The sequence below is a fragment of the Schistocerca nitens genome, chromosome 8 (assembly GCF_023898315.1).
Source record: "Schistocerca nitens isolate TAMUIC-IGC-003100 chromosome 8, iqSchNite1.1, whole genome shotgun sequence".
In the NCBI taxonomy this organism is placed as follows: Eukaryota; Metazoa; Arthropoda; class Insecta; order Orthoptera; family Acrididae; genus Schistocerca; species Schistocerca nitens.
Window position 1 is genome coordinate 364,727,407 of NC_064621.1, and position 144,179 is coordinate 364,871,585.

Below are 144,179 nucleotides of genomic sequence, written 5' to 3' on the forward strand. Positions count from 1 at the left end.
TAGTTCTTTTGGAAAACGCTAACCATACTCCAAAAGAACAACTGTCTGACATTTCAAAAAGCTAGAGCAAGGCACTCTGAAATCAGCATTTATCTTGTACCGCTTCAGAGCTGTTTGGGTAGCTTGGAATCGATAGATGTCTCGTGCCATTTTGGAAGTGTTTGGGCAGCTTTGAATGGCATTGTTATTGCCAAGGTTGTGCTCAAGTGTATTTTTGCACATATTCGTTTGTTTGTATTACATTGTGTATGGTGGGCGAATACAGTGTGGTGTAATGGATTTACCAGTGAAGAGAAAGTGCTACACTCAAATGTACAAAAAATAATGAGTCAATAAGCTGAATTTAAAGGATACCTGACACCAGTTTCTGGCAATGATATTAAATGTATGTGTCGCTACTGCCAAACCGAATTTTATGCTAAACTGAGTGATATAAAAAACACATTGAAACCAAGAAACATAAACTGAGACTTGATATACAATCGGCACAGCAGACCTTGCCAGTACAAAAAATGGACAATATTTGGCCTTCTAGTAAAGCAGAAGCATTACTTGCATTGTTCAATGCTGAACATTGTTCGTTTTTGACATTGAAGTATTTGGGAGAATTGTGTATAAATGTATTTTGTGACTCTAAATCCACCACAGACTTATAATTACATCGAATGAAGTGTTCCAACATGAAAAGTTAAGTGTTGGGTTTTCATTTCAAGGAAGTACTGCGAGCTGATATCGATAATGAAAAATTTAGTCTGTTGGTAGACGGATTTTAAAACATCTAGGAACTGCAATAAGATATAGTGAATCACAAAGAAAAACTGTATCGAATTTTTATCGCTTACTACCATGAAAATGCCAATGTGGAAGGTCAGGCTGATGCAGTCGTAGTAACTTTAAGAGACCACAACCTGGAAATTGAAAATTTCCTTGGAGTAGGTACAGACAATGCATGAGTTATTACAGCAGTGAATAATGGTCTACACAAAATTTTAAAAACTGATTATGGACTGCCAAATCTTGTACTTATTCATTGCATATGTCATTCTTTACAACTGGCAGCAAGTCACACTTCAGAGAACACTATACCCCAAAACATAGAATATATGATAAGAGAAACCTACAACTGATTTTATTCAATATCCAAGTCGTCAATACGAATACAGACAAATATTTGAAACAATAAATTGCGGCAAAGCACCACTGAAAATTCTTAAAGTATGTGCGATGTGATGGCTTTCCATAGAACCAGCAGTCCATCGTATTTTACAACAGTGTGATAAACTGAAATTGCACTTCTCTAGATGTGAAACTACAGAAAATTGTTACACAGCAGAACTGCTCCATTCTATGTTCGAAGATCCAAACGACTCGATGTACTTAAGTTATTTACAAAGTGTTTTAGGTGAAGTCCAAACAGCCATGAAAGCGGCTAAGAGTGAAAACTCCGATCCCACAAAGCTGCTGGATACACTTACTTTTCTTTCGCTATGAGTTTGTAAAAGAGTAATTTATGAGCCTGCTGTTACCTTGAACGTCCTTACTACATCTGTTCAAGGAAGTCGTCTTAATCCATATACTACTCTCAGCTATGCTTTTGAAACCTGTGCTTGTATGCTGAACTTGTCTGTAGACAGTATCAAACTTGCAACAAAACGATCCATTGACTTTATTGTGAAGTTTATAAAAGAATTAGAAAATAGACTTCCACCTAATATTGAAATTTTAACCAAAATGTACAAATTGTCTGACTCCTTCGTTTGTCCTCTGTCTGTCAACAAATTGTCTGTCAGAGAAGTTTTGCAAACTAAACAATTAGTCAAGATGTCACTGAGTTAACAAAAGAACTGGGATATAATGACATCAAGGAGTGGAAAAAAATCTCACAACAATGGAATGATATCAATTTCATTTCATGGCAAAACATAGAGAATTCAGTCGATTTTTGGATCGAAGTTCTGTCACATAAAGATGCTGGAAATCTAAATCCATTCAAAGAGTTGTGCACTCTTCAAGTTACTGTGTTGTTATTGCCACATTCAAATACAGAGATAGAACGAATTTTTTATGCCAAGAATATGGTCATATTAAAACTCTGCAGTGGCCTTGGTCTTACTTCATTGAATTCTATTTTGATGATCAAAAGCACCACAAAAAGAATGAATAAAAATGTTTTGACTATGAGTTACCAATGAATGTACAAAGACTTATTACTAAAGATGATAGCAATGCACAGCTACCACTTTCAACTGTGGGGAAACTTCAGTACCATTTAATCTGTCTAATTGACAGTTTGGACAATGATGATGAATAAATTGTGTGTGTGTGTGTGTGTGTGTGTGTGGGTGGGTGGGTGGGTGGGTGGGTGGGTGTGCGTGTGTGGGTGGGTAAACAAAAAGATCTGAAATAATAAAAGTATACAAAAATATTTTTGAATTTCAATTCGTCAATTCCCTCAAATTATTTAGCGACATTTAGCGATTTTTCACCTTCAATCTAGCGACATTTGGTTCAGTGCTGTTGCCGACAATGTAGTTTCATGTCTCGAGCTGTGTAAACTGCCATCGTTCATTGATTGGACTTCAGTAATGTATGTTCAGTTCAAAACTGCTGGCTTTGAAGCATGGTTCAAAGCCTATGTTAAACAGTAGATTCCCTTCTAATTGGCTGGGAAGTCAGTGCAAAGCTCAGAGGATAGCCAGGGCAGAAAGAAATGAAGTTTTAAGAGAGGTTAGGTTTAAAGCAAACCATCAGTTTGTGAAAGAAACTAAAAAAAAAAATCTGGCATACTATATCAGTACAAACAGTTGTTGGTTGAAAATGTTCAAAAGTCGCCAAAAATTCTCTTGTCACCCAATTATATCTCAGTCGTGTGCAATGTCACCTATCCTTGTAGCTCAGGTCCTGGATACAGGGGAGGGAGGGAGGGTGAGGGGCAAGGGGGACGAAACCACCCCATAGCCAACAAAGCCACTTTTTTAATTTTTTAACTGGATTTAAATTTGTCCACATTAAAAAATGGCAAATGTTAGTTGGAATGAATATGAGATTAAATTTTAACTGTTGAACACATACAGTGACTGCTGGATTGCAAAGCTTTGCATCAGCGTGAAATCACATGTTGCTTATAAGTTGTCGATACTAAGTTGAGCTTCAGTTCTCTACCTGTTATTGGTATATGACGGTACACTTTGGGATGAACAACAGTGGCACTATAACAACATGGCAAACCCATGTTGTGTATCAACTGAAAAATAAGTAGTTTAACAAGTGTGTTTGAACATGAATGACTCTGTGATATGCCTTCACACAGCCTTGTTACTCCATGTGTGATTTATACCATAACTGCTGATTACTCATATCTGCATGCATACATACCACCGCTCTATAGCAGACATTCAACATTCCCATTCTTATGTCCCTCCTGAACATAGTGACGAAGTTCTCCTTCTTGTTTTCTCCACATTTCACACTCCACTGAGGTCGAAACTTAACTTAGCTCTAACAGCTCACACTGGCTCCAATCAATATCTATAGAGTGAAACGATTGCATCTGAGATTACTGAAACATGGAATAAAAAAGCATGGCTTAAAGAACTTAGTGGTTACCAATTACTTGAAATCTTTTAATGCTTTAGACTTAAGAGTATCTCTGAGTAGTGACGTAACAATCATATACCCTATACAGAAATTGGGCCTATTTCCCAACATATAAAAATATCTGGTGACTGTGCCCTGGGGTCATTGACCGATCACTGAGTATGTGTTTGAAAGAGGCTTAAATGATGAACACAGTTTCTGGAAGTTTTAAAATGTTTCATCACACTGGTTAAACGAAGAGAGTAGCAGTGCTAAAGTCTTTAGTACTGCAATATTACAATATATTACCAATTATCTCCTACTGATTCTAATTTTCAAACTGTGCTCAAAACTCATGTTGTGTTCAGAGATCACATCATTATTTGAGTGTTACTGATAGTTAGTGAGAAAGGATGGAAATTGAGTTTGGCGACTGTTTTTACTATTAAGTTGTCAATTTCGAAATCTACAAGCAGATTAGCCCCTTTAAATATTTGTTATAAACTATTTTGAATTGTTAAGTTTTTAATTTATTACTGTTGCTAAGGTTCCTTTCTCTTGTATTATTTTGTAGAAAAAGCAAACGGATACAATCTTTTAAGTAAAATTTTTGGTGTTCTTTTTCTTTAATTATTTCGAATGAAAAATCCATTTTGTAATCGAATATATCCATTTACTTTTTTAACAGATTCTGAATAGAACTGATTTCTTATTGATAAAACTAAAAATGCTCCATGATATGTAAATTAAAAATAAGAGGGCGGAGAAAGGAAAGATTACTGATGTCAGCTGCATTGGAATATTATGCGGAATCAGCGGCAAAGATTGAAAATGTGTGCTGGACTGGGATTCGAACCTGGAATCTCCTGCTTACTAGGCAGGTGTGTTGACCACTGCGCCACCTAGCACAGAATGCTCAGACTATCTCGGCACGCTTCATGGCCGATCCACATTCTCACTGAACGCCATCTATCCGCAGTCGCTGTCCATTCCTCCATGCTTGCTACTCAGAGATTCATGCAGGAGGTCAGGCATACTTGTGCATCCATACTGAAGAAGGCGGATCCATTGCTTATCATGCACCATGCCACCACGCATTCGTATAATCATATAAAAATGCTCCTTCAAAAAATTGAAATGAACAATTTAGACAGCAGGCAAAATGGAGCATTTAGCAAGAACAACTACATGACAATAGTTAAAATTTCACTAATGAAATAATACAGTAGCCAATATTTATTACCCACTATGTTCTTAAATACTCGTTCTATAACGCGTTGATCTGTAAGTTGACTCCTTTAATCAGAAACATCATTCAAACACAATACTCGTACCAATCTTTCAGAAGCCCAGAACATAATACCTACGATAAATGTTGCTGAGCTGCAACGAATAGCCTGGCATGCGTCCTTTCACTCTGCTCCCAAAAATCGAAGGACAACTGGTACATTATCGTCTGTGCATTGCTGTACCGATTCTTATGTCAAATGTGTGTTGTTCATTTTTAACTGCTGGTGAACTTGTTAGAATAGCACTAATAGCTTCTCCCATTTTCTATGATAACCCAGTATTTCAGTCCAATGGAAATTTTGTGAATCATTTATCCTTTCAAAAAAGTGTTTTATTTAATACCCAAAAATTTTAACGTTTCTCCTATGTCAAATTGAGATACCGGTTGTTTATCTGATCATCAGGAGAAAATTTTTAAAAATGTTTTAAGCGTAACCAAGTGAATACAGAAAAATACGTGATACTCATATCTAAAACAGCGGTATGTGTTTTAACTAGACGGTTTTTCCCATCCCTAGCGTCCAGGGTAATGGTTAAGAGTGTGTGTACGTGTTGGGGGGGGGGGGGGGGTTAGTTGGCTGTGCGAGATAGTATAGGTAAAAATTCACTGTGACGACGTTTTGTTGAGTTAGGACTGGGTTAAGGGTAAGCGTGTAGCAGGGGTAGGAAGTCCCACATTACGTACTTTCCACAGAGTTCCCATGACTTACAACCCTGGCGATCTTGAAAATGAAACTGTCTAAACAAACTGTAAATTTGAAGACTATATCAATTAATCCTACCAAGTGTGTAAGAAAATGGGAGTGCGTAAACAATGTATAGTATATTAAGCAAATTTTTGCTAGTATCAAATATTTTTAATGAATTGTTTGTTATTTACTCAGTTCAATGGTACAATATTTGTGCTACAAAGATTTAAGACGTAAATAAATAAAGAAATAGATAAGGCAGGGATACAGGCTTTGTCGCATACAATCGACTCTTATTTCTATTTCAATAGTGGCAGCCCTGCACGACGACGCTTACAGCAGACGAGACCTGGCACATTGATAGTGTATTGTTTACTCTAGTCAAGCGAGAGGCATGGATGTGTGTGTGATTGTTTTTCTGTAAGTTGCATTGTTTGTAAATTCGACCTACAAATATGGATGAACTGAACAGAGTAAGTACATATGACACGTTATAATCCCTGAGTAATCCTTATGTTAACTTAGTGCACTAAGCACGAGTAATGTGATACTTGAAAATCTTGTACAAGCAGTCCATAAACACATTTTCTCTTTCTGTATTTGCGCAGTTATTTCAGCGAGTGCCTAACTGTACGTCTGATGCTAGTGCATTGTTAGAAAAACATACTGTCTTGTTGTTCATTTGCTATGCCTTTTCAGAGGGCCATGGAAACACGTTAATTAATTTAGTGATAAGCACTTTGAAATCCATGTTGTATGTCATTACTTTAGTTCCTCATCCCATACCGCATATAAATTGTTGCTGAATTATAATAAGAGTTGTATAGATACCAAAACCCCTGCTAACGGAACGAGTGAATTCACAAGTATTATGTTAATGTCGCAGTCAACCGACGACTTTTTTTTTTTACGAAAGCCTCCAACGTCTTCATGGATTTTAGATCCGTATCTCTATGTGTTTATTTTGACAAGACAACTCGACAGTGAGCACTCGAACGCAGACACTTTACAGCATGAAATTAATGTCATACGCTGCACATTCTTTCATAATATTTAAGTAAAATATACATCTTTTGTTTTCTATCTGAAAAAAAGGTTGTGTGTGTATGCGTATGAAATTACCTTGCAGTTTTCCCTGTTTTGAAGTTCCCAAGTTAATTCTTATTTCATATTTACAGACACTGCTGGACCTGTCAGAAGATGATATGCGAAGGTAAGTGTAGTTGATTATAATCTACTTGGAATTATTTGTCAGATGATAAACTTGTGTTGACTATTGAATTTGCAACACTTCCAATAAATCAGTTCATATTTGTTAACTAATAAATTACATATCTAGAAGCAGTCTTTTTTTTTCTCCAACCAGCTGTGACCCTCTTGATTGGCAGTGGGCTCAAAATTTGCAACTTGTAACCTTGAAGTGAAATACCAGTATCTCATTTGAATGTACCAAGTAATTTGTTGGTTTTTCCACCTTTGGGTGTACAAATATTAGGTGTTTTCAGTTATTTCCAGCATACGTTTGCTACAAAATTTATAGCACATAGTGTCTTCCCACCCAAGTCCTCTTGGGAATATTTCATAGTGTTGATTAATTGCAATGATGCATGCTAAATATGAAGGGAATATAGACCTAGCCATACCTACTGCACTACAAACAGCCATAATTTTGCTTAGGAATGTGTTGTGGGAAAACAGTGCTGCAAAGTGAAGTAAGTCATTTGAAAGGCCTGGGAGAGCTGCTCAGCACTTCTTAAAAGTAAACCAAGACAGAGTACTTCTCTTTACATAGTCTCATGTCCATTGACAATGCCTAGAACTTAATTCAAAATGAAGTATGGAACCATTGCTTATGTAGTGTTCCATATGCAGGAAATTGAGGAACCTCTTGCTTTAACCAAACCTAGTAAAGATCAGGCTGTGAGGAAGTACCTGTTGGAAATGGTGAAGCTTGTTGGGTGTTCATACACTGGCATAAAAGGAAAGTCATCTACTTGTACACAAGACACTGAATACACATAACCAACTAAATAATATGTTTGATGAAGGCCAAGCGGTTTAATGGGATCTACCAATACGAGAAGTCAGTTTTGTCCTGTGATGTAATGGTGGTGTGCCATGTGACAACATAGGTCTAAATGTGCAAACAGATAGAGAATAGAACACTGGTAGTATTTTTTGTACATTAATTAACACAAAGTATAGGTGAGGTGGAAAGGTGGATGTTTGAGTTTGCAAAACTAACAAATGTGAATTAGTCGTGACATACTGATCTGTAATATTGCCCAAGGATAGGTTAGGTTGAAAGTTGAGTTTTTTTATGAGTTTGTGAAATGGTATCAAGGGCTTAAGTCCATCTAGGCTGTGTTAAGGACAGTGGGTGGCTGTCTGCCTTGTCACTGCCAGTGAGCTGCAATGACAGGATAGGGCAAGTGTTTCTGAATGGTCCAGTATTTGTACATTGTCTCAAATGTGGCTATGTAACTGACAACACATTCATGTGCAGTGGTATGTTCAATCAAATTTGAAGTGCAGATATGAATATTGTTACACATCTATTGCTTTATTGAAAAGGGTTCTGTTGTTTGACCACAAAATCTTTCTGCTAAATCATATTCACAGTTGTCAAGATGCAACAATTTTTCAGGTGAACATTGTGGTGGTATAAAATAGAATGATCACATAGGTTCAGTTGCAGGCGATCACTCCAGTTCATTGGTAGAATACTGGGAAAATGCAGCCAGCCTACAAAGGAGACTGCTTACAAAACAGTTTTGTGATCCTTCCTATTGTTCGATTGTGAGAGACCAATACAAAATATATGTAACGGGGGGGGGGGGGCATTGACATAAGATAGTATTTTCTAATTTAATGATCATCTGTACCACAAGGCCAGGGTTGTATTAGAATCATTTGAGAAGCACGTTGTGGTTATTTCCTGTAATTTACATCTGGATATTGCCAAAGGCTCTCAGTTGCCATCTATAGTCAGTGATTGCTTGAAAACTATCAAAAAATACTTGTTTGGTGAATGTAAGTGTGTATACTGTAAGTTATGGTACAAGTGTAATTTTTGTTGATAGTACTAGTAACAAAGCAGAGCACCAAGAACAACAGATTAAAAATAGCCAGTATGCCAGTACAAAATGGTTCTTATGGTGGGATGGACAGCTGAGGAAACTGATACATCTCATAGGTAACTCCTCTTTTCCTGCAAACTCCCCACCTCAGAAGAACAACAGATGGCAAGAAAGAGAAGAACTTTATTGCTAATATGACTCCCAAAGCACAGTGCTATAGCAGTGATTTCAGAATGCATCCCTTCTTGCACAGAGAACAACAGTGTTTATGTGTCCCCAAGAGACTGCGTTTCTGATGTGTGACATCTCTGTTCTGTGTGGTTACAGTCCCTGCAGAATGGAGAGAGAGAGAGAGAGAGCTGAAAGAGGCATTCTATTTTTATAAGGAATGTGTATCAGTTCTTGCCCCTCTCCCTCACCACCATCCTACAAGCAGTCACTGTATGTTCTATCTATCTGCTGCCACATGAAGTTGTAGACAAAGAGTCTTGATAAATTCTTGTATTACGGATGAGTAACTATTTTTTATGTTTAAAAAGGTACACTTTAATGTAACTTATTTGCTAACAATAAGCTTGAACAAGAAACAGCGGATAATGGACTGAGCAAAGAGTAATTACTATGATAGCAGTATCAAAAAAATACATAGAAAAAACATAAAAGCACTTTGCCCAAATAACAACACATAAAAAAAGTAGTTAACTCTCAACACTCTTCCATAATTAGTTTTCTTCATAATTTCTCAAGAACCCTGAGTCTGTGGTTTTCTCAGTACGCCAGCAAGTTGACTTGAGCTTTCCAGATGTTTAAACTTATGGTCATTCCATAATATTGCTGAATGAACTTCCTTTGAATGTCAGTATGATTCTTGCCTCTTGTTATTTTTCCTTCATAGTTATTCTTCAACGTATGTATGGCAGCTTGATTGTCAGTACACAGTTCAGTCAAACCTGAAATTTCAAGTTCTTGTCCAAGGTGTCATATCCAACATACACTGCTGATAGAAGAGATGGTGGCTTGATATTCTGCTTGCGTGATTGAAGTTGCCACAAGACGTTGCTTTCGGGAGTAACAGCAATGTGTCCTCCTCGCATGATAAGAACTCCTCTGCAGCTGGAGCATCTTGTTGAGATATTACCTCCATAATCAGGATCAGGAAAGGCAATCAGTGTTGAGTCTCCATCAAAGAATATATCGAACTTCATGGTTCCTTATACGTACTGAAAGCGATGTTCGACCTTTTCCAGTGACTAACCATTGGTTTATTACTAAACCTGCGTAAGTAATTAACAGCAAAACTGACAAGATTTTCATTGACATCGACAAGATTATCTTTATCACCATTCCACACTCCATAGGTGGTGCTACTGGATTCAAATCATCAATCTTAAATCATCATAAGATTTCCATTGTATGCATAGACTGATTTACAAAAATTCCCTCTACACTTATTTTAAATTCCATCCTAAGATATGACATTTAATATCAAAATATTCTGTGAAATGTTATTTCAAACTACTGATTCAGCTTGTTCAAAACTTCAGTAATGCTGTCTGTCTGCCTTCCAGTGACAAACCCTTCATCAACAAACAATGCTATAATGATGCTTCTGTCTTCTTTATCTTCATTACAGTAGATACAAGATCATTGTCAGTGTTAACAAATCCTAGTGACATCAGATAATTTGAGAATTTCTCATTCCAGGTCTTTTGAGCTTGTTTTAGGCCATATAAACTCTTTTTCACCTTGCAAACTTTATTTGTACCATTGTTGAATCCATGAGGTTGATTCATGAAAATTTCTTGTTGCAGATTGCTGTATAGAAATGCGGTCTTTACATCAAAAGTTGTTATTTTCATTGTATATGTACCAGCAAGACTAAGAAGCAGTCTAATTTATTCATAATGTACTACAGGTCTAAAGGTTTCTGAATAGTCCAGTCCTTCCTCTTGCAGCCGGCCGAAGTGGCCGTGCGGTTAAAGGCGCTGCAGTCTGGAACCGCAAGACCGCTACGGTCGCAGGTTCGAATCCTGCCTCGGGCATGGATGTTTGTGATGTCCTTAGGTTAGTTAGGTTTAACTAGTTCTAAGTTCTAGGGGACTAATGACCTCAGCAGTTGAGTCCCATAGTGCTCAGAGCCATTTGAACCATTTCCTCTTGCAGCTAGTACAATTCAGCAGGACTTTTTCTTTGTATCGCACTTCTTCCACTTTTATTTAATGTAAAGACTGCATAATTTATCATTTTGGCCCACATATTCTCATTCAGTCTTCGTGCATGTATTGCTGATTGTGATGACTTGACAACTGTACTTATTTCTCTTTCAGTTCTTCCATTTTGTTGAGGCGTGTACGTGTTGATCCTGATGTGAAACACTCCAAGTTTACCTTAAGGCTTTTTTGTAAGAGCATTCTTTATTTCGGTGCCATAGTCAGACTTTAAACATTTTACTTCCTTCCCAAACTGATTTTTTACCATTTTCAAGAAATTTTCTGATTTGGCAATTTTTTCATCTTCAGTAAATATAGAGTTTGGACATGAGAAAATTCATCTTTAAACAACAGAAAACACCTTACTACTCCTAACAAAGTGAGATTAATTTCAAAAACAAGTCAGCATGAATTACATCCATGGTATTTTCTGCAATCTTCATATTTGTCAGATGAGATTTGGTATGTTGTTTGCAATATATCCATGTATATACAGTAAACCCATACGTACTCATTTCAGTCATCAGCATAAACAGTGCCATTTCTTTTCAGTGGGTCTCTAACATATGCAACATTTTCATGTGCTAACTTTTCGAGCCACATTTTAATTGAGATTGCTGTCGTACATTTGTTGGACTCCTTTGAAAAAAACAACATTTTGTACAGCTGTCGCTTATATCTGCATATTGCTACAGTTTCCAAATTGTCAGTGGTTTTGAAAACTAAGAGGTCCGCATCTGGAGACTGAATATATCCTTTATCTAAGACATGAGTAGCAGAAAATTAAAGTTTATATTCTCCTGAACAATGTCACATCACTGTTCTCCATTCTCTAAGTCAGTGTTGCCCACTCAAGTTCCATCTAGCATTGCCAATCGAGACTTTCATACATTAATTTAGTTTTACTTAATTTATTAACCAGCCCATTCTAAATGTCATGCATTGTTGGTGCCAATATTTTGGTACAAAGTAATTTCTCAATCAGGCTGCAAATTAATGTCATTTATATTGGCAGCAGGTAATTCAACATTGACTAGTGCTTTCATTTCAAACCTATTGATTATTTGCTGTCGGATTTTTTTGCTTACGTTATTTCTGTCTAATGTTACATTTGGGCATTCCCAGGCAAAATGACCACACTATTTGCAGTTGTTGTGTGAATAGTGGTGTCTACAAAATGCTAAATATTTGTCACGTGGTTAGTTTCTGCAGTGTTTCTTTAAAAGTCCAGTTTTGTCACATTTGAATTATTGAAGTGTAGGCTATTTTGCTGACTTCCTTTGCCAAAATGTTCATTTTGTTTTGAGATGAAAAGATTTTGGGACATGTTTGACTGTTCTATCTCATTTAATCTATCTTCTCCCAGACATAAAGATTCAAATAATATTTTTGTCAGATGTTGCTGCATTATCCCATGTGGTACAGAAGTGATGAAGTTTTGGTGTGCCTAATGAGGTGGCGCAGTGGTTAGCACACTGGACTCGCATTTGGGAGGATAACATTTCAAACTCACTTCCAGCCTTCCTGATTTAGGTTTTCTGTGATTTCTCTAAATCTCTTCAAGCAAATGTGGGGATGGTTTTTTGAAAGGGCATGGCCGATTTCCTTCCCTCATCATCCTCTAATGCTTTTCGACTCCGTGAATGTAGAAGAGGGTATCAGTGATCATAAGTCAGTGGTTGCATCAATGACTACAAGTGTAATAAGAAATGCCAAGAAAGAAAGGAAAATATATTTGCTTAACAAGAGTGATAGGGCACAAATCGCAGAATATCTGAGTGACCACCATCAAACGTTCATTTCTGAGGAAGAGGATGTGGAACAAAAATGGAAAAAATTCAGAAACATCGTCCAGTACGCCTTAGATAAGTTCGTACCGACTAAGGTCCAAAGCGAGGGGAAAGATCCACCGTGGTATAACAATCATGTACGAAAGGTACTACGGAAACAAAGAAAGCTTCATCATAGGTTTAAGAGTAGTCGAATCATAGCTGATAAGGAAAAGCTGAACGAAGCGAAAAAGAGCGTAAAGAGAGCAATGAGAGAAGCATTCAACGAATTCGAACATAAAACATTGGCAAACAATCTAAACAAGAACCCTAAAAAGTTTTGGTCATATGTAAAATCGGTAAGCGGATCTAAATCCCCTATTCAGTCACTCGTTGACCACGATGGCACCGAAACAGAGGACGACCGAAGAAAGGCAGAAATACTGAATTCAGTGTTCCGAAACTGTTTCACTGCGGAAAATCGTAACACGGTCCCTGACTTCAGCCGTCACACGGACGCCAAAATGGAAAATATTGAAATAAACGATATCGAAATTGAAAAACAACTGCTATCACTTAGTAGCGGAAAAGCATCCGGACCAGACGAGATACCCGTAAGATTCTACAGTGATTGTGCTAAAGAACTTGCCCCCCTTTCTGTCAGCAATTTATCGTAGATCTCTGGAAGAACGTAAAGTACCTAGCGACTGGAAGAAAGCGCAGGTCGTTCCCATTTTCAAGAAGGGTCATAAATCAGATGCGAATAATTATAGGCCTATTTCGCTTACGTCAATCTGTTGTAGAATAATGGAACATGTTTTATGTTCTCGTATTATGACGTTCTTAGATAATACAAATCTCCTTCATCATAACCAACATGGATTCCGCAAACAGAGATCATGTGAAACTCAGCTCGCCCTATTTGTCCAAGAAATTCACAGTGCCGTAGACACTGGCGAGCAGATTGATGCCGTATTCCTGGACTTCAGGAAGGCATTTGATACGGTTCCGCACTTACATTTAGTGAAAAAAATACGAGCTTACGGAATATCGGACCAGGTTTGTGATTGGATTCAGGATTTCCTAGAAGAAAGAACACAACATGTCATTCTTAACGGTTCAAAATCTGCAGTCGTAGAGGTAATTTCGGGAGTACCGCAAGGAAGCGTGATAGGACCTTTATTGTTTACAATATACATAAATGACTTAGTTGACAACATCGGTAGCTCCGTGAGGCTATTTGCAGATGACACGGTTGTCTACAAGAAAGTAGCAACATCAGAAGACTCGTACGTACTCCAGGAAGACCTGCAGAGGATTAATGAATGGTGCGACAGCTGGCAGCTTTCCCTAAACGTAGATAAATGTAATATAATGCGCATACATAGGGGCAGAAATCCATTCCAGTACGATTATGCCATAGGTGGTAAATCATTGGAAGCGGTAACGACCGTAAAATACTTAGGAGTTACTATCCGGAGCGATCTGAAGTGGAATGATCACATAAAACAAATAGTGGGAAAAGCAGGCGCCAGGTTGAGATTCATAGGAAGAATTCTAAGAAAATGTGACTCATCGACGAAAGAAGTAGCTTACAAAACGCTTGTTCGTCCGATTCTTGAGTATTGCTCATCAGTATGGGACCCTTACCAGGTTGGATTAATAGAAGAGATAGACATGATCCAGCGAAAAGCAGCGCGATTCGTCATGGGGACATTTAGTCAGCGCGAGAGCGTTACGGAGATGCTGAACAAGCTCCAGTGGCGGACACTTCAAGAAAGGCGTTACGCAATACGGAGAGGTTTATTATCGAAATTACGAGAGAGCACATTCCGGGAAGAGATGGGCAACATATTACTACCGCCCACATATATCTCGCGTAATGATCACAACGAAAAGATCCGAGAAATTAGAGCAAATACGGAGACTTACAAGCAGTCGTTCTTCCCACGCACAATTCGTGAATGGAACGGGGAAGGGGGGATCAGATAGTGGTACAATAAGTACCCTCCGCCACACACCGTAAGGTGGCTCGCGGAGTATAGATGTAGATGTAGATGTTTCTAACGACATAAAACACATTGGTCTTGTTCTCCTCCCATTTTGGCAGAATTTGGCAGAATTTGCAAATAATCTGGCTGTCTTTCATAGCTTCACCTTCTGCCACTGAGTCTTCTGTATATTCTTGAATATGAATACAGTTCTGAATAGCTGACTTACTAGTATCGTATTTGTAACTAAACAAATTTCTCTCCAAACTTTCAATTGTTAAATCTGATATATTGCCATGTTGCGTTTCTAATTCTTCAAGCTTTTGACTAGCAGACTTACAGTTTACTATTTTCCTAGCTCTATTGCTGCTGAGATTCAAACCTACAGAAATTTGTCTCTCATGATATTTCTCAGCCCAAGACTTTACACTTTGTTCAGGTTCTCCTTCTGTTGGTTTAACTTTCTGTCTGGCTGCTACCGAAGACAACTTATTCGACTTTAATGTTAAGACTAGTGTGAATCGCAAGGAGACATAATTGACAGTATACTCACCAAGCGGTGGCAGAACACACACATGAAAGAAGAGTAAAATTAGGGCAGTTTTGAAGCCAGTGGCACCTTCGCCTTCCAGCAGAATGGTTGAAGAGGAGGTAGAAGGACTTGAGAGATCTAGGAAAGGGGGTAGATTTCGGAAAAGTCACCCAGAACTGTGGGACAGGGGAGACTTATCAGACAGGACGAGAAGGAAAGACCGATTGTTGGGGACTGCATGAAACGAGATTTGAATATCTCAGAGTTTAAAGATGGAAGACAGGGTAATGTGCAAGACACAGATTACTGCTAAAATATTGTGTACGAGTTAATCAGAGTGAAAAGCTAAGTGCATTGTACATAACAAAGGTGGGAGGGAGATGGCAAAAAATAGACTGGTAAGAAAATTTAAGATGAAGAAAACTGACACGGAATGAAGAAAGGAGTATTTACTGTGAAGAAAATGCTGAGGCGGAAGAAATTAACTCATGTTGAGGCAGACCTGTTAAAACTCCTGGAATCCCTGTATACCCTCTCCAATTAAATTTCACGAGGTCCTATTCCAAATACCACGCCGCTTCTGTCCACATTAAACCTACTAACAAACAACAGTACTTACATTTTGATAGTTGCCATCCTTTCCATGTCAACCACTCTCTCCCATACAGCCTTGGCATTCTAGGCAAACATATTTGTTCAGATGCAGACTCTTTACGGCAGTACATCACCATTCTCACCCCAGCCATCACTGGATGTAATTACCTGACGAGTTTAGTTGAAAAGCAGATTTCCCGGGCCATCACACCCAATCCTGGTACTGATGATCCTCCAAAAAAATAACTTTGGAGCACACCACAGGTCACTCAGTATTATCCTGGTTGGACTGTGTTAATCAGTTACTTCGACAGGGCCACGACTTCTAAAATCATGCTCTGAAATGAGATCCATTTCAGCTGAGATTTTGCCCACCACACCTAGAATAACTTTTCATCACACTGCCAATCTCGGCCATATTTTTGTCAGACCATATGGTTCTTCTGCTCCCACCTCTCTACCCTATGACTCCTACCCATGTGACTGTCCCCACTGCAAGACATGCCCTGTGCATCCTTCTACCACCACCTATACCAGCCTGTAGCTGGCAAAACATATACTATCTAAGGGAGAGCCACCTGTGAAACGACACGTCATATATCAGCTGTTATGTAAATATTGTTCGGCCTTTTACATCAGCATGACTACCAGCAAATCCCCCCCCCCCCCTGGGGCCCAGAGGTTAGAATAGGCCCAAGGTATTCCTGCCTGTCATAAGAGATGACTAAATGGATTATATGGTGCATCGTATTCATCGTGCATCTAGATCTTTAGCCCACTTTCTTGTCGTGGCATTGCAGTCCTGCCCATCCTCCATTTTTTGAGTGAGGACACCTTCCTGGGTGTGTTTTCCTCCACCCAATATGCAGTGTCATTTTCTGCGCCAATTAGGACCATGGAATTCTTTGCATCTCATATCTAGCATGGTAGCCAGTCTGTTGTGGTGGGGCCGCCTTGTACCCTGTTGGTTGTAGCCCCCTGACTACACAGGGTCGCTCTGCTGATGCCTGTGTCGTTAACTCCCCACATATGCCAAAGAGTAGATGTCAGACACCCTGGGGCATCAGGACTCATGGCAATGGCCATCCTGCCAGGTGGCCTTCGCTGCGTGTGGGTGGTACCCTTGGGGAGAGCCATTGGTCGGAGTGGGTGGCATCAGGGCAGATGACACACGATGAAGCATACCACATCATCACTTGCTGGTGATCAAACACCAGCAGTCTCTAAGCGTTCCGAGTCTCAGTGCAATGCAGGGAAGTATGATCCTAAATTGTTCCCCCTCCCTGGCCACACCATGGGAGGAATGCCAGGCTGACAATGGCAGTGAACCTTATTCACCCCGGTACCTCGTATGTAGGAGAGCTGATGGGGAAGCCTCAGCTTTTGTAGAGCATTTAGAGGACAAGTTTGGGGAGGTGGAGGGCTTGTTCAAACTGCGGTCAGGGTCAGTCTTGATAAAAACGGCATCCTCTGTCCAGTCACGGGCATTATTCACTTGTGACAAGCTGGAGGATGTTACCGTTACCATCACACCTCATAAGAGCTTAAATATAGTCCAGGGTAGTATATTCCACAGGGACCTTCTTTTACAGCCTGACGGCGAGCTGCATGCCAACTTAGAGCGATGAGGAGTTCATTTCATCTGGCACACCCATCGGAGTCTGAGGGATAATCAGATTGCCACCGGTGCCTTCATCTTGGATTTTGAGGGTTGCATATTACCCAAGAAGGTCAAGGTGTGATGCCAAGCCATATATCCCTCCCCCAATGTGGTGCTTTAAGTGCTGGAGGTTCTGCCATATACCCTTCCCGCTGTACTTCCAGCATCATGTGTCAAGATTGTGGACGTCCATCCCATCCCAATACTCCATGTGCCCCACCTCCCATCTGTGTCAACTGCGGAGAGCATCATTCCCCTTGCTCATCAGACTGCAGGATTTTACAGTGAGAAAGGAAAATCATTGAATACAAGACCCTGGACCGACTAACCTACACTGAGGCGAAGATGAAATCTGAGCAGCTACATCCTGTGGCTAGAACCTCCTCTTATGCGCTGCTACGAGAACAGTTGTAGCCCCATCAGTTCTGCGAGTTCCAGTCGGCTCTGAGCCAGAAGACTTCGCCTGCCCCCCTTGATGGTGGGGGGGGGGGGGGGGCACTTCCCTCCCTGTTGCTCCCGCACCACCTACCTCAGGAGCACTGTCCCCCCAACCATTGGGGACACCAGTCCCCGCTTCTCAACTGGAGAAGCGTAAGTTTTCTTTGGCTCCTCTCACTGGGAAGGAGTCTCTTGGGTCACTCCCTTCCCAGATTTCTGCTAGCGGTAAAGATGACACCAGCCAGTGGCTGAAGTGCCCAAAAGCAGCTGGTCATAGGGCTTCACGGTCATCCTCAGTCCTGGAGACAGAATCAGTGAAGCCCTCCCAGCCATAGAAACCCAAGGATCAGCGAGAAAAATCCAGAAAGAACACCCCCCAAGACCAAGGGAATTGCAGTGGCACCCACACCACCGCTGCCTACAAGCTCTGCGTCTGAGGATGAGGTAAAGATTCTGGCATCTGCTGAGGACCTAGATCTCGCCAGACAGTCATACACAATAGATGCAGCCTGTTCAGGAAATAAGTTGGTGGCAGCAAGTGACCCTGAGGCGTAGCGTACCTCATTGAGTGTTTCATGCCTTCTTAGTCTCACAATCATGTCATCCTCCAGTGGAATTGTGGCGTTTTTTTCCACCACCTGGCTGAGCTACGGCAACTGCTAAGCTTTACACCTGCTTTCTGCATTGCCCTCCAGGAAACCTGGTTCCCGGCAATGCGGTCTCCTGCCCTTCATGGCTACAAGGGATAATACCAGAACCGTAGTGAATATAATGGAGTGTCAATTGGAGTTTGTGTTTATGTCCTGAACTCAGTATATAGTGAACCTGTACCCCTTCAAAGTCCTCTTGAAGCTGTGGCTGTCAGGATGCGGATGACTCAGGAAATAACTGTCTGCAATGTATATCTTCCTCCAGATGGTGCAGTACCCCTGAAGAATTGGCTGCACTGATTGATTAACTCCCTGAACCTTACCTACCTTTGGGAGATTTTAACACCCAGAACCCCTTGTGGGGTAGCACCATGCTTACTGGCCGTGGCAGAGATGTCGAAAATTTACTGTTCCAACTCAACCTCTGCCTCTTAAATACTGGGGCTGCCACACATTTCATTGTGGCTCATGGTAGTTACTTGGCCATTGATCTATCAATTTGCAGCCCAGGACTCCTCCCATCTGTCCACTGGAGAACACGTGACGACCTGTGTGGTAGTGACCACTTCCCCATCTTCCTGTCACTCCCCCACTGTCATGCCCATGATTGCCTACCCAGATGGGTTTTAAACAAGGCAGGCTGGGTAGCCTTCACCTCTGCTGTCACCGTTGAATCTCCCCCACGTAGTGCCATCGATGTTGTGATTGAGCAGGTCACTACAACAATAATTTCTGCAGCGGAAAACTTGATCTCTAATTCTTTAGGTTGCCCCCAGTGAAAGACAGTCCCTTGTTGGTCGTCGGAAGTCATTGAGGCAATTAAAGAACATTGGCAAGCTCTACAGCAACATAAGTGGCACCCTTCCCTAGAGCAACTAATGGCCTTTAAGCAGCCCACGTTCACCTGCTTATGAAACGACGGAAACAGGAGTGTTGGGTAGGTATGTGACAACCATTGGGTGCCAAACGTCACCCTCATATGTCTGGAAAAGATCAGACGTCTTTTTGGGTACCAGACCCCAATAGGTGTCCCTAGCGTTAACATCAATGGTGTGCTCTCTACCAACGCAAATGCAATTTCCAAGCACTTTGCTGAGCACTATGCTTGAGCCTATGCATCGGAGAACTGCCCTCCTCAAATGACAGATGGAAAGGAAAGTCCTCTCGTTCACTACATGCCACAGTGACCCCTATAATGCCCCATTTGCAGAGTGGGAGCTCCTCAGCGCCCTTGCACATTGCCCCAACATAGCTCCTGGGCCGGATCGGATCCACAGTCATAGATTAAACATCTCTTGTCTGACTACAAGCGATATCTCCTCGTCATCTTTCAACCGGATCTGGTGTGATGGCGTGTTTCCATCACAATGGCAGGAGAGCACCATCATACAGGTGCTAAAACCCGGTAAAAATCCGCTTGATGTGGATAGCTATCAACCTCACCAACATTCTCTGTAAGCTGCTGAAACATATGTTGTGTTAGCGGTTGGGTTGGATCCTGGAGTCACATGGCCTATTGTCTCCATGTCAGGGTAGCTTCCGCCAGGGTCACTCTACCACTGATAATCTTTTGTCCCTTGATTCTACCTTCTGAACAGCCTTTTCCAGGTGCCAACATCTGGTTGCCGTCTTTTTTTTTTTTTTTTACTTGCGTAAAGCATACGACACAACCTAGTGACTTTGTATCCTTGCCACATTGTATGAGTGGGGTTTCCAGGGCCCACTCCCGATTTTTATCCAAAACTTCCTGTCGTTCCGTATTTTCCATGTCCAAGTTCCTACCATAGTACCCCCAAATGCAGGAGAATGGCGTTCCACAGGGCTCCGTATTGAGTGTCTCTCTAATTTTAGTGGCCATCAACAGCTTAGCAGCAGCTGTAGGGCTGTCAGTCTCCCCTTCTCCATATGTGGATGACTTCTGCATTTCGTATTGCTCCTCCACTACTGGTGTTGCTGAGCGGTGCCTACAGGGAGCCATTCACAAGGTGCAGTCATGGGCTCTAGCCCACGGCTTCCAGTTTTCAGCCGCGAAGTTGTGTGTCATGCCCTTCTGTCGACACTGTACCATTCATCCGGAACCTAAACCTTATCTTAATGATGATCCACTCACTGTAGTGGAGACGTGTCAATTCTTAGGGCTGGTTTACGATGCCCTGTTGACTTGGCTACCTCACCTTCATCAGCTTAAGCAGGAGTGCTGGCAGCACCTCAATGCTCTCCACTGCCTGAGCAACACCAACTGGGGTGCAGATCACTCTACACTGCTGCAGCTCTACAGAACCCTTATTCAATCCCGCCTTGACTATGGGACCCTGGTTTACGATTCGACGGCACCCTCAGTGTTGCGTTTGCTCCATCCATTCCACCACTGTGGCGTTCGCCTAGCGACGGGTGCTTTTAGAGCAAGTTCGGTGACCAGTGTCCTGGTGGAGGCCAGATTCCCTACATTGCGGATCCGACATGCACAACTGCTCACCAGTTATGTCGCACACATTCATAGTTCTCCTGAGCATCTGAATTACTTTCTCCTTTTCCCACCTGCGACAGTGCATCTCCCACATCGGTGGCCCAGGTCAGGGCTCACGATTGCTGTTCTTGTGGGATCCTTTCTCTTCGAACTGGAGTCCTTCCCTTTATCACCTCTACTTGAGGTCCATTCGCTTACACTTCCATGGTGTACACCTTGGCCACAGCTTTGTCTAGACCTTTTGCATGGCCCTAAGGACTCCGTTAACCCCGCCGCTCTCTGCTGTCACATCCTCTTGGTTCTTCACGTGTTCTGGGACTCTGAAGTTGTTTACACTTATGGCTGATGGTAATGTTGGCTTTGCCTATGTCCACAGAGGTCATATTGAACAGCATTCCTTGCCTGCTGGCTGCAGTGTATTCACTGCAAAGCTTGTGGCCATATCTCGTGCACTTCAGTACATCCGTTCCTGTTCTGGTGAGTTGTTTCTTCTCTGTTCTGACTCCCTGAGCAGTTTACAAGCTATCGACCAGTGCTACCCTCACCATCCTTTGGTAGCGAACATCCAGGGGTCCACCTCTGCCCTGGAACGGTCCAGTCGTTCAGTGTTGTTTGTGTGGACCCCAGGACATGTTGGAATCCCAGGCAACGAACTTGCTGACAAGTTGGCCAAACAGGCTAAATGGAAACCACTCTTGGAGATGGGCGTCTCTGTAACTCACCTGCGTTCTGTCTTACACCGCAAGGTTTTTTGGCTTTGGGAGACGGAGTGGCATAACAGTATGCACAACAAACTGCGTGTCATTAAGGAGATTGCGAATGTAAGGAAGTTTGCCCTGCGGGTTTCTCGCAGGGAATCAGTTGTCCTTTGTCAACTCCACATTTTCCGTGTGTGGCTCACACATGGTTACCTCCTCCGTCGCGAGAACCCACCTCCCAAATGAGTCATCAACCTCTCGCTGGACTGCCCACTTTTAGCCCAGCACCCTACCTTCGGTGTTGGACAACAATGCCTCAACAGCAGCTTTAGTTTTATGTTTTATTCGTGAGGTTGGGTTTTATCATTTGATCTGAGTTTTAGTGCATGTCCTTTGTCCCTCTGTGTCCTCCACCCTAGGGCTTTTAGGGTGGAGGTTTTAATGTGTTGCAGAGTGGCTGGCTTCTCCTTTTTTTAACTCATGGTCAGCCAGCCATGGTAATCTGCTTTCTTGTTTTTAATTTCATCTCCCTGTTTCTTGCATCTCTCTGTGGTTTTATTGTCCTGTTTTGTCCATTGTGGAGTTTTTGTCCTCCTCTTGTTCTTCTGGTTCTTCCTTTCTCATGTTATTGTGCCATAAGCCATCTTTGTTTTCTTCTTTTCCTTGGGTAATTGTTCTACTGGGAACAAGGGACCAATGACCTCACAGTTTGGTCCCCCCCCCCCCCCCCTTTAAACCAACCAACCACCAAATTATCAGTTAGGATAAACAGGCATCGGCAGAGGGTTTATACTGGCAACAAACAATACCCTGTTGCAGAGCATGCTCAACACACACTCTTGACCTCAGTGCCTGTTTCACCACATGCACCATCTGGATTCTTCCCTCAGACAGCAGTTTCTTAGAAATTTACAGGTGGGAACTAACGCTACAAGAAGTCCTTGGTTCTCGGCACCCACCTGGCCTTAATTGACAATAATTTCTTCAGTCTCAGCATTTCTTCATAGTAACTACTCCTTTCTTCAGTCCATTTTAGTTTTCTACATTTTTTATTTCTCGTTGTTCCCGTCTCATCTCTGTCACGTACAGAGCTTTTCACTCTTATTAACTCGTGCGCAATGTGTTAGCAGTAATCTCTGACTTGCATATTACCGTGCCTTCCATCTTTAAACTCTTAGGTTTTCAAATCTCATGTGGTGCAGTCCCCAGCAATCAGTCCTTCCTTCTCATCCCGTCTGGTAAGTGTCTCCTGACCTGCGGTTCTGGGCGACTTTTTCAAAATCCAACCCTTTTCCTAGACCTCTACAGTCCATTTCCTTCACCCCCTCTTCCTTCCCCTTCAGCCCTTCTGCTAGGAGAAGGAGCCACTGGGATCCAAAAGCGTGCATAATTGTAAACCTGCTTTTGTGTGTGTGTGTGTGTGTGTGTGTGTGTGTGTGTGTGTGTGTCACCACTTGGTGAGTAGATTTTTTTTTTATCTATCCAGTTGTCAAGGAGACATGTTGACATTTCTGTAATGATCCTCTGACAAAAGTTCCAACTGTGACTTAATAGAATGCATTGATAATAGACAAATTTACTATGTGAACTTAAAGCACCTAACTGACTTTTCTGACTGTACTTTGACTGACAAAAAGTAATCCGTGACTTTCATTCACTGCAACTAACATGTCATCTGATGCTACTTCCAATTATTTGCTGATATGCAGTGTGTCACAGACCTGTTTGTGTGCTCCTTTATAGAAGCTGACAAATAGTTACGTATCTAATTTTTACTTGTGTGTATCTAGCCCCATAACCTCTTCATAAATTCTTTTTTTAGGGATAAGTAACTATTTTGATATACTTAAAGGAGTATACTTTAATGTAACTTACTCACTTGCGATATGCCTGAAGAAGAAACAACAGACAACTGACTGAGCAAAGAGTAATTAATATGTACAGCATTATCAAAAAGTAAATGGGAAATATGTAAAAGCACCTTACTCAACATATAACAAGATGAAGTAGAAAAATGGTTAACTCTCAACAAAGATTCTCCCACAGAACTCATTATGCAGCTTCCTTGGCCATTCCTTCTATTTGGGAAGCTTATCACACACACGACAGAGCTGTTTGAGAGGCTCTTAATGCCACCAAATGTATATATCTAGAAGAGGGGCAGAACATGCACTTCAGCACTGGTACAGCATCATTCATTTCCATTGATCCCTCAGTATGCTCCCCAGCCCTTGTACACAATGCTAAATGTTAAGTGATCAATGACTTGCACTCTAATGATAATTTCCCAATCTGGATTCACCTGCCAGATAGAGCAGTGAGCAAAAGACAACTGCTACAATGATTGTTCAGTATACAAACTGGAAGCTGTGTTTGTACAGTGTCACAGTGTCCAGAAAAGGGTGTACCATATTATGAGGCATGTTTTTTAAAAGTACCATTTTGCCACACCGTGGCCGCAGCGCTGTGATCGGCGTTCTGCACATGCGCACTGGGTACCTACATCTGTTGTCTATGCACTGACGCCATTACAGTCTGATTCTTCCTTGTTTACATTGTGTACTGAGTGTTTAAGATACCTCCGATAATCGTTAGTCCCGTCAACTGTGAAGTATAGGCTGTTATAAGATTTCTTAGTGCTAAAGACCTAAAAGTGATTGATATTCATTGTGAGATCTGTGCAGTTTACGGAGAAAACATTATAAGTGATTGAATGGTAAGAAAGTGGGTGAGAGCATTTAAAGATGGCCGCACAAATGTGCATGATGAACAACATAGTGGGCGTCCTTCGGTCTTTAATGAAAGTTTGGTGCAGGAAGTGGACAATAAGGTGAGAGAAAACGGACACTTTACGATTTCCTCCTTGCGGGATGACTTTCCTAATGTTTCTCGTAGCGCTTTGTATGGCATTGTGACCGAGTACTAGAATTACCGAAAATTGTGCGCACATTGGGTACCGAAAATGTTGATGGATGTGCACAAAACCAAATGTTTAGACAGTGCATTGATTTTCCTTGAGCGGTACCACAACGACGATGATGATTTCTTAAGCCAAATAGTTACTGGCGATGAAACATGGGTGGCCTATGTCACACCAGAATCAAAGTAACAGTCCATGAAATGGCAGCATTCAGATTCACCCAGAACAGTGAAGTTTAAGCAAACAATTTCTGCCCGGAAAATCAGGTGCACAGTTTTTTGGGACAGAAAAGGAGTATTGCTTGTGGAATTTCTGCTTCGTAATGAGACAATCAATGCAGCAGCTCACTGTAAGACATTGCACAATCTGCACCGTTCAATTCAGAACAAAAGACGTGGCAAGTTGAGCAAGGGCATTGTTTTGCTGCAAGACAATGCCCATCTGCATGTGACGAATCAGACCAAAGATCTCATCACATCTTTTCGATGGGAAACTCTTAGATCATCCTCCGTACAGCCCTGATCTTGTGCCCAGTGACAATCATCTGTTCCTGCACTTGAAGAAACACCTGGGCGGTCAGCGTCTTCAAGACGATGACGAAGTCAAAACAGTGGTGATGCAGTGGTTAACAAGTCAGGCGGCAGACTTCTATGAGGATGGTATTTAAAAACTGGTACAATGTTATGACAAGTGCCTCAATATTGATGGAAATTATGTAGAAAAGTAGATTAAGGTACAGGCTTTCGTGTAAATATAAATTATTGAGATATCTTAGCACGCCTTTTTTAAATTTCAAAATGGTACTTACATAAAAAACACACTTCTTACCAATATTATCCACCACACTGCTCAAGTATCCATACAAGAGTCTTCAGACCAGCTACAAAGCAGACCTGTCCCCTTGTAGTGTGAGGTATGCAACTCCTCAAGATTGCAGCTTTTCATAGGTTCAAGAGTCAGCTGACTGAGGGTGCTACCTCATTGAATTATTTAAGGAGAGCACGAAGAGATCATAGCAGCGGGTCTTGATTTTATAGGCCAACCCACTAGAAGTATAGTTGTATAGGAGACAGTCAGGAGGAGATGGAGTAATTCACATTCACTGCTGCATTGTGAAATAGAAGTCTCTTGACCAACCCATGAGATGTTGCCCACACAATAGCAAAACATTTTGACAGACTTAACACCTTCGTCTGTCAGATTCAACTCCACAGAGTGATTGAAGGGAGAGGTTGTTGCAACTTCAGTTCAACCAATGATCAGCAGGTCTTTGTCCATATTGAACTGGATTGTGTGAAGCACGTGATACATAACCTGGTCACCGTGTGAGACAGTACAGCAAGTTGACCGAGCGAGGTGGCGCAGTGGTTAGACACTGGACTCGCATTCGGGAGGACGACGGTTCAATCCCGCGTCCGGCCATCCTGATTTAGGTTTTCCGTGATTTCCCTAAATCACTCCAGGCAAATGCCGGGATGGTTCCTCTGAAAGGGCACGGCCGACTTCCTTCCCCGTCCTTCCCTAATCCGATGACCACGCTGTCTGGTCTCCTTCCCCAAACCAACCAACCAACCAACAGCAAGTTGCAACATCTTCCAGGAATAAGTAAAGATGTCCTAACCCTCTTTAATTATCTTTATCAGACAGGAAAGTTGCCCAACTCATGAAAGGAAGCCATTTTCATCACCCTCCCGGAAGCTGAGCCCAATTAGCTCCTTGTCAATTGTGTTGGAAATATGTAGGAGTGGGTGGTCAGCTGTCACCGTTTCTGCGTCTAAGATTCTAGAAAGTCCCTTAGTGATTTTTAGTGTGGTTTCAGGGAGTATCATTCTGCCTCCAAAAACCTTACCAGTATCACTTCACATCTAAAAACCTGTTCCCACTGGAAGGGTCTGTACAGCAGCCTTTGCTGTGAAGATATCATGAAGTGATATAATTTTTGACATTGCAAAGGCCTATTATATACTACATGGAGGCGTGATATCCATAGGTAACTTCTTGAATGGGACTTCTGAGGCCATATTCTCATATGTATAGAATACTTCCTGTCCTAATGTTTTAAATAGTGGTGTCTGTGACCACATGTACGAACACTTTGATCAAGAGAACAGTGTCCTTCAGTGTCAGCAGTAAGAAATCCTGCCCAGTGTGTGTTGTTTGGGGCCGAGTTCTCCACTTTTGTTTCCTCTTCCAGCCTTGCAGTAACAACTTCTCCTTTGCATCTGATGATAAGGCTGAAGTAGCTGACATAGAAGACAGGTTTTAACTTTTTAACTGTAAAGTCTGAGCATGTCCTTTTTAACCATTCATGTTCTGTTTTACAATTGCGTGAACTGATGACACATTGCTTTCTCACCAGTGGAAATACATCAGTTATGACTGTGAGAGATTGGACATTCTTGGGCCCTTTGTGGAGAACTGACTGCGTTTTAGAGATGAGTGTGGCTTGTTTTAAAGTGCCATATCAATGTTTGAGCATATTATTATTCCCAGAATTGGTTTGGATTTCAGAAATTTTAAGAATAAATGCATTCCAAATTTAACGTCCTGTCCATACGAAAAAATCTTCACCTCATTCTTGTAAGAAGTAACTTCAGAAGATGGTTACATTAACAATTGTGGATCGTTAGGTCACTGTTGACATCTGTACGAATCCTTGACCAGCAGAACTATCAAATGAGAACTCCATAACAGACTATGTATTAACATTTGTAGTAAAACATGTTTGTCTATAAAGTTCATGTACTTGTTGTGCAACCATTTATATAAAATGGACTCATGCTTTGTAAACCTAAACATCCTGTAATTTTGTGCAAATAAATTACATTGATACATAGTGTGACATCACAACTTGTTATAACGTCAAGTTTAACACATATATTTCAGAACGACACAACACATATAAGACACAGAGTAAGTTGACAAGCAAGACATGTGTACACATTAGCATTCGAATGAGCACTGAGTCCCAGTCTAGCGGCCGCTGCTCGGTTGGCCGCTTAGGTGGCGCAGCTGCTGCATGGCTCGCAGACAGTGCCGCACGTAGAGGACGCGCGTAATTGCGCGGCGGCGCTTTGAATGATCGGCTAGTCACAACACTTTTCCCCCCTTTGAAATTGTTGCACTGGTCTTGATGGAGGTGTCCTGGAGATGGCTAACGTCCATAGGCGTTGTGTGACCCGCCGTAAAGTCTTGAGGAGGAGGCTTCCCGTACGGAAGTTTCCCCGATGATAACGGGTCGAGATGACAGGAGACGTAGGGGTAGACTCTGCTGGGGCCCCATGCACCAATCTGCCCCTTGCAGCAAGTCCAGTTGATATGACAGGAGACATGGGCAATGTGTAGACGTCCATTGGAGGAGGAGGCGAGTAGATTTGCTCTGACAGAGGATGGTCATCCGGTTCCTGCATGGGCACGTCTCCTGGTGGCGTGCATTCTTGTGCTGGCATCGCGATGACGGTGAGAGGGCTGCGTTGTGAGTATTGAGAGATGCCAAGATCCCGAGTGTCAGGTAGAGCCGAAGGTGGTGTAGCGGCATTCGGAACAGGCGTTGCCAGCACACGAGGCCGAAGCTGGTCCGAATGACGCACTGCAACACCCGTGTCCGTCTGGATTTCATACAGGCGTCTGCCACGGTGTCGTAAGATGCGGCCCGGGCTCCATTTTGGCCGCCTGCCATATCCCCGTACCCAGACGAGGTCATCGGCGGTGAACCGGCCAAGTGAAGGCACACGCGGCCGTTAGGTGGAAGGCCGCAGAAGATGTAGCGTGCGGGGCTGTCGGCCATGTAAGAGCTCAGCCAGGCTGTGGTCGCCCATGGGGGTGAAACGGTAAGACGCCAGAAACTGGAGAAGCGCATCATCCGCAGCAGAAGTCAAAAGTTTCCGCATCTGAGCCTTAAATGTGCGGACCAGTCGTTCAGTCTCACCGTTGGATTGTGGATGGAACGGCGGGGCCGTGACATGCATAACGCCGTGATGAGCACAAAAATCCGCAAATTCGGAAGAGGCAAATTGCGGACCATTATCAGTAACAAGAGTAGAGGGGAGGCCTTCCAAAGAAACAATGCGGGCGAGAGCACTGGTGGTTGCCGCGGTGGTAGGCGACGTGCGACGTGCAACAGACAGTGAAAGGAAAGTTAGAGTAGGCGTCAATTACGAGGAGCCAATAAGTACCTAAAAAAGGTCCCGCAAAGTCAGCATGAATGTGCTCCCAGGGCTTCTCAGGCGAAGACCACGGTGACAAAGATGACTTCGGGGCAGCGGCCTGTGATGCACAAGGGCCGCAGGCAGCAATCATGTGTGCTATTTCAGAGTTGATGCCAGGCCAGTACACATGACGGCGCGCCAGAGATTTTGTGCGAGACACACCCCAGTGCCCTTGTTGAAGGAGGCGCAAGACCGAAGCTCGCAAAGATGCAGGTACCACAACACGCGGCGAAGCATTGTCAGTGGAAAGGAGGATAACATCATCCCTAGCCGTGAGGCGGTAGCGCAAAGCGTAGTAGTTCCGCAACGGATCAGAAGTCTTAGCGGACGGGCGATCTGGCCAACCCTTCTGAATACAGCATAAAACCCGGGAGAGGGTAGGGTCAGATCCCGTAGCAGCCGCCAGCCTGTCCCTAGTGATGGGGGATCCGTCCACAACCCGCTGCTCGGCAACATCCAGGTGGAAACACAAAAGTTCGTCCCTATCGAATGCCTGATCAGGACCCATGGGAAGGCAAGACAGAACATCAGCATTTGCATGTTGAGCCATTGGCCGGAAATGAATCTCATAACTGAAACGAGACAAGTAAAGAGCCCAACGCTGGAGGCGGTGTGCAGCCTTGTCGGGAAGTGACGTTGATGGATGAAACAAGGAAACAAGTGGTTTGTGATCCGTAACAAGATGAAATTTTGAGCCATAGAGAAAAAACACCAAACTTATGAAGAACATAAATAATGGCCAAAGCTTCTTTCTCAATTTAAGAATACTTTTGTTGGGCACCCGTGAGCGTTTTGGAGGCATAAGCAATGGGTTGTTCCGAACCGTCAGAAAAACGGTGTGCTAGGACTGCACCGACCCCGTATTAAGATGCGTCTGTGGCAAGAACTAGATGTTGGCCAGGTCGATAAGTAGCCAGGCACGGGGCCTGTTTCAGCATAGTCTTCAATTTCTGGAAAGCCGCATCGCATGTCGCGGACCAGTGAAAAGGCACGTTTTTATGCAACAGGCGATGCAACGGCTGAGCCACCGAAGCTGCAGACGGTAAAAACTTGTGATAGTATGCTATTTTCCCCAAGAAGGCCTGCAGTTCCTTAACAGATGTAGGGCGAGGAAGGGCATTGATCGCAGCGACAGTTTGCTGAAGCGGACGAATACCATCCTGAGAGAGTTGAAACCCCCAAGTACGTGATAGATGCCTGAAAAAATTGTGATTTGTGAAGATTACACTTAAGACCGTCAGTCTGTAAGACATGAAAAACTGTGCGGAGATTTTGAAGATGTTCTTCAGTGGTGGAGCCAGTGACAACAATGTCGTCCATGTAATTGATACACCCAGGGACAGGGTGCAATAGTTGTTCCAAGAATTGCTGAAAGAGAGCAGGGCGCTAGCAACCCCGAATGGCAAGGGTTGGTATTGATAGAGGCCAAAAGGCGTGTTAAGGACCAGAAACTCTCGGGAAGCAGCGTCGAGAGGAAGTTGATGATAAGCTTCTGACAGGTCAATTTTAGAAAAATACTGGCCTCCAACAAGTTTAGTGAACAGTTCTTCAAGGCGGGGCATAGGGTAAGTGTCGATGAGCCATTGAGCATTTACAGTGGCTTTGAAATCGCCACAGAGACGAATATCACCATTTGGCTATGGAACGAAAACTAATCTAATCTAATCTAAAAACTGAGTCCCAGTCTAGCGGCCGCTGCTTGGTTGGCCGCTTAGGTGGCGCAGCTGCTGTATGGCTGGCAGACAGCGCCGCACATAGAGGACGCGCGTAATTGCGCGGCGGCGCTTTGAATGATCGACAAGTCACAACACAACTATAAAGATTTTGCAAATAAACTTTCAGTTCTCTCTCTCTCTCTCTCTCTCTCTCTCTCTCTCTCTCACACACACACACACACACACACACACACACACACACACGCGCGCACACTCTCTTTCTCTCTTGTGTGACATTGCTTTCCTAAAGATTCAGATATGTGGGATTAATTGTGGTTGAAGGAAAAAGAGTACTTTTGTTCTCTGTTTTTAGCAAAGTTCTTGTCGGAAATGACCAGTACGGTTTATATTAAGGCAGCGTCAATGTACTTGAAAGTATTGGTGGAAGTAAACTTTAAAGCTTCACTTGCCAGAGACAGCTTTCTCATGTAAAATAAAAAATATGACTAACAAGTTTGTGTTAGTAAATTGAGTGATATTGATAAAAAACTTCATTTGATGCTTTCTCTGCTTCTAATTTAAAAAGAATACTGAGACTTCTGATGTTTTAGGTTGGAGCACTTACGGATGCATCAGCAGCATAAAGGCCATGAAGCCATGCATGCTGAAATGATCCTTATACTGGCTGTAACACTAGTTGTAGCCCAAGTAGCATTGGTTGAGTGGAAGAAACGTCATTTTCGTTCCTATCAGGTACTTTTCTTACTGTTACATTCTTCATTCAGCTAACATTAAAATACTAAAGGAAAAAAAGAAAAAGATTTCTATAAGTCGTGTGTATTGATTCCTTGCATCTCATAGATTTTATTTCTTTGTAAGAATCCATACTGAGAACTAATAATATATTGATCTTTTTAGGAGATGGAGATGGGGGCATGAAGACTTGTTCCTAAATTTTAAAAATACATTTTGTGTTCAAATGTGGCCCCTTAATTGATTGTTCACCTGAGCTCAATGTACTATCATTACAGTGTTTAATCTTTGGTAACGCTTTCCTCTAAGTTCTGATTCATGGAATTTGAAATATATTTCAATTTATCCTTAAGTTGGGTGGTGGACAACATTTGCTCGGTTTTTGTGAAAACTGCTCAGATACACGATTGGCAAGTTCATCGCAAAACTGATGTTTTGGAGTGGATGCTCACCTAAGGGTGTCTTCCAGTTTGTACATTCTGACCCTCTTCCTTTGCTGATGTAATAAATGTGCATAATGTAAACTGTCTCTTACCGCTAGTCTAGCATATACTTCCCTAATCCACACTATCATTATGTCTTCTTGTAATAATCACTCGATCTATTCCCTGTCAAAATGTGGGTAGTTCATTAATAAACAAATGGGATGGGAACCAAAAAGCATACAGAATCAGAGAAACAAACAGTTGATTGCAAACTGATTGGGACAAACAGTGACCTGGGCTGATCTATTTACTGGAGAAATGGAAAGTTTTTGAGGTTTGGAGGAGATGGAACAGCAGGGGAGGGGGGGGGGGGGGGGGGAGATCACATCAGTGTGAACTTGAAGGAGCCTGCAAGGGAGATTTTAAAGTCAGGCCACTAGAAACAAAGTTGAGAAAAAAAGTGTTCAATGAAAATGTAGTCATTGTAGTACAGAAAGGGGTACTGGAAAGTTACAATAATGGAGGGAATAAAGTTAGGCACTTACTGTATCTTTGATGCATTGAGTTTTCACAGGCAAATAAACAAGACGCAAAGTTTTTCTAAGCTTTCAGACTCAGAGATAACTATCAGAAACATACAAACTCTCTGTTACGGTACATTGCCAAGCACTGCAGCCTGCTGGGATGAGGGGCTGTGTCAGGTGCAGTGAATAAGAGGAATAACACAGGCAGAAAAGGAATGAATAGGAATGTGGTAACAGTGAGCCTATGTGGTTCAGGAAGCAGAAGTTGCATGTGTAAAACTGTAAAGTTGATGAAATTGCATGTTCAGGAAACAATGTTCTGACTTTGGGAGGAAAGGAGATCAGAGCGCCAGGGTGGCCATGGAGAGAAAACTGTGTTTGTTGTTTAAAGGAGTAAAGGAGAAATAGATGTGGAGCAGGGAATAGTGAAGACTGATGCTAGGAGGAATATAGGATCAAAGGATATGTTGTGGAGACAATTACAGTCTGTATAACTCACAGAAGGGGAGAGGGCACCTAGACGGCCCCATTTATGAAGCCGCTGTTGAAGTGAAACATGTTCTGCTCAGCATTGTGTTCTACTACTGTGTGTTCAGCTTTGCCCTTGACCACATTTTGGTAAGTGGCTTGCATACAAGTGGACAATTAGTTGACAACCATGCACACATAAATTATACAGAAGTTACTGTAGAGTGGGCATGTGACATGATTGCAGCAGATGGCCCTGGCTCTGACAGTGTAGGATAAGCTAGTGACAGAACTGACAGATGGATCTTTCCCAAGGAGATGACCCATGTGGCCTGGGATTGAGAGGAAGTATAGTGCAAAGCTGAAACCAAGAATGTTCCACAGTGTGGATATGTGGCCTAATACCATTGTGAGAGGTGGGAAGAATTATCCTAATTTTAGGGCTCGAAAGAAAACAGTTTAAGTTCTGACAGAGGAGGGATATTGAGTAACAAGCGGATACATCATTTGCAGCTGGTTAGTGTGGGTGGTTTAAGAATTAAGGGCATATGTGGATATGGCAAAAGAGATCTCTTTGCATCCTAGGCTTGGAGTTTAATCCTTGGCTGTGAAGGCCTTTGTAAAACCTTCAGCGTACAGGACAAGGGATTGTTTGTCACAGCAGATACACTTTCCATGAATGGTAGACTGTATGGGAGGGGCATTTTAGTGAGGAAGGGTTGGCAGTTACTGGACTGTTCATACACGGTGTGCTCTACATGGCTGGAAATTTTCACGGAGCCATCAGCAGGCTGGAGGTCAACACCCAAGAAGGGAGTCTGTTGAACTGATCATGAATAGGTGAAGAAGAGAAGTTGTTACAGTTGCGAAGGAATGAGTATAGAGTGTCAGCCCTGGGTTCAGAGCATGAAAATATAATTAGCGATCTCGAATCAGACAACTGATGTAGGATATTGGGTAGCTAAGAAGCGTTCCTCCAAAGGTGACTGAGACTAATGAGAATGCCGAGCTGGTGACCAGCCACAAAGATATGCTCCCTTCATCACTCGTTACCACACATAAGGAACAGCTCATTGCATTCACTGCCATGTCTTTGGCTACTTCTTGTAGAGCTCTAACATGTTAAATATTCTCATCATTACTGTCTATGTCCCCCCCCCCCCTTTACAAAGTGATATTCCAGCAGCTATCCATTTTTCTCTCCTATTCCCAACCAATGTTTTCTGCTGGGGTCAACACTGGGAAGCAAGTGCTTGTGGATTGCTAATACTGGAAAGTCATTTATAATTGTTATATTTTTCAAATATTCTAAAAACAATTGAGTTGTTGTTATGCTACCTACCAAACAAAAGAAAGCAAATGATACTCTTTGGAAACTTTATACTAATTTTCTGAAAGATTCACGTAAAAGTAACTGTTTGGAAACACTCTGTAACACTTGTAATGTGAGTTCTGTTGTTGATTTTTCTCACCAGAATTACACAGGAAAGCAGTACACTGATAGACAAACTATTTGTCGGTGAACAGTTAGTCAAGTGATATAAATGTTTATACAGTAGTGGGTGGCCTCACTGACCATGGTGCACAAATGCCGTTACTAATTAAGTTACCTGGTTACAGTGAAGTAGTATCATGGAAAACAGTTTGAGTAATTGATGTACTGACAACCGAAAGTTTCGGGGCAGCCTGACAGGAAACTAACTGGACAGATGTGTATAATATGATGGATGTTAATTTCAATTATTCCCCCTCTCTGTAATTGTCTCAAGTTTCCTGTCACTAATAACTTCATACCATGATGTGGATTTTACCCATTCTCTATTTACGTGCTACTGCAAAGCTAGTGTTCTCGAAGAGAATTTGTAATCTTTTGGCCCTTTACTGAAACAAAAATATTGTTGCTGTTTCTGTATGTATGTAACCCTACAGTTCTATAACTGATACAAATTAACAACTAAATTCTTGTTTTCAGTTTATTACCTTGCTGGCATTGTGGATAATTCCACAGGTCATGTCACTACAAAATCGATGGTGGCGCTTCATTTTCTTGTGGCTACTTTTTTCCTGTATAACAGGATTTATTGTTCGAAAAGCTATGCAAAAACCAATACTGGGAACAACCCCAAGGTGAGAATTGATCAATTTAGTGGTTGTTAGCATGTGTAAACAAATAGCAAGTGCAACAGTTAATCATGTTCTTTACACGTAATGTATAATGAAAAAAAAGGTTGTGTGTGTGTGTGTGTGTGTGTGTGTGTGTGTGTGTGTGTGTGTGTGTGTGTGCGCGTGTGTGTGTGTGTGTGTGTGTGTGTGTGTGTGTGTGTCAGTCAAAAATGAAGCACATTTTCTCATTCGCTATACTGCTACTCACAGTTATAATGGATAGTATATAATATTCTAATAGTTTATGCTGAACGTGTGTATTTGGAGTCTTAGTTAAATTGATTCATTGAAGACAGTTGATGATGTATGTGTATTTGCTCTCTTTGGAACAACAGTTGCTGCAGAAAAATTCAGAAACTCATAATGGAAAGTATTGTCTTCAGTGTCTTAAAAAGCCTTTCATTGTATGACACTAAATTGTCTACAGATACTCAAGCTGGATTATTTTGGTATAGTGCCCAGATTGCAGTTCGTGTCAGTCATTAAGATTTGTTGGAGATGTGGTCGAGTATGTTCTCTAAAGAAATCACTAAAACATGTTTACCCATTGCTCATTTTATTAGCAGTATACTGATAATAGAAAGGGGAGCTGCCCTGAGCGCTGAATGCTCATCTGCCACCCAGAACTTATGAATACTTACTAGAGTTGGCTCCTAGGTGTGCACTCAGTGACATCCCCGATGAGCATTAGGATTTAGGTTTTTTGATGTAGGGGCCACATCAGCACCCTCATGTTCGTGGAATATTCCTCAAACCACTCTGACAAGATTCGAGAAAAGTTGTATGGTGCTTGTCTGATAAGACATACAGTTTACCTGAAGATAAATTAAGAGGTGCACTTGATTGGACAATAGGATCCTATATTTTATACCATGTAAACATCTCCCACATGAGAACACCTCCATCACCTGTTGGCAGGCAGGACACATTGGCTCATGTAATTTCCAACATACTGGTGTGTACCAATAAAACATGATGTTGGGAAGTATCAAACAAGCAGACCCCAAGTCAGTCTTGACCTCTGATGATAACTCTGTGACATATTTTGAGGTCTGCTCAACTCTTGACAATATTACTCTTCTTCAGGTAGCAATAAATCAGTATTATTCTTCTTCTGTAGTGCTAAGCCCTTGTTGAGCCTTGGCTGCTTCATCTACTTTCCTCCACTCTTAACAATTATTTTGCTACTCTTTTCCACCCCCAGCCTCCTATGTTGGTGAGATCTTCTATTACACCATCAATCCACCTTCTTCTATGTCTCCCTTTCCATCTAGAGCAGTATTAGTGAACCTGTTCCCTGCCACCCATTAGTGGACATTCCAGTTTTCATGGAGGGTGGTAGGCAGTTGGGGGTTAAAGATATTTCCATCAGGTTTTCATAAAAAAATTGGCATAAAATATTTGGTAATTACTTATTATTACGAGGGGCATTTGAAAAGTAATTGTGTGGTGATTAAACATTACTTTACGAAAGGCAAAACGCCTCAGGAGACTAAAGAGAAGCTTGACAAACAATATGGTGACTCTAAACCTTCAGTTAGAACAGTTTATAAGTGGTTTCAAAATTTTCGGAGTGGCCATATGGGCACAAGTGATGCTGAATGTTCTGGATGCCCTGTGAAGGTTGCGTCTCCAGAAATCATTGATAAAATCCATGATATGGTGATGGATGACAGTAAAGTTAAGGTGCATGAGATTGCTAGTGCTGTGGGTATCTCAAATGTATGGGTACATAATATTTTGCATAAACATTTGGACATGAGAAAGTTATCCGCAAGATGGGTTCCGCGATTGCTCACGCTTGACCAAAAACGGGATCATGTGAAGTGTTGCAAGGATTGTTTGCAGCTGTTCAGGAAGAATCCACAGGACTTTACCTGTCGTTTTGTCACTGTGGATGAAACATGGATACATTACTATACTCCTGAGGCCAAATAACAATCTAAACAATGGGTTACCAAGGGAGAATCTGCACCAAAAAAGGCGAAGACCATTCCTATGACCGGAAAGGTTATGGCGGCTGTCTTTTGGGATTTGCAAGGTATAATCCTCATCGACTATCTGGAAAAGGGTATTACAGGAGCATATTATTCATCGTTATTGGACCGTTTGAAAACCGAGCTGCAAGAAAAACGCTTGGGATTGGACTGCAAAAAAGTCTTTTTCCATCACGACAATGCACCAGCACACACCTCAGCAGTTCAGCATGGCTGGCTGGTGTGGCCGAGCGGTTCTAGGCACTTCAGTCTGGAACCATGCAACCGCTACAGTTGCAGGTTCGAATCATGCCTCGGGCATGGATGTGTGTGATGTCCTTAGGTTAGTTAGGTTTCAGTAGTTCTAAGTTCTAAGGGACTGATGACCTCAGATGTTAAGTCCCATAGTGCTCACAGCCAAGTTCAGCACACACCTCAGCAGTTGTTGTCACAAAATTAATGGAAATAGGATTCCAAGTCGTTTCACATCCCCCCTATTCTCCAGACTTGGCTCCCTTGGACCACTATTTGTTCCCCAGTTTGAAGAAATGGCTGGTGGGATAAAGATTTTATTCAAATGAGGTGGCGATTGCAGCAATTTTAATAGCTGTTTTGCAGACTTGGACTATTCCTATTATTTAGAAGGGATCAACAAATTAGAACAGTGTTGGACAGCCTAAAGGAGACTATGTCGAAAAATAAAAAAGGTTTACCCCAAACACTTAAGTAGTTTTTATTTTTGCACAGACTTTTCAAATGCCCCTCGTATATGCTTTAACTTGCTGCAGCTCTGCTTTATAAAGTGAGGTCACTTTCCTACTTTATAGATCACACTGTGGAACCAACAGAGATACAAAAGTGGGTGGTAGGTAAAAAGGGTTGAGCACCCCTGGTCTAGAGCATGGATCATACCTTGCATCACTTTCTTTCATATTCTATGCTAGCCATTGTATTTCTTGTGACAGGAATAAATCACTCTTTCCTACAAAGACATCATCTTGTATGATTCCTTCCCCTCCTTTCCAACCTGAAGAAAGACTGTGGCATTACTTGTATACTCAGTATTTTCAAGAGAACTTCAAACAAGAACTTTAATCAGCTTCATACAGTCCTTCCTCTCTAGATGCTTTTTAAATATAAGATCAATGATACTCTTTTCAAAAGATTCAAGTGAAAGTGTAATGTCCCTCAGCATTAAGTTTTAAGCATTTTCAGTCTATCAACAGCACATGTTCAGCATATAAGACCAAACTGTGCAACACACTCTTCTCTGCCTACAGAGGTAGAGAAAGGAAGTGTCATTCTGCTACATGCCAAGTGTTCAGTAATTCGTGGAAATGAGACTGTCAGTGTAGCAGCCAAGGAGTGGCACAATCCATTGTTTCACTGTGTCCATTCACCTCAGTTTTGCATCAGAGGGTAGTGCATCAGCGAATAAATCATGCCTGTTGAATAGAGCTCTGCCCAGTAATGCATGAATTCCTCTTTTGACAAAAGGACCCACCAATGTTTGGCATATGTGGTGTACAGATTTTTATACTCCATATTTTAACACCATGTTTGATATCATGACAAGAGAATAGCAATCAACTGATCTGCCTTCGTTTTTAGATGACATTGAGACAAATATGTTTCTTTTTTTTCTGCCTGACCTTGTACATTATTGTTGTTAAGATTGTAATGTTTCCAGAATGGCTGTCTCATCCTTGTTTATCCCAGTGATCAGCAAGCAAAAGTCTCGTTAGTGTACCTTCATTTTACTCATGTATGTTTGGGGGGCTAGGGGATGGAGTGTGAAATTGTGTTGCTCAGATTTAAGTTTCAGGATTTTATTTGGTAGAATACAATTTTAAATATTTTAATCATATTTGTATTAACTTATATTAGTATGTATGTCAATGACCTCATTGTGGAGTACCATGTTCAAACAGCCATACTGCACACCGCATTGTGCTGTTGTTTGTGCTTCATTTTCAACTGTCATAAGTTTGATTTCTTACCATGGGAACAATCTCCAGCCCCTTTGATTGCCATGACACTCAGTCACTGTGTGCGAGAAGAATATGTATTTATTATTTTGTGATGACTAGTAAACTGATTCAGGTGTTAATATTTAGTGTTTCCCGATATCCTTTTCTGGATATCATTTGCAATAATGTGGAGGTTTAGGAACCAATCAGAGAAAGAAAATACAGATGAGCCTAAGAATTGAGCATAATAGGCAAAGAATATGTCAGAATATTTGGACCCTGAAGTGATGAGAAATACATTAAATATTGCTTGATATAGCAGTATCACAGCTGCATCTTCTCATAAGACAGCAATAAACTTCACGAGAAAGAAGAAGTTGATGATAACATCACTACTCACTTCATAAATTACCCTAAAAAATTTATGACTAATGTTGGGATATGTTTCATGCTTTGCAGTAGTGGTTATTCCCTCAGTAGACAACACCAACACCACTTGTAAAATGTTGGACTGTGCAGCAGATATGAATATGTGTTATAGAAATACAGTGCTCTGCAAGACTTAAGGACAAGGTAGATAAAGTTACCTAACGTACTTAACTATTGGTGGAAATTGATGCAAGTGCGGGAAGGTGTTGCCAGAGGCCTGTCAGTTATTCACAGAAAAGTTGGAAGTCACATGGTGTGAGGTCATCATGACTATAAATCCAAATGAGGCTTGCCCCACAATGTGAGGCAGTTAAAGGAATGGGAAAAGGTGGTGTGTGTAAATTAGAAACCAGTTGCTGTTCACTGTGGTGGTGTTCTTCATTACAATGTGGCCCGGATACATATGGATGACTCGACATGGGGAAGAACCTTCGGGAAACTGGAAGCAGGACGGAATTGACAAGTGTCACCCAGGAGTTTGGTATTGCTCACAGTCTTTTTTTCACATGTAAGGAGAGCGATCCGAACCATAGGCACTACTGCCTACTGGAGAGATGGTCGACCATGGTCTGCTATAGCAGCAGATAATTGCTACTTTGTGCAACAGGCAAGAAGGGGCACATATCAAATAGTGGGTGCAGTTGCAACCATATTCAGCAGGACTGCACTCTCATCCTCCAAAAATTGCACAGCGACTGAATGGGGATCATCTCTTTGCCCGATGACCAGCACATTGCTACACACAAATCAGTGGCACCATTTGCAATGGTGCCAAGAACAAAGGGAATGGACCAGTGAGGATTGGCATTGCATGTTCTTTTCGGATGAGAGTAGATTCAGCCTGAGTAGTGGTTCTGGATATACCATCAAATGACAGGATGTAGGAACACTTAATGCACTCAGGAACATTATCAGAGAGACTGGTTTTAGTGGTCCAGGTGTTACGGTGTTGGGAGGTGCTATGTTTCATAGGCTTATTGATCTCCATATCTCTGGAGATGGTGCATTCACCGGTCAATGTTACTGTCACACTGTACTCCTTCCCCATGTGCATCTTCAGAGGTGCATTTGGTCCCGATTTCTTTTTTATGGATTTTATTGTGCAACTGCATTGAACAGTGCATGTGGAGGAGATTCTGGAATGAGAAGTTACACTCCTGGAAATTGAAATAAGAACACCGTGAATTCATTGTCCCAGGAAGGGGAAACTTTATTGACACATTCCTGGGGTCAGATACATCACATGATCACACTGACAGAACCACAGGCACATAGACACAGGCAACAGAGCATGCACAATGTCGGCACTAGTACAGTGTATATCCACCTTTCGCAGCAATGCAGGCTGCTATTCTCCCATGGAGACGATCGTAGAGATGCTGGATGTAGTCCTGTGGAACGGCTTGCCATGCCATTTCCACCTGGCGCCTCAGTTGGACCAGCGTTCATGCTGGACGTGCAGACCGCGTGAGACGACGCTTCATCCAGTCCCAAACATGCTCAATGGGGGACAGATCCGGAGATCTTGCTGGCCAGGGTAGTTGACTTACACCTTCTAGAGCACGTTGGGTGGCACGGGATACATGCGGACGTGCATTGTCCTGTTGGAACAGCAAGTTCCCTTGCCGGTCTAGGAATGGTAGAACGATGGGTTCGATGACGGTTTGGATGTACCGTGCACTATTCAGTGTCCCCTCGACGATCACCAGTGGTGTACGGCCAGTGTAGGAGATCGCTCCCCACACCATGATGCCGGGTGTTGGCCCTGTGTGCCTCGATCGTATGCAGTCCTGATTGTGGCGCTCACCTGCACGGCGCCAAACACGCATACGACCATCATTGGCACCAAGGCAGAAGCGACTCTCATCGCTGAAGACGACACGTCTCCATTCGTCCCTCCATTCACGCCTGTCGCGACACCACTGGAGGCGGGCTGCACGATGTTGGGGCGTGAGCGGAAGACGGCCTAACGGTGTGCGGGACCGTAGCCCAGCGTCATGGAGACGGTTGCGAATGGTCCTCGCCGATACCCCAGGAGCAACAGTGTCCCTAATTTGCTGGGAAGTGGCGGTGCGGTCCCCTACGGCACTGCGTAGGATCCTACGGTCTTGGCGTGCATCCGTGCGTCGCTGCGGTCCGGTCCCAGGTCGACGGGCACGTGCACCTTCCGCCGACCACTGGCGACAACATCGATGTACTGTGGAGACCTCACGCCCCACGTGTTGAGCAATTCAGCGGTACGTCCACCCGGCCTCCCGCATGCCCACTATACGCCCTCGCTCAAAGTCCGTCAACTGCACATACGGTTCACGTCCACGCTGTCGCGGCATGCTACCAGTGTTAAAGACTGCGATGGAGCTCCGTATGCCACGGCAAACTGGCTGACACTGACGGCGGCGGTGCACAAATGCTGCGCAGCTAGCGCCATTCGACGGCCAACACCGCGGTTCCTGGTGTGTCCGCTGTGCCGTGCGTGTGATCATTGCTTGTACAGCCCTCTCGCAGTGTCCGGAGCAAGTATGGTGGGTCTGACACACCGGTGTCAATGTGTTCTTTTTTCCATTTCCAGGAGTGTATTTGGTGAATGGATTGGCTTGCCCATTCTCCCAACTTAAATCCCATTGAGCACGTGTGGTATGTAGCACATCCACATCAGAGGAGGAGAGAATAAACACTGTGGGTGCATTGGTGGAATAGAGGGCTGCATAGTACTGGAATGGGAACAGGGAAGGGGTAGGTGAGCAAAGGACAATGACTAATGAAGGTTGAGGCAGTATGATTACGGGAACATAGGGTATATTGTAGGGAGAGTTCCCATATGCGCAGTTCAGAAAAACTTTTCTACCCATTACCTATTCTGATTACAGCACTATGCAGCCCTCTGTTCCATCAGTCCACAGTCTTTTTACTTTTCGCCTGCCATCTCCCCATCTGCCTTCCGTCTAACTTCCTGGCTGCACCATTTGCCCTACCCTTTCCCCGCCTTGTCCTCGTAAGCTTCCGTAAGCAGCAGCACTTTCTGTGTCGTCCCCCCCCCCCCAACCTGCTATCCCTTTGCTTCCCCACCCTAGCCTTCTCATTACCACCACCACCACCACCACCACCCAGTTTGCTTCTGCCATCATGCGGTGCTGCTCACTGTCTGGCCGTGGCAGCCAGAGACTGTGGTCATGTGTGTGCTAGTTATTTGTGTGTGTGTGGCGGGGGGGGGGGGGGGGGTGTCTAATTCTGATGGCCGCTTTGTCTGACATTCTTTTTGTTGTGCCCATCTGCGACTCAGCATCTCTGCTATATAGTGAGCAACAACTGTCCTTTTCATAATGAGTCGTATGAATAAAACAGAGAATATACTTTATACTCAGATGTTCGGAGAAAGTTCTCTGGTTGGCATGAATAAAGCGAGTCTGAGAATATACTTCACCCGAGTATGTTCTCAGTGTGGGTTGAAGGGTGGGGGAAGTTGCTCAAGCAAAGTATATTCTCCGATTTCGTATGAATAAAGCCAAAGAAGTTTCTCACAAGCGGAGAACATTCTCTGTTTTTGTGAGTGAGCTCCATAGCATACTTCGAGCTGAGTGAGTTGTGTTGTGTTGTGTTGTGATTAAGCGTTACCGAGTGTTTTTAGCGAAAATAGCGGAATTTATGTTTCTTGAAAGGCAAAAAAAGATATACGTAGTACGCAGGAACACAGAAGAAAAGAACTGTAGAAGTTTGTATAGATTTAACAGTCAAAACATTAATTGGCTGGCAAATCACTTTCTTCCGGAAAATCACGAAAGAAGAGGAGGCGCCCTTTCCAATGAATGCAAAATGAAAATATTTTTGCGCTATTTAGCAGATCCAGGCTTTCAGATAGGTGTAGGAGAAGATTTGGGAGGACACCAGACTACAGTATCACTAACATTTTCGTATGCTCTGCAACAGGTCAACAGGAAAGCACCGTTGTGGATCAGATTTCCGAGAAATATTAATGAACTAGAAACAGCGAAAGTTAAATGGCAATCGAGATACAAGTTTCCATGTGCGGTAGGGGCCCTAGACTGCACTCACATACCTATAATGAAACCTTCATCACATGGAGACGAATACGTCAATCGAAAGGGCTTTCCATCTATAAACGTGCAGGCGACGTGTGACAACAGTGAAATGTTTACGAGTGTTGATGCTTCATGGCCAGGGTCTGTACATGACGCTAGGATATGGAGAAACTCCAATGTCTATCGTATATTGCGTGAGAACCAGTGCAACGCCCTAATTTTAGGAGACGAAGGATATGGCATTGCACCGTGGTTAATGACACCATTTCAGAATCCAGAAACACTCTAAGGAAAGGGTGATAATCGAACGGTGCTTTGGACAGGTGAAAAGGCATTTCCCGATTCTGCAAAATAAAATGAGGCTTGCCCAAACAAAAATCCCCAGTGTGATAGTAGCCCGTTTTGTTTTGCACAACGTAGCAAAACATGTAGGGGATGAGGATTTTGAGGCACCTAGTGATGACGACAACAATCTTCCAGTACTGGGAGAAGAGGAAGCAGCAAACGTACGTGTACGTGGAACAAATAGGAGACGGGAAATTGTAAATGTAATACGACAACTGTAATGTATGGGTGTCTGCCCAAACATTGAATAATTAAACCCAATTTGATATTTTTTTAATTACAGTAATTATTCCCTCATGAAAATAAAGCACAGTGCTCTTATGTTACGTAATAAAATGGTATTTAGTGTTGTTTTTTTTTTTTTTTTTTTTTTTCATTCTCTATCATCGATTTTACTTTCAACAAAAATTGTTTAACATGTAACTATTCAAACTGGAACAGAGATACTACTGTAAATAGCTTTGGACACAACAGGTTAACATGAACTGCTGGAACCTTAATGTAATTTCTGTACTGTAACTTCAGCAGATTGATGGCACAAGTTTTTATTTTACTTTACCAAAATTGTTCCAAGGATGTGGTGAAGGTATTTGCCACGTGCTACATCACGTGAATAAGTGCACAACTGTCTAACCTGTAGCATTTAAAATACAAACAAGTTACTCTCTTTGCTTTACTTTACCAGAAATTGTTTCAAGGATGTGGTGAAGATGTTTGCCAGGTGCTACAGTAAATAAGTGCACAACTGTCTAACCAGCAGCATTTAAAATACAAACAAGTTACTCTTTTTGCTTTACTTTACCAGAAACTGTTTCAAGGATATGGTGAAGATATTTGCCAGGTGCTACAGTAAATAAGTGCACAACTGTCTAACCTGCAGCATTTAAAATACAAACAAGTTACTGTTTTTGCTTTACTGTACCAAAAATTAGTGGTGAAGGTATTTGCCAGATGCTATAGTAAATAAGTGCACAACTGTCTAACCTGCAGCATTTAAAATAAAAACAAGTTACTCTCTTTGCTTTACTCTACCAGAAATTGTTTCAGGGATGTGGTGAAGATATTTGCCGGGTGCTACAGTAAATAAGTGCACAACTGTCTAACCTGCAGCATTTAAAATACAAACAAGTTACTCTTTTTGCTTTACTTTATCAGGAATTGTTTCAAGGATGTGGTGAAGATACGAGGGCCGTTCAGAAAGTAACCTCCGGTTGATTCAAAAAAATACACCAAGTTAAATAAAAATATTTTAATATATACATCTTACAACTACATCTTTGCACTATTTTTCTACATAGTCTCCATAGCGATTGAGGCACTTATCGTATCTCTTCACAAGCTTTGAAATTCCTTCTACATAAAAATCACCCGTTTGTGCCTGGAGCCAGCCTGTGACCGCATCTTTGAGCTCTTCGTCGTCATCAAACCGCTGTGACCCGAGCCATTTCTTCAAATGCATGAAGAGGTGATAATCACTTGGCGCCAGGTCTGGGCTGTAAGGTGGATGGTTGATAACGTCCCACTTGAAGGACTCAAGAAGGGCCGTTGTTCTGCGAGCAGAGTGAGGACGGGCGTTATCGTGCAAAAAAACGATACCGGAAGTCAGCATACCACGGCGTTTGTTCTGTATAGCCCGTCGTAACTTTTTTATTGTTTCACAGTACACATCTTGATTAATGGTCATACCACGTTCCATGAATTCAACCAACAACACCCCTTTGGCATCCCAAAACACCGTTGCCATCAGTTTTCTGGCAGAAAAATCTTGCGAGGCTTTTCTTGGTTTGGTAAGCGAATTTGAATGTGCCCACATCTTTGATTGTTCTTTTGTCTCAGGGTTCACGTACTTAATCCAGGTTTCGTCACCGGTCACGATTCTGTTTAACAATGGTTCTCCTTCTTCCTCATAACGTGACAGAAAGTCTAATGCAGAGGCCATTCTTTGAGTTTTGTGGTGGTCGGTAAGAATTTTGGGCACCCATCGTGCACAGAACTTACGGTAACCCAATCTTGCTGTCACTATCTCGTACAAGAGAGTCTTAGAAATCTGTGGAAAACCAGTAGACAACTCCAACATTGAGAAACGTCGATTTTCACGAACTTTTGCATCAACTGTCTGAACGAGTTCGTCAGTCACCAATGATGGTCTACCACTCCTCTCTTCATCATGAACGTTTTCTCGTCCACTTTTAAATAAACGTACCCATTCACGGACAACTCCTTCACTCATAACTCTTGGTCCGTACACGGAACAAAGCTCACGATGAATAGCTGCTGCAGAATATCCTTTGGCTGTAAAAAACCTTATGACAGCACGCACTTCACATTTGGCGGGGTTTTCTATTGCAGCACACATTTCAAACTGCCACAAAAACTAAACTAGCGCAGGTACGACGTTCACTCGACCACGGCTTGATGCCGACTGACCTGTTGAGTGCATGAACGCACAGATGGCGTCGCTACTCCCCCCACAACCCGCACTGTGACCAATCGTAGGTTACTTTCTGAACCGCCCTCGTATTTGCCAGGTGCTACAGTAAATAAGAGCACAACTGTCTTACCTGCAGCATTTAAAATAGAAACAACTTACTCTTTTTGCTTTACTGTACCAAAAATTAGTGGTGAAGGTATTTGCCAGATGCTACAGTAAAAAAAGTTACTCTTTTTGCTTTACTTTACCAGAAATTGTTTCAATGATGTGGTGAAGATACTGGCCAGACACAACAATATAAGTGCATACACTTTTTTAACATTTCAGATTGGATTATATTACTCTTATTGTTTCATTGAAAAGACATTTGTACTGAATAATTTTTGTAAGAGGATATGGAATTTGGTAAATGAGGAATGAAAATGAACATTCACTTTAAAAAGATGTTTTTATTAATAAAATTCGTTATGTAAATAAGACACTACACAATTTGTTTTATTGTTTATCTTCTTCGCGCATCAATTTCTGCTGCTATTGATACAATAGCACCAGCCTTTGCAGCTCTGGAGTAGACAAATTACGTATCTCATCTGTTTCCATGCTTAATCTCCGACGTTTATGCACACTCTCACGCCCCGAAGCAGGCGATTGTGAAGGTATGACGACTTCGGGGCCCACGAGAGCCATATGGTCGGCTGGAACAATTAGTGGTAGCTGCAAAATTGACTCTTGTTCATACATGCAATCTGTGTCAGCTACCTCCGAATTCCTTGGTGAAGTGATGACAGAGGTGGAACCACCAGCTACTGCACAAGCTCCTAATGAAAATTAAAAAAAAAAAGTAATAGTAGTGTGTCAGGATTCAGTTTCTAGTTAGTAAATATACCAAACAAGTTTACGCAGAAATGTGGGAGAGGTTCGTCCAATTTCATGCATAGTACACTGTGATATTTTTACTGAAAAGTGGTGATATAGTAGACGAAATTTACCAAACATTGTTTCATTTTCACATGTTAAAAATACGTATTTGTCTGAATCACAATTTCAAAGCATTAAGCGCGTAATTAAAAAATCAGAAAGTGTGGGACTTACCAGAAACTCTGTGGATAGTTGGATTGCAGTCATCTCCGTCCAAAAACTTTAAAAATATCTGCTCCCAATCTTTCAGGGAAATCTTAATGTTTCCCGTCTTATTCACATCCGTTTTCGCCTTGATACGGGATTTCATGTTGTGCAGTTTCTTCATTATCTGCCCATCCATTATTTCTTTCCCGAAATTAACCATATAACGGTGTTGTATTTCTTTAATACAATCCGCTTTCTCTCTTCTTGCGGCCGGAGTTTGTGATTTACTGATGATTGCGGGGTAATCTTTAATAATGTTGACAAAGGCTAATTCTGAGTCTTCCATTTCGGCACAGAAATAACTTGAGAAAACTTTCGCTAACACAAAACACATGCACACGAAACAAACTGAGAACCAAAGATGTTTGATTTTAATCTCTTTGATGAGAACTTACTCAGTAAGGAGAGGAGGTAGAGAGAAAGGACTCCAGGGTCAGAGATTATGCTTCCTAGTTTTTATTCATACGAAACTGAGAACTTTCTTTGAGAATGTTCTTTTGCTCTGAGTATCAACTCTGGAGAATATTCTCGTCTTTATTCATACAACCCAATATTGCCAGTTTTCCATCCTGCATTTTCCATTATTAGATATGACTTCAACAACCGTTGTACATTCTTTGGAGAAGTTCATAGAAAAGATCTTTTTCTTTCTCCTCTGCTGCTTTGGTGGAATATGAGCATTAATTATACTTTAATTAAAAATCCCTTGTTAATCCTTGGTATCAAGAGTTTTGGACTTTTGTAACTAAACCAAATCATTAATTGTTTAAGCAGGCTGTATACAATGAATCCTGCATCCAGTTCATGTCTTTCGTCAGAACCACTTTAATGTAAATTTGCTTCTCATCTCTTCGAGCATCATAATTTTCAGTTTTCCATAAAGTTTAAGATATTATTATTATTAACTGTCAGACCATGCTTAGCTTTTCATACTTTATGGAAAAAAATATCATATGCTGGATGTTTGCTGTAAGAGAGAACAGCATTTTTTGAATGTTGCCTATCTATTCAATGTAATTTGATATTTCATCAACCACATGCAACAGAAATGAGTTTTACTTTTTAATGACTGGATTTATTTTCAGGAATATTTAACAGTTTTTGATTTTCTTTAGCATAATAGGATGTGTGTATAGTGTGTCCATTTTCTGTTACAATATAGGGGAAAACTAAAACAATGAAAGTGCACATTATAAATATTACCATAAACATTTACTTTTTTATGTGTACTATTACAACTAATATTATTTACACACACACCCTCAAAATAATTTTATTTCAGTATATATTTTTTGTCTGTGCACTATGTACATATTTATAACATTTTATCAATTATAGCCGTGTAGCTTCATTTTATGTTTTTTACAGTGTCTCACTGTTGTGGTAATATTTGTATGGTATCACATTTTAATGTTTTGGTTTTACCTGTCGCTCTTTTCCACAGCACATACAAGCGTTACATTCAAATATCTAGCATGACACGTTACCAGATTTTTCTTTCACGCTGAGACTATTCTGGTGTTGTCAATGGACTCTAGGTAATAATTTCTTATAAATTACATATGAAAATAATACTTTGGCTGTTCTTTTATTTATTAAGTACGAGAATATTGGTTTGGTAGTTTGTAATGCCTGTTAGTAATAATGATTATAGACGGATATCAATATGATTGATTTATGACAGATACCAGAATCATTGAAATGTTTGAAAATAAAGAAATAGTTTGAGGTATGTACATTGACTTTGATGAAGCTGGAAACTGTTCGCAAAGTTTTGTGACACTCTTTGAATTGCATTTCAATTTTCCTCTGATCTCTCTATCCTTTGCTTTCTTGATGACAACTTTAAAAAATAATAGAAAAGACTGGAGATTACAGTGTGCAGGAAGCAAGCTTTAAAAGTCCATCTACTGTAGAAACACTCTTAATAAGGGAAAAAAAAAAACTCCTATGATAAGTCGGTGCTAGTGTCAGAAAATTTCAGTAAAGCAATGAAGTGTGTTAAAACAAAATAAAAAAAAAACAGATTTTACATAATATAAAAAATATAGTGACTAGAAAACTGTACATTATATAAAACATTTTTCGTTCGAATTAATAACTAAAGGTAAGGTCTTTCCTCTTATAAACACTGACAAAAATTATGGAAAGACAACTTTTTCTAAATTTCCCTAGATATGAGGAGCGGGCAGAGGAGGAGCAGTTATCACCTAGATCAAGAGAATCCTGCCATTAGACAGGAGGAAATTGAACTTTGTTGTAATAAATTTAATTTGGCTAGGGAACTGTTGAATTCTTGTCATTCCTCTCTATTTTGTATGAGAGTAAACTAATTTTCACCATTTTGCGAAAATCTGTTTTTTATTTATTTCCCACCCTCCACATCTGATGTGTAAAGCTCTTCTGTAATTCATTTGTTACATTAAGATAACTCCCATGTTTAGTGCACAAGTGAATATATGTAGGTTGTAACTTACGTAGTGGCAGCAATGCTGTGGAGACACTATGCAATGGGATCTACTATTGTTGCTGATAGCACACATTGTTAACGTACCTACCTTACCTATGAGCAAATGGACTCCCTGTCCCACGTCACCAACGTGCACACAAGCAAGGGAAACACAGTCGCTTGTGAGCGAGCGGTCTAACGTAACGATGTCACTATGTTTTCGAAACAGGAACAACGGAGTTGGATCAAGATTGAATGTGCCAGAGGTTGTACAGTACAACAGTGTCATCAAGTTTTTTCAAGAGGCATACAGGGAATCAGGATTGCCGTACAGAACATTGGCACCTTGGGTAAAAGCCTTCAACGAAGGTCAAAAATTGTGGCAGACATGCATCAGGCAGGTCATTCTAGTGCCTCTGAAGAAGTAGTGCGTGCTGTCGCCACATTAGTGGACAGTGATCGACGCCATACGATTTGTGAGCTCACCCACGAAACCAGATTAGCGCATACGACTACTTCACATCCTGAAGGAACGCGTGAGCATGCAAAAAATTGCATCACGATGGGTTCCGCATGACTTGACAGAAATGCAGAAATAGATGCATTACGGCGCTGCTCAGACGCACTTGGAGCACTATGAGCATGAAGGAGAGGCTTTCTTATGCCATATCGTAACACTGGACGAGACATGAGCCACATCTTACAAGCCAAAACTGAAACACCAATCCAATCATCCGCTGCAAAAGTCGAAAATGGGTCAGAGCCCCGATATGGTGAAAAAGTTGTTATGGTGATTCCCGTGTACAACTGTGATGGTGTTATCCTAACGCATTACGCTCCTCCACGGCAGACAGTCAGTGCACAGTATTACTGTTCGTTTTAGGAGCATCACCTGTGACCAGTTTTGCAAAAGAAGCGGCGACACTTTCTGCGCAACCAATCCACCATTTTGCACGACAATATGTGGGCGCATACAGCACAAGCTGTGGCTGCTCTGTGCGCTCGATGGGACTGGGAAGTACTGTACCATCCACCATATTCCCTGGACTTAAGTCCTTGTGACTTGGATTTGATTCCATTGATGAAGGAACCACTTCGTGGCATTCGCTTCGAAACTGTTCCAGAGATTCGACAGGCAGTAGACCACTCCATTCGCACCATCAACAGTACAGGCTCTTCTAACGGTATACTATGCCTTTCACATCGCTGACAATGGGTTCAACACAACTCTGGTGGCATCTTTGAAGGACAGTAACAAGTGCAAACATGTAACTCTTTTGTATCGGTTGCCACTATTTAAGTTCTAACCCTCGCAATTGTTATGTTGTCAGGGGAGAAATCTGTTTATAGTTGAAACCGACAAAGTTTGTGCATTTGTTTTTATTATTTGTTTTTATTATAAGCTTTCTTTGAAACTCTGTCATAGTGAATCCGAAATTCAGTTGCAGAAAGGGTGGCGGGGAGGAGTGACACATCATAAACCTATTCAGAATTAATATAGCTCCACATGTAAGTTTCCCTGTGTAGGGATACAGAGAAAGAAGAACAATGCTTTTACTGGCTAAGAAAGATGATAATCATCAAGGCCAGAGAAGGTGGAAGAGTCTTCCTTTCTGATTGTGGAAACTACCATAAGTGTCAGCACAGTGCGGAAGACACAAGCTGTCAGCCTGGCTGTGAGTGAATATATTTACTGGCATGGTCAGGACAACTTGAAAAGCAGTAAAACTCTAACAGTAAATCTGTGATGTTGCAGGGAACAGGATACCACAACATTTGTTCTGAATTACAGCTACTGTGGAGAGTACAAAGAATTATTTTGACATTAGTGGTCATTGAACTGGGAAGCCAAAATCCAGTGGCAAAATGTGTGAAGTGACAGGTTGAGATACAGTGAAAGCCTCACTTGTGAAGAAAGGAATGAAACCAAAAATATGGAATACAAGGAGACTATTAAAAGAACTCAAACTTATTACATCCAGTAATAGTGGTGTGATTTAGGACTCTGTGAAAATCATTCACATGCAGATCATGTGCTGGCAGAGCCTGAGTATCTGGTTGATATTGTCATTTAGCAGCACGCTGTCTATGTTGAGGGCTTCTGAGCAGCCCATACATATTAGCTCTTCATAAAATTCATGGGTATCATGTGAATGTCTGGATTGGACATTTGTCGCCTACCCTGGTTGGTTCCCTTATTCCTCACTAAGATTTAATCAAGGGCTCTTCCTCCAGTTTTAGTAGAGCCACATTTTGCAACCTTTTGTAGTGTTCTGAAGAAGACATACATAGATACTACAGTTTCTATGGCTTTGCCCTAGTTCCATGTTTATTATCACAGATTTCCATTAATTGCTGGTTACGTTTCTTCTTACACCAATGTCTGGATAAATACTTAATATCCAAGGCAGTTTATAGAATATGAAAAAAAGAAGGGACATTAGTGAAGAAAAAACTGCATCCAGGAACAAAATTCATATGACATTTTGTCTGAGAAGCAAGAAAACAATAACTGAAGAAGGAAAAAAACAGCAAGAAATTTAAAGTAGGAACTAACAATACAAGCAGAGGAAGAGAGACATAGAATGTTTTCAGTATTTTACAGGGATGCACAGAAAATGTAAATAAGAGTAATGCTAAGAAGTCTCATAATGATGGAGGGAGGGGTGTGTTTCAAACTAGTAATATTTTGAAACTTGAACTGTGCTCCCATTTCTAAGTGAAACTGACAGGAAAGTGATTGGACTTGTGAAAATATTACTTACCGCAGTAACTGAATGTTGTTGTTGTTGTTGTTGTTGCTATTGTCTTCTAAGGTAATAATTTATGTTGATGTCAAAATAAGCATGGTAGTGTAACAGTTTTATTATTCAGTATAGTTTTTAATATTTGTTGCAACAGACTGACTTTTTATAGTCAAAAGACAATAATACCATTTTATTATTATTTATTGTGTAAAATATCATTGTTAAAATAGTGAAAATCTGCCAACAAAATTATGCTGCTCCTTTATTAGTTAGTAGCTGAACAAGTCCCGCTTCTCTTGGTCTTTATTGTCTTCTTTTTTAAGAGAGCATTCCAGATCACTCAAGAACTTTGCTGAAGTTTTGTCTTTGCAGAAGTGATGCATTTAATTCATTTTGTCAATGACAACATGTTTGTGTTTGTTGTGCTCTTTAGTGGTATTATAATGGAATTCTTTACATGCCCAACTGTAATCTCTGTTCTTTTGCTTTGCACTTCTTCTACATTTTTGTTTTGTTCAGGCACTTTCTATTGTTTTCTTTCATGAACTTCTCATTGTAACTCCGCTTAGTTCATTTTGTAATCTTGTTTCGTCAGCTGTTTCTGTCAGCTTGTTGAATGTCTCGCTTGTTCATCTTCTCTAATTTGGTCTCATTGTCCATCTGTTGATTTTTTCTCGGTATATTCATTCTCCTCTGTTTTGAAGTTAAATGTGCTTCTCATTCTGCTTCTGTTTCATTTCTGTGATCTTTTTATGTTTCTTCTTTACAGTTCACCACTAGCAAGATCTTGCCCCCTTTTGTGTCTCAGCTTCCTGCTAAATATTACTATTATTTAACACACTAAAATTCTGCTTAATACACTGTTCACTGCCTTCAGCAGTTTAAGTTCTTTAAAAAGTTTCACTTTTCCTTGATCCACTCTGATTTCCAAAAGTATTCTGAAGCATGTGTCTTGCAGTTTGCTTATATGTACCCTTGTGAGCTGAACGTATCCCCACGACAACATTATAATGGACCATTCGAGAATATTCTAGAATATTGTGGAAAATTCTAGAACATTGAACCTTCTGGAAAACATTCTGGAACACCCTACAACATTATCCAACATTCTGGAAGATTGTTGAACATTCTTTCTGGAATATTATAGAATATTCAGGAACATAGTCATAGCCACTTTAGTACTCGATTCTCAGCTGCTTCATCGACTTCTCATAAGATGTATATTGGTGCAATTCTCTCTTGTGACATCCATATCTTCAAGCCCAACCCCCACAGTTCAAAACTGAAACCTTCTTTATAGAAGGGGGATGGAGGGCTACCATACCTTATAACACCATGAAACTGCGAGGGTTGCGGAGCTATAACGGCATGCACAGACAAACAACGCTTACATTTCTTATCTGGGTGTATGTATTGGACAGTAATAGAGCTTATCTGTGTGTATAGAAAATTGCTTGAAATTTTCACATGAACTCCTGATCTGAATGTGTTTGAATGTTTTGAGTTTGGTACCAATCATCTAAAGCATCAGATTTCAGTACATCAGTCGCTTTAGCTGAAGTCCCTGCAGCACTGTATTGAGAAATTATGTTTTGTATTCTGTATTTTGAGTGTGTTCCTAAAAATTACTGTTTTGGTCCTTTACAGGTTGGTGTACAAATGGTTTTACTTTCTATACAAACTTAGCTATGCTCTCGGAATAATAGGATATGCCATTATGATGGCAACTTTCTTTGGCCTGAATATGGTTTTTGAAGTTAAACCTCATGTGTGGATGGATGTAGGATTAATTTTTGTCTTTTATGGCCTCTATTATGGAGTCTTGGGAAGAGATATTGCTGAAATATGTGCTGACAAAATGGCATCACATATTGGGGTAAGCGACTATAATGCTCATTGTTTTAGTACACATACATGCTTCCACGTACAGTAGAATGTCGATTATCCAGACTTGGCTCAGCTGAATGATACCTTAACGGAACTGTTGCTCAATTCCCACTTGCGTGTGCCACTCTATCCCTCTCCACTGCCACCATCTTGCACCCACCTGCCCACCGTCTCGCACCATGGTCTAAAACCAGTAATAGCAACCTTTTGCACTCCGTTACGATCACTTGTGTCAGCTTTGCCATGTAGAGTAAACTTATGATATAAAATACCTAAACATAAATATATTGTTCTTTCTGTGAGAGATTAATACTAGATTAATAAAAGGTCAGAGGAAGACTAATATGTAACAGTGTAATCTAATGAGGTCAAGTTTGGTGAGTCAACAATTACAGGTATAAAAAGACAAGAGCCAAGCATCACCAATTTTATATCTAAGCTTCATACTACTGATAGAGTGACAAGTCATAAAACTATGAAGTTCATCACAAACGCGGATCTAAATGGTGCTGTTTACAAGCTGTTTACACAATAAAGATTGCAAGGTGTACCTATCTCTGGTATCATTCTATGTGAAAAGGCAGTTTGGTTTAATGAAATTCATGGAGGGCCATTAGATTTTAAAGCAAGCACAGGCTGGTTAAAAAGCTGTAAGTTAAGATGTGGCATTCGCGAGCTTCAAATACAAAGAGATAAATTGAGTACTGATTCCTCAGGAGCATTTTTTTTTCCCCTCTCAAGATAAAACTAAGGGACGTATTGAGGAAAGAGGAGTTTGCTCTGAGAAATGTTTACAATGCTGATGAAACTGGGCTCAGTTGTAAAGCTTTGTCAAGAAAAACCCTTGCTTTACAGTGTGAATTAGCAGCACCTTGTCCTAAAATAAGCAAGGGTCATATTACTGCTTTAGCTTTTACTGAGGATACTGGTAGCCACTGATTGTCTAGGCTCATCATTGATAAAAGTAAGACACCATGTTGTTTCAGACATTTACTATGTTGTGATGCCTGTCGTTTATACCTCACAAAAGAGCATCTGTATAGATAGTATGATTTTCACAGAATAGTTTAGTTTTTATACCCTCTGTAAAAGCTCATCAGTTAAAGAACGGCAAAATAGAAAAAATGTTACTGCTCTTTGACAACACACAAACTCATCCAGAATGTAATATCTGAAACGAAAACTACGAGTTCATGAAAGTGACATTTCTTCCACCTAATGTAACCTCCTTATTACAGCCCATGGATCATGGTATTGTTGAGATTTTCAAATGGTATTGCAGCAAAGAATTATTACATGAGTTATTGTTAGAAAGAGAAGAGGAGAGAGAAGAGAGTGTTAAGAAAACATAAAAGTATTGATTGGAAAGGTACATCCTACATGATCGGAGCAGCAATGGATAGTATAAAGGAACATAATTTGAAGAAGGTTGAAATAAAATTTTTGGTATGATGAAAAGTTCTCAAAGTCTAATTGAAAATGACAAACAGTTTGATACGTCCAAAATGCTCAGGGTGCTAAAAGAACTAAATTGCCACATAAAGTAAACTTGCGATATAAAATACCTAAACATAAATGTATTGTTCTTTCTTTCATGTTGAAGACTGGATGAGTGCCAATGATTAAGGTCCGGTGTACAGATTCATCCAGGATAGCTGTACCAAATCATCCAGGAAAGCAAAATTCTAAATTTCGGCACTAATAAATATGATGCTGCCAGCATCTCATCAAGTAGTGGTCCCGAAAATGATGATGAAAGTATATTGGCTGCTTCTGAAGCATTTACGTGTTTAGATACTGCCCTGTGTTGGTTTGAATCCCAAGATGAAAGTGACCAGTACCAGATATTTGTCCTGAAAAAAAGGTGCTTGCTTGACATGCTGCTCATGAGTGGGTAGGTGTGCTTAGACAGACCAAAACTAATGATTTTTTTCGGTTAGTTTTATACATAGGTACTGAACATGAAAATGCATATGTATTACATGATTTTTGTTTACTAGGCTGTACTAAATAAATTCCTACTGTACATGCCTTTGTAATAATAAGAGAGATTCATATTGTTATAAATATACGAGTATGTAGTTTTTATTGGTAAATAAAAGTATACAGTTCCATTATCTGAAGAAACCACACGTCACCCAGTTAGTTGGGATAAATGACATTCTACTGTAGTTAAAACAATTTCAGTCGTTTTGAAAGTAGACTCATCTAACTGCTTTGTATGAGCTGTCAGTAGTATATAGTCTGGATTTTAAAATGTAGGCAAAAATGTAGACAGTATATTTAAAATTGATTCTCAATATAATAGTTTTCATTAGATCACTTTTTGGAGTCACTATTAAAAAGGAAGCAGTGCTGTTACTATAAAATGAATAATTGAGTCCACGCAGCAAGTTGCAGTCTGCAGATAGGAGGCTGTTTCTTTCTGTTAATTATTTCACTATGGCTTTATCAGTAACTATTCTCATAGTGTTGCTGTTCATTGCTATATCCCAGGAGTTTAACCCCAACAGCATCCATTGGACAAGAACTACCCAGCAGACACAGTCCTTCCTCCATTCTGTTTGGGATAGTAAAAGAAAGATGATGAATAAATAGAAATATTTCAGAATAGTTACTTACATATTTAACAGAAGTCATTGCATCATTTGTTAGGCAGACAATTGGTAAATGTTTGCTAGAAACAAGATACAGAGAAGTAATTTAAATTGGTGAGGGGAAGTGACTCAGCTCCTCTATGAAGCCCAGAGGACTACTTGATGCCATTTTATTTCTGGATTGCTTCTCTACTACATGATTGTTTCTGGAAACTTGAAATTTGATTTTTTTTTCTCTTATGTTACATTATCATTTTTGCCCTCATGGTGTCAGTTTTAGCAACTATTACGTACGTACATACATACCCTTCCTTCATTTGAACGTATTTTATGAATGATACGTCCATTATTTTGTATAAACCATACATATGAAATATTGTCATAGTCTTTTTGACCATCTCCAGTTGCCCAGGTATGGTAGCAATGTATTTGGATTTCCATCTTTGTCTATCCAAGTACAAATCTTCTGTCAACTTGATGCCATTCCACTCATCATTCTTCCAGACCCTGTTTCAGGTGAGTGACCCACCATCTCCTGGTCTCCTGTTTCTCTAGAGTGATCCACCATTTTCATCTCTGGCCTCTTTAGTCTCATGCCATCAGGATCCTTTTCTGGCCATTTTCTCACTATCCTTGTGTTTCAACCTCTTTACATGTCAGAACTATTTCAACCTTGATATTCCTATGCCTTCACATGGCATATGTGTTTGTTTGCAGATCTTTTCATTTCTGATTTTATTTTTATAGGAGGGGAGGGGCATTGACCTCCAGAACTTAATTTCTGCAACCTAGAGTCTATGATTGTCCTCTTCTGTTAAAGTGAAGGTTTCAAGACATATATAGTAATTGGTTGCAATAACAGACTGACAATTGGTTCGCTTGACTCGGAAGGGAATTTGGTTGTCCTGAACTTAGTGGTAAAAGTTAGCTCCTGTATGAATTTTATTGGTGATTTCCACGAAAGACTTTGTGTCTCAAGTTAAGATACTACAAAGGTTCTGAAAGTGGTCAGTATTTTCTAGCTTTTCTCCATCCAGATCAATAGTCACATATAATCCTTGTCTGCCAATTGGTATTGCAACTATCTCAGTATGGCTGATTTTTAGAGCAGATTTTGTCAATTTGTGGGTCCCCATGTTTAATTTCTGTTCCAATATGAAAAGATAAAGTATTGATTTCCTTATAAGCTTTATCTTTCAGTCTCTTCATTACTTTATCCAACAACAAATAGGACCAGTGGCAATGCACTGGCTTGTTGCTCTTCTTTACTCATAAAGCTGACAGAATAACATTCTGCTATCTGGAAGCAGCTAAGGGATAGGTTGTACAACAATTTTACTATGGAAATTAGATAGTCTGGTACATGCAATTGTACCAGACATTCCCATAATTTGTCTCTTCGGATGCTGTCAAAGGGCTTTCCTAAATCTAGTGAGACTAAGGTGATATATCTTCTTTTCTCAAAATAATTTTCTGTTATTATTCCAAAAGCATGAAATAGTAACATAACAGCATGAAATCATAAAATAAAAATTAAAAAAGTAATTAGGACTTTTTTAATGCTAAGAAATTGTAGCAACAGAACCAGTACAGAATAGCACTTAAGATATTTTAAGATAAACTCACTCTTTTCTTAGGAAGGAATTTGCTGCCAAGTTAGCTGTCATTTTAACCATAATATGCTGTAGATTGCTCAAACCAAAAATTGTGTCCAGGTGTTGGAAGGAAGCACAGGTCACACCTGTCTACAAGATGGGCAGCAGAAGTGATCCACAAAACTACTGCCCAGTTCATTGATGTCCATCGGTTGTAGAATCCTAGAACATATGAACTCAAATATAATGTGGTATCTCAAACAGATTGTCGTTGTCCATGTCAACCAACATGGAATCTGAAAACATCAGTCGTGCAGTGCCCGACTCTCACTTTTCTCATGTGACAACCTGAAAGCCATGGAGCAAGGCACACAGGTTGATGCTGAATTTTTCAACTTTCAGAAAGCATTTCACTCAGCATGATAACAAGGAGTATCAAACAAAATTTCTAACTGGATTGAGCTTTCCTTGGAATGACAAGGAGTCAACAGAAGTAGAGGTAGCTTTAGGCATGTTCCAGGGAAGTGTGTTGGGACTCTTGATGTGCATGTTATATATTAATGACCTGCAGACGATATTAATAGTAACCTCAAACCTTCTACTGGTGATCCAGTTATCTCTAATGAAGTATTAGGTTGGTGGCCAAGTTCTTAGCATTTTTCCACAAGTTTAATAAACACAACAGACACACATAACAGAGACTTCAGTCATCAATAAAGTATTATCCCTCATGATTTACAACAGTCTGTCAATGCTGGGATAGCTATTTGATTCAGAAAATGTAGAAATCATGGGGTTTTGAGGTGAGGAACTCATCAAGCCATGTTCAGAGAGCATTTTCGCCAGGAAAGGAAATTCCTTGAAGGATGTTTGAAAGAGAGCGGAATGGATGAAAATCTGAGGGCACAAGATCAGGTGAATGTGGAATGATATCCCAACCCAGCTCCTGTATAGTGCCCTTTGTGAGTCTAGCGGAATGTGGGCAGGTGTTATTGTTCAGTAGCATCACCTAATGCAGTCTTCCTGGTCAGTGTTCTTGGATTGTGTCTGCAAGAAGTCTTAGTCGGTGACAATAAATGTCAGCAGTGATGGATACACCTTGGGGAAGCAGTTCACAGTACGCCACACCTTCACTATACCACTAGATGCATAACATTATCTTTGGTGGATGTTCACAGGTCTTAGTACAGGGAGTTGCTGCTTTGTTTGGACTCAACCACTCATTTATTTTTGTTACGTTAGCACCATTTCCCTTCACCAGTAACAAAACAAGGTACGAATAGCCGATGTTGTTCACAAGCCTGTTGATGATGAGCAAGCAGAGATGGGCATATGATCATTTGCTGATAATTGTGATTTTGTCCTAGAGCATGTGGTACCCATACATCTGATTTTTGAACCTTCCCCATTGCATGCAAATCTTACACAATGGTGAAATGATCACAGTTCAACACATTTTTCTCTTCTCGAGTACACTGACTTGAATCATTGTGAATTAATGCGTATAAACTATCTTCATCAAACCCCGAAGGTCTTTCTGAACATGGAGAGTCACTAATGTCAAAACAATCACCCTTAAAATGAGAAAGCCATTTTCCTGCCGTGCTCTGTCCAAAGGCATTATTCCCATACAGGGCGCAAATGTTTCCTGCTGCCTCTGGCAATGTCATCCCTCTATTGACCTTCCTTTTCTAGCACTCATAGCGCCACTCACTATTTTTGTATGACAATATCTATACTCAAATAACAGTAAACAACAAATAAAAAATGACAGTTGATAAGTAAACCCCTAGCAACCAGAATACCAACAAGCAGAACAATAACAGTACACCCTTACGCACTGACCTAATACTATCAAAGCTGCATCAATATAAAGTGACATGATGATAAGATTTCATAGTAGAACAAAGACTAACAACTTGCCAAATGATCAGAAATGTAAAAATTTTGTTCTTCACAAAATGAAACAAACATAGTACCCCATGACCAAAACGTCATTGAGGCATAATTGAGATTGGCCAACTCATACAAATATCTGCATGTAACTATTTGTAGGGACATGAAATGGAATGATCACACAAGATCAGCTGTAGGTAAATCAGGGTGTAAGTGCCTCTCATAATGTATTGTTTCTATTATTGTATGACAGCATTTCTTATACCTGTACCTGTACGTGGTGCATTAAAATGCTGCATTTATATATTTACTGATGTGCAACCAGAGCAACACCTAGTTTATATCAGTCACCCACCTTTTGACAGTATGTAGGCTGCAACAATTCACTGTCAACACTGCAACAGATTGTAACTCAAAGTGTTGGCTACTTAGCCAGCAAGGTAGGTCCTGCAATGAAAATAACTAATTGCTCTTTATGGTTGATAACTGTTGATCATACGTGTGTAGCCAGAACTACTTCTTGATTGTTGATTATTGTACGAGTAAGTTCTAAATACTTTTATGACATACTACTGCAACGAAGTTTATAAATGTTGATGTTGTATTGTTGGTGAACACACTTACACACAAGGAGCACAGATCACTTTAGCACTCTTACTGAAGTTTCTATGTGATACAGTCACAAATACCTTGATAATAATTCATGTTCGCATGTACGTAACACTGTCAGCTAATAACACTTTCCATTCTTTAGCGAATACAATGTGCCTCTACAAAAATACTTTCATCTGATTCTTCTCAATATTGAAACCACATTACAATAAACATTAGTAGAGCTGTTACCACTTTCTGTATAATCCAATTTATTTTATGATACAAATACTGTTGAGTTACATGTGTTACAATTCATTCCGATTGTTTCTTGTCCATACTGGTGACTGTGACCAACTGTGGCAGTAGTGCCTTAAATCAAATTACAAGTGCAGGTGTGCTAAATAAATGTACAAATATAGCATGAGGTGGGATGACAGTTTGCTGATATGGGTCAGCTATATACAGGGAAAATACGGTCAATCTACAAAGGAAATTGCTTACAAAACATTTGGATGTCCCAGCTTTTAAAATTGCCAGACATATTGAACATGTTCAAAAAAGAGCAGCATGAATAATTGTTAGACTTGGGGGGGGGGGGGGGGAAGTGTTACGGAAATGCTGAAAAACCTGAATAGACCATTGCTTGAAGAAAGCTGCCAATTTTCCTGTAAAAGCCTTCTCCCAAAATTCAAGAACTAGTCTAGGAATAACCCCCTCCCCCCATGTATCACTCCCACAGGAAGAATTTAGCAATATTATGAAAAGGAAAGTTGCCAGTTGCCACTGCGAAGACGCAGAGTCGCAGATATGCACAACAAAAAGACTGTCACAAATAAAGCTTTTGGCCAGTAAGGCTTTCGTCAAAAATAGACCACACACACACACACACACACGTAAACGTAAACACAACTCACACTCAGATGACTGCAGTCTCAGGCAACTGATGCCACACTGCAAAGGGAGACAATTTTAGGTCAGATACTGTACACACAAAGGGCTTTAAGCAGTCGTTCTTACTACACTCCATATGTGAAGAAACTTTTTAACGTGTGATACAATGCTAAGTACTCTCTGCCATGCATGAAAAGTGGTTTCAGTATTTTCACGTCGGTACATAAATTAAGCATTCTGATATGAAATGGTACAGAGATATATATATGTAATTTCTTTCTACTGATGCTATCTCAGTAACTAGAATAAATGAGCATTGCACTGATAAAAAATATAAAAATCATTATTGGTTTAATTATGAATGTTTCTTACTGTTTCAGCAACTATCTTACCATTGTAACTGTAAATTTTCAAAGTATTTGTAAGAAAACTCTTGAACAAACTGCTTTCCAGGAAAGTTGTGCGCTCAGAATTATTCTCAGAACCGGGAGCTGGCTGAAACGAAGTAGAAAACTCCAGAATATTTAGTGAGACATGGAACATATGACAGAAAGGCATATTAAGTGTCATAGTTGGGGGAGTGTTTATTGCTGTCAACAAAAATATTGTGTCTATCGAGGTCGAAATTGAGTCTCTCTGTGAAATCTGGACACAAATAGCAGAACTAGGTGGACTCAAGTTAATTATCGGATGGTTGTACCGACCACCTGATTCCACTGTAACAGATGTAGAATCATTCAAGGGAAGTCAACACTCAGATGCACAGACATACCCAGATCGTGCCGTATTAGTTGGAGGCGACTTTAATCGAACGAGTATAGACTGGGCCTTCTGTGGATTCACTGCAGGTGGTACGGACAGTCTTATGAAGTACTTTTGAACACACTTTCCAAAAACTGCCTTGAACAACTAGTTAGACAAACGACACACAGCAGAAAATTTTTAGGCCTAGTAGCTACAAACAGGCCTGACGTTATTAACAGTGTTAGTATAGAGACACTGATTACTGATCACGATGTCATCATAGTGACTATGGTTACCAAAGTTAATAAATCCATCAGGAAGACAGGAGAGTATTTATGCTAAAAAAAAGAAAAAGCAAGTAAGTAGTTTTTAGCATCTTATTTAGACAATGGATGGGCTTAGCTTCAATGTGACGACCATAGAGGAATTACAGACAAAGTTTAAACTAATTGTAAATCACACTCTGGAGACGTGTGTTCCAAGTAAGTACAGTAAGGATAGAAAGAATCGTGTGTGGTTTAATAGTCAGAAAATGCTATTTTTTTAAGAAAGCACAAATATTGACAGACAAAAGTTGTCAAAACTCATGTGTCCTTCAGAAGATCAATACACGAAGCATACACCAGCTTCCACCATCATACCTTAGCAAGAGATCTTGCAGAGAATCTGAGAAAATTCTGGTCATGGGTAAAATCAGTAAGAAAGCTGAAACCTTCTGTCCAGTCACTCATCGACCAGTCTAGGGTGAGAATAGAAGACACCAAAAGGAAAGATGAAGTTTTAAATTTCACCTTTAAAAAATCGTTCGAGCAAGAGGATAATACAATCATGTGACTGTCATACAGATTCCCGCAATGCGACATAGAAATAGGCATCCATGGCATAGAGAAACAACTGAAAGAGTTGAAAACAAGTAAGTAGCCAGGTCCAGATGGAATCTCAGTTCTGTTGTACAGAGAGTACTCTGTGGCATTGGCCCCTTACTTTGCATCCATTTATTATGAATCTCTCACCCAATGAAAAGACCCAACTGATTGGAAAAAAATGCAGCTGACTCTTGTGTATAAGAAGGGTAAAGAAAGAAATTGGCCAACATAATTACAAACTAATGTCCTTAACATCGGTTTGCTGCAGAATTCTTGAACACATTGAGTTCTGATGTAATAAATTTTCTTGAGAGAGTATAATGTTATGCCATTTCAGTATCTGCTGAAGCGTAAAAGAATTTGTTGCTGTTTGTGACAACAGCTAATACTACAAGTAGTTCATCAGGCAGAAGATTTTTATTTTTTATTTTATTTACACATCAAGTTCCATAGGATCAAATTGAGGAGCAAATCTCCAAGGTAATGGAACATGTCGGTACATGAAATTACAACATAAAAGTAATAACAGATAAAAATGAAATGTTTAGGAACTGGAAAAAAGTCAATCCATAAGTTTAAGTAAATGCAATCAACAATACAAAAAGAATCAGGTTAATTTTTCAAGGAACTCCTCAGCAGGATAGGAGGAGTGACCTATGAGGAAGCTCTTCAGTTTCAATTTGAAATCATGTGGATTACTGCTAAGATTTTTGTATTTGAGCGGTAGCTTATTGAAAATGGGTGCAGCAGTATCCTGCACACCTTTCTGTGCAAGAGTTATGGAAGTCTGTTCCAAATGCAGGTTTGATTTCTGCCGAGTATTAACTGAGTGAAAGCTGCTTCTACTTGGGAATAAGCTAATATTGTTAACAAGAAATGACAGTGAGGAATATCAATATTTAGGGGCCAATGTCAAAATATCCAGACTTGTGAATAGGGGTCGACAAGAGATTCATGAACTTGCACCACTTATTGTCCGAACCACCCATTTCTGAGCCAAAAATATCCTTTTAGAATGGGAGGAGCTACCACAAAATATAATACCATATGACATAAGTGGTGAAAATAACCAAAGTAGACTAATTTTTGTGTCAAACGATCACTCACTTCAGATACAATTCAAATAGTAAAAATGGCAGCATTAAGTCTTTGAACAAGGCCCTCGATGTGGGCTTTCCACATTTTACCATCCATCTGAACACCTAGAAATTTGAACTGCTCAGTTTCACTAATCATATACCCATTCTGTGAAAGCAAAACGTCAGGTTTTGTTGAATCGTGTGTTAGAAACCGTAAAAACTGAGTCCTACTGTGATTTAGTGTTAGTTTATTTTCTACAAGCCATGAACGTAGGTCATGAACTGCACTATTTGAAATCCGACCATTGTTGCACACAACATCCTTTACGACCAAGCTAGTGTCATCAGCGAACAGAAATATTTTAGAATTGCCTGTAATACTACAGGGCAAATCATTTATATAAGTAAGAAACAGGAGGGGCCCCAACACTGATTCCTGTGGCACCCCCCACTTGACTGTACCCCACATCACAGCCATTCTCAGCATTGTGAATAATGACCTTTTGCTGTCTGTTGCTAAAGTAAGAGGTGAACCAGTTGTGAGCTACTCCCCTATTCTGTAATGGTCCAACTTCTAGAACAATATTTTGTTATCAACACAATCAAACACAGTAGTTAAATCAAAAAATATGCCTAGCATTCAAAACTTTTTCCCCCATCCAGTACCTTACAGAGAAAAGAAAATACAGCATTTTCAGTTGTGAAATGACTTCTAAAGCTGAACTGTACATTTGGTAGCAAATTGTGTGATATAAAATGATCAATTATCCTTACATACCCAGTCTTTTCAATAACTAAAAGCAAACACTGATGCCATAGAAATAGGTCAGGAAACTGACCATTCCTAAAGGAAAAATTACAAATATGGCTAATACAAATATGGCTAATACAAATACAGGGCTAACATGTGCAGCACAGTACTTTAATATTCTGCTAGGCACTCCATCATATCCATGAGTGTCCTTAGACTTCAGTGATTTGATTATTGGCTCAATCTCCCCTTTGCCTGTATCACAGAGGAGTATTTCAGACATCAGTCTTGGAAAGGCATTTGCCAAGAAAGTTATATGAATTCCTGTAAAAACTAAATTTTTGTTTAATTCACCAGCAATGCTCAGGAAATGATTGTTAAATACTGTACATATATCTGATTTATCAGTAACAGAAATATTTTTACTGCGAACTGACTTTATATCGTCAACCTTGTGCTGCTGACCAGACACTTCCTTCACAACTGACCCTGTGGTTTTAATTTTATCCTGTGAATTAGCTATTCTATTTGCATACCACACACTCTTTGCCTTCCTAATAACATTTTTAAGCACCTTACAATACCGTTTGTAATAGACTACTGTAGCTTGATTGTCACTACTTCTAACATTTTGATATAATTCCCACTTTGTTCTACATGATACCCTTATCCCACTAGTCAGCCACCCGGGCTGCCTATTATTGCTAGTACCCTGTTTAGAATATTGTAATGGAAAGCAACTCTCAAAGAGCACGAGGAAAGCATTATATTTATCATCTTTGTTATCGGCACTATAAACAACCTGCTACTCTTCTTCCTTGACAAGGTTTAAAAAACACTCTATTGCTGTTGAGATTTACTTTCCTACATAGTTTGTAATAATATGTGACATTTGTTCGACTACAAAAGCCTTTTAGTGTTAAAATTTGTGCATCATGGTCTGGAACGCCATTCACCCTTTTACTAACAGAACGCCCATCTAGTAATGAAGAATGAATGAAAGTAATGTTTATGGCTGTGCTAGTCGTCCCCTGCACCCTAGTTGGAAAAAACACAATCTGCATCAGATATAGGAATTAAGGAGATCTACCAACATTCTTTTTCTTGCACCATCATATACAAAATTTATATTGAAGTCACACCAGATTACTAATTTCTGGTACTTCCTACAAAGTGAATCAAGAACCGTCGCTAGCTTGAGCAGAAATGCTCTGAACTCAGAGTTATGGGACATTTAAACAACAACAATTAGAAGTTTAGTTTTACTAAATTCAACTGCCCCTGCCCAACATTCAAATATCTGTTCAGCACAGTTTCGTGATACGACTATCGACTCAAATGGAATACTGTTTTTTACGTACATAGCCACTCTCCCACCCCACAAGGAACTCCTTGGAAAACAGCCAGCTAAACTGTATCCTGGTAAAGGAAGCCTCTGAATTTTCAAATTATTTAAGTGGTGCTCCGATAATCTATAAGCAATTCACTAATTTTATCTCTATCCAGCTGCAGGTGGTGGCACATGTCGGCACTAATGACGTGTGTCGCTTTGGATCTGAGGAAATTCTCTCTGGATTCCAGCGGCTATCTGATTTGGTGAAGGCTGCCGGTCATGCTTACGAGATGAAGGCAGAGCTCACCATCTGCAGCATCATTGACAGAACCGACTGCGGACCTTTGGTGCAGAGCCGGGTGGAGGGTCTGAATCAGAGGCTCAGACGGTTTTGCGACCATGTTGGCTGCAGATTCCTTGACTTGCGCCATAGGGTGATGGGGTTTCGGGTTCCGCTGAATAGGTCAGGAGTTCACTATACTCAGCTGGCGGCTACACCGGTAGCGGAGGCTGTGTGGCGTGGACTGGGCGGCTTTTTAGGTTAGAAGGCCTCGGGAAAGTACGGGGTGGGCTGCAATCTCAAAGGGTGCATGGCAAATACAGGACGTGCTTGGATCAAGGAACAGTCGGAATTGTAGTTGTAAATTGTTGTAGTTGTGCTGGGAAAGTCCCTGAGCTTCAAGCGCTAATAGAAAGCACAGAAGCTGAAATCGTTATAGGTACAGAAAGCTGGCTAAAGCCTGAAATCAGTTCTGCAGAAATTGTTACGAAGTCTCAGATGGTGCTCAGGAAAGATAGATTAGGCAGAATTGGTGGTGGAGTGTTTATGTCTGTCAGTAGTGGTTTATCTTGTAGTGAAATCGAAGTAGATACTCCGTGCGAATTGGTATGGGTGAAGGTTACACTTAACAGCCGAACTAAGTTAATAATTGGCTCCTTCTAGCGACCCCCAGACTCCAATGATATAGTTGCTGAACAGTTCAGAGAAAATTTGAGTCTCGTAACAAATAAATATCCCACTCATACGGCTATAGTTGGTGGGAACTTCAACCTTCCCTCGATATGTTGGCAAAAATACTTGTTCAAAACCGGTGGTTGGCAGAAAACATCTTCTGAGATTGTCCTAAATGCTTTCTCCGAAAATTATTTCGAGCAGTTAGTCCACGAACCCACTCGAATTTTAAATGGTTGCGAAAACACACTTGACCTCTTAGCCACAAACAATCCAGAGCTAATAGAGAGCATCATGACTGATACAGGGATTAGTGATAACAAGGTCGTTGTAGCTAGGCTCAATACCATTTCTTCCAAATCCACCAGAAACAAACGCAAAATAATTTTATTTAAAAAAGCGGATAAAGTGTCACTAGAAGCCTTCCTAAGAGACAATCTCCATTCCTTCCGAACTGGCTATGCAAATGTAGACGAGATGTGGCTCAAATTCAAAGACATAGTAGCAACAGCAATTGAGATATTCATACCTCATAAATTGGTAAGAGATGGAACTGATCCCCCATGGTACACAAAACAGGTCCGAACGCTGTTGCAGAGGCAACCGAAAAAGCATGCGAAGTTCAGAAGAACGCGAAATCCCGAAGATTGGCTAAAATTTACAGATGCGCGAAATTTGGCACGGACTTCAATGCAAGATGCCTTTAATAGGTTCCACAATGAAACATTGTCTCGAAATTTGGTAGAAAATCTGAAGAAATTCTGATCGTATGTAAAGTACACAAGCGGCAAGACGCAGTCAATACCCTCGCTGCGCAGTGCTGATGGTACTGTTACAAACGACTGTGCCGCTAAAGTGGAGTTATTGAACGCAGTTTTCTGAAATTCTTTCACCAGGGAAGACGAATGGAATATTCCAGAATTTGAAACACGAACCGCTGCTAGCATGAGTTTCTTAGAAGTAGATACCTTAGGGGTTGCGAAGCAACTCAAATCGCTTGATACGGGCAAGTCTTCAGGTCCAGATTGTATACCGATTAGGTTCCTTTCAGATTATGCTGATACAATAGCTCCTTTTTTAGCAATCATTTACAACCGCTCGCTCACCGATAGATCTGTACCTACAGATTCAAAAACTGCGCAGGTCGCACCATTGTTTAAGAAGGGTAGTAGGAGTAATCCGTCGAACTACAGACCTATATCATTGACATCGGTTTGCAGTAGGGTTTTGGAGCATATACTGTATTCAAACCTTATGAATCACCTCGAAGGGAACGATCTATTGATACGTAATCAGCATGGTTTCACAAAACATCTTCTTTTGCAACGGAGCTAGCTTTTTATTCGCACGAAGTAATGGCCACTATCAACAGGGGATCTCAAGTTGATTCCGTATTTCTAGATTTCCGGAAAGCTTTTGACACCGTTCCTCACAAGCGACTTCTAATCAAGCTGCGGGCCTATGGGGTATCGTCTCAGTTGTGCGACTGGATTCATGATTTCCTGTCAGGAAGGTCGCAGTTCGTAGAAATAGACGGCAAATCATCGAGTAAAACTGAAGTGATATCAGGTGTTCCCCAGGGAAGTGTCCTGGGACCTCTGCTGTTCCTGATCTATATAAATAACCTGGGTGACAATCTGAGCAATTCTCTTAGGTTGTTCGCAGATGATGCTGTAATTTACCGTGTAGTAAGGTCATCCGAAGACCAGTATCAGTTGCAAAGCGATTTAGAAAAGATTGCTGTTTGGTGTGGCAGGTGGCAGTTGATGCTAAATAACGAAAAGTGTGAGGTGATCCACATGAGTTCCAAAAGAAATCCATTGGAATTCGATTACTCGATAAATGGTACAATTCTCAAGGCTGTCAATTCAACTAAGTACCTGGGTGTTAAAATTATGAACAATGTCAGTTGGAAAGACCATAAGATAATATTGTGGGGAAGACGAGCCAAAGGTTGCGTTTCATTGGCAGGACACTTAGAAGATGCAACAAGTCCACTAAAGAGACAGCTTACACTACATTCGTTCGTCCTCTGTTAGAATATTGCTGCACGGTGTGGGATCCTTACCAGGTGGGATTGACGGAGGACATTGATAGGGTGCAAAAAAGGGCAGCTCGTTTTGTATTATCACATAATAGGGGAGAGAGTGTGGCATATATGATGCGCGAGTTGGGATGGAAGTCATTAAAGCAAAGACTTTTTCGTCACGGCGAGATCTATTTATGAAATTTCAGTCACCAACTTTCTCTTCTGAATGCGAAAATATTTTGTTGAGCCCAACCTACATAGGTAGGAATGATCATCAAAATAAAATAAGAGAAATCAGAGCTCGGACAGAAAGGTTTAGGTGTTCGTTTTTCCCGCGCACTGTTCGGGAGTGGAATGGTAGAGAGATAGTATGATTGTGGTTCGATAAACTCTGCCAAGCACTTAAATGTGAATTGCAGAGTAATCATGTAGACGTAGATGTAATACCTCTTATGTTTTGGTGAAATATTGTCACGTAGAGGAAGGTGTAAGTAGATGAATGTCGAACACTAACTTCACTTACGAAGGTTTATTCTGCACTTGCACATACAAGAGTGCGGAGCGAACTGCCTCCGCCCAGAACACATACGGTATATATACAGCTACAGAACATTCCAGTACAATGATTCTTGCCATTTGTGGATACTTCTAGAATGTACTCGAACCAAGAATAGAAATTAAAATATTTCAGTTCATGTGAGTTTTGAACTCACGACCCTCCATGCAACAATCTAGTATCATAACCACTACACTATGGCAACTGTGCTACTCGGCTTCTTCTGCAACATTGCTTCCTCCTTAACAGAACAGCGTCTCGGTGTTTTGTCCTCCTAGTCCAGGAACGAGTCATCTGACCTGCATTCTCAGACTCCCGACGACTGATGTTTGCCCTGGCGGTTATCTTCTTAGAACTTCCCTTGCCGCTACGTTCTTCGTTACCTTTCCGCTTGTTGCCTGTCACTGGAGCTTCGAATTTACCCTGGGTTGCAGGATCCTTATAGGGCTTCATTCGAAGGACGTGGACCATACCTCTGATCTTTCGTCGTCTTGTGTCAGAGTCGAAATCTTCACCTTCATAAGTAACATCAGACAACTGTCTTACAACCTTATAAGGTCCAAAGTAGCGCCTGAGGAGCTTCTCAGAGAGACCAACCTTCCGAACAGGAGTGAAGATCCAGACGAGGTCACCAGGCTGGTAGACAACAGGGCAGTGGCTCACGTCATACCGTCATACCTTAACCGATGGTTTTCTTGAGCCTGCAGTGTGCGTGTTCAAGCTAACTGCCAAGCTTCCTCAGCTCTGGTTAACACCTGACTGATGTAGTCGTCGTCCACATCATCAGCATGTAATAGAAACACAGTGTCCATCGTCACCATGCCAGTCTACAATGTTAAAATCACTGTTCTTAAAGTGTTGAAACCACTCACCACATGTTCTTTCACTAATAGCATCGTTACCATACATACTTGAGAGCATTCAATGAGACTCAGCCGCTGTTTTCATCATATTGAAACAAAGCAGTAACAGCTCCCCCAAATGATGAGAATTAGGCTCATAAACTGACCTTTCTAATCAAGAACAACTTTATGGTGCAGACACAAATCGACTAATGTTTGAATGAGGTTCTGTTGACCGAGGTCCAAGCTAACTGCCTGACATCTGCAATCTGTTTCTTTCGACCGCTACTTACCGTTGTCGCCACCTACTGGCAAACAGTGGAAGCAAAGTTGTACACCTTGTACAAATCACCATCATCACTAACAACTTCGAAAACATCATCTTTATACACATCACAAATATCATTAAAAGCATCATTAATATCAACAACTTTACCCCCTCTTAAGTACATGACTTGCCTTCTCATCACAGTTTATATCAGCTAACACAATTTCATAAATATCCTTAAATTTACATCATTAAATAAATTCTTAAGACCATATTCATCACATTGAGTATTTTCAGAGGTATCATTATTCAAAACTTCACGACTACTTTGTGTCTTATTAAATAAATTTGTCAAGATGTCTGCACCTAGTTCATTGTGTACATCTGGTTTACAAGCTTTTATCTCTGGTTATATTACGTAAAATTTCCTCCAACAACTCTGTTGAAGTTCATTTTATTTCCCTGGTATGACCTGTCATCCTTATTATAAGATTTTCCCCCTAAGATTACCTCTACCTCTTCTACTTGTATTAGCCATGTTTCTAGTTACATCAAAACTCGTCTCAGACCAACAGACTCCCTGTGAAGGGGAAGCCAGTTTCCCTTATTGTTTCTTCTGTTCTCGAGTTGTCTGTTATCATGCCTCCTTTTGTTACCATACTCTTGTCTGTTTCCTGCCTCTCGTTCTCTCTCATTAGATCATTTCCTATCCTGTCTTTGGTCACATCTTCTATAGTTATCTCTAGGTGTCTCCCCCCTTGGATATATTCTCCTGTCCCTGTCATTATAATGATGATTATAGTTGTCTCTTCTTCCATTTCTGGCATCATTGTGGTTGCTTGGCCACCCCCATTATGATTGTGCCTAGGTTCCCTTTTCTCTTCTCTCTGTGTATCATTCCATTCTCAGGACACATTCAGTTTGCCAACATACCTATGAAATTGCTCTATAGAATTATCCAGTCCATAAACTAGACCCCCATTGAACTTTTTTTGTAAATGACTTTTTTTAAATGTTCACCTGTTTTAAATCATCTAGAGGTTAGACCAAAGTAATTTCTTTTCGCAGAAGGTCTTCATACTATCATTGCATTCCCTAAAACATGGACCATTTTAAAAATGTTGTCTTGATTTTTGTCTGTTTTGTCTCAGACTAGAATTTGTCAGAAAGTCATATCTGTTTGGATGTGTTGATTTGCCCAGGAAAGTGCTTCTCTGTCCAGAAATTTTTTGACAAACTTTTGTCAGACATGGTATTGTTAAAGTTATCTTTACATTGAAATAAAATCCACAATATGAATCTTGTTCTCACTAGGGAAATTTTTATGTCGATGTTGTTCCAGCCACTACTGTTATTGAAACAACAGTCTGTGGTAATCAGACTCTCGTCAGTTTCATTAACTTTCTTTTAGACCTGACTGACTTCAGTTACACATGTATCAACGCTACTCTTTACAGTTAAAATCTCAGAATTGTAATGTTTTTCAGACTCAACTAATTGTAAATTTCTTCTCCTTTTTTATTTTATCATAAAAATTTTTGTTATCTTTATCTTGCGTGTCAACTTCAGCTGAAGGATTATGTGTAAACTGAAGATTGGGGGGGGGGGGATTACTGTTGTCAACTGCATTGGGACATTACTCAAAATCATCAGCGATGAACGAAACTGCGTACCGGACCAGGATTCGAACCCAGGATCTCCTGCTTACTAGGCAGGTGCATTAACCACAGCACCATCTGGGACACAGTGTTGTGCAACTGCGTGGACTACCTCAGCAGACCTAACGGCCAATCCACATTCCCCCACCCCCACCCGAGTGCCACCTATCCGCAGTTCCTGTCCATTTCCTCCATGCTCGCTACTCTGAGATTTCCACTGGAGGTCGTACGTAATTATTCATCCACACTGAAGAAGGTGTATGCATTGCCCATCTAGATGAATTAATTGTATGAATGTTTGAAAGGACAGACACCACATGTTAGTATAAAAGGTCTTTATTAACTTCCTCCAACTTTTGTTACTCAAATTTAATCTAGTGTCAAACTTCTGGTTTTCATTATCAAAATATTTCTCAGATGCAATTAATTCTTGTTCTACATTCTCAATATATTTGGTGCTATTGGTTGTAGCTATTTTGGCAGTATTTAATTCCTTCCTAAAATCTTTAAGGTCCTCATTCTGGTGCTCTAAAGTTAGCTTTAATTTGTCAAGCTTCTGACCCTGAAGCTTTTGACCCTGCTGATCACTTTTTGACACTGTTTGGTGGCTGACTCAATAAGTTTGGCTATCATATCTTATTTCCACCCTTAGTTACTTCCACGTTAGTGAACCCATGAAAAGGAGAGCAAACACTACTTGTATCACTCCTCACATCCCCTTATTCTGATTGATTATCAGTTAAATTGACTATGTTTTCTGTCTTATCTTCGTCTCCCTCCCTATTTCAGTTTTCACTATTTACACCGTCACACAAGTTAATTTTCTATCACTCAAAATACACAAATATAAAATAGTTTTCCTATTCACTCTTTTTTCAAACGACCTACCTTATTGCATTTGCACCTTTTTTGGCATTAAAAAAATGTGTTTCCAAATACCTTCTGTTTTACGAGGTGTGGAAACTACGGCGTGCAGATCAGATTACAGGTTGACTGCGGTAACTAGGTTGTGTGTAGCCATCCGTTGGCAGCTTCCACACAGATGTTGTCATCAATTTCTCGTGGATATTGCATGCCTTTCCTTTTTGTGAGCATCCTCAGTGCACCTGAAACTTGAAATTAATATCTGTACTGCAATCTGGCTTATTTCGAAGCCCAGCTCCTCCACCACTTTGTAATGTTACACTGTTTCTGTATCTGCTGAAGTGTAAAAGAATTTGTCGCTGTCTGTGACAACAGCTAATATTGCAAGTAGTTCATCACACGGGGGTGTAAATGCAGTGAAGTGCAAATACTTCTTGTCTTCTTTTCTTCTTTCCTGCAACAGTTGATTCTTGTAGATAATCTGGAGTTCTTCCGATCTGCAGACCTTATGTGTGATATGTATAGTAATCAAGTTTACGTATGCACCATTTTAAATAATACTGTTTATTATCACATTGTTGGGACTGATGACAAGAATAGATTTTGCCTCAAAATCTGATGGAAGACTGACCTGCTGGCTTCAAAACTCTGCCAGTACTTAATAGTAAACACTACGATGGGTTAATAATTGTAAACAGACTTTAAATGAGTTACAATTAAAAGTTTTACATTGAGTTGACAATTCAGATGGCAAAATGCTTGTAATTTACTAATTTACAAAAAATTTTAAATACAAAGGTCACAGCAGTTTTTATGTTTTCCTAGTGAAATACGAGATCTTCAATTTAATAACAGTTCAGTTACTTCTTTCTTTACTTATGGTAAAACTAGTTAATAAAAAAGAATTCCTTCCATATATTGAGATAGACAAAATTAAATACATTATTGTTTGATATAGGCAAAAATTGTGTATCTGGATTTATTGTCTGAAAGTTAGATTAGTTTATATTTCTTAATGATGTCTTCACTGTGAATTGTTCAATTTTAATGTATTAACTTGTTTCTGTACCTTTGAACACATGAGAAGTTTAAGAACATTTAATAGAACTACATTTGGGTTAATATTATATTGATATAAGACTGCTGTAACATTTGATAAATCACATTGCATCACTCATTGTTTATGATTATGTTGTTGTGACCTATGAAAGAGCAGGTAATCTTATTTATTCCTACCCGTATCATCAGTACATTTCAATATATACGATATTATTAGATACGAGGGTTGGAACTTTAATAGTGGCAACTATTTATTTACAGCTCGTACAAAATAGATACATGTTTCAAAGTTTTACTGACCTTCAAAGTAGTCACCAGCATTGTGTATAACCCGTTGCCAGTGATGTGGAAGTCGTAGGATACTCTTAGCAGTGCCAGTTGTGTTGACAGTTCGAGCAGTGCAGTCTATTACCCAATGAATTTGTAGCAGTTCTGAAGCAGACACCATGAAGTGTTTCCTTCAGTTTAGAAATCGAGTTGAACGTATGAGGGCTTAAGTCAGAGGAGTGCAGTAGGTGGTATAGCACTTAGCAGCCCCAGTAGTCAAACAAATCAGTTACAGCTTGCACTGTACGTGTTTGAGCATTGTCCTACAAAATGATGGTCAGGTCCTGCAGAAAGTGTCATCACTTCTGTCTCTAAGCTGGTCATAGGCTGTGTTCCAAAAATTAACAGCATATTTATTATTTTTCTTTTATTTTCTCAAGGAAAGGACAGGTACTTTATTTCAGTTCCTATAGTAATGTGTCACATCACCAACAACTTTAATCTTGGCACAAATCAGTGCACACTTTATTTCAGTTTCTGTAGTAATCTGTCACATCACCAACTACTTTTGGCACAATTCAGTGCACCTTTAACCTATACAGACACAGACTCTGATTCATTTACTTTATGATGATTCCTTGTTCTAAGAACCAACGGCATTGTAGACATATAGTAAGATGAACCATGATCTCTGTTATACACTTCACATATCTGAAATGTACGATAAGCAATAACTTCTCGGCTGTTAAAAGTCTCCAGCCCTGATACAGTCTCCACTTTACCACCACGAACTAGAGCCACAGTTACCCAACCATTACCATTTGCACTAGTATCAGCATTAGTAAGTGTAAAATTCAGTACGCATCTACAAAACACTGAAGGACCATGAAGAATAACTTGCACACCTACTCCTCTCTTCGTAGTAATAGATATATTATCAATAGCTTTATACACTGTAAGGTGCGAACACCTTCTCCTCCTAAAATAACGCGGCATAACTAGTCTGTGTCTTTGGTCTGAAATAATATGTAAAATGAAACTTCAATCTACTAGTAGCATGCTTCCATTTAACATTAACACTATTAAAATTCCAAAGAGAAGGAGAAGCTACATTTGACTTCTTTCTAAATATATTAACCAAGCAGTTGGTACTAGTTTTCTGTACAATAGCATCGACACAGACTAGTTATGCCGCGTTATTTTAGGAGGAGAAGGCGTTCGTGTCTTACAGTGTATAAAGCTATTGATAATATATCTATTACTATGAAGAGCGGAGTAGGTGCACAAGTTTAGGGCTGGAGACTTTAAACAGCAGAGAAATTATTGCTTATCGTACATTTCAGATACGTGAAGTGTATAACAGAGATCGAGGTTCATCTTACTATATGTCTACAATGCCGTTGGTTCTCAGGACAAGGAATCGTAAAGTAAATGAATCAGAGTCTGTGTCTGTATGGGTTAAAAGTGCATTGAATTGGGCCATGATTAAAGTTGTTGGTGATGTAGAGAGAGAGATGAATTTTAAATAATACTGTTTATTACACATTGTAGGGACTGACGACAAACATAGATCCGCCTCAAAATCTGACAGAAGACTGACCTACTGGCTTCAAAACTCTGCCAGTATTTATTTCAGTATTTAGTGAATGAATATTCTGTGTGTGACTTCGTGTATGGCCGAAAGCAGCTGTTATGCTTCAACAGAAAAGCTTCTGTCTACGAATCAGCTCGGATTTAGAAAGCATCACTCATACATAACTCAGCTTGCCTTTTCTCTCTTGATATTCTACAGGCAATGTGTGGAGGGCAACAGCCAGATTCCATATTTTTAAATTTCTGAAGCATTTGAGATGGTGCCCAATGCAGTGTGTTGATAAAGGATCAACCGTATGTTTTTTGTTCCCAGATGTGTGAGTGGATTAAAATTTCTTCAGTAATAGAACGCAGTACATTGTCCTTGATAGCAAATGTTCATCAGGGAGAAGGGTATCATCAGGAGAGACCGAGGGAAATGTGGTAGGACTGTTCTTTTCCTCTGTCTATATAAATGATCTGAAAGGAAGGGTGAGCGACAGTTTAAGGCTGTTTGCTGATGACACTGTAGTGTACAAGAAAGTGTCGTCATTGACTGACTGTAGCAATATACAAGATGGCTTAAGCAAAATTTGTAATTGGTGTGATGAATGGCAGCTTGCTCAAAATATAGAAAAATGGAAGTTAATCTGAATGAGCAGCAAAAACAAGTATGTAACATTTAAATACAGCATTATTAGGATGCTGCTGGGCATAATCACATTGATTAAATATCTGGGCATAACATTGCAAATATGAAATGGAATGAGCATGTCAGGTTAGTAGTAGGGAGTGTGAATGCTTGACTTCGTTTTGTTGGGGGAATTTTGGGAATGTGCAGCTCATCCGTAAAGGAGACGCAGTGTATAATGCTAGTGTGACCCATTCTAGATTACTGTTCGGGCATTTGGGATCCCCACCAGGTCGAATTAAAGGAAGACATTGAAGCAACTCAGAAGCATGCTGCTAGATTTGTTACTGGTTAGTTCGATCAGCATGCAGGTATCACATATATGCTTTTGTGAACTCAAATGGGAGTCTTGGAGGGTAAGACAACATGCTTTTTGCCAGGCACTAATGTGGAACTTTAGAGAACTGACATTTGATGCCGACAGCAGAAAAATTCTGCTGTTGTTGCCAACGTACATTTTGCATAAGGACCATGAATATAAGGGAAATTAGGGCTCGTATGTAGGCATATAGACGGATGTTTTTCCCTTGATCTGTTTGTGAATGGAACAGGAAAGAAAATGACTAGTAGTGGTACATGGTGCCCTCCACCATGCACTGTATGGTGGCTTGCAGAGTGTGTATGTAAATGTAGATACAAATACCAAGAAAAATGTTAACTGGGCAAGTGAATAGCAGATAATGAAACCTTGCTGAGTAGAGACTGGTCTGTGTCTTTGTTTTCAACAGAGTTGTTATTTCGTGCATATAGCCTCTATTTGTGTATATTATTGGTAAATCATGTTTCTTTTCCACTATTAGCATGTCATTTTATGTTAGCTGTACATTGAATTGTTATTCTTTTTTACAGTATTACCGGGCAGATGGCATCCCTACGAGGCATCTAGAAAGAGGTGTTTGTGCTGTGTGTGGCAATCACATACAAGCAAAGGAAAATGAGGAAGGATTAATTGAAAACACTTACAAACTATCCTGTGATCATTTGTATCCTTTTCACATTTAGTAATAACATCTTCTATGCTGTATGTGTATTCTATTCTCCTCACCCCCTTCCTTTAATAAAAATCCCAGTGTTTCCCTTGTTACTTACAACTTCCTCCATTTGCATCACATTTTCCATCCCATCTTCAGTTTTCACACTTCTTATTAAAAACATTTACATCAACCAAACGAATTGCCCAATAAATTAATCAGCAAGTCACACATATACATTCAAGAAATTGGGTGCTGTGTTCTACATATTTCATCTTTTCAAGATAGAATTCCATATTATTGTATAGAAATGAACTCTATAATGCCCACAGAAACATGAATTCTAGCAATAATTTTAAATAAAATATAATAAGTTGTGTGTGTGTTTTTTTTTTTGTATTTTTTTCAAAATTGAAGCTGTTGAACTCCGTTGTAAAATCTACTACCAATCACAGTTGAAGGTGGTTTATTTAAATCACAATGGACAATCCAGGTGGAAATTTCAACAGTGTAAGGAGAAGATACATTGTTACTTAACGTAAAGGTGACACATCAAGTTGCAGTCAGAAACAATTAAAACACACTTATACTTAAGCTTTCAGCCACAGCCTTCGTCGTCCGAGCTGCCAGAGATGGCACTCATATGTGCATGAAGTGTGCTTGCTTGTTTGAATGAATGTGTGCATGTGTGTTTCTTTTTCTGATGAAGACTGTGGCCGAAAGCGTATGTATAAGTGACACTTAATTGTGCCTGTCTGCAACTTAACATGTCATCTTTACGGTAAGTAGCAATCTATGTTTTGTTTTCATTGTTATTTAAATCATCAGCAATTTTGGGCTTACACCCATCTTCAGGTGATTATACATTCAGTTTCATGTTCCACATTCAGTCTTGGAGTTCACAGTCCATCCTAAAGTATAAATTATGTGACAAATGTGCAGTTATGGTTTGGATACTGGTACTCGTAGTACATTTTGTTCTAAATAGGAACACAAGGAAACACATGGCTGTAAAAGAGATACAATTTATTGGCTCACAGAGTGACTTCAACAAGAATACAATAAAAGCAGTTCACACATCTCGAACACATTTAACAAGTGAAGACATGGAGGTCAATGGCCCATACATGCCCTCATAAAGATGCTATCCATGTGAGGTGTTGTTCTTGTAGTGCTGTGTGAGCACAGTGGGCCTGGTGGTGGTAGTTGGTGACTGGGCTGCCCCTGGCTCCTGCCTCAAGTAGTGTGCAGGTGTGCGTTTTGAATGTTGGCACTCACTATGCCAGCTGCTATGGCCCCACTTATGTCTGCTGTGGGCGGTTGGTGTAGTAGCTCACGGGTTACTGTAATCCTCCTTCCTTGCAGGGAGAACAAACCAGGTGTCACTGTCCACAATGCTGTGACTAAAGAGATGTCCCGGGCACCCTTGACAGTGCTGAGGGCTGCAGCGAAAGGCATGATAAGTTTCCAGCTCTGCGAGTACAGATTAAAATGTGTTGGACAAGGGCACCTCCAGTGACAGGGGTGGGAGCCATCTGGACATCTGAGTCTTAAGACGATGGATGCCGGCATGGGCAGCGGCAGTGGTGGACCGTAGAGGAGAAGCTCTGGTGAAGGAGACCTGGCTTTCATCCGTGGTTGCAGCACCTGCCTAGTGCACTTGCTGCAGGTAGTAGACATGCCATTGATGCTGACGAAGCCCCAACCTTCAGGGCAGGTGGGCATGACCAGGCCTGCTCGAACTTGACATGGCCAAGGCCGATGAAGAATGAGACATTGTGCCCATGGCATGAAGAGGACACTCTTATGTCCAGCCTGGAATACAGCTGGTCCTTGCGGCGTGCCACAAGTGGATTTTCAATGTGAATCCTGAAGATGTGGTGAATATGTTGGCTTTGGACAACAGGCAGTATCCAGTAGGGGCACCATTCAAATTCTGTGCCGTAGACTGGTGTGCTGGGCATGAACATCAACAAAAGGAGAGCTGCTGGAGGATGCCTGCCTGGCAGTAAGAGGTTGAGCAGTGTCCATGACTGATGACTGTGCAGGAGTTCGGTGAGACTCTTTGCCCCAGTGGGCGTCATCCCATAAGAGCTTAAGAAAAAGGCAGGCAATCTTATACATTCTTGCACATCTGTGTCATATGTTAGGACAAGGCATTCTGCCTTGCCATTCTGCCTCGCCTTTCTGCCTCGCCATTCGACTGTAGATGGGTGGGAGGCACTGTGACATAGCAAATACCATTGTGTGTACAAAAGGCCTTGAAAGATTGTGCTATGAACTGAGGGCCAGCAAGCCTTCTATATCTTCGCCTGTGTGTTGACAGTTGTGTTGCAGATCGACAATGAACGACATACAGAAAATGAGAAAAAGTGTCAGCTGCCAATAATCAGAAAGTGTCTAAAAAGAAGGACCAGAAAAATCAACGTGGACTTTCTACCAAGGCTGTGTACAGGCCAGGACAGAAAAGAAAGTGTGACATCACATGCTAACCTGGAGACTTGTGGCAGGCCTTGACAATGTGTTCCGCACTCCAATTGATGTCTGACCAAAACACATGGCAGCACGCCAACAGTTTTGTGCGAGTGTTCTGTCAGTGTCTCTGACATAAGAAAGGGAGGACCTTCTGCTGCAGAGCTGCTGGAACTACGATGTTGGGTGTAAACCCTTCTGTCAACAGGAGACTTAATGCCACCCAAGAGAGAGGGGATGGTGAAGTACTTTACAGTTCTGTAGCGTTTCTGATGCTCAGCTCGGCATGCGGTTGGGCCACCCATGCTGTACCATGTGTACAACCTGCCAGAGCACTGGACCAGCCCCACGACAGAGGAAATATGGAAACTAGTAATGGGGAAACAAATCTCCGTGTATCTTGCCTCCATATCCAGTTGAAAACAAACCAGTTCTTCCTGGTCGAACATCCAGAACATCCATATTCGCATGTTGTGACATGGAATGAAAATGTATGTCATAATTGTACTGTAGGACCAGATGCTTGCTGGGTTGAACCACTTATATGAATATCAAGAGCTCAGATGGCAACCCAGTTCTAAGCAAAGAAGGGAAGGCAGAAAGGTGGAAGGAGTATATAGAGGGTTTATACAAGGGCGAAGTACTTGAGGACAATATTATGGAAATGGAAGAGGATGTAGATGAAGATGAAATGAGAGATCAGATACTGCGTGAAGAGTTTGACAGAGCACTGAAAGACCTGAGTCGAAACAAGGCCCCGGGAGTAGACAACATTCCATTAGAACTACTGATAATATAATAATTCCAATCCCAAAGAAAGCAGGTGTTGACAGATGTGAAAATTACCGAACTATCAGTTTAATAAGTCACAGCTGCAAAATACTAACACGAATTCTTTACAGATGAATGGAAAAACTGGTAGAAGCGGACCTCGGGGAAGATCAGTTTGGATTCCGTAGAAATGTTGGGACACTTATCTTAGAAGAAAGATTAAGAAAAGGCAAACCTACGTTTCTAGCATTTGTAGACTTAGAGAAAGCTTTTGACAATGTTAACTGGAATACTCTCTTTCAAATTCTGAAGGTGGCAGGGGTAAAATACAGGGAGCGAAAGGCTATTTACAATTTGTACAAAAACCAGATGGCGGTTATAAGAGTCGAGGGACATGAAAGGGAAGCAGTGGTTGGGAAGGGAGTGAGACAGGGTTGTAGTCTCTCCCCGATGTTATTCAATCTGTATATTGAGCAAGCAGTAAAGGAAACAAAAGAAAAATTCGGAGTAGGTATTAAAATCCATGGAGAAGAAATAAAAACTTTGAGGTTCACCAATGACATTGTAATTCTGTCAGAGACAGCAAAAGACTTGGAAGAGCAGTTGAACGGAATGGACAGTGTCTTGAAAGGAGGATATAAGATGAACATCAACAAAAGCAAAACGAGATAATGGAATGTAGTCAAATTAAATCGGGTGATGCTGAGGGAATTAGATTAGGAAATGAGACACTTAAAGTAGTAAAGTAGTTTTGCTATTTAGGGAGTAAAATAACTGATGATGGTCGAAGTAGAGAGGATATAAAATGTAGACTGGCAATGGCAAGGAAATCGTTTCTGAAGAAGAGAAATTTGTTAACATCGAGTATAGATTTAAGTGTCAGGAAGTCGTTTCTGAAAGTATTTGTATGGAGTGTAGCCATGTATGGAAGTGAAACATGGACGATAACTGGTGTGGACAAGAAGAGAATAGAAGATTTCGAAATGTGGTGCTACAGAAGAATGCTGAAGATAAGGTGGGTAGATCACGTAACTAATGAGGAGGTATTGAATAGGATTGGGGAGAAGAGAAGTTTGTGGCACAACTTGACTAGAAGAAGGGATCGGTGGGTAGGACATGTTTTGAGGCATCAAGGGATCACAAATTTAGCATTGGAGGGCAGCGTGGAGGGTAAAAATCGTGCAGCGTGGAGGGTAAAATTCGTAGAGGGACACCAATACACTAAGCAGATTGAGAAGGATGTAGGTTGCAGTAGGTACTGGGAGATGAAGAAGCTTGCACAGGATAGAGTAGCATGGAGAGCTGCATCAAACCAGTCTCGGGACTGAAGACCACAACAACAACAACAATTGTACTGGGACAAGGGCAGAGCCCAACACTGAAGACAATGAGTGGCTTTGTCCAGTAAGGATGCCGGAAGGCTAAACAGGGAGACCAAAGGTTTCTGGTCAGTAATTGAGTGAAATTTTGCAATATACAAGAATTCATGTTTTTTTTTTTTTTAGGCAATGACAAGAGCTTCTTTTCCACCTGAGACTAACATTGCTGAGCAGAGTTAAGTGTTTTTGCTGCAATAGGCTGTTCGGAGACATCTGAATCATGAACGGCCAGGACCACCCCCATTCTGTACTGGGACTTGTCTGTGACCAGGACCAGATGCTTGCCGGGTTGAAATATTGTAGTACAAAGCACAGAGCAAACACTGCCCTTGAGTTACACAACATGAGGCTCACAGGCTGCAGACCAAACAAAAGGATCACTTTTCTAAAGCAACAGATGCAAGGGGTAGGTGACAGCAGTCACTCTGGGAATAAATTTCTGATAGTACACTACTTTCCCGAGGAATGCGTGAAGTTCTCGTCGATTAGACTGACAGGGTAAATCCATAATAGCGGTGACGTGCTGTTCCATGGGGTGCATGCCATTTGGGGAAATTTCATAACACAAATAAAAAATGAAAGGCTGGAAAAAACTAGACATAGAAAGATTACATTTGAGGCCCACAACCTGTAGAACAGCAAACAAAGAACAGAGATTACATGGGTAATCCTCCATGGTACCACCTGTTACGACAATATCACCGAGATAGTTAATGCAATGAGGGACAACCGTCGTAAGTTGTTATAAAAAAATGTTGATACTGATGAAGGCCTAATGACATATTAACTATAAGCAACTGTTCTGATGCCTCATTCAATAGAATCTGAGGGTGGGCTTCGGGTAAGTCGATTTTGAAAAAGGATTGACTCTTAGCCAACTTTGCATAGTTTACAACTGACTTATAAACTGTGTTAGCCATGCCTACAAACCAGGTGTCACTGTCCACAATGCTGTGACTAAAGAGATGTCCCGGGCACCCTTGACAGTGCTGAGGGCTGCAGCGAAAGGCATGATAAGTTCCCAGCTCTGCGAGTACAGATTAAAATGTGTTGGACAAGGGCACCTCCAGTGACAGGGGTGGGAGCCATCTGGACATCTGAGTCTTAAGACGATGGATGCCGGCATGGGCAGCGGCAGTGGTGGACCGTAGAGGAGAAGCTCTGGTGAAGGAGACCTGGCTTTCATCCGTGGTTGCAGCACCTGCCTAGTGCACTTGCTGCAGGTAGTAGACATGCCATTGATGCTGATGCTGACGAAGCCCCAACCTTCAGGGCAGGTGGGCATGACCAGGCCTGCTCGAACTTGACATGGCCAGGGCCGATGAAGAATGAGACATTGTGCCCATGGCATGAAGAGGACACTCTTATGTCCAGCCTGGAATACAGCTGGTCCTTGCGGCGTGCCACAGGTGGATTTTCAACAACAGTGGGGACCATAGACTGGCATACATTTGTGAATTGAGCAGATACATGGTGGCCCCACCTGCTGACTTGTAGAATTAATGGCTTATCCATCACCCACATTTCAATGAAAAGTTCATTTTGGCCTGCAGACAATGGTGAACACAACAACAAAACAGTACGAATATCGACATCCATTGATTCCTGTGATGACTCCTGGGGGAGGACAGGAAAGAGGCCCACCACCTGCTTGTGCTGTACAAAATAAGAGGGGCATGAAGAAGGTGGCATTTGCTGTCCTTGTTGTCAACATAGTTTTCATCCGTGTTGGCTCAGTTGGCCTGTATGTACTGCAACTATCTCTTCCCCCAGTGCACTGGGCTCCATACACCGGACTGCATGGTGTCAAAAACCACAACACCAATCCAAGCCTCTAATTGGCGACCTGCAGCATGGGATACTTCGAATGACTGTGCAATATTAAAAATCATGTCTTAACGTAGAGTCCTCAAACTGAAGGGCATGTTGGCACACCTCCTTATCTGGGACTGAATGAATGATGGTCTCTTAAACAGTGGAGTCTGCATAAGGCTCCTGAGGCTTACAAGGAGCCCCCGAGTGCAGCAGCACATGAACAACTGGCCTGGGTCAGCACAGCCAACCACTGCTCTAACACGGGTGTGTGTGCACCTGCTGTTGTTGCAGAGGTGTCCATAGAAAAGCCTCCATGGAAGAGCTGAATGGCAGAAAACCACTGAATCCAAAACACGTGAAAATTCAGCTCTTGGCATTGTCATTTTTTTTTCTGACTAGGAATACAAGGAAACCACAGCTGTAAAAAAGATAAAACTTATTGACCGATTGAGCAACATCAGTAAGAATATGATGAAAATAGTTTACACATCTCTAACACATTTAACAACTTAAGGCCCTTATAAAGATGCCATCCACATTAGATGTTGCTGGCATAGTGCTGCACGCTCATGCAGACCTGGTGACAGTGGTCAGTGACTGGGCTGCACCTGGTGGCCGTCTCGGGTAGGTCTGGGCACACAGTTTGAATGTCAGAGGCACTACACTTGCCATAGTTGCCCAACTTAAGTCTGCCATGGTTGGTAAGTATAGTAACTGGCAGGTTACTACACATTCAACTTGTACCACTTTGCCATGTCTAGTGGTTTCATTTATGTCTCCTTTTTCAACATTTGGGGTGTACAGTAAACTCCAACATTAAATGGGGAAACATGAAACTGAATGTGTTTTCACTTTGAAGATAGGCATAAGCCCAAAAGGTTGTGGTGTAAGTAAACTGCCTTCAGTTGTAATTGACAACATATTTTATTCAGTACCACAATACATAATAATACTCTTTTCATCTCCACTTTCTTTTGAAATAAAATGTTAATTGGAGTTGTGTCTTTATTATGTAAATCACTTGTAACTTTAAGCAAACTGTAATGATGGATAAATCTGACATAGAAAGGAAGATAAAGATTTCAGTTCCTAGTGAATACTGAGAGGTATAATCTCTGATTTAACATCTATGGAGAAGCAAATAGAGGGTGGTATTTTCACAGGAATGAGCTTGACATTTACCTGTGTCATAGAAAATATCAGTAGAAAACTGAAGCGCTTCTGTCAAGTTGTAATGATTTGTGCCGCATTGTCTGCATAACTATGCATCAGCAACTGAGGCTCTGCATCATTTGTGTTGTGCATGCTTTGCTATGCTCCACTTCTGTTTGAGGTAGACTTTTGTCTAATGGTTTGACAAAGAATAGCATTTGAAATTTTCAGAAATTTTTGAAAACAGTTGTTCAGCCTATTTTGCCAGTTAAATTTTTCGCAGTGGATGTTATTGGAGGTATTCTTGGTTAGCACGAGTTTTGGCTTGTTGCAGTGAACCATTGTTAGTTATCCATGCTGGCAGTAGTTATTTGGATGTGATTATAACAACTGTATGATCACTAAAGCACAATTTTGTTTCATCATGTAATATTTGAAGACTGTGATTTACTGTCTGCTCTTAAACAGTGGAATAATACTCTTTGTTCCTCCAAGTTGTTCACAAAGGCATGATTAATACCCCATATATAATTTTATTATGTGTCACATGGACTGTGGGATAAGTTCTAATAAATCATTCCTCAAGGTAGATAACTGAGATTTTTATTATTACTCGTGTTACCATGAGCTCATTGTGCATCATAATTTAATTCTTGCATATATAACCGATACTGAGATTACAAAATTCTTGTAAATATGTGTCGTATTCTCTCTCGACCCATATCTTACTTGCCTCTACGTATAAATGAGTCAGCCCATTGATCATATGTCTTTTCTCTGGATGGAGATTTCAGCAGTTTTGGCATTGTAACATATTGAGTATGCTCTTCATCATCTTCTTCTTTTTATGCTATATACTCAGTCAGTAAATGAACTTTGTAATGTAGATGGTGCAGTTACAGAGAGTTGATTATGTAATTTTCACACTACCTCTTACGAACTTATATTCATTTTCTTTCATTTAGTGCAGACAGCTGATATGTTTTTGTACACACACACACACACACACACACACACACACACACACACAATATTTTGATTTTACCTCCATCTTTATAAGGTACCTGTAAGTATACTCTTACAATCAGTGGTATTTTTATCCATAAAATGATAAAAAATAACCTGTACCAGTGTTAACTGTTTTATTTTTCTGATTAATCCATTTTCAGTTTAGTTTGATAATGAGTCAAGGCCTGAAATAAACAGATTGTGATATATTTTTGCTGTTGTGTTAATACACGTAATTAAAGGATAAATGACATCAATTAATAATAATAATAATAATAATATAAGTAAATAGCATCCATCAGCTAACAGGCTTCAAATGAAGCAGTGCTGTGTGATTCACAGGGGCTCCTAATGGCACCAGAAATTGACTTCAATTAATACTGGCCTTAGGCTGTTCTGGGAAGTCAAGGGTCTTAAGATAAGCAATCTTCATGTTTTATATCTTTGGTTGCATAGATTATCTTAAATAAAAAAGTAAAATACTTCAGCAGAATAGCTGACATACAACATAATGAGAGATGGCACTCATCACTTTTTTGTAAATATGTAAAAATCCTTTCCAGTTTGCCTCATGCAACAGGCAGAAAATTGCTACATTCCTCCCACACCTCATCGCCACCATTCTACTCACCCAATATTTTCTCCTGCACTTGCCTTCTTGCAATGTATTAGGGAGCTGGTATTGACTAGAAGGATACTGGGCCACAAATTACTAAAAACACAAACCTTTATATGAAAACACAGAAAATGATGCAAGACAATCTGAGTAACTACCCCCTCCCCCTCCTGCAAAATTAATTAATTTCCAGTAACACAGCTGTTCATAGATATTACATAACTTTTAGAAATGACTGAGTGAAAATTAAAGAAAAATATTTTTTTGAGACAACATTAAGTTAATTGGAGAGATGCTTGGCACACAACTCTAATCAGATCACAAGTCTATAAAATTAACTTTCATATTCCACAGTAAAAGTTTCAAAAACATATTAAAAACAGCTAACAGGTCATTAACATCAGCCTGCCACTATCACGTGACTGTTAGCAGATAATAAGAAGGAAGACCACTGTTTTGAAGCAATCAGAATAGACTGACAACATTAAATTCCAAGTATGATACAAGTTGGAGTTTCAGAGCCAAGCAATTTATCTTTCTTCACTTAAGTGTGGATTGTGATTGCCACTAGACATACAAACACTCTCAGTAAAGGCATCTATCATACCAAGGCTTTATTAGCTGGACGCACAATATAAACAACAGATACATCAAGCTATCATGTAACATACAAACCACTAATTAACAGTTTGATAATATTACAAAAAATATAGTTGCTATTCACCATATAGCGGAGATGCTGAGTCACAGATAGGCACAGCAAAAAGACTGTCAGAAAATGAGCTTTAAACCAACAAGGCCTTCGTTGGAGATAGAACATACACACAAGCACGTGCGCGCTCATGCCCCCCCCCCCCGCCCCCCCCACACACACACACACAACTTAGAGACACATAACTGCAGTCTCTGGCTGCTGAGGCCACACTGCAAGCAGCTGTGTGTGATGGAAGATGCAGACGGGTCGTAGGAGTAGTATTTTCGTAGTACTGTTACACTAAATTTTGTATTTTCCATTGTTGAATTTTGACTGACAGCTTTTCTTCCATCCTGTAACCCAGTGCTGCTTTCCTTTGTTACTATTTTCTAATGCATTACTATACTCAATGTCCATCACTCTTTCTCTTGTGTCCTTTGTTTCTCTTGTCATGTTACAAACTGCACAGCACTGCATACTCTGTGTACAAGCCACACTGTATCAACTGTCTTGGCCATGCACAACAGACGGCTACAAGACCGCACTGATTGTTGGCACGTCATTTCGTGTCCCACATTTCTCCCAACAATACCATTAATCCAATACCTTCAAATTGATTATTCTTCCTGTGTCACACTCGCATATTTTTGCATGTTATTTCCCTTACCTGCGTGTGCTGTACGAACTTGTATCTCATCTTACCAACCCTTCCCCACCCCTGCTCATTCACCCCTCTATTCCAGTTCGCATGTGCCAAATCCCCCAAACTAGTCACATCTGCCGTCCCCCTTCTTCACACTTATCCACCAGCAATAACCATTACAGTCTTTCAATTTAATTTTTCTTTAATCACATTTTATCCTCACACCAATTTCAGTTGGTTTTTGCCTTTCATTATCGGGCTACTCCCTTCATTATCGGGTTACTCCCACAGATTTCACCTTGTTTTCCCCTACTCCATCCATTTCATTCTTTTCGTGATTTTTTCCCCCTTGTGTTTGGGTGTATTTTTGCGGACTTTTTGGGCATATTTCTATGTTATTTACATATTTTTACACAATTTTATCCTCCACCGTGGATGCTTACTCCTTCAATGTGCGTCAATACAGGAAAGTTTCCTTCTCCCTAGCCAGAGCCCAACCCCCCCCCCCCCGCCCCCCTACTTTTCCTGAGTTGTTGCTTGGCTCATGAAATCTTGCCAAACAGCCTTAATTTCAAATTACCCATCTATGGCTGCCACCCTTCCTCTCACAATGACCTCTGTCCTTTCAGATTCCGCCAGTCCTTAACCCTCGCCAACATAGTACTGCAAAACCATATCAATCAGGCCCAAACCTCCTCTCCATCTGTAAAATTCTCCGCCGGCCGGTGTGGCCAAGCGGTTCTAGGCGCTTCAGTCTGGAACCGCGCAACCGCTCCGGTCGCAGGTTCGAATCCTGCCTCGGGCATGGATGTGTGTGATGTCCTTAGGTTAGTTAGGTTTAAGTAGTTCTAAGTTCTAGGGGACTGATGACCTCAGCTGTTAAGTCCCATAGTGCTCAGAGCCATTTGAACCATTTTTTTTTTTTTTTTTGTAAAATTCTCCTGCTATGGCATTCCAAATTCCTGGATCCCATAGCACACATTGAAACCTTTGCCCTCTGGAAACTAGAGCAACATGCACAATGCCAGCTCAAAAAACTGTCCACCCTGTTCACTTCCTATTCCTGCCTTGCCACTATCCACCACTTCTACAGCAACCTCTAAACCTCTCCCACATGCTCTTATAACTGAGAAACCCTACTTTGTGCAGATCTACATTTACCTCACCCTCAAAAACTCACTCCCACCACCATACAGAATCCAGAATCTGAACAGACCCAAAATAAAATTACAAACCGTTCCTCCAAATGCTGTAGCCCCGCAGAAGAATTAGTTCCTTTCAAAGGCCTTACCCTTTGCCCCACTCCCACATTCAGTCACGCAGGACTTGTTAAAGACCTCCTCTCCTTTTCCTGGTCCCTACAATGGAAACATGCCCCTCCAACCCTGCCAATCGGACTCACCCAAAGTGCAATGCTGAACCTTGACTCAGTTCACTATCCACCCTGATTGCGTCTACATCACCCCATGTTAGCTTTAGAGAATTTCTTAACCTTGAACCTGGCCTCAGAATCATTCCCAAAATCCACAACATGCAAACTAATGTTACAGCCAAGGAAAGAGATGCAATCCACCACCTAAAAACTGATCCCAAACCTATAACCCCACCTGCTGACAAAGGCTCCACCACTGTTGTTTTGAACTGCAAGGATTACCTGGCAGAAGGACTCCGCCAGCTGTTAGTTTCATCCACCTACAAACTATGCCACAGTGACCCCTTTGAGGACTCCAGCAGCATCTCCAGTCTCTCCTGAAATCCTTAAACCCATCCCAGAACCTCTCCCCAGAGTCTCTCTCTCTCTCTCTCTCTCTCTCTCTCTCTCTCTCTCTCTCTCTCTCTCTCTCTCTCCTCCCCCCCCCTTAACCCTAGCACTCCCCACAATCCTACCTTCTACACTCTTCCTGAAGTCCATTAATCTAACCACCCAGGATGTGTCATTGTGGCCCTACTGAGGGAAGCTCTGCATTCGTAAACCAACCCGTTTTGTCTATTACATGCAACCTATTGTCCTATATAAAAGGTACCGACCATTTCCTCCACTGACTCTCCATAGTTCCTGTTCTGTTTCCATCTGTGCTCTGCTCATCACTGTTGATGCCCCTCCTTTTACACTAAAGTGCTTAATGCCCATGGCCTCACTGCTATTGAACAGTACCTTTTTCCAATGCCCAACACATTCCAAACGTACAACCTCCTTTCTAATCGCCAAGACCAACTATGAACTCCCTACAGATACTTCTCCTTCGAAGGCAGACAAATCTGGGGTATGGGTATGGTCACTCACATGGCACCATTCTATGCCACCCTATTCATGGGCAATCTAGAGGAATCCTGCCTAAACGCCCAGAATCCCAAACCCCTCACCTGGTTCCGATTCATTGATGACATTTTTGTGATCTGGGTTGAGAGTGAGGACACCCTGCCCACATTCCTCCAGGATCTCGACATCCCCCCCCATTTGCTTTACCTGGTCCTACTCAACCCAACAAGCCACCTACCTTGATGTTGACCTGCACCTCAAGGATGGGCACATCAGTACCTCTGTGCTTATCAAACCTACCAACCACCAGCTATACTTTCACTTAGACAGCTACTACCCATTCCACACCAAAAAGTCCCTTCCATACAGCCTAGCCACCTGTGGCCATCGCATCTGTGGTAATGAGCAGTCCCTCTCAAAATACACCAAAGGTCTCACTGAGGCTTTTGCAGATCGCAGTTACCCTCGCAACCTTTTACAAAAACAGATCTCCCACACCTTATCTTTCCAGTCACCCACCATCTCCCAAAGTCTCACTGTTCAGTCACAGAGGGGCATTCCCATCGTGACTCAGTACACCCAGGACTGGAGCAACTGAATAACATGCTCCGCCAGGGTTTCGACTACCGGTTGCCATGAAGAATGTCCTACCACTGATGACCTCAGATGTCCCATAGTGCTCAGAGCCATTTTAATGTGCTACGCACTATCCTTCCCACCCTTCCCACAGTTGTATTCCACTGCCCCCACTGAACCTACACAATATCCTCATCCATCCCCACACAACTCCTCCTCCTAACCCCTTGCCTCATGGCTATCCCATTAAGAGATGTAGATGCAAGACCTGTCCCATACATCCTCCTACCACCACCTACTCCAGTCCCATCACAAGCATCACCTATCCAATCAAAGGCAGGGCTACCTGTGAAACCAGTCATGTGATCTACAAGCTAAGCTGCAACCACTGTGCTGCATTCTATGTGGGCATACAACTAACAATTTTTCTATCCCATTGATGGCTGCTGACAAACTGTCGCTAAGAAACAGCTAACCACTGCAGTGCTTAGCAGCCACCCAACACAACGTTCGTCATTTCCATGACTGCTTCACAGCCTGTGCCATCTGGATCCTTCCCACCAACACCAGATTTTCTGAATTGCATATATGGGGAGTCTCCTTGCTATCTATCCTATTTTCCCACAGCTCTGCTGGCCTCAACCTTCTTTAGTCTTTGACCTTACCCTCTATCCCCTTCCCGGTTCCCATTCCAGCACTACGCAGTCCTCATTCCACCAACGCATGTAAATTCTTTTTACCTCTCTCCTTTTGTGCTAACCCCCCACCTTCCATCTAACCTCCCAACTACACCTAACTGCCCTACTTTCCACCTCTTCCGTGTATGCTCCCACAAGCAGCACTGTATATCTGCCCACCCCTACCCTGCTATCACTCCCCCTCCGTGCCCTGGCCTCTTCCTTAACATCCACCATCTGGTTGCATTTTCCATCACACACAACTGCTCACAGTGTGGCCTCAGCAGCCAGAGACTGCAGTCACATGCACGTGTGTGTGTGTGTGTGTGTGTGTGTGTGTGTGTGTGTGTGTGTTTTCTATCTCCGACAAAGGCCTTGTTGGCCGAAAGCTCGTTTTCTGACAGTCTTTTTGTTTTGCCTATCAGTGCTGTATGGTAAGTAGCAAGTATCCTTTATCAAATTGTTAATTAGTGGTTTGTATGCTGCAGGATAGCTTGATGTATCTGTTGTTTATATTGTGGGGCCAGCTAAAGAAGCCTTGATACGATAAATGCCTTTAGTTAGAGTTTCTGTCTATGTAGTGGTGACTGCCATCCACAGACATCCTGGATTTTCTGTTGTTAATTAACAATTTGCATTTACAACAGAAATAGACGCTGTAAATACGCTTGAAAAAGGCGAATGTTGTGCATGAAGCACCTGATTCCAGAATAAATAATAAATTTTAATTGTAGGTATGGCTAAACTTAGTCAGACAGCTTGAGCACCACTAGCTTAGTCACACATGTTCACAGACACGTAACTTGTGTGATACCATACATGTCACAGTGGATAACCAGGATGGCAAGTTAGAATAGCCATTGTGCAAGTTGGAATATCCACTGTACGATAAAACATAATCGTGCACATGATTATTGGACCATCACCATAATTTCTTGCGGTTTGAAGCTTAAGTTGAGAGCCATTTGACATCAGTTAAGTTTGCTAAGAATCAGGAACTAAGAGACGTTATTCACCAGATGCCCCTGCATCCGTTTCTTGAAACTGGCAGAGAGGAACCCAATCCGGCATCTCAATGGACATTCTTGCAAATTCAAATCCTGAGAACAAGTCAGGTTCCATGCAGCATGCAGGGCTGGCTTTTTCAACAAGCAATCTTCATGGACCAAGTCCACAGTGACCAGAACGCAACTTTCAGCAGAGGGCCAAGGATACTGTTGGCCACATCATCACAGCATTTTCTGCATCCATTGTCTGGCACACCACTCAACTGCTCGTCACTTCGAGAGTGTCTCCTGCTTTAAATGCTGGTCCACAAACCTGCACTCTGCAGGCGACAAACCGCTCAAGAAGCTATTATGACCAAAAAGGCTAATAATGAATGAGAACTATCGATATCAAAATGTGCCCCCATGGCACACTTCCACCTACCTGTCTGTAAGCCCTGTTTATTTCTCCCTTTGTTCCCTGCCAAATTTAACTTCCACCATAAGTTCAATTTAGCAATGTAGGAAAAGACTGATCGCTACTTATCGTAAAGAAGACACATTAAGTTGCAGACAGGCACAATTAAGACACTTGTGCAAAGATTTCGGCCACAGCCTTCATCAACAAAAGAGAAAGAGAGAAACACACACCATTCATACACACAAGCAAGCACAGCTCACGCACACATGACTCCCATCTCTGGCAGTGCAGGCCGGCCAGAATGCCTGCTTGTGTGTATGAATGGTGTGTGTTTCTCTGTTTCTCTCTTGCTGATGAAGGCTGTGGCCAAAAGCTTTGTGTGTCTTTTAATTGTGCCTCTCTGCAACTTAACATGTCATCTTTATGGTAATTAGCAATCCATCTTTTCCTACACCGTTGATATTTCTACTTGGATTTTCCATTGTTTATAGTTACAATTTGTTATAAATGTTCTCAAATGTGAAACTGAATTTTTGCAGTCCTTGTTAATAAAGGAAACAAGTTCCCTAAATGATTTCACATATTTTTACAGTCCATTGTTATTTCCATCTCCTTTGCTTCACTTTGTGTATTTCCTTGCCCTCCAGTGGTACATTTTTTTCCTTGTACAATTCGTTTGTTATTTTGCACATGTCTCATTCCCCCAGTGAAGTAGCTTCTTTGTTCCCTGTTTCGATAGACAATTCTGTCCCGCTCATGTTAACATCATTTGTTAACTTCCTATGGTACATTAAATGAATTGGTTGGTGAGCTTTCAGCGCACTTGTATGTTTTCAGAGAACACTGGATACATAAATAAAAGTACTCCAGAACAACACCATTGAATATATATTTTTTTTAAATAGATCTTCGTCTATTATAAGGGAACAGCAGTTACTTGGATAAAAAGCAGTCATTTATTATTCCACGAATGTTTTAATTTTCTGTATTCTACATGTAATTAGAATATCATTGATGTATCTGCAATGTAACTCATTATTTAAGCCTTAACTATGAATACAGATTCCATGAATTTTGCATCCGTGGATGGTGCATTGTGGGTAAGAAACAGACTTGTCCATATTGTAAGGAGAAGGTAGACTTAAAGAGGATGTTCTGTAACCCGTATCCTTTAATTTATAATAATTTAAAAATTAAACGTTTTTACTTATATGTACACTAATGGCAAGTAAATGTGTGTGTGTGTGTGTGTGTGTGTGTGTGTGTGTGTGTGTGTGTGTGTGTGTCTTTGGCACTTAGCAAGAAAACAAGTTACAAAGAATCAACTAAAAAGGCTCTATTTACTGTGTTCTACACATTGTCTGATGTGTTTGCAAGTACATATTTTCTCGAGCAAATACATGCATATGTTTGTTATTTTGCACCTGTCTCATTCTGCCAATGAAGTAGCTTCTTTGTTCCCTGTTTTGATGCACAATTCTGTCCTGCACGTGTTACCTAGCACTCTCCTCCCCAATGAAAGAACTAATAGTTTTGAAAGTTGGGATAATCTTAAGCCGCTTTTACACAGTCGACTTTTGTTTTCTAAATTGACTACTCAAGACAAAGAGTACAGCACCCCTAGCTTTCTTTTCCTGTACTACCTCTTGTTTGTTTTGAGTGGTCATTTTTGTTCACACATCAGCGACAAAATTGGCGGTGATGTGAGTGCTGTCTGCTGTGCAGTTTGGTATGTGAATGGTGAAAGTGAGGTTATGAGGGACTATCCTTTTATGGAAAAATCGAAATACGTAACAGAATGTAAAAAGAGCAATGATGGTAGAGTTTATTAATGACCAAAGCAGAATTCGTAGTGGAAGTTCTTGTCAACACTTGTGTGGTAAATTTTCTACACTCCTGAGAACTGAAAGAATAGGAAAAATGTCATCCAAACATTTCAGAACATTTGCATGTATTTGCTCAAGAAAATATGTACTTGCAAATACATCAGACAACGTGTAGAACACAGTAAATAGTGCCTTTTTGCTTTAAGCTTTGTAACTTGTTTTCTCGCTAAGTGCCAAATAACAACGAAAATTATTTTTCTCATCCAGTAAATCTGATTCTTTCACTGTTGAAATAATTTTCGTTAAAACTTTGTTCATATGTTGTTTACATTCTTATTTTTGCATAGTATAGGTATTTTCTGTGTAAAACATAAATACTTACAGCTTTCAGATATTTTGTCTGTCTTGTAGGAGAACACTAGTAAGAAAAATGCTAGGATCTTAAGTAAATTTTTGATTTTCCACAAAAACAAAGAAATCAATGCAATAAAGGTTAGGAAGGCACAGAAGCAGAAAATCATTTTCTATAATAGGAGTGAGCTCGATCAGGATAGGTTATAACTTTTGATATTTGCAGACGCTACCAGAATCCTGTGTTTCTGTGCATGCGTAGTATACAGCATATTAGGAAATTTAGAACTTCACACTTGACAGTCTGTAGATCCTTGATGTTGTAGACACACTTTTGCTGATTCACACACAGGCACGAAAGGCGGACACGCTTCGAGTAGTCGATTTTGACCTGAAGGTCAGTCATGTAGAACAGGCTTTATGTACTTTTTTTGTATGTGTGTCAGCAGTACTAAATATTTCTTTAGTGAAGTTTCTTTTTGATATAGTTGGTGTTGGATGCCACATAAATTGAGAAATGTTTGTGTACCACTGAAACTTTCCTTATTCGGGAGCCCAAAGCTGAGTGATAGAAAAAGCAAAAAAACTGAGCTGTATTGACTTTGGGGCTGGTGGCATGGTTAACTGATACATTGGAATGAAGAGACTACTTACAGCATTAGTTTTGGAGCCTCGCAATTGCGGGACAACTTCTGGACACCAAGTTGATAAACATTTGAAACAATGCATGGATTTAGTGTCTATACTGGTAAGTGCCAGACAACAGATCCAAAGTAACATGCATTTCATTTCTGTTTCCCCCCCCCCCCCTTCACATTCACTCCCTCCTTCCCTCTCATACCCCCTCTCTCCCATCCCCATGTCCCTCTCCTGTTATCACGCCCCTCTCGTACCCCCTCTCTCCCATCCCCATGTCCCTCTCCTGTTATCACGCCCCTCTCGTACCCCCTCTCTCCCATCCCCATGTCCCTCTCCTGTTATCACGCCCCTCTCCTGCCCCCAAATGCCGCTCCCCCGCACCCATCTCGCCTCCTGGCCACGCACCTGGCCCGTCTCCTGGCCACGCGTCTCTCTTAGCTCTCTGCGTGTTTCTCCTTTTCTATCTGCACACCTTGCTTTCCACACGTCCACCCATTCCTCCAGAACATATGCCCGAGTTCAAACTTAAAAGGTTTTACATAGAGCAATTCTTATTTATCCTGTAAACTCGTCATAATGAACTCAGCTAACTCTTTTCACGTGTGATATCCAAAGAACCATGCTTATAAGTAACCAAATGAATTTCTACACTTATAAATAACTTTACCAATTTGCCTTTATTTTCATATTAAATGTGTACCACGTTCGCAACAAAACAGAAGACTTCTTGACAGCAGAATGTGGTACAGTATCCTGAGTGGAGAGAATTGATAGACACTGAAGTAATTTCGGGTGTGCACTAGTGTAGTGTGTTAGGGCCATTGACTGACTGACTAATGCAGGAAGACAAAAGAACACTGATGCTGGAATCCAAACTCATTTTATTGTTTGGCGTCTCTTCCAGTAATTGTAGTACAGCCAGCCAGCAGCTTTTAAAAGTAGTAGGAGGCTTTTTACTTGTTTGTTATTAGACCCAGCTTCTTCAGAAATTAATGACCTTTGTATTGTGGTCCCCAGTACTTCACATTGAAAGATTGTATGTAATTGATCTCATCCCCCTTCATCACTTAGTCTGCACTTGGGGACTTTTTTCTCTATACCCATCATGTGTAGGTGTAGCTTGAAGTTCCCATGGTCAGTCATCAGTCCTATCTTGACTTTAACATGTCTCTTATCCCAGCACAGGATTTAGTGATGGTTAGGATAGGTTTCGGTCTACCAAATGGATTATATATTCCTTACATTGTGCCAGAATGGGGCGATCTGCAGTGTAATAAACTCAGAAGAAGAACTTCAAAAAGCCAAGATCACTAGTAAAACATTTCTTTCGAAAACCAGTTTCAGTAAGACTAAGTTACCATCTTCAGATCTGCAATGGACAGAACTAAGTTGACAGGACTATAGGTTTACAAGTCAAGTATAACAACGCGCAAAATTAATTGTCCATACACTTGGAAAAATAACATACATTATGCTCTACAAATTCATTTAATTTCCTCCATCTATGCTATATATCGTGTCTCATCGTGAATATGCATGTAAAGACCATGTTTATACATGTTGTTTATTTTAAATTTGACATGCCTATGTCTAGTGATCTTCATGATCTTCACTTTTGTATTTGTTATGACATGATACATGGCCCAGATGGGGGGATTACGTAAATTTGTAGAGCAGAAGGTATCTTACTTTTCCAAGTATATGGATAATTAATTTTGTACATTGTTATGCTTGACTTGTAAACTTATTACCCTATCGACTTGGTTCTATCTGTCGCAGATATGAAGATAGATGATAATGTAGTCTTACTGAAACTGGTTATCAGGATAAAAGCTTTACTAGTGATCTTGGCTGTTTGAAGTTTTTCTTCTGAGTTTACCACCAAATGGAGTCATTAGACTTGTCCTGGCCATCCTGTCAGCTGTTCATCATCACTGATTCCTGTATGACCAAGCATCCACAGCTGGTTTATCCCGTTGCTTCCCACTAGCCTCACAACTCATAAGGGCTTCATGGCATTTAGCAATGACATGTGTCATCTTTGATCATATTGCAGGGTTCAGGAGGTTTCAGAACTGCTTGGCTCACTGAATGAATATAGATGCCATGATCCTTGTAGCACCATTCACAGAGTCTCCTCCAAATGCACTCTGGTTGTAGATATTTCTGGCTGGAATTCCATGGCCAGCTTCCCAAGAGGCTGCACATTGCTCTCTCTCTCTCTCTCTCTCTCTCTCTCTCTCTCTATATATATATATATATATATATATATATATATATATATAATCTAGTGTAGGCTGTACCCCATCTCCTCCACCTTCATCTGTTTTTGATCCTTCAGTAAACCAGATTATGTCTGTCATTGCTCTCTACTTCCACTTACTACCTTGAAAGGTTTATTGAAGCAGCTGGAAGTGTTTGTATAGTCAGTTGCCAGTTTCACAGCTATTCTGATATTTACGCATTATATAGGTTAGTGTTTCTGGATTTCCTAAAGGTCCCCAGTTATTTACAGTTTTTAGTCTGTATCCCCCTGCTGGTGTCTCCATTGTAAACCAAAGGTGTAATGGTGGCATTTTCAACTTGGCCTCCATGCCAGCAGTGGGTGTGCTGCTGCTGTACTTCTACCTGCTGTGGCTAAGCAGGCCAATCTCTTAATCTTGCCAAGCTCCTTAGCAGTAACCTTCTGTTGCACTTTATTCCACCATATTGTAGCTCCATAAATTATCAGAGGGCTTATTACAATGATGTATATACAGTACATGCTCTTGGGGCTTCGACCCCAATTTTTACCACAGGCCCTTCTAGTGCATATATGAGTACATTTTGCCTTGAAACACATGTTCTTTATATGTGGTGTCCAAGATAATGTCACATCCAGGATTACCCCTAGATACTTCACTACCCCCTCTGCTGGTATAATTTTGTCAAAGTGCTTGAGATTCCAGTAATGGTGTCGTGGATATGATCCCTCATGAACAGTACAAAAGTTTTCTTGGAACTGGCCCATAGATCCTGTTTGCTGCACCAGTTTTGACCCAATTCTCAGTGCTCATTGTGCCATTGTTCTAACAGCATTAGCAAGTTTGCAAAGAACTACTATGACCAAATCATATGTGTATCTATGGCAAAAGTAACGTCTTGTATTTAACTCTTCAATGAGTTTGTTCATCTCTTGTTCCACAGTAGTGAGGACAGAACCTTTCCTTGTGGATACCCTTTGATGATGTTGATCACCGTTTTCTCTTTGAACCTGTTGGCTTCCTCCTTTAGTGTACTCAGCATGATTTTAATCCACCTACATGCAGCCCCTTCAGTATCCAGGAAGGTGCAGAGAGCAATTCCCAGAATTTTCCACCTTCCCCACAAGTTGGTGGTGAAGTGCTGTTTTACATGATTTTTCTGGGTGATATGCATGTTGGTTTATATGTAGAGGATCCTCAGTTAACCTCCCCTTCCTAACATGCTCCTTAAACAGTTTTCTAATGTCTTTAGGAGAAAGGATAGGCTGGTCTCACATTCTCAGCCTTGTTGTGGTCAATTCACCGTCCTCCAAGCATTAGAAATGACTCTTGCTTCTAGGCTGACTCGAAACAGTCTGCATAGCAATCTTAGTAGTCCCTCTCTTGCTTGTTGCAGCGGAGCTGGAAATATTCCATCAGGGCCTTGTGACTTGAATGGTTGAAACATTGGAATTTTTTGGAATCAACACACTCTCTGGCAGGATCTCCCTTTTGTTTCCTGTAAACCAGTACCTCCCATGGATTGAATCTTGGCCTGTGTTATCTGCCAGAGTGCAATGAGGGAGGTTGAGTCTTGAGGAGCACATCCAGCATCTGATGTGCTGACCTTTTATACTCACCATCTTTCTTCCTTTGAGTGGGTCCTGGTTTGGTTAGTATTCTTGTGAGGATTTTATGAACTCTGGCACATGTAGCTGTGTCTTCCACTTTCTCACAGAATACTTCCCAGGATGATAGTTTCGCTTGCTTAATTGCAAAGTTGTATTTAGCAAGGGCCTCCCAATAGTTTGTCCATCGTCCTTTCCTGCTTCCAGTGTTAAACAGTCTTCTTACCTGCTTCCTTTACAATTGCAGGTTATTGTTACACCAAGGTTCATTCCTGTTTGTGCATTTCCTGCTGATATGACAGTTTAAGTAAAAGATCATACGGCAATTTCACTTCATCTACCATTTCCTCAAGACATATTGGATTCCTTTTTGAGGTTTTGACTTTGGACAGGCACGGGTTTAGGTTTCTCCTATGTGAGTCTCATGTGAGTCTCAGTCTGTTTTGCTACGATTCCTATTGGTCATGGTCTACTTAGCATATTCTCTGAACTGATATACATGGAATATGTAACTGGATAGATAAAACAATCTACTCACCAAGAAGCAGCAGCAGCAAGAGAAAACATATATAAAAGGTTAAGTAAATGTGCATGCTTTCAGAGCCAGTTACTACTACTTCTGGCAAAAGGGTTGAAGAGGAAGGAAAAGGACTTGTGAGGTTTAGGAAATCAGGAGAGTTCGGAAAAGTTGCCCGAACCCCGGGTCAGGTGAGACCTATCAGACAGAATGAGAAGGAAAGACCGTTGAGAACTACACTGGATGAAATTTGAAAACCTAAGAGCTTAATAGGTGGAAGATAGGGTAGTAAGCAAGATAGAGATTACTGACAAAGAGCTAATAAGAGCGGAAAGCTAAATGCATTGTATGTGATTGAGGTGGAGGGCAGGGAAAAACAGACAGGTAAGAAAATAAAAGACATAGAAAACTATAAGGGGTGAAGAATGGAATAGTTACTGAGAAGAAATGCTGAGACCGAAGAACTTAATATAAATTAATGCCAGATGTGTGGTGAGAACCAAGGAAATGGTGTAACACCAGTTCTCATTAGCGGAGTTCTGAGAAACTGGTATCTGGTGGAAGAACCCAAATGGCTCATGTTGTGAAACTGACACTGAGGTCCCAATTGTCATGTTGTGTAGCATGCTCTGCAACAGGATGTTGTGTTTTGCCAGTATACATCCTCTGTCTGTGCCCATTCATTATAACTGATAACTTGACAGTAGCCATATCAATATAAAAGGTCAAATAGTGTCCCATTGGATGACTCAGGGCAGCAGTTACCCCCTTACTGTCTTGCAGGTGATCTGCAACACTTAAATCCGCCAACCTGCCGCCATGGTCAGTTCTGATGTCTTTGGTTATCCTGACGGTAACCTGTGAGCACTCTTTAAGTACAGTTTCAGTTCCTGTTCTTGTATTGCCCTCAGGAATTTGTCATTGACTTCCTCCACACCTTTTAGTTGACTACCCTCCAGTCCTCTCTCAAGATCTTTTGTTTCTGCACATTTGCTCTCTCAGACAGTCTCTGGAGGAGTATCGTTAAGAAGTTTCAGTGCCCAAATTGATATATTTGCAGTCTTGAAGAGCTCAGTCACTGTCTTGACCCGAAGCTCCGCACTCTCCCATTGATATATCTTGGGCACTAACTCCTTAAGCCTGTCCACTGTTTCCATTCCTTCACAGACAAAGATTAGAGCACCCTTGTTCACATAGACGCTCGTGACTATGGGGCCTGGACTTGCGTCCCCCCCAATAGGGGTAAGTTCAGGTAAAAATAATGGAGCTGGATAGGGATCACACACCCTTCTCTGCCAAGGCTGAATAATATTGAAATGTGGTGACTTTGGTGATCAGGGGAGTTGCAATAGTTCATCGTCATGCTCACATAACTGGCCGTGCATGATATGAGTAATGTGAACAGGTGACCTATCGTCTTCGAAAAGAGCATAATCACTGAGGACCAGACATTGTACCGTGGTTTGGACCTGATGAGTCAAAATGAGTACATGATCCTTAGTGGTAATTTGGATTTGCAAAGTAATCACAGGGCCCTTGAAGTACCACGATGTGGCTGCCCAAACCATCACCATAACCTACCACATTTCATTTATGGGATGTAAACATGGCCAGAAGTTGGAAACCGTGTGAAACAAGACTCATACAATATAACAACAGTCTTCTATTGCTCCACAGTCTATGTTTCATGGCTTCAGCACCACAATTTCCTTTTAAGGGCAGTCACATTGCTGATGAGTGGTTTGGGAATTCGAGTTCGCGCTGCAGTTCCCTGATTATGGAGCTCCCTTTGGGTTTTTTTGTGCTGACAGTGTTCCGCAAGTGCAACTTTTAGTTGTACAGTGACTTATGTAACTGGAGTCCTCTTATCTTTTGTCACAATCCTCTTCAATGATCACCTGTCACAATCACTCTGCACACACTCTCACCATGTTCTAGCTTAATGAATGATGTTTCTCCACTTTCTGTATGTTGTTGTTGTGGTCTTCAGTCCTGAGACTGGTTTGATGCAGCTCTCCATGCTACTCTATCCTGTGCAAGCTTCTTCATCTCCCAGTACCTACTGCAACCTACATCCTTCTGAATCTGCTTGGTGTATTCATCTCTTGGTCTCCCTCTACGATTTTTATCCTCCACGCTGCCCTCCAATACTAAATTGGTGATCCCTTGATGCCTCAGAACATGTCCTACCAACCGATCCCTTCTTCTAGTCAAGTTGTGCCACAAACTTCTCTTCTCCCCAATCCTATTCAATACCTCCTCATTAGTTATGTGATCTACCCATCTAATCTTCAGCATTCTTCTGTAGCACCACATTTCGAAAGCTTCTATTCCGTTTATGTGGTACAAATCTTCAATACGGTGCCACTTGAAATCCCCAAACACTTCAACTACCTTAGTTATGTAAGCACCCTCTGTATGAGCACAAACAGTTTGTCCACAATCAAATTCACTTACCTCTGACTGTGAGACACTTGCAATGTATTGAGCACATCACACAGGTGCAGTCTGCGGTCAAATACAGGGTGTTCAAAAATAAAAGTTGAATACTTTGGGAGGTGATAACACTCATTGAAACAAGAAAACTAAGTGCAATAAATATAGGTCTGGGAATACATACTTTCTTAGAGAAGTCCAGTAAACATGGGTCCGGAAATGCATACTGCCTGTGATAAACACGTCTTTACAGGAAGCGTTCAACGTGGCGTCCATTCATGATGATGCACCCCTCTGCCCTCTTTTGTAAGGAATGAAGCTTCCTTTGAAGTAGAACTGGTTGTTGTTGTACATGCTGGCACGCATTGATTCATGACCCTATAGTGTCCTCAGGTTGTTGATTGGCATAACATAGGCTAATTCCTTCCAGGGAATGGAGGTCTGGGGAACAAACAAGACAAGGTATGCCCCCCCCCCCCCCCCCCCCCCGCCCCTTGGCATCTATCATATGTTTGCGCGTATTGTGGCGAAAGTGTACTGGTGCATCATCATGCATGAACCACATTTTTATTTGTTGCTGCAATGGCACAGCCTCCAGCAAAGTAGGCAATACGTTAATGATAAATTCCAGATAACGCACCCCAGTTAATCTTTGTGGTAGCACATATGGTTCTATTAATCTATCGCCAAGTACATTTGCCCTTACGTTCATTGAGAACCAGTGTTGATGCCATTTTTCTGAATTGCTTGGGGATTTACATCTGCTGATACATGCTAGTTATGGAAATTCACATTCACAACACTGTCTTTTGTGAACCCTGCATCATCGGTAAATAAAATCTTGGATGTGACCAGTCAATCTGCGGTACACTTCTGAAACAGCCATTGATGGAACCAATGTGTGCTTTGATGATCCTGTGGCCTTAGGGCCTGAATGTGCTATAGATGATAAGGGTACAGCAGTTATTCATGAAGTTCCCACCTCCCCATCCCCAGATAAGAGAATGAGACATGCCTTCTGCTGCTGCTAATCATCACATGCTGGTGAGAGGGTTTTCTCCCACTGAACTTAGTGCACACTCCTCTGTGTCAGGCATGCGGACTGTGTGGGGCCTTCCACTGTCACTCTTCCAAGGTGCAAGGGTACCTGTTTCCCTCAGATGCTGGGAAAGTCTGCTGAACAGCTTATCAGTGGGTACCCTGCATGGGGATATTTTTTAGCATAGAGGGCACGGGCTCGCAGGCTACGTCCATTTGTTGTACTATGGCAGAATATCGTATCTGCCATTTCACTTGTCGAGTAGCAGGCTTCCATTGCTAACAAATGGTGGAAGAGAGAAAATGTAATTATACTACACCATTTTTAGGTACAAACAGTGCAAAACAGTAACATACAAGTGAATTTGCATTTGGAAGAAGGTAAAACACCTCGATACATATCCAGAGGTGACAGTACTGTATAATAAGGCACACAAACATGATGAAAACTAACATTGCGTACAACATGACCCATAACATAAAACTGACTGCAGACCACCTAACAGTAGTAGAGTACTGTGACTAAGATATCATAATATCCAAATGAAAGTGCTGGCAGGTCGACAGACACACAAATGAACACAAACATACACACAAAATTCAAGCTTTCGCAACAAACTGTTGCCTCATCAGGAAAGAGGGAAGGAGAGGGAAAGACGAAAGGATGTGGGTTTTAAGGGAGAAGGTAAGGAGTCATTCCAATCCCGGGAGCGGAAAGACTTACCTTAGGGGGAAAAAAGGACGGGTATACACTCGCGCACACACACACATATCCATCCACACACATACAGACACAAGCAGACATCTCACAAGCAGACTTATTTAAAGACAAAGAGTTTGGGCAGAGATGTCAGTCGAGGCAGAAGTGCAGAGGCAAAGATGTTGTTGAATGACAGGTGAGGTATGAGTGGCGGCAACTTGAAATTAGCGGAGATTGAGGCCTGGTGGATAACGAGAAGAGAGGATATATTGTAGAGCAAGTTCCCATCTCCGGAGCTCGGATAGGTTGGTGTTAGTGGGAAGTATCCAGATAACCCGGACGGTGTAACACTGCGCCAAGATGTGCTGGCCGTGCACCAAGGCATGTTTAGCCACAGGGTGATCCTCATTACCAACAAACACTCTCTGCCTGTGTCCATTCATGCGAATGGACAGTTTGTTGCTGGTCATTCCCACATAGAATGCATCACAGTGTAGGCAGGTCAGTTGGTAGATCACGTGGGTGCTTTCACACGTGGCTCTGCCTTTGATCGTGTACACCCTCCGGGTTACAGGACTGGAGTAGGTGGTGGTGGGAGGGTGCATGGGACAGGTTTTACACCGGGGGCGGTTACAAGGGTAGGAGCCAGAGGGTAGGGAAGGTGGTTTGGGGATTTCATAGGGATGAACTAAGAGGTTACGAAGGTTAGGTGGACGGCGGAAAGACACTCTTGGTGGAGTGGGGAGGATTTCATGAAGGATGGATCTCAAATCCTGCCCTGAAATGAGATCCATCCTTCATGAAATCCTCCCCACTCCACCAAGAGTGTCTTTCCGCCGTCCACCTAACCTTCGTAACCTCTTAGTTCATCCCTATGAAATCCCCAAACCACCTTCCCTACCCTCTGGCTCCTACCCTTGTAACCGCCCCCGGTGTAAAACCTGTCCCATGCACCCTCCCACCACCACCTACTCCAGTCCTGTAACCCGGAGGGTGTACACGATCAAAGGCAGAGCCACGTGTGAAAGCACCCACGTGATCTACCAACTGACCTGCCTACACTGTGATGCATTCTATGTGGGAATGACCAGCAACAAACTGTCCATTTGCATGAATGGACACAGGCAGACAGTGTTTGTTGGTAATGAGGATCACCCTGTGGCTAAACATGCCTTGGTGCACGGCCAGCACATCTTGGCGCAGTGTTACACCGTCCGGGTTATCTGGATACTTCCCACTAACACCAACCTATCCGAGCTCCGGAGATGGGAACTTGCTCTACAATATATCCTCTCTTCTCGTTATCCACCAGGCCTCAATCTCCGCTAATTTCAAGTTGCCGCCACTCATACCTCACCTGTCATTCAACAACATCTTTGCCTCTGCACTTCTGCCTCGACTGACATCTCTGCCCAAACTCTTTGTCTTTAAATAAGTCTGCTTGTGAGATGTCTGCTTGTGTCTGTATATGTGTGGATGGATATGTGTGTGTGTGCGAGTGTATACCTGTCCTTTTTTCTCCCTAAGGTAAGTCTTTCCGCTCCCGGGATTGGAATGACTCCTTACCTTCTCCCTTAAAACCCACATCCTTTCATCTTTCCCTCTCCTTCCCTCTTTCCTGATGAGGCAACAGTTTGTTGCGAAAGCTTGAATTTTGTGTGTATGTTTGTGTTCGTTTGTGTGTCTGTCGACCTGCCAGCACTTTCATTTGGTAAGTCACATCATCTTTGTTTTTAGATATATTTTTCCTACGTGGAATGTTTCCCCTCTATTATAACCATATCATAATATCCGATACATTTGATGGAACGCCAGTACAATGAATGTGCTAATGTCCACAACCAAGCATCACACAGCCCTTACTGTAAACAAATTTATTTCAGAAAGTATGTGTTTCCAGACCAGTGTTCATTGGACTTATTTTTCTTGTTTTGATGAGTACTACCAGGTCTCAAAGCATTCAACACTCTTTTTCGAACACCCTGTATAACAGTGCAACCTGCAGGCTTGGCTAGCATTTGCATTTATGTTCGAGGGTGCATATCTCACAGTGTTGTTGTTGTTGTTCCGCCCCCCGCCCCCCCCCCTCCCTCCCCCCCCCAGCTCTCAGGGAACTGAAAAAATAGTGTAATCAGATTTTTTTCCTTTCAAGAAAATGATTTAAAAATCGGTATTACACAGGTTTTTAACAGGGTGGGAACTGGAAGTTTTTTACGGTTACTTACAAGTCACCAATTGTCTTCAAAAGTATTAAAAATACCTTATATCCCCAGATCTAGCCCCCCCTGCAGACTATCATATGGGCTTCCTTGAATAGAACTATTTTATTAATAGTCAAGAATTTCCCATGTATTCTCTTAAGTCATCATAACATTGTTTTGTCTATGTCATTTCTAATAACAGCATAAAAACATTTCACAATTATTTGATGATTTGTGTGAAAACAAAGTGCTTTCCATTGAAGTGCTGTCTTCCATTCTATATGAATGGTGAACCAGTTAATGCACTGAAGATAATTTTGTTGCTTGTAAGTAATATCTGCAGAAATAACTGAAAATACAATGTTACAAACTTTGTTGGACTTTCACCTATCAGAATGTTAAATTATAATCATCACATTAATATTGAGAAACCATATAAATAACATTAATTGTGGTGCTTCGTTGTGTAGTGTTAACATGGGAAGTTGCTCAGAGCTTAAAACCAGATATAGATGAGAAAAACTGGCAACTGCTTTCAAAGTTCACCACTGAGGAGAGAGGGGCACATACTATCTAAATGTATTTATGATTCTCACTGGTAGCCCCAATTTTGACATCTATCATTCATTCCCATCACTCTTTGGTATCTGTGAGTACAAGGGACGTTCAATATGTAATGCAGCACATTTTTGTTCTCAGCCAGTTTCAGTTGAAAAAATGCTAAATTTGTTGCGGGACATTGTGGAATATTCTCGCTTCAGTCCCTATAATTTTATGAAGTTCCTATAGGTGTCGGCACTATACGTAGCCATCAAAAAGACATTTGTTACAGAGGTGCATTCCAGGTAGAGAGCTGTCATTGGGTTGCTTTTCACAGACAACCTGAGCATCGCAGATATTCATAGGCGCAGGGAGAATGCCTGTGGAGACCTGGCAGTGAACAAAACCACATTGAGTCATTGGGTAAGGCATCTGTCTTCATCGCAACGAGATCACATAAACTCGTTTTGGTCTCTCACCTGTTGGCTGGCCCCACACAGCTGTGCTAGCCTCAGGAAATTGAAGAAATGACTTCAGCATGTTTGTCCCCCATAAAAATGCGAATGGACCTCTTCTTCTCAGTGACAATGCAATACCTCACACAAGTTTGTGCACCTGAGAGGAGCTCATAAATCTTCATTGGACTGTTCTTCCTCATCCACCGTACAACCCAGATCTTGCACATTCTGGTTTCCATCTGTCTGGCACTGTATGGGAAGCAGTATGTGGATGATGGTTATTGATGCAACAAGACGTTGGTTCTAATGTCAACCAGGAGAGTGGTGATAATGTGCAGGCATACAGGTCCTTCCAGTAAGGTGGCATAAGGCCTCACAATGAATGGAGGTTATGTTAAAAAATATGGTTCCATAGTCCAAAGAGTGAGGAATAATATGCGGTATTGGAAAAAAAAAACATGTTGCATTACTTATTGAATGCTCCTCGTAGAAGTTATCCAAATGTGCGTACAATCTTATCTGAAAAGCTACAGACATAACAGTAGCCTGTTAAATTGTTTAGTAAACAAATCACTTAAGATTCCAATAAACTTATTACCACTGCGAAGCAGCTACTGACCTACATGCCTAATATCACCAGGTCTTGAAAATCTCTACCACATTATATTCCAGAGCTTTGGTTATCTTTCTTTGGACTCTGAGGTAAGATGGCAACCTATCCATAATTGCATCGTCATCCACTAAAATGGTATCCTGTCACTCATCAACCTCTGCAATAACCTATGCCTGTGGTACTTCCAAACCTCCACCCCCATACGTCATTCTGTGGACAAATCTGGTGGTAAAGCTGTTCTACATCAACATATGTACTCTGTAAACCGCTCTGTGTTCTACATCCACATAGGTACTCTACAAACCACTATGAAGTGCATAGCCGTTAATAGGCCCTACGTGGCATAGTATCTCATGTTAGGATTTATTTCCATTCCAGTCAGTTGTGGAGAGGAGGAAGAATGCATATTTAAATGCTTCTGTGCATGCTGTAATTGGGCTATTATTGTCATTTCTCTCTAGGTTCTTTACTTAATACTGTTTTTTGAAACTATGTAAGTAGGGCACTTTCATCTTAAAATCATACAGGACATGGCAAGTCATGATCATGAATTTCTCTGGAAAAATACATGTTAGACCTCTATGTTACAGGTATTAAGCAATAAAATATTTTCAATTTATCTTGGTTTTTGTGAATGGTATAGTCATTTGAGAAACGTAAATTGTGTAAGTAAGTCTTAAAACACTAGAAAACTAAAAGAAAACATAACTAATAAAGCAAAAGTACTGGAGACCTGGCAGATGTTTTGCTTTAAAGCTCCCTCTTCAGACATTAAACAATCGAAAATCCAGGATGGAGTGTAACAATATTATGAGAAGGATAGTTGCTACTCACGATGTAGTGGAGATGCTGTCACAGATAAGCACAACAAAAAGATTTTCACACTTGATGGTCTTTGTCAACAATAGACACACACACACAAACACACGTGTTTGCGTGTGTGTGTGTGTGTGTGTGTGTGTGTGTGTGCGCATATGTGTTTCTGTTGTTGACAAAGGCTATTGGCCGAAAGCTTAAAGTGTGAAAATCTTTTTATTGTGCCTCTTTAGGTATTCAGATTTAGTTCACACACACAAACACACACACACACACACAAGGGCTTTCTTTTAACTTAAAAATTTAAGAAGAAAATACAAAAATTTTAATTTTTTTGTACTCTTGGTTTTTTCCTAATTTGGAAAGTCACAGAATGCTAATTTGCTTGTTGTATTACCACATTCCTCTGATTCAGTTATAAACAAAATTTTCTCTGCTCCAGCTATCCGTGTTATCTAAACAGTTATTACAAAAAATTTAAAGAAATGCATTTTTACAAGTTTTTACAATTTATTTACTCAGAAGCCCTCATCACAAAAGTTATCAAAATTGCACTATATAGTGTTTGGTTAATGTGTTAATAGTTATTGCAATCAAAGTTGGCAAAATTTGTCTGTGTGAAGTGTTAGAAACTTTTCAACATTCTGCATATTTCAGTCACTGAATTTCTAGTGTGTAATAAACTTGTTGGCAGCACTCTTTCCAGCCTTTTTCTGTTTTTAATAATCGAATAAGAACTAGCCCATGAATCATTCTGCATAGAGTTTTGTGTTTGTTTGAACTTTTTGTTAGATACAGTGTCAGTGAGGAAATACTAACGTAAAAGGGTTAGGTGTGTGGGCCATGAAGAAAGGCACAAGAAGGTGGTGTTTAAGAAGAGTGAAAAACAATTCACAGTTGTTGGAAATCTGTCAGGGGCATTGCAGAAATATCTTGGTCCACAAGTAACTGCGTTACCACGACATCCACTGTGCAAGAAATGCCATACTCGCTACAACAATAAATATAGTGATAACATACCTAAACGATCACCATAATCAGAGTGTGAAACTGAAGAAGACAGTGCAGATGTCTATATTACTGGGTGTGAAGTTGTTTATGCCTTGAATGTTAGCATTTCTGTTGTAGCCCCTAATGTATTCTGCCTTAAACACCCAGACAAGATGATAAGCACACGAAGGATGGTATGTATAAAGAAAAGTGGAAGAACTTGAAATAAATTTTACACAAGCAACATCTTCAAAACTTTGTGAAGCATGTAATGCAGATGCACCTGGTGCAGAACCTGAAGGTAGTGACATGTGCACCCAGTGTGATGTGCGGTTTCAAAACCTAAACATTGCTATCTTGGCAGCCACCTATACTGAGAAAGTACGATTACTGACACTGATACAAGATAGCTACTCCAAGCAGAAAATATAGAAATACATACCGACTTCCTCACATTATTTGGTTTCAAAAAGCTCGTAAAATAAAGAATGAAAAATGTATTTGGGTTTTCCCAGATTCCTACTGCAAGATGCAAGATTATACACTTAATGTTGCTCTCGAATGATGATGATGATGATGATGATGATGATGATGATGATGATGATGGCAAAGGCTGCAGCAGGCAAAATCCTATTCAGGCTGATGTTATTTCTGTTAGTGAAAATGGTGTAAGTAAAAAATGTAAAAGATACATGACAAGATCAATAAGAGAAACATACCTCCTAATGAGAAAAGAGAACACAGATTAAAAAATTCGTCTCATAAAATTCTACTCCTTGTGACCAAAATTGGTAAAATGTCAGCCAGTGGAGGAAGTATGCACATATATTTACTGCACTAAATTGAAACTAATTTATTTAACCATAAGCAGTGTCACAGGGAAGAAGTACACAGAGAGGGACGTGATGCTTTTGTATATACATCAAGAGCAGCAAGAAAAATTTGCAGGAGTCTGCTTGTGTCCTGGTGCTGAAGGGATGACAGTTGAAGCACTACATTTGCATGATACTGACAGTGACTTAACCTATGCAATGTGGGACGGAGGTGAATCTGCGCCCTTTGTGGCACACGGTCCTGGACGACAGGGTTCGTTTCACAATTCCTGTAGGCTGACTCTTTCAGCCATATATTTAAATAAGAGCACAATGCTCGTTAACTCGCACACCTCCACTTCATAAAATGTTGGCGTGCCATATATGTTACGAAGTAGCACCCAAGTTTATAAGACATAAATTCATAATACAATAACATAAATACCCTAAGCACCAGATCAATACTGTAATTATTTGTAGTGGTCTTGATGCAGTTAAATTTAAAGAAACTTATATGTAACATAAATTATGAATTGCGGCATATTAATTAAAAGCCAAATAAGACTATACATTCATCAGAATTGACTATCTACTGAAATGCCGCAGAAGTATCAGCACCATTGCGCTCACTTTCACAGAACCTTCTTGTCACAACGAAGTCATTGATCCAGACGTCATCAGAGTCACTTTTATACCTACTTTCTACTCTGAATAGGTGTAGATGTAGAAGATTAATCATGCTCAGATTCATTTCCTGGTATATCTGCAGGAGAAAAATTCATAAGAACAATATCTGTGAAAATAATAAGATAAATGTATGCAGCAAGTCAGCTTCAAACAAATCTTGACTTACCACTATTTTCAGATGACGTATAATCTAGATTGTTGTAAAATACTCCATTTTTGTCATCTGTAGACTCATCAAGTACTTCATAAATAATTTGCTCTAAATGTTTCTTCTCTCACATTTTGTACACAAAATCAACACAACAGCACACAAAACAGAGAACTCGAATGTCAGGTGAAGCCTACAAAGCAAGCAACATTAACATAGGTTTCAGTAAGGAAGAAATTTTCCAGTGAAGCCACTACTGCCATTTAGCAGTTACAGTGGAGACTACAACATCTGTAGGCCACACAGACTTTGCAGGTATCATAAATATACGTTCAGTACTGAGGAAAATAATTGTAGCTGGTTATTACGTCCACTGCACTTTCCCTTTCCTGCAAGTGCCCTAATATTAAGTCAGCCACATGCTAATTGTTAAAAAAAGTGAAGTGTCAGTATACTCTGATTATAGTATGTCCATCCTAAAATATTTGAGATAGTTACCATTGTCTTTGTCTGCTATGACTAATTGTGGAAAATGATGTTCAAATTTCAACGGCAGTGCCTCAGTGTTGCCACAGATCTAGGTGACTGTGGTTTTTAGTCAGTATTAGTGGCAGCCATTTGCACTACACGACTGAAAGCTGGCAAAAGTCTTGTGAAGTATTAGGAATCTTCTCTTTTCATATGGAGTGTGGTAACAGGAATCTTGTAAGTCCGCTAACAAAACAATATAAGTGAAAAACAAATTTACTTTTATTGAGATGTGATACTACAGTTTTCAATACTGTCTAATTACATGTACTAATCCTTAACAAAAATCAGATGGGAAAGACCCCATGTTCTCTATGGACAGCTACTCGACTGGCTGAGATGGCTGGTTGCATGGCAACCACTAATTTTGTTCCTTGTGCAGGGGATCAATTGGACGTTGGGACTTGAGTGATTGCATATTTTGCATGTTGTTTTATTTGTTTCATTACAAATTGTCCATTGTAATAATTTGTTTTGTGTATGATGTGATAGTGCTGTTTCTTGGAAGTTCTGTCCAATTTCCATGATCTTCCAAGGTTGCGTTTCCCCATTTATTACTTTGTGCCTAAGGACATGTACGAATGTGTACAATGGGAAATTTTGAGCAGTGTGCTATAAACATCTATTTTTTACATACCAGTACCAGTGAAATCTACAAATAGTACTTCATGAGTGAGAGGGGACAGAGAGAGAGAGAATGTCTGTAATTGTTTTAGTTTTAATTTGCCCATTTTATGTTCATCTTTTTTGTACACATTGTCTTTCAGTGGTTCAGATTCCATGTGTATATGCAACATATGAGATCCTGAAAGTTTTATGTTGTTTACCATTAATTATTGACTTCTGATTGCATTGTAAACTATTAAATATAGATGCTTTATAAGAACCTGTAATAAAGAAGTGTATGACAGTCTGAATAATTTGGATGAATTCAGCATTTTCATAAGTGGAATGCACTTTCGTCATATGGGAAGATGAAAAAAAAAAAATTGAAATTATATAATAAAGTTTTTCCTCTTTAGTGGGCAGCTACCAGTATAGGAGAGAATTGGGAAAGGGAACAGTCAAATGAATGTGAAAACATTTTTAAATGAAATGTGCTTTGAATCAGTTATTACGATACTTCGTTTACACTGACTTAATAAATATTGTTGATGTTAATCTATACTTATCATTATATACAGACTGCTGAAATAAAAAGACTTCTAGTCAGATTTTCAAAGATCACTTTTTTATATATCTTCTGCACCCATACATTAAATTAATTGTAACACTGCTCAGATACCAAAAATTTGGTAACTATTTTCCTTGTAGTTACATGAATAATAACTCACAAAAATAAACTTAAAATTTGTGCAGAAGGAAGAATATGAAACTACCATCGAATACATGATACAAAAAAAGCATCATATCTCTGGTCATCAGAAAACTGGCTGCTGTAATAAAAAGAAATAATTCTGATAAATTTTCACAAATCTTAGCGTAAAACTTTTGTTCTGCTACGTACTGCCTCTCCCCTTATTTATTGTTTGTCTACCCCTCTTCCAAACTGTTGTTTGTCCCATTGTCCCATCCCATCCCCCCATATCTTCTCTCTCTCTCTCTCTCTCTCTCTCTCTCTCTCTCTCTCTATCTCTTTCTCTCTCCCCCCCCCCTCCCCCTCCCTATTTCCGTACTTTGTAAATTACTGTGAATAAAGGTAGTGGACATTTTTCTCCAGGAATATTACTACTGATTGCTGGTGCAGAGTGATTATAAGTGAATTTCAGTTTTATAAAGTTTTAAGATGTTTGACTTCAACTGTCCAAACTATTCAGGTTCTGTCATATGCACTGTGTTCTCAGATTGTTACTGAGTACCTGCCTTATATAGTATTTGAATGTATCAACGCCTATTAAAGCTTTTATATTTATAGTTATTTTCGTGAACTGTTGTGCATCCCATTTCATTCTCTTTAGAATAGAGTTCAATGAATTGACATCTTACTGCCAGTGTGATTCAGTAATATTGCATATTTCCGTTAAGGTAAGTGCCAAGCAAAAATTGAATTAGTTTTATACATAATAAATGAATTATCCTGTAATAACATGACAAAGTACATTGGTTACGCAAATGATTTGGTAAATGTGTACATCTTTTTACACACTTTTTAGGAAAATAGTTCTGACAGTGAATAAAAATTTTTAAAAATGGTCAGTTTCATAAAATGAACAGTGGCTTCTCCGACTGTGAGGAAGTTTAGGACAGGCGTGATTACTTTTTCCACAGTTTTAAAGTATCTGATCCTTGTAGCTTCAGACCTGGTGAAATTACTTTGACTTCAGACGATATAGAATGACATATGAGGCGTACAGACGAAAGAAGATGAGAGGAAACTGAGATGCATCTTTGTAGGCATTGACACAGGGAAAATGAGGCAAATGCCTGGAGAGTTATAAAGGAACAAGACTGAAAATGTGGGTAAAATAAAGCAGAAAGGCGCAACAGTAATGCAGTTTTCTATGGACTAGATTTATAGGATGTTCCACAATTCCTGTACAGGTTGTAGGGACTGTAGTAGATAAAGTTTTGATAAAGAACCCTTGTCTGTGGTGTAAAATAAATTGAAAGATTAGATCACTTTCAAATCTCCTCCGTCACAATATACATGCTAACTGAGAAGAGGGCATAGTCTTCTGCCCCATTGTGATTGTGACATCATGTACCATGTTTGTCTAACGACAACAACAACTGCGAGAAACTGGTATGTTTGCAGCAAGGAGAGGTGACTGTGGTGCTCCGTGGATGTGCCGCACCCTCAGATTCAAAGAGGACTAATTGGAGCAGGGAAGGAATTTGGCCATGCCCTTTCAAAGGAACCATCCCAGCATTTACCTGGAGCTATTTAGAGAAATCACGGAAAACCTAAATCAGGATGGCCGGACGCGGGTTTGAACCTTCGTCCTCCCAAATGCAAGTCCAGTGTGCTAACCACTGTGCCACCTCACTCTGTTTCAAAGAGGACTTTGCCTGTCACACACAAGAAAATCCCATGACAAGTACTTGAAACATTGCCCATGCCATGGGCTCCTGTATAGGACAAAGGTCTGAGCTCATTTTCTCCACTGTGTGTGTAATTCGAAGTGTGAGATTTAAAAGTGATTTTGTCTTCAAACCTCTTATACATGCAAAGGTACATTTCTTGATATAGATTCCTTATCAAAACTTTATCTAATACATCCCCTCTACCACACGTAGGAACATGTAATAGGAATTGTGAGACACCCCTTATGGATATACTGTTTGTTCAATAGATCTATTGCAAAATCATCATGAATGTAGAACATGTCATACAATCAAAAATACATATTTAGGGAAATAATATGCTTATGTTCTTCAACAGTTAAATGAACTTCAAGAATGTGGAATAAATAAAAAATCTTAAAATTCAAACAGTGGAAAATCCAGGATGAAATGTAACAATATTATGAGAAGGAAAGTTGATACTCACCATATAGCGGAGAATCTGATTCGCAGATAGGCACAACATGAAGATTCGCAATTATAGCTTTTGGCCATTACAGCCTTCATCTACAATAGTCATACGCGGGCGCGCGCGCGCGCGCCCACACACACACACACACACACACACACACACACAACTGCAGTCTTGGGCAGTTGCATGAGACTGCAGTCGTGTGTGAGAATTGCATTTGCGTGAGTGTGTGTGCATATGTGTGCCTTTTGTTGTCGAAAGCCTTAATGGCTGAAAGCTATAATTATGAGTCTTTTTGTTGTGCCTATCTGCGACTCAGCGTCTCCTCTGTGTGGTGAGTAGCAACTGTCCTCCTCATAATATTGTAAAAAATTAATGCTCAACTCAAGTCAAACATGTATATACACTAAAGTGTAGAAGTTAATTCTTAAGTTATTGTAACCACGGATCATTAGGCAGATAACAGCTTACAACATTTACACACATTGCATTGCTGCACTAGAGATTTGCAGATTCAGATTTTATGTAACTCGTTATGTAATATTATTTATGATATTGACATCATTTGGTTCTACTAAGAAATTCACCAGTGGAAGAGGAGAAGGCTAATAAATCCTTTAGGATTCTCTTAAATCGTCCTTTTAATGCTAGCTATACTTTTTATGGCCACTGTGGTGTTACGTGAAATGTTTGTTCTTAGATAAGGCACACCTTTCTGGGCTAAAGTAAGTGACTTTAAATTTTTAAGTAAATTATTCTTGCTACTTTTAGTATAGATTCGATAAATTGAGCTGTTGATTTTAAAAGAAAAAATATACTATTTATGACAAATTTCATTAATAAATAAATGTACTGGTATGCAGTTCTTATTACTAATACCTTGAACAGGCATCTGCAGGATATTCTTGCATTCATACCACAAGCAATTTGTGTTACACACTTTAGAACTCTAAGAACTTTAGCTTGACTTGAGGATTTATATCACCTATACTGAGATGAAAAAAGTTATGGGATAGCAATATGCACATTTACAGTTGGTGATAATATTGCTTATACGAGGTATAAAAGGGCAGTGCATTGTTGGAGATGTCATTTGTACTCAGGTGATTCATGTGAAAAGATGCCTGATGTCATTATGGCCACACAACAGGAATTAAATTATGGCCACACAACAGGAATTAACAGACTTTGACCATGAAATGGTAATTGGATCTAGATGCATGGGAAATTCCAATTCAGAAATCGTTTGGGAATTCAGTATTATGAGTTCCACAGTGCCTAGAGTGTGCCGAGAATACCAAATTTCAGTCATTACCATTGATTGTGTTTGTATTTTTACTCTAGGCAACTGGAAAATCATGGCCTGGTGAGATGAGTTCCAGTTTCAGTTGGTAAGAGCTGAGGTAGGCTATAAGTGAGGTACAGACTGCATGAAGCGATGGATCCAACTGTCAAAAGGGTACTGTGCAAGCTGGTGTTGTGGCTCCATAATGACGTGGGTGGGTTTTCGTGGAATGGACTGGGTCGTGACTTTTGTCACCTCATTGTATGTATGACAGCACCCTCATTACAAAAAATATTGATAACAAAGAGTCCTTCAGGAGTTCTGTATTATGCACCTCCCAACTAAATATATTATAAAATTATAATCCCAAAAATTTAACACTTTTGACTCCTTTTGTCTGCTTCTTATATTTAGATCGTCCTCAGTGGAAACCTCTTAAAAGTTTTGAAGTCTGGTTTTTTTTTTTTTTTTTTTTTTTTTTTTTTTTTTTTTTTTTTTTTTTTAAAAAAGTTTAGTGACGAAGAACAGCTAGAAACATGTATTAATGCCCATGATAATTGCATTGAAAGCATTGTTTAACAGTGCTCTTGATTTACTATTTACTCCAATGTTTGTATCATACGCAAACAAAATAAAATTGACATCTGTTAATGTTACGGATTAAATGTCACGAATATACACAAGAAAATGTAAGAGTCATAATATCAAACCTTTTGGGACACTAAACATACTTTGTTCTCATTTGGTTAGTGACTGATGGCTTAAGACAAGGCTCTTTTGTACCAACATTCTTTCTTCCCTGTTACAAAGATACAATTTGAACACTTTGCAGCATTTCCTGCAATATGCCTGCAACTCCATAACTTTATAAAAGGGAAACACAGTCTTGAGAAAACTGACATTACCAATTTTAACAACACACTTTTGCTTAAAAGGATCGCCAATTTCAAATTTGACATCTGAGACAAATTTAAAAAGCCACAACTATTGACCACCGTGTAGGAGGCCAATAGCCTTCAGAGAAATTTCAGAATCTGACTACAGTATTGGAAACATACAGTGCTAACAAGCTTTCTTTAGCCTCCAATTGGCGCCTTACAGTGCACTTGGCAGTCTCAAGAAAGAAAAATTCTTAGCTCACAGGTCAAAGATACTCATGTCAGAAAGATGCACCAAGTTCAAACACTTCAGTTTCCATGGCAACAATTTCATTTATTCAAACCGTAATGAAACTGACTATGTCCTTATCTTTGATCAGCTCCTCAGTCAATTAACTATTATTTCCTGATTTAATATACAATTGTCACTGAATTACACCCGTATGGGTTAAATTGCCGTACACTTGACTTCGAAAGTCACAGCAGCAGGTCAAGTGTTACTACAGCCGAATATCTCCCATGAAATAGTCTGAGTGTCCAATAAAACTGCAAAGTTCAACTGAGAAACTCTGAACTGCCACTAACATCCCTTATCCTGATGCTGCCTGACTTGCCTCTTTTCCTTTCTTCAGGGTCTACAATCAACTGTGTGATTTTTTTGTGTTCAAAGCGACACCTATGATATGGTAAACTTTGAGGCCTGTTAGCCGGTCATTAATGAAGATGCAGAATGCTTGGTGTGTCCAAGGGGATATTCATTCATCCAAGCTCCCCCTATCAGTAACAGCAGACTTATATTTGGTATTGACATCTATCAAAACCACTTTTAACCTGATTTTACAAAATTTCCATGATGGCACCAGTTGAATACTGGTTGGTGTAAGAGCCAGACCTGAAACTGAAACAAAGTAGTCACCATGATTAGATAGCCTCTCCAAGTGCCATACCATGCTCTTTCCATCAGCTGTCAAAATGAACATTTGGCATACATTTCTAAATTACAAAATAACACAGACAAAAGCTGACAAACAGAGAGGAACATTAAAGTACAGCAATATATAATACTGTCAGTTGAATAATAAAATAACCTCCAAAATGAGACCCCCCCCCCTCCCCACCCACAATGCGTGGCACAGTAGAGGACGAGAAGCATAGATGTGCTGGACGACCATAGGAGATGGTAGTCAGTCAGGAAGTCATTACAGAGCTTGATGATTCTTGATTCTTGCTATGGCTGGCCCTGATAGGAGTTGTGGGTGGACCATTTCTTGTGGAGAGTGACGGCTCATTGCTGATGGAGGAGGCGATACGGTGTTGTAGCAGATGTTGTGGCAGGTGAAGCTGGTGACCTGCGTGGAACAAGGTAATCAGCTGATCTCAAGCCAGAGAGGGTTGCTGGTTGAGAGGAATAGAGACTGTAAGGCAGCCATTGGTGTCGATGGATGCAGAGATTATGTCATCATCAGCACTAGTGTGGAGCTGGTAGATATGGAGTAGCGAGACATGGCAGGTGGTTGGATCATCAAGGGAGCATGGGGGCTCATAAAGTGCGAAGAGTGTGCCATTGCACAGGTGGAGAGACAGATCCTCGATACAATACAATTAAACATCAACACAGAAAGTGACGACACTGAAAGAGGTGGGAGGTGGCAATGTAGTAGAAGGCACAAGAGGAGGAAGCACTTCACTCATGGCAGTTGTAGTGGAAGGTGTACTCAGAGGGGGAGGGGAGCAGTCATAGAAACCTCAACTCTTGGAGGTGAGGGTAAGAGAGCATGGGGGGGGGGGGGGTGCAGAACTTCACATGCAGCACTCGATTTTGAGGAAGCACTAGGGTAGTTGCATGTGAGAGGCTGCAGATGTAGGCACGCAGATGAGGAGTCAACACTTGTGGGAAGCTCGTCTAGAATGGGGGGTGAGAGAGGATCCTTATTTAGTGACCATGCCAGTTTAACCCTGTTGAGTGAAACAGTCTGCTATAGAGGTAAATGTCAATAGTATTGTCAGTCCAGCCAAGTATGCTATGTGGTCCTGAGTGCGGGGGCCACAAGGCCATATGAATGGAGTTGTCGCAGAGTGGAGGGTTGGGGGAACATGCAGCTGAATGCTTGATAGCAAACACACTCAGTGAGAATAGGGAGCTTGGATGGAGCAAGAGGAATGGAGTCCTGAACAAATTTAGCTGGATGTACCAGGGGCTTGCCACAAAGGATCTCGGCCAACGAGGAGTTGACGTCAGCTTGAAGGCAATGCGGATGCCAAGTAGCACCCAAGCTAACACTTTAGCCCAGGGTCCAGCATGACATATCAGGGCAGCTTTCAGGGGTGCAGTGTCAATGCTTGACCAAACCCTTACTTTGAGGTTGACAGGCTGTGGTGTGAAATTTGTTGACACTCTAGAAATTGCTCAGTTCAGAAAAGAGTAGACTCTTGAACTCTCTCCCTTGATCAGTTGTGATGGTGGAGGGACAGCCAAAACAAAGAGAGCCAGGTACTGATGAAGGCTCACACAACTGGATCAGTCAAAATGTCTGTGTAAGAGGTAGCTAAATTTCCACCATCTGCCAATGCAGTTGATCATGGAGAGGATGTATTTGAATCCATCAGAGGATCGACAGTGTTGAAATAGATGTGGTGAAACCTGCCTTTTGGGATCTCAAAATGCCTTAGAGGGGGTTGTACATGATGGCTAAATTTGCTATGTTGACAGGATAAACAACTGTGAGCCCTACAGCGATAGTATATTAATTCCAGGTCAGACCAAACACTCAGTTACCAGGCTGCTAGTAGCATTGATACTATGGTGTGCAAGCTCATGTAAAGCCAAAAAAGTCTTAAGGGGGTAGGACATCAAACGGGCCAACTTCGAGCAGGAGAGGCACCCTCCGCCACACACCGTTGGGTGGCTTGCGGAGTATAAATGTAGATGTAGGACATTTTAATTTCCACTGTCTATACTTTTACAAATAAATTCATGAAACTTTGTCAGTGCGGCCAGGAAGGATCCAGGATTCACACTCGTAGCAGTGGAAGTTCAAAAACAATATTTACATGTGAAATTTCATCATTTTTTTCACTTACTATGGCTGCATTTGTTGCTATAGGTACAGTTTTCTTCCTAAGTAAGAGAGATTCTTTGATGAATTTTGCACAGCATACAAACCATACTTACAGGTGTATGAAACTCTAGAATTTATGTAATTTGTGAAAAAATGAATGAGCTGTTACATTTTAAACTTCGTGTTTAGAAAAAAACACAAATTTTATAGCTAATTATCTCAATTTTTACCATAGTTTTTAATAGATTTGGAAAATACTAGAGTTTTGCATAAAGGAGTTTGTGTTTAACAACCATACCAAGTTTGAAAGTAATAGGATATTTCAAAATGGCTCTAAGCACTATGGGACTTAACATCTGAGGGCATCAGTCCCCTAGACTTAGAACTACTTAAACCTAACTAACCTAAGGACATCACACACATCCATGCCTGAAGCAGGATTCGAACCTGCGACCGTAGCCTGCTCGGCCACAGCGGCCGGATTAATAGGATATTTATTTTGGATGTTACATGTACCTGAGTACAGAAATTTGTGTTTTGCGAAAAATGGTCGTTAAAGTTTCTGCTTGTATTTGGCATTCTTTTAGAACTGTCCATCCCCATACGCCGGTTCTTTTTCATTTTCTAAATCAGTTTTCTTGCTTTTCACAATCCTATGATGCACTCTTCTTGATTTTTATCACCTTCAAAAATGATTTATCTGCTTTCACTACAAGCTCTCTGTCTATCACATACAAAGCTTTGATGCAGTTCACTCCAGGCGTAATTCCCATTTTCTCTAAAATATATTTCTTGCTACCGTCATTTAAACATGAAACTAAATCGTAATCGCCAATAGCAGGTGCATTTCTTCCCACAAAAATGGTTTTTGGCAATCGTTCTCATATGCATTGGTTAAAACTTTGATTTGGGTTTTGGATACTGCCATGAAGACATTTCTTCAATAAGTTTTCATTGGCAAAATCCATGGCTTCCGTTACATCGTTTGGTAGAGAATTCCTGTGTTGATATTCTTCACCACCAGCAATTGACCTTTGGTAGCCACACCATGATTTGCTTCCTTTTAGGCACAAGTTGTGGATAGGGTTATTGTCTGTGGACTTTTGTGGAAGTATAAGGCCCAAAATGCTTGCTTCAAATTTTTCAAGTCCCTTCCCATCAGATAATTTTTTTCCTGACAAATCTTGTGTGAGCCTTCTGAGTTTATGCCAAGTCTTTTCTGTACATGTCACACATTCTAACTTCTGCACAATAGTCTCAGTTGCGTAAGGAGCACATTTTTGAACCTTAAGGAAAGTTTTACTATCACCATAACCAAGGTTCTTCACATATCACAGGCCACATGAAGCAACAGATCTGGTAAACAAGCTGACAACTCCGTGAACTTCCATGCCTTCACTTGAGCCTTTATAGTTCATATTACATTCATGATCTGGAATCCCTGTCACACAATTATTTGACAAAATTTTCTCAACACTTCAATATCTAGAACTTTACCAATGTCAACACATGATGTTGTAGCATCACCATTCAGTGGAGTGTGCCCTCTTTTTTTGTCAGGTACCATCAAAAGCAGCCACTATGCTCCTGTAACCACCATTTTTGGTAATAGATTCTTCTGCAGCACTTTTTATTGACGATTCTGCAGCTTCTTTTACAGCCCCAAGCAGTAAGCCATAATATATATCAAATTTTGCTGGAGGAGGTGGAAGATTCATCACTGCACAAAGTGTTCTTGCTGCCTTCTGTCCCCTACCAGTTTAGTGCATGCCATATGCAACACTCAAATTCCCGTCGTAATCTTTGTTTACGATTTCAGATATACTGCAAGACTCACCAATGTTGCATTTGCTGCATATAACAGAGAAGTTAGTAGCTAGGCCTTTCCTGGCACTCTCACTTCCACTACAGAAACACCTTGCACACCAAAGCAATGCTTGTACATAACAATGTCCAGTATTAACTGTGACAGTATATTAACCTGAACAATAATATTACATGAACCTTCAGATTCACAACCTTCATTTTCATTAGCACCAAAAACAAGTTTCCGTCCTCTGATAGGTTGCAGTCTAGAGCCACTGGTGTAACGTTTGTTGTAGCACCCTGTACTGTGTATCTGTTGCCCTGGTGACATTGTTTATGGTTGAAGCAACGAAGTCTACACATCTTGTGTGATAATACACCACAAAACAACACAGACAAATGAAAAGCGTTTTGAAATTCACAACAGCACACTGCAAGCCTTTCGAAACAGATAACAAACAAAACCAGCAATCAAAACAATGGACATCGATAGCACCAGAGAAAGTATCGATATCAATAGTCCTTTGTTTCATGTATGAGAATCTCTGTTGCAAATGTAAACATTCCAATTCTACAGAGCACAATACAATTATGTATGGCAGAAGAATGCTGTGCAAATGGGTGTGGCACTGCATCATTGTACACTTAAGACCAAATAATGTGCCTTATAATCTCTCAAATATATATGTTTTATACATCAAACCGTTCAGGAAGATGTGCACTACAAAATAGGCATATTTTTGAAAAAAGAGATGGAGAGACTGCCAGATGGGATGTACCTGTAACATGTCACACAAAAGCGGTAATGTAGAACAGGGAAAATGACATGGTTCAGTGATCAAAGAGGAATAGCACTGGATGTCGGGTTTCTGCACTTGCAAGCAAGCTGGTTCATTTAGGTCGAGCTACGAGGAAATAAGAGTCCACTCGCGACAGATAGTCAGCCACAACATTGTTGCCACCTCTAATGTAGCAGACATTGGTGGTATATTGACATATAAGGTCCATGTGCCAGCAACGGCTGGGGAGAAAGCTGAGGTTGCGGATATCACCCATGATTGTGGCCAGTGTTGGGTAAAAACTGACCACTTGCCCGTCTCTGTCGTTACAGAATTAATGGATCACTAACAGTTCTCTGCCAAAGGCTGACCATTTGGATTGCGAGGAAGAAAGTTTTTAGGAAAAGAAAGTCAGTGCGAGGTACCACCGACATGTTGTTGCAGAACAGCATCGATCGAAGATTTGCTCATGTCTGTATTGATGGAGATGTGATTGTCTGAGATTGTCTGTGCTCCCTGCCGCCGTTGGATAAGCAGCTGCAGCAGCAAGTCGTATACTAGCTCACTCATTTGTTACATAGTTTAATTCTTAATTTCTTTGTGTGTTTTTGGTACTTGCATTGTTTAATTCATAAATTTCGGGCGTATTATAGTATTTGAGAGTTGTAGCATCGCGTTTTAGTACCTGAATAGTGTAAATTCGCGTAGTCATTTGTCTTCTGTTTTTGTTTTGAATGGCCAGTGTCAGTTGGTCACAGTCGGTGTGCTCCCTGCCGCCGTTGGATAAGCAGCTGCAGCAGCAAGTCGTATACTCCTAGCTCACTCATTTGTTGCATAGTTTAATTCTTAATTTCTTTGCGTGTTTTTGGTACTTGCATTGTTTAATTCATACATTTCTGGCGTATTATAGTATTTGAGAGTTGTAGCATCGCGTTTTAGTACCTGAAATAGTGTAAAATCGTGTAGTCTCCTTCCACCGCCGAGCAGTGTGTCAGCAGTGCGCAAGTAGCAGCATTACTGCATTTACTAGGCAATCTTGTATTTTAATAACCGTTTAAATTTTGTGTAGAATTGTTTGCGCTCTCTGTAGATTAGTTCAGACGTTCTTTGCACAACAGTTTTTAGCATGGATAGGGACTGCAACTGCTGTGTTCAGACGCAGGCTGAGTTGGCATCCCTTCGCTCCCAGCTTCAGGCAGTGTTGGCTTCGGTCACACAGCTTGAGGCTGTTGCCAATGGGCATCACTGTGGGGGTCCGGATGGGGGTTTGTCGGGGACGGCCAGCTCGTCCCACGCATCCCCCGATCGGACTACGATTGTGGTTGCCCGCGATACTGCCCGCATTGAGGCTGATCCCTCACCTGTGGTAGAGTGGGAGGTCGTCTCGAGGTATGGCAGGGGGCGAAAGACATTCCGGAGGGCTGAATGGAAGGCCTCTCCAGTTTGTCTGACGAACCGGTTTCAGGCTCTGTCTCAGGCTGATACTGATCTTCGGCCTGACATGGCTGCTTGCCCTGTTCCAGAGGTTGCCCCTCAGTCTGCAAGATTCGGGCGGTCGCAGAGGGTGGGCTTACTGGTAGTTGGGAGCTCCAATGTCAGGCGCGTAATGGGGCCGCTTAGGGAAATGGCAGCAAGAGAGGGGAAGAAAACCAATGTGCACTCCGTGTGCATACGGGGCGGGAGTCATTCCAGATGTGGAAAGGGTCCTTCCGGATGCCATGAAGGGTACAGGGTGCACCCATCTGCAGGTGGTCGCTCATGTCGGCACCAATGATGTGTGTCTCTATGGATCGGAGGAAATCCTCTCTGGCTTCCGCGGCTATCTGATTTGGTGAAGACTGCCAGTCTCGCTAGCGGGATGAAAGCAGAGCTCACCATCTGCAGCATCGTCGACAGGACTGACTGCGGACCTTTGGTACAGAGCCGAGTGGAGGGTCTGAATCAGAGGCTGAGACGGTTCTGCGACCATGTGGGCTGCAGATTCCTCGACTTGCGCCATAGGGTGGTGGGGTTTCGGGTTCCGCTGGATAGGTCAGGAGTCCACTACACGCAACAAGCGGCTACACGGGTAGCAGGGGTTGTGTGGCGTGGGCTGGGCGGTTATTTAGGTTAGATGGCCTTGGGCAAGTACAGAAAGGGCAACAGCCTAAACGGGTGCGGGGCAAAGTCAGGACATGTGGGGACCAAGCAGCAATCGGTATTGTAATTGTCAACTGTCGAAGCTGTGTTGGTAAAATACCGGAACTTCAAGCGCTGATAGAAAGCACCGAAGCTGAAATCGTTATAGGTACAGAAAGCTGGCTGAAGCCAGAGATAAATTCTGCCGAAATTTTTACAAAGGTACAGACGGTGTTTAGAAAGGATAGATTGCATGCAACTGGTGGTGGAGTGTTCGTCGCTGTTAGTAGTAGTTTATCCTGTAGTGAAGTAGAAGTGGATAGTTCCTGTGAATTATTATGGGTGGAGGTTACACTCAACAACCGAGCTAGGTTAATAATTGGCTCCTTTTACCGACCTCCCGACTCAGCAGCTTTAGTGGCAGAACAACTGAGAGAAAATTTGGAATACATTTCACATAAATTTTCTCAGCATGTTATAGTCTTAGGTGGAGATTTCAATTTACCAGATATAGACTGGGACACTCAGATGTTTAGGACGGGTGGTAGGGACAGAGCATCGAGTGACATTATACTGAGTGCACTATCCGAAAATTACCTCGAGCAATTAAACAGAAAACCGACTCGTGGAGGTAACATCTTGGACCTACTGATAACAAACAGACCCAAACTTTTCGACTCTGTATGTGCAGAACAGGGAATCAGTGATCATAAGGCCGTTGCAGCATCCCTGAATATGGAAGTTAATAGGAATATAAAAAAAGGGAGGAAGGTTTATCTGTTTAGCAAGAGTAATAGAAGGTAGATTTCAGACTACCTAACAGATCAAAACGAAAATTTCTGTTCCGACACTGACAATGTTGAGTGTTTATGGAAAAAGTTCAAGGCAATCGTAAAATGCGTTTTAGACAGGTACGTGCCGAGTAAAACTGTGAGGGATGGGAAAAACCCACCGTGGTACAACAACAAAGTTAGGAAACTACTGCGAAAGCAAAGAGAGCTTCACTCCAAGTTTAAACGCAGCCAAAACCTCACAGAGAAACAGAAGCTAAACAATGTCAAAGTTAGCGTAAGGAGGGCTATGCGTGAAGCGTTCAGTGAATTCGAAAGTAAAATTCTATGTACCGACTTGACAGGAAATCCTAGGAAGTTCTGGTCTTACGTTAAATCAGTAAGTGGCTCGAAACAGCATATCCAGACACTCTGGGATGATGATGGCATTGAAACAGAGGATGACACGCGTAAAGCTGAAATACTAAACACCTTTTTCCAAAGCTGTTTCACAGAGGAAGACCGCACTGCAGTTCCTTCTCTAAATCCTCGCACAAACGAAAAAATGGCTGACATCGAAATAAGTGTCCAAGGAATAGAAAAGCAACTGGAATCACTCAACAGAGGAAAGTCCACTGGACCTGACGGGATACCAATTCGATTCTACACAGAGTACGCGAAAGAACTTGCCCCCCTTCTAACAGCCGTGTACCGCAAGTCTCTAGAGGAACGGAGGGTTCCAAATGATTGGAAAAGAGCACAGGTAGTCCCAGTCTTCAAGAAGGGTCGTCGAGCAGATGCGCAAAACTATAGACCTATATCTCTGACATCGATCTGTTGTAGAATTTTAGAACATGTTTTTTGCTCGAGTATCATGTCGTTCTTGGAAACCCAGAATCTACTATGTAGGAATCAACATGGATTCTGGAAACAGCGATCGTGTGAGACCCAACTCGCTTTATTTATTCATGAGACCCAGAAAATATTAGATACAGGCTCCCAGGTAGATGCTATTTTTCTTGACTTCGGAAGGCGTTCGATACAGTTCCTCACTGTCGCCTGATAAACAAAGTAAGAGCCTACGGAATATCAGACCAGCTGTGTGGCTGGATTGAAGAGTTTTTAGCAAACAGAACACAGCATGTTGTTATCAATGGAGAGACGTCTACAGACGTTAAAGTAACCTCTGGCGTGCCACAGGGGAGTGTTATGGGACCATTGCTTTTCACAATATATATAAATGACCTAGTAGATAGTGTCGGAAGTTCCATGCGGCTTTTCGCGGATGATGCTGTAGTATACAGAGAAGTTGCAGCATTAGAAAATTGTAGCGAAATGCAGGAAGATCTGCAGCGGATAGGCACTTGGTGCACGGAGTGGCAACTGTCCCTTAACATAGACAAATGTAATGTATTGCGGATACATAGAAAGAAGGATCTTTTATTGTATGATTATATGATAGCGGAACAAACACTGGTAGCAGTTACTTCTGTAAAATATCTGGGAGTATGCGTGCGGAACGATTTGAAGTGGAATGATCATATAAAATTAATTGTTGGTAAGGCGGGTACCAGGTTGAGATTCATTGGGAGAGTGCTTAGAAAATGTAGTCCATCAACAAAGGAGGTGGCTTACAAAACACTCGTTTGACCTATACTTGAGTATTGCTAATCAGTGTGGGATCCGTACCAGATCGGGTTGACAGAGGAGATAGAGAAGATCCAAAGAAGAGTGGCGCGTTTCGTCACAGGGTTATTTGGTAACCGTGATAGCGTTACGGAGATGTTTAATAAACTCAAGTGGCAGACTCTGCAAGAGAGGCGCTCTGCATCGCGGTGTAGCTTGCTCACCAGGTTTCGAGAGGGTGCGTTTCTGGATGAGGTATCGAATATATTGCTTCCCCCTACTTATACCTCCCGAGGAGATCACGAATGTAAAATTAGAGAGATTAGAGCGCGCACGGAGGCTTTCAGACAGTCGAACCATACACGACTGGAACAGGAAAGGGAGGTAATGACAGTGGCACGTAAAGTGCCCTCCGCCACACACCGTTGGGTGGCTTGCGGAGTATAAATGTATGAAGCTAATACTATGAAAAGTCGTGGCTTGTGGTTGATCTCTACACCAATGTCCAGAAGAACAATGAACGCCTGCAATAAGTGTCGCTCTTGTTTCTCAACAGAGCTAGAGGAGCTGATGGTAGGAAAATTGTAATGAAAACAGTATGGAGCTGATAAACCACTGCCACGTTTGGGGCGTGTTCTTTGTGCCATAGGGCATAAAGCAATACTCAAATAGGCCCAATAGTGTGACAATAGCAGTCTTTGGAATATTGTCTCCATGCATCAGAATCTGATGGTAAGCCTTTCGACAGTCAATAACAGTAAAGAACTGCATGCTGTGGAGCTGTTGGACACAGTCTTCAATGTGTGGTATTACATAGGTGTCCTTAATAGTATGTGTGTTAAGTTTGTGCTATTCTACACATAATTGAAAGGTACCGTCTTTCTTAGGAACCACTTGGATTGGGGACAACCACTTGCTATCAGACAGGTGTACTTTGCCAGCATCTAAGAGTTCTTGCACATTGAGCTCTGTGTGATGTAGTTTCTTAGCAGTAAGGCATCTAGCTTAAAATGGATGGGAGGACTTCCGTGGTAGTTAACCTGAGGCAGGTACCATCAGATATTGCTTCAACACATGGTTCAGAGGTGTGGGATGGGTGGGGTGTGTGGTTTCCCATGAGGTGGAAGAGAGATGTTACACAAAACACTAGGGGAATGAGGATCTTTGACCTTGCATGTTTGCCACATTGCTGGTGAAGAAGAGGCGGCAGGTGAGTCATCAGGACCCTCGATGGAAGGCAGCCATGAAGTAGTAAGGTCATTGTCCATGCAGAGAGCACCTGCCAGATTGGGTGATGGTTGAGCACTCAGCTGATAGGGATGTTGTTGTTGGCATGTAATGCAAGTAAGTCTTGGCATTGAGTCAAGACATCAGCGAGGGAGCTGACAAGAGAAACCTCAGGCGAGAGCACTCAGAGGAAGCAGAGATGAGGTCACAGTGAGCTGCAGATGAGGTACAGACAGAGGGTAAGGAATTGGCAGTGTGTGTGCCCAGAGTGTGGTGAGCAAGGCAGCTGTGTGAAGGTTCTGTGGGAGATCGAAATGTATGAGGAAATCAGTCCTAAGGACTGGCCCATCCACATAAGCAACATGGAGGACCCAAGCATATTGAAGATCGGACATAAGCTGGAGCCAAAGATCAGTGGCACTGTGGACAGTGATGTATCGGAGCTGTTGGCTGTTCGTAGAACAGTTGATGATTGTAGAAGGTTAGGAGGGGCAGTGAAGGGAAGGATGACATTTGAGTCAGCATCCATGTTGACAGGGAACAGCTTATTAGTAGTATGATCAAGCACATAAAGTCTGCTGGGTGGTAAAGACACAGGATGGTTATTGATCTTGGAGGCAGCGCCCTGCTGTAGCAATGCAGGATGAGGCATGTAGACTGCCCCGCGTGGAGTGTTTGGGTGTCCCTGCAAACAGGTCAACAGTTCCTTCACGGCATCACCAAACATCAACCTCAGCACAGCGGGAAGATGCGATGGGAGTAACTTGCACCATCTGATGCACTATGCTGGATGCTAACAGCGGACTACTTACCGGTGGAGGGAGCGGTGTGGGTGTCAGGAGCCGGTAGAGCTAATGGCTGGTACCGAGGTGGCAGTGTCATGCTGTCTAGTGTCACACCCAATTTCCTGTGCCCACTGCCATATGGGCGAGAGGGGGCAGCTGAAGCACTGTTGCCAACTAATGTCCAATGCAGGGAAACTCACTGAGGGCAAGAGCTGCTGACGACGGATTATGTGGTATGCTTGGTTGGCGGGGTGAAGTGAGGCATCCAAAGGCTCAGTGACATGGGATAATAGTTCTAGACGCAGGTCCCAAGGTGACTTCACCATCCAGTGTCCATAGTGCCACAACCGCAAGCACTTCAGGGCTGACGAGAGCACACAGTCTGTGCGAGGACTGTGACAGTGATTTGCCACCCAGCTGTTCTTCATGTATGATATGAGAAATGTGTCCTCTAGCAAGCAAGATAGGCACTTGGTTATAATGTCCTGAGTGCTGGCATATTTAGGCAAGGCAGGTGGCTAGAGTATTAGGTCACTAATCAGGTCAATGTGTTCATGCAAATGGATGATGAGGTACACGAATTTAGCATCATCTTTGTGGATGTCCAAAATACTGTTGACCAGGAAAAACCAAGACTTTGGACTGTCCTTGAGTAATTGGAGCAACTTCAGAAATCTTCTGACATGTTCGTGTCGTTCACTACAGGAGTGCCTAGTGGAGGCACGGAAGCTATCTTTGCGGTGAAGTGCAGTGGCGGTGTCCCAGAGGTGGTATCACCTGAGGTCTCATTGACTGTGTGGGAGGGATAGTGTCTGGTGCAGATGCAACAGCCAGAGCCGTTTGAAAATAGAACTGTGTATGGTCTAAAGACTTGACAGAACGACATGGTTGGGCAAAACTAGGGTCTTGTGCTGGCCAGAATGTCAGGAGCAAATAATGTTCGTGTTTGATCAGTGAAAGTCCTTAGGGTGAAGTGAATGTAGGTCCATCATTGCAGGAGAGAGTGGCATCCAGAGTCAGCAGCATGGCGTGGCATTCCCACCATGGTGGCATCGTGTCACAAGGGTTAAGTTCACACACTGACGTGTTCAGCAGCAAGACAAGGTGATTTTGTGTTCACAGTTGCACAGAGAAATACAGTTGTGTGACATCTGGCATGAACAGTGTTGACAGAATGTCGGTTTTGAAGCGGTGTAATGGTTTATATCCATGGCTCATGTAGAGAAACAGCATGGAACAGCGAAATAATGAAATTGACAGAAAAATGGTGTCATCACTGTGTGTATTCACACACTACAACCATTGGAGATTAAAATGAATCCACTCTTATGATTGAAGTTCACTTTTATTGCATATAACTCGGAACAGAATAACATGAAGTACATACAAGTAAGCAATATGGCCACCAACTAAGTTAGAAGCTAGCTCAAAGAATGGATGGCTATTGATGGTGTAACTGTCAATAGTCACCACAAAGGGATAGTACCTCTTATATTGAAAGTGTGAAAGGTTATCTTAAAACCAGTACTTTGCAGACAATTTCAACCACAATCACAACCCTGTATATTGCCAGTGTCTTTTCTGCACCGAGCCACGTGGCGCAGTAGCTAGCACACTGGACTCGCATTTGGGAGAACGACGGTTCAATCCTGCATCCAGCCATTCTGATTTAGGTTTTCCGTGACTTCCCTAAATCGCTCCAGGCAAATTCCGGGATGATTCCTTTGAAAGGGCACGGCCAACTTCCTTCCCTAATCCCATCAGACCGATGACCTTGCTGTCTGGTCTCCATCCCCAAACAACCTAACGCTCTTTGCTACAGTGCTATCCAAAAACTGAGCAGGTTGCATGTGTATCCATAACTATGCATGCTGTCCGCCATGCTCAGTAGGTCCCAGGAGAAGAATTGTACCAATTTTCAAAGTTTGCCATGTTTCCCTCTCTCTCCTCCAAGACCAATCCATCTAGTCTCCTTTTCCTGCTTTTGTTATTTTGTGGAACATTTCACAAATATCTTCTTCACATGAGAACTGTGTGACAGTCCTTCAACTAAAAATCTCAAATTCATCTTTGCACATTGGATGGATTGTTCTCTCTTACTGTTTCCAGACATTTAATCTTAGAGGCAAAGGTCAGAACTTAATCCATTTATAACATAAAACTATTTTTATTCCTCTGATCCTGCTACTTTTGTCATGTTTTGCAACAGAATCGTGAACTACTTCATTTCCCTCTGGCTACGCCAGATTCACTTCTAGCTCAGTCATGGTACATGCTTGATATGTATAAACCAACTGCGTGGCTGTGCTTGTGCTTCCATAACAGCTACTTGATGGATGCATGTCATGGGAGATTGGGAGGCGTATGAGGATAAAGCTCTGTAACGGGGCAAACTTCTGCCATTATGAGTCATAGTTCAATTTCAGCCAACAAACAGTTTGCTGTGGGCAATGCATGACCTAATATTTCAGTAAAGCCCACTGGAATCAGTAGGAGTTGGTCATATAGTGTTGCTTTTAAGCCCAAATCATAACACAAAATTGATCCTGTTGCCTTTTTAATAGTGTAGACGTTAGCAAAATAAAATAAGAAATGAGCAGTAAACAAATAATCACAAGGTAGGGTTAATATGTGGAAAGGATCCCATAGGATAGTGATGTTGTCTAAACCAGTTTTAGAATTTTAACATAAGTATACATGTGAATGGTGACCTAGCATCAAATTAGTAAATCAGCTGAACAATATTCAAAGTAGCAAAGCAAAATGTAGTTACATACTGCAGGCAGAATGTTTACAGACACATTAGTGCATAAGTATGTGGCAGTCACAGTGCTCGAAGGTGCTGCAGCAACTATCTCCTTTTCTGTGCTGCAATCTCTCATCTCTGAGTATCCTTCCTTGTCTTACTTTCTTTCTCTAGGTTGTGGTATCCTTTCTCAGAATATTCAGTCATTTACTCTACATCATCTTTTTGCTGAAGTAATTTTTGGTCCACTTCTAGATTTGACCATCATTTTCCAATTTTTTTCTATAGTGTGGACCAGCTGTAGAAGAACATCTTAAAATAGCACCTGCTGAATGCAGTGTTAAAGGTCATCTGCATACAATACCTGTGTAGACTCTTGCATGCACTTCAAAGTCAACGAGGTAGCCTTTCACACATGTTGAAATAGTTAAGTAAGCTTTCAGTTGATCTCTGTGACAACACAGGGATCACACTGCTGCACCTGAACTGCTGGGTTCCCATACATGCCAAGGAGTAGATGCCCATATTCCTGGGGGCATCGGGACTCCAGCCATGGCCTTTACTGTGGAGGGTGGCATCAGGGAGGATGTTTCACAAATATAACACATCAAATCAAACCAAAACAATGGTTGTTCTGATCTGGATGTTTCATCAGACAGGTCTAGACATTTCAATGTGGACAGTTACAAGTCTCTTTGTTTTCTTACCCTAGCTACTCCAGGGGAAGAAGAAGGAGAAGAAGCTAGACATCTGCAAGCAAAACAATTTCTCCAATACTCAGCATGTACTCCAACTGATTTTTTTAATGCTACAAAGCTGTCATTTTTTATGAAACATATTGAAGATAAATTTGTAGATGAGTCTTTGGATAAAACGCACAATGGATCGCTAATGATTATAGCCTCCTCTGCTGCACAGTCTACAGCTCCTCAGGCATGTTACTGTCTATGTGACATACCAGTGACCATTGCACGACACAAAAGTTTGAATATCGTCCAATGAATGGTCTTACAATCCAAAAGATGAAGAAGAACAGCTAATCTTGAACAGTGAAGTGTACATTTAGTCTGAAGCATCCATAAAGGTCCAAATGATTATCAAGCAGATAAGGCATCTTTATCTTAACCTTTGAAGGGAATGTATCCTGTAAAAAGTTATGTTGTTGTTGTTGTTGTTGTTGTTGTTGTGTTCAGTCCAGAGACTGATCTGATGCAGCTCTCCATGCTACTCTATCCTGTGCAAGCTTCTTCTTCTCCGATTAACTACTTCATCCTACAGCCTTCTGAATCTGTTTAGTGTATTCATACCTTGGTCTTCCTGTATGATTTTTACCCTCTGTTCCCTCCAATACTAAACTGATGATCCCTTGATGCCTCAGAATGTATCCTACAAACCGATCCCTTCTTCTAGTCAAGTTGTGTCACAAATACCTCTTCTCCCCAATTCTGGTCAGTACCTCCTCATTAGTTACATGATCTGCCCATCTGATCTTGAGCATTCTTCTGTAACACCACATTTCGAAAGCTTCTATTCTCTTCTTGTCTAAACTATTTATCGTCTATGTCTCACTTCCATACATGGCTACACTAAATACAAATACTTAAATCTATACTCGATGTTAACAAATTACTCTTCTTCAGAAATGCTTTCCTTGCCATTGCCAGTCTACATTTTATATCCTCTCTACTTCAACCATCAGCAGTTATTTTGCTCCCCAAATAGCAAAGCTCATCCACTACTTTAAGTGTCTCATTTCCTAATCTAATTCCCTCAGCATCATCTGATTTAATTCAACTACATTCCATTATCCTCGTTTTGCTTTTGTTGGTGTTGATTTATATCCTTCTTTCAGGACACTGTCCATTCCATTCAACTGCTCTTCCAGGTCCTTTGCTGTCTCTGACAGAATTACAATGTCAGCGGCAAACCTCAAAGCTTTTATTTCTTCTCCATGGATTTTAATTCCTACGTCAAATTTTTCATTTGTTTCCTTTACTGCTTGCTCAATATACAGATTGAATAACATTGGAGATAGGCTACAACCCTGTCTCACTCCCTTCTCAACCACTGCTTCCCTTTCATGCCCCTCGACTCTTATGACTTCCATGTGGTGTCTGTACAAATTGTAAATAGCCTTTTGCTCCCTGTATTTGATCCCAGCCACCTTCAGAATTTGAAAGAGAGTATTCCAGTCAACATTGTCGAAAGCTTTCTCTAAGTCTACAAATGATAGAAACATAGGATTCCCGTTCCTTAATCTATCTTCTAAGATAAGTCATAGGGCCAGTACTGCCTCATGTGCTCCAACATTTCTACAGAATCCAAACTGATCTTCCCCAAGGTCGGTTTCTACTAGTTTTTCCAGTTTTCTGTAAAGAATTTGTGTTAGTATTTTGCAGCCATGGCTTATTAAACTGATAGTTCGGTAATTTTCAGACCTGCCAGCACTTGCTTTCTTTAGGATTGGAATTATTATGTTCTTCTTCAAGTCTGAGGGTATTTTGCATGTCTCATACATTTTGCTCACCAGATAGTAGAGTTTTGTCAGGGCTGGCTCTCCCAAGTCTATCGGTAGATCTAATGGAATGTTGTCTACTGCCGGGGCCTTGTTTCTACTTAGGTCTTTCAGTGCTCTGTCAAACTCTTCATGCACTATCATATCTCCCATTTCATCTTCATCTACATCATCTTCCATTTCCATAATATTACCCTCAAGTACATCGCCCTCTACATACTCCTTCTGCCTTCCCTTTGCTTACTACTGGTTTTCCATCTAGGCTCTTGATATTCATACAAGTGGTTCTCTTTTCTCCAAAGGTCTCTTTAATTTTCCTGTAGGCTGTATCTATTTTACACCTAGTAAGATATGCCTCTACATCTGTGCATTTGTCCTGTAGCCATCCCTACTTAGCCATCTTGCACACACTGTCGATCTCTTTTCTGAGACATTTGTATTCCTTTTTGCCTGCTTTCATTTACTGCATTTTTATATTTTCTCCTTTCACCAATTAAATTCAGTATCTCTTCATTACCCAAGGATTTCTAATAGCCCTCATCTTTTTACGTATTCGATCCTCTGCTGCCTTCATTATTTCATCTCTCAAAGCTGCCCATTCTTATTCTGCTGTATTTCTTTCCCCCATTCTTGTCAGTTGTTCCCTAATGCTCTCTCTGAAACACTCTACAATCTTTGGTTCTTTCAGTTTATCCACGTCCCATCTCCTTAAATTACCACCTTTTCGTGTTTCTTCATTTTTAATGTACAGTTCGTAACCAATAGATTGTGGTCAGGATCCACATCTGTCCCTGGAAATGTCTTAAAATTTAAAACCTGGTTCCAAAATCTCTGTCTTAACCAGTATATAATCTATCTGAAACCTTCCAGTGTCTCCAGGCCTCTTCCATGTATACAACCTTCTTTCATGATTCTTAAACCAAGTGTTGGCTATGATTAAGTTATGCTCTGTGCAAAATTCTACCAGGTGGCTTCCTCTTTCATTCCTTACCCCCATTTCATATTCACCTACAACTTTTCCTTCTCTTCCTTTTCCTACAGTCAAACTCCAGTCCCTCATGATTTTTAAATTTTCATCTGCCTTCACAATCTGAATAATGTCTTTTATCTCATCATACATTTCTTCAATCTCTTCATCATCTACGGAGCTAGTTGGCACATAATTTGTACTACTGTGGTAGGCATGGGCTTTGTGTCTATCTTTGCTACATTAATGCGTTCACTATGCTGTTCATAGTAGCTTGCCTACGGTCCTATTTTTTTATTCATTATTAAACCTACTCCTGCATTATCCCTGTTTGATTTTGTATTTATAACTCTGTATTCACTTGACCAGAAGTCTTGTTCCTCCTGCCACCAAACTTCACTAATTCCCACTATCTGACATTCCACGCTCAGATTCCTAGAATGCCAGATTTCTTTCTCCTGATAACAATGTCGTCCTTAGTAGTCCCCGCCTGGAGATCTGAATGGGGGACTATTTTACCTCTGGAATATTTTACCCAAGAGGACGTTATCATCGTTTAACCATACAGTAAAGCTGCATGCCCTCAGGAAAAATTACGGCTGTTGTTTCCCCTTGCTTTTAGCCATTTGCAGTACCAGCACAACCAGGCCATTTTGGTTAATGCTACAAGACCAGATCAGTCAATCATCTAGACTGTTGCCCTGCAACTACTGAAAAGACTGCTGCCCCTCTTCAGGAACCACACGTTTGTCTGGACTCTCAACAGATACCCCTCCGTTGTGGTTGTACCTACGGTACCGCTATCTGTATCACTGATGCACGAAAGCCTCCCCACCAATGGCAAGGTCCATGGTTCGTGCAAGGAGGGGACAAAGTTATAACAGGTGTGATATGAAACCTTACGTCCCACCACCAGTGAGGTGATCCCGAAGCTTAAGCTTTGGTTTTATGTCATTCCTCTGCATGGTGCACCCAAAATGTGGCATTTGTGCGTGATCTCTCCACAGAGGTAGTCCCTGTGAACAACCATCTTCATGTGTCAATTGCACAGAACACCATCCTCCACATACACTGGTTTGCCTAGTCTTCAAGAAAGAAAAGAAAATACAGGACTATATACCTATTGACTGGCTGTTTTACACTGAGGTACAATAATATATGAGTTCCTTCATCCTGTTGATATGATGATCAACTACTGTATGTGAAAGCTATAGCTATCACCACCACTACCTCAATTTTTCCAAAGGAGTTCTCCCACAACCCTGCTCTCTTGTTTTTGTGACACCATCTTTGAGAACCATTTCCCACACCCAGCCGGAAAAGAAGTGTCCTCCTCCAGTGTCTGCCAGTGACAAGGCTTGCTCGTGAGACTACTCTGGCTAAAACCTCGCAGATCACAGGCCCAACCCCAGACAATAGTGGAAGGAGACATGGCCTTTGGGTCCAGGAGCTTCCTGCTTTTCATCCATCCTCACACCCTTGCAAGTATCTCGGCCACCAAAGGCTGCAAAGGGAGACAAGGCTACTCCAGTGACCGTGGAGGTGCTACATCCCTCCAAACATTCGATTTCTGAACCAATGCTCATTGCTGTGGTTTCATTCCATTTGGTGACTGCCAGTGATCCTAGTGGGTGACCAGTCCTCCTGGACCCTTCACACCTAACCCGACACCCATAACATGATCGTCCTGGAATTACTCCCTTTATCGAAAAGTTACGGGACTGTTTTTTTTTTTTCTTTCTTTCTGAGTTTGCAGTAACAAAAAGGAACAAATTTTAGTTTTAATGTTACATGGTATGTGTGCATCCTTGAAATGACCTTGGACATGTTTCTGCACAGACTCATTAGGTGGCAGGGCCTTGCTTAGCAACACACGGTTTGGGTTCTCGGCACATTAGCTACAGTGAAACAGTGGTTGCTAATTGTCAGCAAAGATTGAAGTTCTGCATAAGCTCAGGAAAACTCCTCATGAAATGTGGACAATGACTAAGCAAGCACATGTAGATGAGACGCTTTCAAGAAGTCATTTTTTGACTGGTTTGAAAGGTTTCGTGAAGGCAGAGATTCGTGCAAGATGATACCAGAGCTGGTTGCCTGTCTACAACACATTCTAATGTAAATGTGGAGTGTGTAAGGCAGCTATTGTAAGGTGACCATCATGTAACTGTGCATGCGATATCAGAAGAACTTAATTTGAATCATGATGTGTCTTATAAGATTTTACGTGAAGATTTAGGGGAAACAGAAATTTAATGTAAAACTCATCCCTCACACACTTACAGATGAACAGAAAAAGGAAAGACAAAGAGTTTCTGCTGAACTACTGAATGGAGCCAGACATGAACCCACATTTCTGTCAACGATTGTTGCTGAGGATGAAAGTTGGTATTACCAGTATGACCCTCACGTGAAGCATCAGAGTGCTGAATGACGGAGTCTTGGATCACTAGCCTTGAAAAAAGTCCAATGACAACTAGTAAAGGATTAGTTCACCATGAGTGTGTTCCTCCAGATCAAACAGTGAACCAAACTCTATACATCAAAGAGTTGAAATGTTTGTGACAAGCAGCTTGATGTTGCAGCTCTGATTTGTGACATTCTCAGTGATTCTTAGTGCATGACAATGCAAAAACCCTCTACTGCTTTATCTGTTAGCAAGCATCTGCCCAGACATTCTGATATTACTATCCGACATGTTGGCCCGACCTCTCACCTTGTGATTTTTTCTTGTTTCCGCGAGTGAAAAGGTGACTGAAAGGAAAGTTTTATCAAGATATCGTGGTCATCCAATAGGCTGCTTACAAGCATTGCAGTTGAAAATTTCTGTGCTTGTTCTAAATTGTCATGGAACTTTTCTAACAAAGTGTTGGATATTACGTTCACCTGCTTGAACTGCAATACCATAATTCCTCCTCTTCTGCAATTTGTGTTGCTCTACAAGAAACGCACTTCACTGGTGATCGTTTTGCAACACTGCACGGTTATCATGCATTCTGTTAGAACTGTGCTGGCCCCAAGAGAGCATCTGGAGACATATTTACATTGGTTGCACAGATATTGTCAGGGAGCGGATTCCCCTTCAAAACACCTTGGAAGCAATAGCAATGCAATTGCAAACGGCCTCAGAGATCACCAATTGTAATGTTTATTTACCTCCAGGCAGACCACGTACTTACATTGCATTGACCATCGTAGTCCAACTATCCCCTCCCCCCTTTTCTCCTACTTGGGGACTAAAGTGCACACCACCCTTTGTAAGGGAGTAGCATTTCATCTGGCAGGGGCATTCTAATTGATCAGCTTCTTACCGACCATGATCTGTGTTGCCCCAGTGATGATGCTCCTACCCATTTCAGTGCTATCCATGGCCCATTTTCAGCTTTTGACCTAATGATCACTTGTCAGCTGAATATTGACTGTTTGCAAAACCTTAACACGCTCTGCTTCCTTGCACACATGTCGGCGGGAAAATCAAGCAGCTCTCTTTCATATCTACTGGGCTCTGGCCCATTGCCGCTTGGACTGTGGTTGGCAGGTTTGTGACCCATTGGAACCATCAGCTGTGGAGTATGACTGGCCACTGGTGCCTTTCAGACTAGGCTGGTACACAGTCTCCTTGTCAAAGCAGCGTTCTTCCCTCCTCATTTCTGATGGTACCAACTCTTGTTCAGCTTTGCAGTTACCATTTACAATTGCCTTCTCAATCTCAAGTCTGGATATGCAGGTGCAACGAAGGCTTCTGCTCACTCAGAGATAGGACAACATCTGATAGCTACTGCCCCCTCTAATAAACTCTACACTGTCAGAGAGACTACTGCTGCATGACACTCTTCCACCCAGAAGGAATCCACCGTCGTATGTTGCGTCTGCATCTGTCATACCAGACTAACCCATAGTTTAATTTTATGTAATGATCCACCCACACATTGTGGTTGTGGAGCCTTACTGAATATTGGTCATATCATAGTGGAATGTCCCCACCTCCTGGCTCACTGTGCTAAGCGTGATCTTATGTATTCTTTGCCTCTCATGTTGGTGGATGTCTCACAGACAACTGAACTGGTTTCCAAGACTGTGGTTTTTATTCTCATATATAACAGTATAAACTATCTTTGGTGTGGGGCATGGTGGTTGGTGTTGGAGTTGGAGTTAGGGGAACCTAAAGCCACATGCTGGACAAAGAGACCCTTGACCCTACGTCCTTTGCTTGCTGCCTCTGTCCTCCATCCTTCCTGTCCTCTGTTTTAATTGTGTTTAAGCAGTCTGTCTCTTTTTCAGCTGCACTCTGTTTTCAGTTTAGGAGTAGCAATCTGTTGATTAGTGGGTGCTATCCTCCTCTTCAATGCTTTGCATGTGATGGACTGGAGGTGGGACAATGGTAGAAGGGCCTGCTCTGCTCACAAGTGGAGCCTGAGGGGATGCCCATGTGTAGCCTGAAATATTTCTCTTACCTTGTTGTAGTATTTATGGTCCAACTAAAGTCCATTACATTTTTAACCTTTTCCCGTTTACTTTTATGTATCTCTTGACTAGAAGCCATTCTATCCTCTGTACCTGTCTTTGCCTTTGATCAGCTTGGACAGGGTCTGAAGTGGAATTTCCATCATCACAACTGAGTCCTGGTAGATCACTTGTCTGCTTTATCCTACATATGAATCAAATTCATATACATTTACTTACCCATAAATAATTTTTCAGCTCCGGTATCAGTATTGTCTTCGGTGCCTTGCTTTTACCACTCGCACATACTTCCCTCATCAAAGCACAGAGTCAACAACTGCTGAATGAATGAATCCTTGACTGAGGAACTTATGATCTTGCTGTTGTCCCTTATCCCTAATCAACCAGCCAATCAGTATAAGTGCAGAATAAGTACATGAAGCCATACAATTAATTCATGAGGAACAAGTAGAAAAATTTTAAAAGTTTAGGCATGAAATCTCTCTAACATCACAGTGAAATCTAAAGTTCATTATCACAAATGTTATCACAAGTTTCACATTGAAATCATACAATGCAGCAATAATGCTTAAGTTCATAGCTGCTTATAAACAGTTAAATAACAAACTTGGAGGTTGCCCATAGAACAATCAGTTACTGAAAGCAGTCAGATTCAAAGTCTCAAAATATTTCCAAATGTCTGACTTATGACCACCAAAATATTCCCAGTCCCCCCTAACACAGTCTGAAACCCAGTCCGCCCAAATCTCTCTGCTCTTAACACTGTGATGAGCACCTGAACAAACAATCCTTTCTCTGCTGTGCTTGCTTCTTTAAAAACTCAGTCACATGACCACTACACTATTCAACATGATTGCCATTCAGGAAATTTAAACATAAATTGCACATATTAGAACATATAATCAATACTCTGGGTGAATTTGTGACCACATAGTGGAACATTTGTATATAAATTTTATAATAATGAATAACTTTATGAAATTCTTGGTACATCCAATGCTACAGCCCGACCCTAGCATGAAACACAAACCAAAATACATTATAACTTTGGAAATAAAGTTGACTAAACACAGGAATGAGCTGGATAAGGAACTGGTGGTAGTCATGTTCACCCACTGCCTAATTTGTTTAACTGTCATCATCAGCTTACTCATATGGCATATCATCAGCCTAAATTGCATATCTGGTTCATTTGATATAATTTCTATAAACTTTAATGATTATAATTGTTACTAACTTTTTAAATTTTGTGTTTACAGACAAATTTTAATTTGCAATGAGCTTGTCTCACTGCTGTGATCCATGAGTGTGTTTAGTTTCCTCATAGTATGTCTGCAAGACATTTTGTGTATTTTCAGTGATTATCATTTTTACTCTCATTGACTAATTAGATTAGTCATCTGGGTACCATTTCAAAAATTTAATTGTAGTAACTACGCTCGACAATTTATGAAACACTGAAACTATATAAATGAAAAATCATTGTTGGCAGCTTGTGCTGTTATGCTGCAGCCTGTACTGTTATTCAAATTATTGACACAATCAGTTTACACTACACATACAAATAACTCCCAGCATGGAGTTGTGATCCAAATCTGATTTACGATGACTTGACCCTAATTTATCAGATAGCTGACTCAACTGAAACTGTCCTCTTCTCGGGCAGTCTTCTATAATACAAGTGCCTCCAAGTAAACGTGCCATCTTTGGCTGAACACAAACATCACTGGCTGATTTCAGAAATTTACAGGTTTGCTGTATTTCTTATATGGTTTAACAATAATGATCTCCAATTAGACTGTCTCCTTGGTCCTTGGAATTTATCATTATTGGGGATTGTGTAAATGATTATTAAAAAAAATAAAACTAACGAAGTTGGCAGTTACATATCAAACAATCACTCTGTAACATTCTTGAAAACTGGGTTCCATCTGAACCCATTAGTCACCTGCACATCGTGGATGACAAAGTAGTGCCCACCAGTGTGACTGTGCGCAAGCTCTCTGTGAAAACACAGCTGTGCCTCCTTGCCCACAAAAATGCTTCTGATGGTTTAATTTCTCTGTTATTTAAATTAACAGAAGCACATCTGATCTCACTAGAAATGTCATGTTCCCATCTACTAATTTTTTCAGGTTATAAGTTTTTAAATCAGATGTATTAACTTTGGAAAATACTTCGTAGGCATGGTACCTGTGGACTTGAGGAACCCCCTTTACATTTCATTATGTAGTAAACTTTAAGTAGATTGTATTGAAAGATCACAGTTCCATGACTGCTGAATACTGCTTAGTACTCAAATATCAGTCAACATTTCTTTTACATGTTCTATTTTTCTGCATACTCTCCATCGCCTTCTGTGACCTTATGCCAGTATTGTGTAAGAGCATTTACTTCCTGTTGATAAAAGCTCTTGTCCTGTGTTTGTAGCCATTTTTTCACTTCCTGAATGATGCTGTCATCATCTTCAAAGTGTGTCCCACATAGAGAACCCTTAGGTGGCCCAAACACATGGAAGTCTGAGTGTACCAGGCATGAGCTATACCATGGATTAGGCAATGACGTCCAACCCAATTCGGCAATATATTCTTGAGTTCTGAGACTTGTGTGTGGATGTGCTCTGTGGATTCTCATCAGACTGAAGACTTCAGACACTGTTCTCAAGTTTGTTCATATTCTTTACACAGCCATCTGAATCAATGGCAACACATCCATGAGAATTACATCATCACTATCACAAAACATTGTTATCATGACTGTCAGAAGAGGGACTTCCTTTAATTTCATCTTTTTTATTAATTGTGGGTGGTGTCACTCACTCTTCTCAATAC

At 41.1% G+C, this 144,179-nt stretch overlaps 1 protein-coding gene across 1 annotated transcript; it reads left to right on the forward strand.

Moving 5' to 3' along the window:
* Positions 1-5,906: 5,906 nt before the first annotated feature.
* LOC126199171 (RING finger protein 121) lies at positions 5,907-114,765 on the forward strand. Its single transcript, XM_049935930.1, has 8 exons — positions 5,907-6,028; positions 6,734-6,768; positions 31,039-31,180; positions 34,570-34,724; positions 53,917-54,145; positions 78,110-78,243; positions 94,764-94,865; positions 113,143-114,765. Exons 1-8 carry the CDS (start codon positions 6,011-6,013, stop codon positions 113,261-113,263), a joined length of 936 nt encoding a protein of 311 aa, XP_049791887.1. The 5' UTR covers positions 5,907-6,010; the 3' UTR covers positions 113,264-114,765.
* The last annotated feature ends 29,414 nt before the right edge of the window (positions 114,766-144,179 follow it).

What these genes read in the sequence shown, in the direction of transcription:
- LOC126199171 (XM_049935930.1), top strand. An exon ending in GTCATTTTCGTTCCTATCAG is followed by an intron (nt 31,181 to 34,569) that starts GTACTTTTCTTA and finishes TCTTGTTTTCAG; the next exon opens with TTTATTACCTTGCTGGCATT. An exon ending in ATACTGGGAACAACCCCAAG is followed by an intron (nt 34,725 to 53,916) that starts GTGAGAATTGAT and finishes GGTCCTTTACAG; the next exon opens with GTTGGTGTACAAATGGTTTT.